Raw genomic sequence first — 135,363 nt, 5'->3', positions numbered from 1 at the left:
AGCGGGCTGTGGCTGAGCTGCTGGTTTCAGTATAACTGTCCTATTGTCTGAGTCCAGGAGCCAGACGGCGCAGGAGACACGTCCGACCTGCAGATGTGTTATTTTCAGGAGGGCCGTCGAAGCCTGGGCACATTGCAGCGGCATTAGGCGGCACCGAGGACACGTAAACATAGACGGAACTGTAGTGAAAAGTAGTTTTAATATCCTCAGTCCCACTGATTGTATATGGAGGCATGTCGGGATCATTGGTTGGTCTTTTTGTCATTTCCAGTTGAGCTTTACTCGTCTTTGTGCAACTCGCAGGAACGATATCAACAAAAGTTTAAAACAGAATTTTTCTGCTTGGATTTTGTTCTTTTTTCTTGCATTTTGTTGATGTTTTATATTTTATGTTTTTTTTAATTGGCGGATTTAACTTGAATTTCCATTTTTTTTTTCATTTTGTTTTTGTATTTGTGTTTTATAGTTTCCAACATAATTGTCCTTTGTTATTTTACGATTAAGTGTATTCAATTATTTTAGCATTAGATTTACTTCTACTTTCTATTTATACAGTTCCTAAATTAATTGTACGTATATACATTTTAATGCTTCCATGGACTGCTTTTTTTGCAAACTGAACTTATTCAACACAAGCTGTTTTCATGCACCGTCACCGCAGATAAACCTGTTAATAGAATATTCCAGTCCAGCTGTGGTGCCCACATCTGCTCCCCTTTGTCTGATGGAGGCAGCTCCTCTTTACCCTCTTTAACGCGGTCGAAAATACTGATGCTATGAGGCAGTGGCAGCAAGGACCGATCATCATCATGGTCTGTGTTGACATGAAAGCTGAAGCTGAACTCTCAAATCTTCTGCATTATCTGAGAATATTGGCTCAGAGTAACTTTAGAATTGAATTTTAAAGCTTAGTGAAGAACAAGACAACAAACTGAAAGACAAAAAAAACCGTCCAGTGTGATGCTGTCAGAAACTTTAGTCACAGCCAGTCTGACACGATGTAAGAAATGAATAAAAGGGGGAAAATTGTGCTGGAAATCTGAATAAGAAAAGCCTTTGGTTACAGGTAGTGCACGTCAAGGTTTGCACAAACATGAAAAATCAAACGTCCAGGGATTACACTGATTCAAATTGACAGTCTGGTTTTCCAATAATCTGACTATGATCTTAACTGGATTATTTTGAGAGAGTTGTGTTACCCTTGTGGCTCCAAAAGCAGGTAATACGAGGACCCAGGTTTAAAAGGATAATTCGTTGTGTAAATTTTGTGACTGCGCAATTTTTTTGTGCAGGTGGAGTTTTAATGCATCCAAGACGGAGGAGTTCACATATCATGACCAGTCACCAGGTACGAGAAAATAAAACCATCAACTGAGTCTTTTTTTTATTTCTTCTTTGCTCAAATGCGTTGTTGTTTAACAACTAAAGGTGATATATATTTTCAAACCAGATCTGTGTTTAATGTTGTCTGACCTTTTATCGGGCAGTGAAGGGATTTGCAAACGTCTGTATTTGTTACTTTTTTTCTTTTAAAAGTCGTATTTATAACAATCGCGATTACACAGTAACGCTAAGCATTTATTGGGATTCGTGCTCTGGTGAGAAACTGTTGACCTGTTTGATCCATTTACCTTGGAAATATAATGACAACAAAAAACTGTGCTGGAGGAAAGCATTTGGAAAATAAAATCTGTGCAAGTTTTCAAACATTTCAACACTTTACTTTAGTGATATGTATGGAACAGGTTTATATAGTTGGATAACTGATTATATTGTTTTTCAGAAATCCAGTAAGACATTTGTTCAATTTAAAAAACAATTTAAGTAAGAACTGGTGAAAGAAAGAGGGATTTCCCCCCCCACTATATAGCTTTTAAAACTGTGGTGTAAAAGTGTGTTTAACACTGATTTTCAAATATGGAGATACCCAGAGATGACACTGTGCGGTGTGGAATTAAAATGAATGCTCTATTATTTCACATTAGGATGCCAGTGGATACATATCTCATGAGCCTTGAAGTTTCAAAACAGCACTTTAAAATGTTATTTAACTCAAGACAATCTGTCTGCATGAACATGAACTAATAATCTCTCAGGACAAAGAATGGAGGGAAATACTCAAAGTGGAAGAGAGAGAACGACTGATAGGCTGTCGACGTGTGTACGTCAAACCTAGAAATGTTACACTGAGATATGGAGTGATCAGCACCCAGTAAACAGAAACCAGATTTACTTTTCACAAGATAGCGTATGGTTTCTCTTTAGTAGTATCTGTCATTCCTTTCCTCCTTCATACTTTTGTTACCCCTCCTCCTCCTCCTCCTCCTCCTCCTCCTCCTCCTCCCCCTCCTCCCCCTCCTCCCTTTACGTCAAACCCATTAAAACTTCTGAGCAACTCTGCTGCATAAACGTCTTTTATTGGAGTTGTGCTGCTCTCAGTTTCAGCAATGCAACAACAAAAATCCAAATTTTACTGCAGGTTAAGAAATATTCAGATATTATGATACTCTGTGGGATGGCTTTTATTTGATTGGGCTGTTTATAGTAGATGAGACTGAAACTGGAACCTTTAAAAGTCTCTTTGGAGAATTAATCATGGGAGATATAGTGTTTGAATGAATATTTGGTGTAATTGTGAAAGCAATATTGTTTTTTTTCACAGATTAGGAGGGTTATTTTTGATATATACATCTGAGTTATCTTGGCTTGAGGGAAAAATAACAACTAATGTCTCATTTTATCCTTTTCATTCTTCTAACATTGAAAATGAAACCGCTTCTATAATCTGAAAGTACTGAAAATACATGTTTATAGTTCTTATATAGAGCCTATATGTATCGATTCAGTTTGGATAGAAAACATGTTCAGTTAGTCAAAAATGATTAAAAATTATTATCACAAGCATAAAGCAAACCACAGCTTTAAGAATTAAATGTCACTCAACTGTATTCATTTGGAAATACGTTGCTGATGAAGTCTTTGTATTTGCATGGCATTATGCAAAACTCGTCTAATGATTCCTCTAAAAAAAAACCTTAGAAAAACTTTATTTTTTGGTGTCATGTACCTGGTTTAGAGTGCCACCATGGCCAGGTTTCCCTTGTTAAATAGATTTTTAATTGCACTTGGAGGTGAGAATTTGTGAAACTTAATAATCAAGTTATATTAGTATTAGTTGAATGGTAAAGAACCTCCTTTATTCACTTCAAAAATATCAGGCTATACATTTTTTATTTATTTATTTTTCAAAAAAGGAGAAAAGAATGTGTGCGTGCGTGTGTGTGAGGGAGAGCACTTTAAGGTTCACCACTATCATTTTTATGATCTCTATATTAAACTTGTTTTCAGCTCTATCCGCTCAATGATATGGTTTCATTTCCATCAAACGGTAATTCGATTTCAAATTATGTAAATGACTTTTCCTCACAACATAACCTTATATGAGTCTCCTACTGTGCATCAATGAACCTCAAGCAAAACCTGACAGAGTGTTTGTTCAAATATGAAGCTGAGACATGAAGGTATTGTAGGTGTGATAGATTAGTCAGTACAGCATCTGTGGGATGTAATCTTTACATATGGTATATAAAAACAGCACCACACACAGATTTGTGTTTTGACTCGGATTCTGTTTCGAGGCAACATTGCTGTTTCACATAAGAACGAAATGCTACATTGAAATTCTGCATCACAGAGTGATTGGGCTCTATGGTGGGCATCTCCAGTGAAAGTCTTTGAACGTGAAGCCAAAGGTTTTGGCAACACTAACATTTTGGTTAGCGGAAAAACGTGGCTTTGGTTGAAAACACTTACGAACATGAGGCCCACACCCCCGCAAACTTGTTCCTCTTTCAAACCAAGCCCAGCCGGAATCTTTCCCTGACATTAATCGAGCCCCGCCAGTGATCAAGCAGCAATATTACTGGAACTTTTTCAAGTGATACTGGATATTTTGACAGAAAAACCCCTGATTGAATTTTGTTTTCAAGCTTTTGTTGTTATGTTGATAAAAAGCACGAACACTCAAATTCTTACAAGCATCTTTACCAATTAAATTGTATATAAATACAGTTTCTTGGATGGAGGGTTGACATTTATAGATGCAAGAAATAATCTATTGGGCATTTATTTCCCACAGGTTAACAAAACCAACAAAACATTAAAACACAATAAAAAAAATATTGCAACCATTTATGTTACAAAAGTAGAAGACAGAGCCAGAATTAAGAAATTGAAAGTTGACCAGCAAAAACCCTCAGTGACACTGCACCTTAAAGACATACATCTGTTTAAAAAAGAAATCTTCCCAAAACCAGACTTGAGGCAGCATTAAAGCTCCTTTTTCCCCGTTGTTTTTCTTCTGTGTAGTTGTGGATTTAAATTCTTTCATAAGGGACGACGCTGTGAACCAAGTATCTGCAGCACTGTTTAGCATAATGTTAGTTTTGCGACATCACGGGGACCATCTCGTGAGAGTCATTAGACTATCTGAGTGCTCGGCATGGCCATAATGACCAAGGCCTTCTGACAAAAAGCTCCCTGCGGTGCGAAGACTTCCCCCATCGATGTGTTTACTCGCTCCAAAGCCACAAAGCCCGAAAACGGGAAGTCTCTCGTTTTAATATTTGATTGTTTTGTCCTCATCTCCAGAATCTTTTGCAGTCAAACCTGATTACCGACTACAGCTGTCACTGTCTACAAAGGATTAGACGTCTTTCAAGTCCTCCATGTCCAAACAGGGTTCATCATTTGACAAGATATGAGTTTTGTGGGTTTGTCCCCGCTGGTAAAGAAAGACTTGTGATGCTCCACCTCCCTCTTTTGTGTTCGGCAAATGTGTGAGCTCATCAGCCCTTTGATTCAAACAGGTAGTTTGGGAGGGCGTGATTCATGAATGAGGACACGAGACACACCTCAAACACTGAAAACCCTCGTTGCTTCACTGCAGCATTGCATCAACTGCTGTCTGGGTGTCAGAGAAGCCTTTTTACATGATTACTCTTCCAAAGATTTGAAGATTCAAATGGAGTGGTCAACTCAAATAAATGGCATCAAATGATTTGTGTGCATACTCTGTCCTCAATAAATTAAATGTCCACAAGCAGAAAACAGGAGATATGACATTTTTTAATTCCCCTCATGTTCTTTGGCGCGATAACAACAGACTGCGAGGAAATCCCTTAAAACCTTCTACCTATCTTGGGAGTGATTTCCTCTTTAGTAACCTGTCGCACCACCCCATCAGTGATAGAGGCCATACCGCGTTTGGGCAGGCTCATTTTATTAACCTCAGGAGGGAAGTTTAGTTCCATCAGGAGATTGGTCTCACTATCGTCCCAATCATTTTGTAGGAGCGGGACCTCCTGCTGCATAAATGAATCAGCCCTGTCAGCCAATTTCATTTCCACTGTTATGCTGACCCCAAGAATATGATCCAAACGTTTTTTTTTTCTTCCTCCTTTTGCTCTCATGTCTGCTGGAGGAGGGGTCATCTGTAATACAGTGAGAGACCTTCATTGAGTGGCAATGTCACACTGCAGCTCCAGATCTGCCCTAAAAGCACATACATACGATCACAGCACTGAGAGATAACGGAGCAAGATCACACAATCTGCTCCTCGCGGCGTCATTACCACAGAGTTAAATGGCTAATCAGCAAAAGAAATCTGCATTTCCAGCCATTCCACTTTTGCTCAGTCCAGAAGGAGTTTGAGATGTGTTTATTTGTCTCAGAAAAATGATTTTGCAAAACCAGACCTAATTGTTGTCTGTTTTGCTGCAAAATACATGCAGTCAACGTGGGCCATAGCTCAGTGACAGAAAAATCCTTCTAAGTGTGGCAAAGCTTCTCAATGCTCAGATCTGACAGGGAATTCAGCACTGGTTAGGATTAGGTAACCAGAACAGTTTCTAAAGCCCAGTAAGCCAGAAATGGTTCAGCGTCACTGACTTGTGATGAAAATGTTTTTTCTTAGTTAGAGTACACAATACTTTGGCACAGAAATTCAGGATCTGGATGAAAATGTCCTGCTCAGTCCTCTCGTTTAAACATATTTCTGTATACAATTGAACTTGAGTGGTTCTGTCAAGTTTCATTGGTGCTGACATCTGATCAGTGACCCCTGCATCTTCAACCCCGGGTCACAGTACAGTCCCAAAGGCCCAGCAAATAGTTTTCCTTCCTGGATTATCTACAGGTCTCAGTACAGCTCTGACATGCATGGATAATGGAGAAACAACTCTTTGGGAGCTTCACAGAAACAACTGTAGCCCATCCCAACATTATACAAGTTGAGTTTGGTTAAAATGCTGCATGTGAACCTATCCAATTCATTGATTATCTTAACTATCCACAATAGGAGCAGTGCACTGCCACAATGAAGCAGTTAAGAGGTTTTTTCCATTCATAAAGTTACTCTGTATCAATGGAGATCTATTTCTCTGTCTGCTGATGCGTGTCCACAATAAATCACACTCATCACAAGTCTGTTGATTTGGTTCTCTCTGTTTATTAAAGTCCATCATTTCCACAATAAGTTCTTTTGTCGGGCCTAATGGCTCAGACAAAGACAATTTTGAAGCAACACACACATTTGCTTCCTGCTGTCGATAATTGCATTCCTTACCCTCAACCAAACAACCCACAAACATGAATACTATTCAGAGGATAATTTGATCAGTGTGTTGAGTGAGAAGGGTTTGTTCTTTTTAATGTGAAGTAAATTCCCACAAAAGTGGTGTTAAAAGTTGTGTTTGATTTGTGATTGTTCTTTTGATTTAAGGTTAACTGGCTGACCCAACCTTGAACTGGAGCCCTCTGACTTTGAGGTGGGAGTGCTTTACACTACTCCACTGTACCAACGACAGCCCAGGTCTTGTATTTGTGACTGATGTAATCTCATCAGAAGGAGCCTCCTTCTGTGAATGTCAGTTAACAAGATAGAGATCTCCCTGCATCTTTGATAGAAGGTCAAAGATGACAACGGATGATGTGATAGCCCCTCAGCTTATTCTCGCTGTCTGGCTTACTTGCTCACTCAATGGCTGGATCTGTTGGAACGGTAAAGATTTTAGATTTTCCTTCACATCTTTTTTCCCTAAGCAGGCTTAGTTCATCCTGGTGGAATGAAGAAAACACTTAATGCCTTCCTTTGCTGTGGTGATAAGGAACAATTACAGTGAAATGGTACCCACAGTTTTTGGCTCATTCCTTCCACTGATAGTACTGGTTGTGGTTATGACCCTGGTTACAGTCTCTTGGCTGGACCACCGCAGGGAATAGTCATCTATTTGTTCAGCCTCTATGGGTCCAACCCAGTTCGCAGATAAAACACTTGGCAAGAGCTGAACATGAAAGTGAATCTCACTTGGGGGAAAGGATGGTAAAAGTTGCCGTCTGCTTGACAGTTGTTTTGGCTGATAGCTTGGCTCTGCTGTCCCTCTGTTTCTCGCTGCAAAGAAGAATTTTTCTCCCTAATATAATGGTGCTTTTTTTATTTCTATCTGGAAATGACAGTATGGCATAACTGTTAATTGATTTATTAGGAAACTATTATTTCTGGAGTTTAAATTCCGTCTTAATATAGAAGATAATTCATCGGGTAGTAATTCTGTGGCTTCTTGAATGTGTTCATTAATCATTATTCTGCTTGCTGTTTTCTGTTGTCAAGGTTGGAGAATAAAGAAATACTATTGTCAGAATTAATAATACCTCCAACAAACAATGTGTTTTTTGCCAGTGGAAATGTGAGAGTCATGGATATGAATATGTTTTTGATATTTTGGGGAAAAAAAAGAATTTGCTTTGGCACACAGGAATATGAGCAAGTTGTACGTTTGACAACAAATCCAGTCTAATGTGGAAAATATAAAGAGTAGGGTGGGTCACTCTGGTGACTCAATAGTCTACAGTTCTGACCATTTGTGAGACCAACCTCACAACGCTTCCTTTTCCACTCTCCTCTGGAGTTAGAAAGCACAGCGTTTTTCAAATGAAAGTAAAAAGCCAAACATCAAAAAAAGAAAGACATTTTGAAAACCACTCCCAAATAGTCAACAGATGAAAAGTACCTGGAGGGACTATTTTGTCGAAATCGTCAACAAGATGTTGTCACTGAGCCACAACGATCAACTGGAAAAAAAAAATTCTGAAAACTGCCTCCAGACACTGAACAGTGTTCGCAGTGTTGGGAGTAATATGTACATGCATGATGTGTTGCCAATAGTTTTGGCAGTAAAGTGCGAGTAACTAATAGCCAATATGAAATCAATAACATAGTTACAATAATTGAGGTTTCTGTCCACATTGTTTCTGTGGAAAAAGTCCCAAAATGACCAGTGTTGTAGTGATTTGCAGGCTCCCATCAGAGCAAGAAGTCCCTTGTTCTCTTGAGTTGCCCTTCTGTGTGGAGATTGCATGTTCTTCCCGTGTATCCATGGGTTTTTCTTCCAAGCACTCCAAGGTTTCCCACTGTCCCAAAACTAGCATTTCAGTTCAATTGGTGACTCGGAATTGCCTGTAGGTGTGAATATCCATCTGTTGCAAGGTAACTCCTCTTCTTTTCAAATGAGTGACCATCTTCAAGTGCAAACTTTTGGAAACTTGTCAGAAGACATCATGGTGTTGGTGTTGTCATGTTGGGTTTCCTCTTCTAATGTAAAGCTGACTTTTGAGTTCTTTCTTTTAAAGTGTTTTGGTAATTTATCAACATTACGTAGCTAAATCATTTCATTCATGCATTGTTTGTTGAGATGCTTTGAAAACTTCACCTTACTGTGAAAGAACATTACAATCAAGGTGCCTATTAGATTATCTTCAATGTTTCTATTCCGTTTGTAAAAACAATATTTTTCTTTAGTCATTACTCATTTTGAATGTGTAACGTTTGTACATGAACTTAATAAAACAGTTGATCACAGTGTTAAATAAACAATTGTGGGCTGAGGAAATGCAGTTTTTTGATATATGCTGACTGCAAAGCTCTTCTTCTCACAGGGATTATGCATACTGCTGATCACTGGCATTTGGTTTGTTGTTTATGTATATACACATACCTATTCATGGCCCTCTTTGTATTCCCTGATTAAGTGCAGCTCGACCAAAAACTTGGCAATGATGATGAAAATCGCATTGATTTAGGGCTGCAGAGGGCTTTCTTTATTTATCTTACAGACAGTGAAGTCAACAGATTTTCTTTTCCATTGACCTTGGTGTTAGGAAATATATGCAGTATTGTTTTTTTATTGCTGCTGTGAATACTGAACATCATCTTCCCTGACATTTGAGACTTTAGGGTCTATATGCAAGTGCGGCATGTTTTAAATGCAAAGCATAGACAGGAGTAATTGTATTTGGAGTTTTTTCACGTGCCAGCTTCAGATGGCTCCTGTTATTCCTGTGGTGAAGTATCGACCCTCAGCAAAAATCCCCGTCCTGCACTCCAGTGTTTGCGAAGACTAAACTTAGAAATGTTTAAAATGTAATTTAATCAACTGTCACTTATTTATCATCATCATCATCCCATTTTTCTGTATGAGCTATTACATTCTATGCAAATTACAGACCTATCCAAATTCAAACTTTACTTTAGGATAATTACTACGTTTTGATCACATTTTAAGATTTGTTTGAGAGTTGAGGATAGCATGAGAAATTTTGTCAGCAGCCCACTACAACACACTTAATTGTAATGCCAAAATGCCCAAACCACTGGTTTGAATAATGATACTGACAGTCAATGGACTTCAAGCTTATTGTTCATATCCAACAAAATTTCAATCCAAATTTTAAAGAAATACGTCCTTGAACTCCAGAAACAGTAACAGATGACACGGTAAGTATTATACAAGTGTTGAAAGCCTCAACTATACAAGTCGACTATGGAGGACGAAACAAGTATTGCACATTAAAAAAAAAAAAAAATCCAACAATTCTAACTTACTGATGGGATTTTTTTTCCTTAAATCTTGAAACCGTGTCATCAGAACAGGATTGTTGCACTATACTTTAAATGAATAATTCCTTGTGTTTTTGGATGCACGATCTTTTCAAGCATGGTAGTGTCAGTTTGCGTGTTCTTCCTGTTTTCTTTGGATACTACAGTATACAAACATTCATTTCGGCTCAACCTGTCACAATAAATGTGTGAATGTGTGTGTTTTACTGTATGTCTCTATGTGTTGCTGTCATGTTTTTATCTATTCTAGTGTTTTTTCATGATAGACTGATTGTACAAGAATCCAATTATCATTTTGAATAGAATTTCAAGTTGTAGTAGTAGTAATAGCAGTATTAGTTTAGTAGGAGTATTATAACTGAGACTTAAGGTGGTCATCGGGTGAGATGAGGACTGCATGTTGAAGACTTAGAGCAGGTGGCAGGTGTATTCTTTCAGTGTGACTTTTTTTTTTCTTTTCTTCCTCTGTGGTCCATGCAAAGCCTGCGCCATCTGGGAGGTGTTGGCTCCAGCGGTGTGTATGCCTAGAGGCTGCAGTATTGCTTTTGTTAGCAAAAAAATCCTTACCTCTGGCTTGTGAAGGGCAGCGTTTGAAAAAGTAACTAAAAAAGTTCACAGCCCTTTTCTTCCCTTTGGACAACAGTGGGAGACAACTGAGGCGATGCTGAGAACCTTGGCCAATCACCCCCCCCCCCCCCCCCCCACCCCCCCCCCAAAATGAGCCATCAACTGCATATCCATTTCTAATTATACCCCATCAAACTATCTTGTTTGTGACTATAACAAATTTAACGTCATTACTATACCGTCTTTAGGTGACCTTGTTTCCATGTGACCACAGTGGCTGATGTTGATGAAACCTCCTGTGTTGGATCGAGCTCCACTGCAGATGCACGAGCGTCCCATGACCAGGTAAACGATCATATCATACATTCATTTACTGATTTTGAACATGCTGACCCATGTTTCAGTTGCCCTCTGGTAAAATAGGGAGCAGTAGATAAAAGTTATTAATATGTATGGACCTCTGATCTCGCAGTGTAGACGGAGACCAACTCAAATTAGGTGCAGATCAACTAAAATTATACTGTAACTTTCTATAGCCCAAGGTTTTAATTTGAGATGCCAGTTTGGGCCCAGTAGGAGAGCTTAACTTGACTTATCCAACTAAAAAATGAAATTCAGGTGAATGTGGATTTTTTTTTTTACTTAACTTCATCCTCAAGTGTGTTCAAAATGTGTTCTTAATTTAAATCATTATTATCATCGCTTCTTAAAATGAGCAAAGAAAACATTTAATCACAATTCCCTGTTTATTGTATATTCATCTGTACTGTTATTAATTTGAATTCAGTAATCATAAAAGTTAATTGCTTATATGATACATTTAAGATTTTAACCAGTTTCATGTGACTAGAAATCTGTGGACAGCAGTAATGAATCTGTGTTTTGCAAATAATTTAAAATGTTGCGGCAACATTAGTTGCTTAACAAATATTTACTAAGTGATCCACAAATCTCTATTGTCTACATATAAGGCTTGCAGGGGTAAGAGGATCACAGATGAAGCAGGTGTGGCAGGTAATACCGAGCTTTTGATCAACATGGGCTGCCGCCAAATTAATCCACATCATGTCATCATTTCCAGGAAATTTAAATAAAGGGACTGAACTGTTGGGCTGATCCCGGCTTCCAGGAAATATCGTCTTGGAAGAAGGGGCAGCCAGTGAGTAAATGTCAGGCTGTTGCAGGTGTGTAACTTATTAAAGACTCGGAGACCATTGATGCAAATGCAGACGAGCATACAGTGTGGCTGAGAACCTGAAATGTTTATCGTCCTAAAAGTAGATGATAAAAATTGTTCAAAGTATCATTTTATCCTAAAAAAAAAGATCTGTTGAACAGCATTAAATTGCCCCCCAAAAAGTAATAATAATAATAATAATAATATCACTATTTTATTTATGTAACAGCAAAAGAAAACTAACAACAACAAAAATAAAAAATCATCTCAATGGGGGGATTAGTGCATTGTTGGCTACGTTACTACAATGTGTCACAACTAATAATATAATAACGGCCAATGGGTAACAACTTGTCAATGGTGTAAAAAAGATATCAGATTGATTTTTCACCGACAATTTGCCAGTAATATAAGTTATTAAGTGCTTGCAGTAGCAGTGTCTTATGAAGCACTTTGTATTTTTAATCTGTGAGACGTAATATATCAATAAAATTCTATTAATTATAGAAACATTATACATACTATACATAGAACTGCATTACTTGAAACTAGAAGCTTTTTTGCAGGTTCTGTGCAGTTTGCTTATCAAAAATAGGTATAGTGGATATGATAGTACAATGCAACACACTCTCAAGCATAGTTATGAAAATGTTTTTACTATTTTATAACATTATTGGCCATTATTAGGTTATTGCTTGTTACATGGTGTGTGTCTCTTTAAGAGTTAGGCCATTGATGATTGTGAGAGTTTGGGTGTCAAAAAGAAATTTGATAGGCGACATACAGCCCAGTTTTATTAGAGTGGGCCAGACTAGTAAAATAGTACCATAAAAACCTTCAAGTTTAAATTGTAAAGTTTTCTTTGAAATCTGTACAATTTCTTTGGTGGATTGGTTTTGGCCCACAGTGCCTTATGTTTGCCACTGCTGTGTTAGAAGCAGATTTGGTTTGGTGTTAATTGTGTAAATGAGTGACAATCCAGTGTGTGTTCCTTTAAGAGTCAGAGTTGTTGATTGTGCTAGAACAAACAAGGGCATCATAAAACCCAGGGGCCATATGTGACCCTTTACCTTTGCTTGACCGGCCCTCAGGGTCTCACTGTGAAAGCCTGAATTAACTGAAAATTACTCTTATTGGTTTTACGGTACGTAAAATTTGAATTTTCTTTTCATGTTATCAAACATTGTTACAATATTGTTTGCTGGTTGGCAGAGTTAGCAATTGTTACCTTACAAAATTGGAGTTTCACAGTAGAAAAAAAGATGGTTAAAGATGGTCAGACTTATTGGTTGTATTAGAGGCTGATTTGATTCCGTATTACTTGTAGCACTAATAAAAGTTTGTCTTATGTTATTAAGTGTGTAAATGAGTGCTACTTCAGTGTGTGTCTCTTTAAGAGTCAGAGTTGGTTGGTTGTGTTAGATTTGGTTCAGTAATGAGTGAGACTCGGTGTGTGTGTGTGTGTCTCTTTAAGAGTCTTCGGGTGGCTTCTTGATATTAATAGAGCTGCTGTGTCTTCCTCCTCTGACGTAATGCCCTCTGCCTACAGACAGACACAGAGGTCCTGTCACAGCAAACCATAACACCAACAAAAAAACAAAACAAAACCAAAAAAACAAAATCAATTAACAGAGACAACAAGCATGAATATAGATCTAAATAGCAGGGGGACGCCGCACCAGCTGAGCCAAACGCAGTCACTGATTAGTCGCTATCAGCCTTAACTATCTCTCTTTCCCTCTCAGACCAAAGAGAGGAGAGAAAAAAAAAAAAAAAAAAGAGACAGCCAAGACACAGTCACCCCGTCCGACATCATCAACAAACAAAAAGCCCACAAAGAGACGAAGCAGCCAGGCAGCCAGCCACCATCTTAACAGGCTGCTGAAAGAGAGAAAACAGGCACATTTTGATCAACAGGTAAGCAGCAGCAGCAGAGACACACTGAACGCAACACACAGCCTCGAGCTTCTCCCACCACTTGGTGCAGAGGCATCGTTAAAATAAATAGTAATCACCACCATCACCATAATAATAATAAATGCAGCGGCGATGCACGGTTGGAGTGGCGGACGGTGAGACGCATGCTGCGGGACCGAGTGTGGGGATGATATTTGTTCGCGTTGAGGGAGGAAGTGGTGGGATTGTGGAGGCAGAGACGTTTCGCCGTGTTGTTCGCCGCGGCGAGGAGTTTTACGACGGACAGCAGTCGCTTTGCGTCTTATGTAACTGACGGCCCGAGCAGCGGCGGCGGCGGTGGTGAGGGAAAGAGAGGATCCGCTGAATGAGAGGGAGGAATGAGACGAGAGGAAAGAGAGGAAGGGGGGGAACAAAAAAAAAAAGAAAAGAGCAGCATGGCAATTCACATTTAGCTCGGGACACCCCAAACGCAACACTAATACAAATTGGGGGCTGCCGGGGGGGAAACGACCACCGCTTTGATTTCACACTGAGTTTGGAGAAAACAACCGGCGCGGAGTGACTTAGCCGCCTCAAGTAGGTTTGTGATTTCTCTTCTTAAAGTTTGTCTTCCTCCTCTTCTTACGGTTTACGATCAGATAGCATCCTGATTGATTTCTTTTCTTTTTTTCCTCTGTAGCGTGAAGCCGGTGACTCTGCTCCGGCTACGTTGTAACGCTCGCGTAAACCCACCATGTGATACTTTCCAGAGATTTTCATTGATAACTTTTAAAAAAAAAAAAAAATTATATTTATTTTTTGCTCTTCTCATCACTAATCTTGACTGCAAAACTTGATACTCAAGTTCAGATTTCTCCGAGTGACGCACGTCGCACGCGAGGGGAGACAGAAAAAACAAAAACAAAAAAACGGCTCGGGGATGGATACAAGCCGGCAGATGGAAGTTTATTGAGCTGAAAGTAGTCCAGATCAAAGACATTGTGTTTATCTGATGCTTTACTGGCGATGTGGCGCTGTTTTTTGCACCTCTTTCATTGTTTGCAAGCGCATGGTGGATGTGAAACCCCCCCTCTCTCTCTCACACACACACACACACACTCCTCCCCTCCAAACACCCTCTCTTATCAACTTTATTAGATCAGCCACCGTTTATTGATCTATTTATCTGTCAATTTGTTGACGTTGTTGTTTCTGTTGTTGTTGTTTGGCGAGGGATGCCGGGAAGCCCGAGTTGCAGTTCCACTGAACTTTGAAAAAGTTTCGCCTCCCTCTGTTAGGAGCTGTGATGTTCCTTTGAGATAAGGGAGCTGGGTAGGCATGACAACTCTGTGGGGAGAGCAGAGTATGTGAAGCCAGCACAATGAGGCACACACTGCAAGGAAGCTTTTTACACAGTCCTCCACCAGATCTCTCCAATTCTGGCCCCCCCTCACCACCACCACCCACCACCCTCTCCTGCTTATGTGTGGACCAACTTTTATTCAGCAGATAACCTCAGCAGGTCTTTTTTTTTTTTTCTTTTTTTTTAAAGAAGCAAAGGAGGCCCGAGAGATCTCACACTTCTCTTGCATTTCCTTGAACTTTTACTTTTTTTTTTTTTTTTTTCTTTCCTATTAAAGTAAGTAATTATTTATTTATTCACTGGATAACCTTGACTAGCTTCAACCTTGCCCGACAGTGTTTTAAATATAAAGATTGTCTGCCTGCATCTTTAGCCTCCTGGCTTAAAAAAAATAAAAAATAAAATAAATGAATGCTTTCATTTGAAATCTTGTGCCTTGATCGGGCGTTTGAAATATCCTTGGGCACTTTCAGGCCTAAAAGTTTGAGCTTTCGCCCCCTGCTCGTCAGTTTGGGTTGTCTTCTCGGCCACGACACAGGGGGGGGAAAGTTCTGCGGATGCTTCTGTTGGGCCCATAAAACTGTGGGGATCGCTTCAGGAAAAAAAATACACATGATGTCTGAAACTTTTTCGGCTTGCTCACATTAATTTACTCCTGAACTCTTTATAGAGTCTTTGAAGTTTTGCACATTTTGACTCGGAGGATGGACAACAATGTGTTTATTGAGTGTTACGACACCTTTAAATACTTTTGTGGAAAAGGCCACAAATTACTGAAGTTCTAAAATGTACGTTTTTTTTTTTTTTTTGTTTTGTTTTTTAAATTAGTGTGATCCCCTCTGCTCCTTCTGTGTAAACTGCATTTTCACATCTGCTTTTTAGTGCTTTGCGTGCGTAATAGTGACACATTTCCTAATAGTTCCACAAATTATTTGTTTCTTTGTCACTTCACATGGACACCGTCTCGTCAGTGGCTTGGCCGGAGCATCTTCCAGCACGATTCAATGTGTTTTTCTTTTTTTTTTCTTTTTTTTTATAACAAAACAACTTATTGCTATGAAGACTTTTCCTTTAATTTGTTTTGCTCTGCTGTTCAGTTTTGTCTTCTTAAAGTTTTGCTTCACGCGTTTCAGCCGTGGGTACAGTCACTCTTAACACTCCCCCCCCCCCCCCCCCCAACAAAAAAAAACTTACAATAGCCCTCAGACTTTTAACAACTTTTAACAATGTTCTATAAAATTTGTAAAAAAAAAAAAAACACTCGATCCGCAAGTGTGTCAATCTCACTTCATAACTTTTTTTTTTTTTTTTTTTTTTTTCCTAAAATTTTCCACTTTCCCAACACTGGATATTATTATATCTTACAGCCTTGTTCGTAGCTGCTATTAAACGTCAAAACAGTTGACAACTTCCTAAAGTGAACCTCTGCTTGTAAAAACCTATTCCCGTATGTGTGTGTGTGTGTGTGTGAGAGACGGAGTGGGAGACAGCACAGCACTTTTTCCCTACTTGTGTGTGTGTGTGTGTGTGTGTGTGTGTGTGTGTGTGTGTGTGTGTGTGCACTATAGAGTCAGCCATGGCTTACTCATATGGCCGCAATATGTGAAGTCTCTGTGGTGGAGGAGAGAAAGTTTTGGGAGAGTGAGAGAGAGAAACTGAGGGAGAGAGAGAGAGAGAGAGAGAGAGAGAACACATGGAGTGAGGGAAGTCAGAAATGTCCTGTTCAACTAGCTGGAATGTATCTCCTGTGTTTTATTGATGGTTTGATGTTCTGTAAGACATGAGGAACAACTGTAGTGATTTTGTGGGCTGCCATGCATTTGTCTCTGGCCGTTTCAAAGCGGCGCTGCACTGCCAGGGAGAAAGGCCATTTGGAGGCGGATTGTAAAGGGAGACTTAAAGCTCCTCAGCCAGGCTTTTTTGGGGGGAGAAAATAGCAGTTCTTCCACTGGTAGACAGTGTGATTGATTTTGCTGCCGTGATTCGTCAGGACTTAAAGAGGTTGTCCGAACCTGACGGGACTGTGAATTTTACACGGTAAACTCGATAATCTTGCTTAAATTAGAGGCGAAACACAGGGGGGGGGTAAAATGTTATTAGGTTTGTGCAAGTTTCTAAAAACTTTGACCAAAGAGCTTTTGTCCGTTCGCCGTGCTGCAGCAGAAGTTTCGGGTGAGGTGAAACACATTACTTGAGATCAGCGAACTTCCTCTCGGTTATCTCTCTCTTATTCCAAAACAGACATGTGTTCTTCCTTAGAGCATCGTGGCCTGTTTAGTTTTGCTCTAATGGAAAGTGATTGACTGACTTCAACATGTCTTGCTTTGCCACAAACATGTTTTGTGTTCAAACAAAACAACCCCCCCCCCACCACCACCACCAAAAAAAAGAACAACCTTCAAATTCCAGCTGATGTGAGGATTTTATTCTGAATAAATCAGTCAAAGAGAAGTCCTTGTTGGTTTCTCTTTGAATGACTAAAGGGGCATTAATTTGAAAACAAACTTTTATTCAAGGATGAGTTTGACTCCTTTAGCCTTTTGCGCTTGTGTATTTTGATGTGTCGGGGATAATTAGACGTATAAGGAAAGCCTCGCTCAAACAATTCCTCAAAAGTGTTCACAGCTGACGCTGAACATCTCCACACGGCACCATTCAGCTCCCGTCTGCATTTGCACTTGTTTAAGAGGACTTTTTTTTTTCTTTTTTTTTTCCCTTAACGTGAGCACACACGTCTCCTATTTATTTCTGATTCCTACTCTCATTTATTTATAATGGTGATCTGTTGGAGCTCGCACTGTTTCCATTAAGCAGGAGAAGATAACATCTATTAGAGCAATCAGCCGTTATTCGTCTCAACCCGTGCCTGCAGTTCAGATAAAGGAAAACATCCATTTGTCATGGTTAGTTTATTTAAAGAATAAAAACCTTATTTATTTTTTATTTTTTGCAAAGCTTCTGACTGTCCTGGCTTATAGTTCTGTAGCTTACGCTATTTGTTAATACCCAGTCTTCTGTTTTGCTCATATCCCAAGGGCACAATTGTTTTTTTTGTTTTTTTTGTTCAAGTGATTTTACTGTCCAGGCATATTGTTTTTGGGTTTTCATTGCTTTATACTCGCTGCTTGTAATGCTGGGCGATTCAGGGACGTGCGCTTATTCTCTTATTGCATTTACTGGAAGTCAGTCTGGAAAAGAGTGTCTGCTAAATGCCCCAAATGTCATCCCCACTCTGTCTGTGGTTAGCGCAGTCCTGTTTAGGCTTGAGTTTGTCTCTAATGTCTTTGGTCTATTTTTTGACTTTTAAGTCTGTCTTTTAGATGGCCTGCTTCAGATAACGAGCACATGGTCTTAGTTTAGGGTGAAATGATTCTTTTTCGCCTTGTTTAAAAAAAAAAAAAAGTTTTGGAGACGTACAAATCCTAAATATGGATGATTTTCCCCACTTTTGATCTGAGGGAGTTAAAATCCTCCTGTCACGACACAGTGGAGGCTGATAAAGTGGTGGTTGGGTGAATTTAAACCGGTTGAAGGTGGTGACACATCAGATGAATAGCTTCATGGTTAGAAAACATTCTCTTATTCCCCAAATATTTGTAATATTCAAACCCTGAAAGCACAACCTGCTCCGTCGATAGTGTTTGAGGATCAGTCGAGGGGGGGGGGGAGAATTAATTTTGTTCTCATTCTCTATTTTATATCGAGTCAACAGCCCTGTGAGTTTGTTAGTTTTTTTTTTTTAAAGTGTGTTGTTCTCTGAGTTTCGAGCCTCGTCCTCATCACACTGATGCGTCTCCAACACGCGGGCCTTCCGTTCTCAATCACGGCTCATGCGAGTACCGACCTCGTGTGGAAGACTGTGGAGGATTTCTCCCAATTTCAATTAAGTGGTTTGCTCCATCGCAAGCTGACAACCTGCCGCCCCACGCAGCAGCAGCAGCAGCGCTGTGGTCAAATCGCGTTTTACTGCGCGGCGCTTTGTTCAGGGCGCTTCGGGTTTCCACTTAATGCCTCAATCCCGCGGCCATCGGGCTGAACTCCTCGGCTTCAGCCTCCAACTTTCGGCAGGTTCTGTGACAGGTGATCCTCCAGGTTTAAACGATTTTTTGCGAAGGAAAGACGACAAGAGGTTGAACGTTGAGGACTGTATGTCATTTGGAAAAAGAGTATAGAGAGAATGTACTTTCCCCGAAGGTCCGATCAGATTTGTGTGACTTGAGCAGACTTTCATGTGCTGTAAATGAGTGTGTTGGTACTTATTGTGTTTTGTAAGGCGAGCGCACACTGAGAACACGAGCCAATAGACTCTGAAAAGTTGGATTTATGTTTCCCACTGGCCTTCTTGTGTGATATTTTCTGCATTCATAGTCGGTAAACATTTAGAAAATTAAGGGAAAGTCAGTTTATCACAATATTTCTTGGGGGAAAAAAAATGTTTTCCTTTAAAAAACAAACAAACATTCAAATAGAGTCCGATTTGTAATTGAGCTGAGTTGTTTTGACCCTTTTTTCCTTCCTGTCTTGCTCATAATCCATTTTTACCTGTCACATCAGCGCTGCACAGAGGTATACTTATCTCTGTATATTTCTCCCCTTCATTTACAGTTAATGCAGAGTGGAAACAAAAACAACTGCAAGTGACTTGAGAATGCTCGAGAGCAAAATAATCTGTCAGAGCAGACGGACAACTCGGATTTGGTTTTGCCCGAGTTTGTATTTTTTTTTTTTCATTTCGAGTGTGTACCTGTCAGTGTGCGACTTCTTCTCAATCATTCAAAGCCGACTCGGCGATAAGGATGACAGGATATATTTACGTTTACAGAGAAACTTTCTATGCACCCTCTCATTTCAGATTAGTTCTAACATTCCTAATTAATGTGTAAAAAAAAAAATAAAATCCAAAGTTGGCTTTCTCATTGTTCAGACAAGGAGATTAATTGATAAACATTCTATTTGACTCAGTTTATTATTATTTTTTCGTGAATGCGAGACTTTCACTTTCGAGTCACCGAATGCACACATGCACACTCGAATGCCTGTGGTTTGAATCGAAGTGCAAGTGCAGCTGCAAAAAAGGTACACACTCACAGCATTCGTAGTAACCAAACAAACGGAGCAGGCCTGTAGGACTGGGTTAAGACTCGAGTATGATTCTATACTGTACTCTAAGGTCTTCCCTGCTCCGCCTGGGATTTCTTACGGTATTCACGCAGCACCAAGGAGACAGACAGTGAAAATTAACAATGGAAAATGTGACTGTGTGGCATAAAGTGGCATGAATTTGAATGTAAATGATGTCGCAAGCCTCTTTGTGTCGAAGGCTGTGCAACACACAGATGGAGAGAGGACCGAAAGCATTCCCCTCAAGTGCTGCATGCCTAATTCAGCGAGACTTTTCACAAGTAGAAGTGTCATCTTTCTTCTTCTTCTTCTCCTATTTTTTTTTAAAATGAAGTAAACTTCTTGGGTAAAAGTTGTCTCTCTTCAAAGTGAGAAATGTATTCAACTGATTCCAAATGAAAGAAAATCTCTCGGATTATATGCAGGTAGGGGAAAAAAAACAAGGCACCTCCACTTTGTTTCTTGGGAAATTGTCAGTTCAATCATGCTCCATTTTCCGGCGTTTAGGATTTGTTTCCCTGTCAACTTGTTGTGTGCGCGCTGCAGATTAGAGCCAAAGGAGCCACATTTTACACGACATCAGCGCTCGCCTGGGCTGCGGCAAGCAGGATCTGAGTTATGAGCTGTTTGCGTGGTAATGATTTAAGTATTCCTAATGTTTTTCATCTGTTTCCAGGTAGCTCGGCATTGTTGAGGCGCTCGCCGCCGCTCGATACCGGTGCACATTCTCTCATGCTTAGCGTGCCTTGCAAGTTAACATCCACCTCCAGACAGTTGTGCTTTACTGATAAGTGCCATCAGTTGTTGTTAGAGGTTGCGTCTCACTCATTTGCTGCGCAGTTTGTGACTCACTGATTGTATATTCCTGTACTCGAGGTAAACTGTCTGCACAGTCAAACCGAGACCCTGCTCGCGCACACTCACACACACACACACACACACACACACACACACACACACACACACACACACACACACACACACACACACACACACACACACACACACACACACACACACTTTGGGTTCCTTTGCTGACAAATTTGTTGCATTCTCTCTGTCTGCCTTATTTTGAAGTGCTGCCTCTCTTGTTTTTACTGTTATGCATGGCAAAAATGACTGTTAGTCTTATGTATGCTTGCTCATGCTGTAATCACTGTCAAAACACACAATCCAGATCGTATTTAACTTTTGTTTTAAGGGTAAATACACACTGACGTTTGTTTGCTGTCACCGTCTTTCTCAGTCACAATAATATTTCTCTTTAGGGGTTGGTGTGGCACACTTTCTCTGAGCAATTGTGCGTTTCACCCGGCGCTCGTGCCACAGTTGCACAGCGATTTTTGGTGAGGTAATAACCTCTTTTATTTCATGGATGGCTGTTTTCATATGTGAGAAACGCTCGAAGCTGCGAAGGCTCGTACACGCGCTCGCAATATTAAACCTGTCAAGTTAAGAAAAGGACAATCACAATTTTCGCATGTGGGGAAAGTGTTTTCTGTTTGTATTTCGGTGTGTGATATAGCGTGAGACGTGGTGCAATTTGTGTCGTTTCAAAAAGTCGAAGGCCGAGGTATTACTGTATAAATGTTGGTGACAGACTTATTTTTTAAGGCTTTTTGGGACCACTAGGCTGACCCTCCCCTCTCTCTTATACACACACACACACACACACACACACACACACACACACACACACACACACACACACACACACACACACACACACACACACACGTGCGCGCATGTACAGCCCCATTAGTATTGTAGTCTGGGATCAGGGTAAAACATCTGGTGGCTGAGTAACTTTTCAAAGTAGTCTTTGTCCTCCCTCTGTGTACATGCATGTGTCCGTCACAGTGAGCTTTTCCACCCGTTCCCTGCATGTGTGTTATAAGCAGCAGACTTTTTATGGCGTCCCGTCATATTAAAACAATGATTTAAGCAACCAACATGCACGTTGTTTTTTTTTTTTGTTCGTTTTTTTTCTCATTGAAGCAAGTCGCCCCAGCCACGCCAGCTTTCGCAGCCTTTTCTAATGTTTGCCTTTGGCTGTTCGTATCTCAAAAAGTGAAAAGATAAGAAAATGCAGATTCAGAGTGGAACCATTACATTTCTTTCATGAATGACTGGTCTGGCCTGTGATTTAGGTTAATGAGCCCTGGGCGCATGCCTTGAAACAGAAGGGAAACTGCAGAAAGGGTGAGGAGACATGACACCGTTTTCACTGGCCCAGTTTGAGATTTTCGTTCGACTTTGAAGGGGGCCAGTGAAATGCAGGGAGTCCTAGCCAGCTGTCTCACCTGTTCTCTGCAGGATGGGTTCGCCTTTTGGTTTTTCTGATACTGTAAAATTATCCCGCAGTAGTAGCTTTGGGCTTAAGGGGGTACAGCCCTGCAGACGGTTTGAGCTGATGCCCGCAGGGCTTCCCTTCAAACCACATAAACTTTCAAAAAGCCGAGATTCATCTTCTCTTACAGCAGTAAAGAGTGCTTAATAGGCACATTTAAAGGTGTGCCATCTTGTTCTGGTGCAAGAACTTTCGTGCGTGTGTTATAAATAATGCAGAAGACTGACTTTAAATAAAACAGTTGACTTTGGGCAGAAAGCCACAACCTGTTCAGGTTCATGTGGAACATTTTCTCTCGCGCATTTCATTGGTGCTGCTTCAGGGCCAGTGATTCTGTTGCCACCATGACTTTTTTTTTCACACTATAGTGAATGGTGATAGAATCACATTTGTAGACCTTCAGTCCTGTAAGCTCCACTTACTAGACAAACTCGGTAGGTTGTTTCTTAGAATTATGTGCTAATAGGAGACATTAGGACAAAGGACATTGAAAGCAGGGCTGAATACAATATTCTGAAATTATTGTCAGTAGCAAGACGACATCTTGAGATTAGTTTTTTTTTCTTTTTTTTTTTTTAAGTGAATCTCAACTGCAAGTTTTTAGCCTGTGGGGCGAAGGAGATATGAGTAACTGAGAAACTCCATGCAAGCAGAGGGAAAACATGCAAATGCATCATAGAAAGGTATTTCAGCTTCATTCGATGCGTTACCATTAGTTGAATTGATTCTTATGTTGCAAGACTTTCTGCTTGTTGCAGTTCATTGACGCAAACCAAAACTTTTAATTCCAGTATTTGGTTTCATGTTTCTGTTTTTCCTTTTCTGCTTCTTGTTGACGATGTATTCCGCCATGTTGCTGAAATGACAAATTAAGTTGGTGTAATGTTGTGTACCTAGTATTGATTTGTGACTTTAATAAAATATGTACTTATTTTTAGGTAAACCAAATTGGACATGTTCTTTTGTGAAGGTGAGGAGAAAGGTGTGTTTATTTAGTGTCCAGAACCGGTTTGTACTGTGTGAACAAGCAGGGGAGTTGTTTTGTATGGATAAATCATATTTCTCATACTCAACTTTTCCTATTTTGAAAAGAGGTTTGCTGGAAGCGCTGATTTTAAAACTGCGTTTACCGGTCCAATGCGTCCCTTTTAAATGGTCTGATAAGTGATATTTGTCATTGTATTGTGTTTTTGTTTTGTCCAAAACAGGAAAAAAAAAGCCCTTTGGCTGATAAGTGTGTTGTGTGACCGTGTGTTTTTGAAGTGACTGCAGTGTGTGAAGAAGTGGATGTATTGGATGGATGGATGGCGGAAGGAGGGAGGGAGGGAGGGAGGGAGGGAGGGAGGGACGTGGTTCTTTTTTTTCTTTTTTTTTTTGAAATGGAAATGAAGGGGGCACACATCTGGGGGTCTTTGAGACTTTTGTGGAGGGAGACGGAGAGGTGGGTGTCAGAGGCCCACAGTCAGAAGTGTGTGTGTGTGTGTGTGTGTGTGTGTGTGTGTGGAAAGGAGGTGAGGTGGGGGTTCTGGGCTCAAGGAAGAACAGACAGAAAGAGGGAAGAGTGAAGAGCAGTTTTGTTGCTGTCGGATGGAAGAGATGGGAAAAGGAGGATTAAAAGTGTTTAGTCAGTGTTGGACTGGATGGAGCAAGTTTTTCATAAGTAGACCCTCCAATGTGGGGGTCGGAGGAGATAGAAGGAACTGACAGATATGCGCGCCCAGGGAAAGTATGTCTAATGTGTCACAACAATGGAGTGAGAAAAGCAATGGAGGGATGTAGGGATGTTTAAAAGGATGGACAGAGGGGCAACTGAGAGACCGATGGGGAGTTCATTTGCATAGACAGGAGGAGGAAGAAAACAAGGGCGAGAAAAGGGGCAAGAGATCACTTGGTGAGGTTGAAAACTTTACGGCTGACAGTTAAATTTACTTCAGGCCTGTGTGTGTGTGTGTGTGTGTGTGTGTGTGTGTGTGTGTGTGTGTGTGTGTGTGTGTGTGTGTGTGTGTGTGTGTGTGTGTGTGTGTGTGTGTGTGTGTGTGTGTGTGTGTGTGTGTGTGTGTGTGTGTGTGTGTGTGTGTGTGTGTGTGTGTGTGTGTGTGTGTGTGTGTGTGTGTGTGTTGCAGTGGGTGGAATAGCACAGTGGGGGGCATGGCGTTTGTTCTGAAACATGGCTTTTGGGCTTTTTAGTGCCTCACACACAAGTTGTCCTCTCCCCTTTCTTTACAGGCTGATTTCATCAAGTTGTGAGAATCTCCCTCTCTGCTCTCTCCTCGCTTGCTTTCTTTTGCTCTCTTTCTTTCTCTTGGTCGAGCCTAAGTCACTTAAATGCCCAGATGGACTTTGTATCCCTTTATAAAAATGCCTGTTTAGCGTCCAAACTCCGCTGTTTGGGAGGTGGTTTGCAAAATCAGGACCTGCAAGTTTTGCGATCCTTTCAGATGGTCACTCCCTCCTCTGCTTCACGTTCTTTTAGTTCGTAATTGTCACCATGCAAAGCCTTGTGAGGTGTGTTTCTTTCTGAGATTCAGGCTTCATTTCATTTGCCTTTTCCAGATGTAAGTACCACTTTTGTTATATAACACGTCGGTTTTATGGCAACTGGATTTGTTGTTTTCAAATAATCATTATGTCTTCAGGATGAGTTGTGCGTGGTGCGAAACAGGAAAACACAGGGTTTATCTCGCCAGGTTGTCAAAGCAGCTTTTACTCTTGGAGTCATGTCATATGGTTTGATAAAGCAAACGCTTCTGTTGGTGTGCTTAAGATATATTCAGCTTGTAATACAGTGATATTGCAATATAGGCCGACAAGTACATTCATAAGCTTTACTTATGAAGTTTTAAAGCAAAGAACCTGAACGCATACTCCTGAATAATCCTCAGGGAAGCAGCTGTGGCCATGCTCAGTTTTACAGGAAAATTAGAACAGAGGGTGAAGAAAATCCAGCGTGTGGTGTGAAAAAGTGACAGATTTCAGCGGATAAGTTAGAAGTCGTGGTTAAAAAAAAAAGTGAAACGCCAATCTTCGGAGCACCGCAATGTTGTTCAAACTCACTGGAGGTCATCTTGTAAATGTGTCGAATAGCAGTATAGTATATCACAGTCACTTACAGGATGTTTTTTAAAAGTCGGAGAGAGTCTCCGTGAACAGATTTAATCTTTGCACAATACCTGGAGCCGTAACCTGACTGCTGCTCTGACTTGCTCTGTCTGCACTGACTTGTCATGCTTTGACAGTCAAAAGCCAAATTAAACCGCAAGACAACTCTTCCCCTTAAGGTGGAAACAGCCGTACGTCGGCTGTTTATATTGCTCCGATGACTCGGAATTGATTGAATAGTTTGATAACTACAATCAAAAGGGACATTTTTTATTTTTATTTTTTTGTCTTAAAAAATCTAAACTTTAACTTTGTAAGGAAAGATTGGCTGTTAGTCTGTTTGGCCTCATTCTTCACAAATGAGCAGTTTACCTCACTGGAAACCTAACCTTGCTGCAATCTAGGAAAATCAAAGCGACTTCAGCGTTCAATCGCCAGCTCGGTTTTAGAGTGACACAAGAATCGTATCAAAAGGAAACCCGATGCCTTTTGGGTCACTGCAAGTTTCTTTGATTGAGACACTCACGGCCATTAAAGAATGTTTTCATTGCTATAAAAGAAACTACAGTGCATCACTGTTATAACACGATCATAGTTGGCTTTGGATGTAGATGAAAGTCCAGTTTTTGAATGGAGCCCAGCCCTGCGTTGACATCACGAGGGGGGCCCAAAACCTCCCGGCCTTGCTTCCCGATAGTATTTAAGAGATGGAAGGGGGGGGGGGGGTTGCTGCTTCACTTGGCCAGCGTGCAGATAGAAAGGCTCTGGAAAGGAATATAATGTCAACATTGTGGGTTGAAAATGTTCCGTTGTGTGTGTGTGTGCGTGTGTGCGTGTGTGTGTGTGCGCGCGTGTGTCTTAAGTTTGTCCAGACATTTTTCCTGTCGGGCCGGTTGCTTGCAGGAAACGTCCGATTCTCCAGGAGTGGAAATTGTGCGTGTGCTTGTGTACATAAGAGAAAGTTGCGTTGTGCAGCTAGTGAGTGTGTCGGCCTCTTTTAGTCTGAGGATGTGTGCGACTGACGTAATGTTTGAGCTTACAGAGGCAAACCGAATCACGACATACGTACACACGCGCACACGTGTGCATGTGTAAAATCATCAAATATCTGGCAGACTTGTGCAGGCTGGCAGTGTGTGTGTTTGTGTGTGTGTGTGTGTGTATTTCTGGCAGAGCAGCAGTTTGTTTTCCGTATTTTTTGGGGGGGAAAAGACAGCGAAGCTAGAGTCAACAATCAACATGTTGATTTATGCAGCTACTAGTTCCTTCCATTACGCCTACAACTACCACTGAAGCACAGTTTGTTCTCCATTATTTTTGATGTATGGGAGCCTTAGCTGTGGAGAGCAAGGTCAGAATCAACAGTCCCATGTTGATTTATGCAGCTCCTGGTTTCCTGCTACTATCGTACATCAAGGTGGGACATTAACGCCGTCCATGAGTTTTCCCTTCTCTTGTTTTCTGACATATAACTAATAAGCAATTAAAAAAATGTAAATCATTTTAGTTCACAGTCTCTAAGCCACTCATGCACACCGTAGTCTATACTTTAGTAAACACATTACAGCATAAACATTTAACTTTAATGTAAATTAAAGACAAATCATCTCAAAAGTTGTCGCATGCCAATCTGGCTCTTTGGCCTTGGCGTCTGTTATACCACTGACTTTTGAAAATAAAAAAGGCTTAAAATAGTCTGAAAAAGATGAAGAGAATGTCTTCAGAAAACCACTGACCACTTTTACACAAAAGTGGCTGCTGCGAACCATGCCCCGTCCTTCACATCTCTCCCAATGTAAAGCCTATATTCACACCCCGCGGGAAGACGTGCATCAGTACCATGTCTCGCTTTGTTTATTTAGGTCTCGACAAACCTATTTATGACAGAAAAGGTATCTGTGTCACTCGCATTCACGTGCGTTTGTGTCGGGGCAAAGATCTTTGGGCGTTGCTTGTCGTCATGAATGGGCAGACCACTCCCTTCTGCTTCAATCAAAATAGCTTAAAGATCCGGTTGTTCTGGGTTGTTTGATGATTTGCACGGGTACGTTTTGTCCCATAACAAGCATCATAAAAGTGTTGCTATCTGCTTCCATTGTGTCTCTTCACCAATGTACAAGTAACTTTCTCTGCCTTTCATATTCAAAACTCAGTGATGTTGTGAGTTTCTTATTTTTATGTCTTGTTGGTAAAATGTGGAAAAAAAGGTGTTTTGTAAAAGATCAGATCGTGTATAGAGATGGGTATATTTTTATTCTGCCAAAAGTGATCTTTAAAATGAGTTCTCATATTCTACAAAAGGAATTGCTTACCATTTTGTGAGCAATTACAGCTGAATTGTGTTAAAAGCAAAGAACCTAATGCAGTTGAATCTTGGACTCTTCCCATGCAGGGACGTAGTTGAAGGCTCCGGGTCGCTGTGGGCTCAGGCCAGTGGGAGCAAGGCCTCCCCCTGATCGTAGACTTCTAAATATTGATGGTTTGAGCCATAAATGTGCTGATCTGGCTTCTACAACACACATCCATTAACGAAAAACAGCCGAAACAGTTGCTGTAGAATCTTTTATTTGAGGGCTTTTCATTCGGACTGCACTTTCCTTTCAGTTGTGTGTTTCAGTCAATAGTTTTTTGAAACTTCATGAGAAATAGTGACAAATCCTCTGTGTTGCTGTTTTGATATGGACACCAGCAGGTAATGTCAGCTGCTGTCCAACTAGTCATAGTGGGGGTCCAATTTGTCTGACTTGTCTTCTGCTGGAAAACGTCAAATAAGTATTTTCTTGCAAAAGACTAAAATACTTTGTTTCCTCATCCGCCTCGTTCATCGGTACGTTTAAACAAACAAACAAAAAAAACAACAACAAAAAAACTGCCTTGTGATATTTGTCGCTCAATAACTTAAGTCAGTGCTCCGGCCTCGATGGAACATGTTTCATCTTGACTGATCTATATTATGATCACTGGATTAATGTGAGAATAGCTTCTATTTTTTTAAGCAAATGTCAGTTCTGAACTCGACAACTCCATAAAAGCTGGGGAATGTTGTTTGAAAATTGTGCTTTGAATATCCCACCCATCTATATCCTGACTTGCTACACCACTGGGTGCAGACCATTGGACGGGTCGCCATGCAGGGCAAACACACAGGGACGGACCACCACAGACACACCTACATGCTATTAGGCTCACCAGGAAATCTTAAAAAGCACGATTGTGGGTGAGAACTTGAGCACCAGATGAAAACCCACACACGCACAGGGAGAAAGTGCAAACTCTGCCTGGACTGGGGATGATATCCCTCCGAGGAAAGGGTCCTTCTACTACTGCACTAATGTACAGCCCCGTCCTTCAAAGCAATTAAAATGAAGTAATCCGTTTGACTATAACTTTAATGTTAAGCTGTAGATAGGATCATATGTATTGATATTATCTTTTTAGTGTTTTTTGAAGTCCAGAAAAGTAAATAAATCTCAGATGTTGGGATGTCTTTTCTGGAATTATGTGCTCCGAAGAAGTTTTTATTGATGTACTGAAACAAAACATTCAGTATTTTCAGAAAACCTTGACGTTATCGGTCGTTGTAAATGCTTTTCAACTTTTACACAAAATGTTTTGTGGAATTCAAAGACAGTCAAACAAGCCGAACCGATTATTTCAACATGCACTGTGTGAATGAAAAGGGTTTTTTTTTTTGTGCGTTTTGTAAGTCAGTGATTAAATGTGGTGCGAAACTGCTGACTCCACGACTTGTAACGTAACCCAAACTGTCTCTTTTCTTGTATTGATCCAGGATTTCTTCGCACTGCGTAGGATCAGCGACGCATTGGAAAACCCAAACATCAAAACTGACTAAATAATCTATTTCAGATGGAAGGCTTGAGTTGAATACGAAACAATGTGCTCTCTGTGCTCTAATTGGTGGAACATGGAGCTAAACTGTGTCTACATAAGTTCTTAAAAAAAATAGAAAAAAGCCAGTAAGTCACATCAAAAAGGCTTTTCAAAGACAATCATTTTCTTGGGGACAGAAGAGGGGGGAAAACAAATCATTGAAAGACGAGGAAGAAACAAGCGTAATTAGTTTGACCACCATGTCATTTGAACCGGCATTAGCAATAACAAATCGGAAAACAATAAAAGATGGGAACAAAGATACATTTGGGGGTCTGTGTTCTATGGTAAAGATGATTGAATATGTATTTGAGTAATATGTGTGTGTAGCTGTCAGTGTGCACATGCTTCCTGTATGTGTGTTTGTACTTCCTTAGAAGCAGTTAGGCAGCTTAATGTGTGTGGGTGTGTGTGTGTGTGCGCGCGAGCGAGTGAGCAGAGAGTGGGTGTGAGTGGGTATTTGTGTGTAATCATGTACGTCAGGCCGTCATGAATGGTGTGTTTGAGACAGAGCGGAGTGTGGAGTTCCTCGGGCTGGACCAAATTGGAAACAGAAAAACAAACATTCCCTAGGAACCCCCCCCCCTCCGCTCTCCAGCCTCACCCAGGGTGCTCCTCCTCCCTCTCCTCCTCCTCCTCCTCCTCTACCTCCCCCCCCATCTGCTGGCTAGTGGTGCAGTCCAACCTGTCTGGGACAATGTAACGGTCTATAGTCGGACCGGACCACACACACACATACATTTGTGGACGCGGGGGGGTCAGAGCGCAGAGGGTGGTGGTGGGGAAGTTGTCTGGGTGGGGGTGGAGTGTGTGTGTGTGTGCATGGGGGGGGGTCAGCCACAATGACAGTTGGAAAAACAGACAGAGGAATCACAGAAATTTGACAGAGAGCTCAATGATGGATTGATGGGAAAGACAGAGGCATGGAAAGGAAACGGAGAGCGTTTGGAATTGATTGACGTGAGACGTGGAAGCAGGAGTTACATTAGTGAAGGAGGGAAAAAAAACCTCCTGAAGAATAAAGACAAAACGAAGTTAAAAAAAAAAGAAAAGAAAAACACGTTGCGTAAATGAGTAAGCAGAATGTGGTCTGAGTCAGCCTTCCACTGGAAAAAAATATATATTTAGAGTCGAACTCTCTTTAATAAAGAATACTTTTCTCCACTTTGTTAGCTATTGTGAGTACAAGGAGTTTTCTTTTACTTGGAGGAAGAACTCTCCTAAAGGGAAATGATATTAAGTAGTCAATCATGTAATACCTGCATGCGAGTGAGTGCAAGAGGATAATCTTTGCGTTCAATTGTCCTTTTTGTTTTATGTGCGTAAATGGGTTTCCACACCAAGATACCAACATCAGTTTTGATATTTTTTGAATATAAAATAAACATGTTTTTATATTCAGAAACATATCTGTTTTTAGATGGGAGGGTCTTTAAAATGACTCACAGTAATGACTTATAATGTGCTGAGCTTTTCAGGCCAGCTGTTATTTTCTTTCAGTTTTTTTTTTTTTTTTTTTCTTTTAAACTAGCACATATCCCTTTTCAGATAATGACCCACTCTGGATCTGGTGTGTTAATTTTCTATCTATAGTGCAAACACTGTCGGACCGACACGTGGAAGTGGTCAGGGCCACAGTGAATCAGGTATACCACTCAACAGGTATCCTGGTGTTTAAAAAAGAAAACCTCCTCCCACATCTCATTCAGCCTTCTTGTCGCAATGCTTATTTAATCATGTTCAGGCTTCAGGGAGCAGACTCTTGTGCATGTGAGGATGTTTGGAGACTTCAGACTTGTGTTTTATCCTGTTGCACACACCTACATGTGCACACAGCAGCCAAGCCTGACCCAAGGAAACTGGCTTAGGATAAATACAGCCTCAGATTTAGATTTGTGGTAAGAGGGAGAGAGAGTCAGGATGGAAGGAAAGAGGTGGCAGAACCGGAGAGAGAGAGAGAGAGAGAGAGAGAGAGAGAGAGAGAGAGATGAGTGGTACAGACAGGGAGGGTGGGGTGACTTTTGTGGTTGGGGCAACAAAAGGGGGAACTGAGAACGGGAGAGTCTGACTTTTAACACTGGAGTTACAGAATAAAAAAAAAAAAAAGTCGTAAGTGGTCACAGCCAACAGGGCTTTTGATATGTGACAATTTATTATATTAATTCCTGGAAATGATGATTGCCTTGTTCTGATTCATTAAGCAATCAATATTGAAATTGAGCGAGTAATACTTGAAGACGGAGAATAAAGAGAAGTGAGGAGCTGGATTGTGTTACCACAGGATGCTACCGCAGGCTGAGGGCTTGCTCATTTAATTTAATTTGCCATGCTTATCACTGGTGGGTTCTTTGTTACAAATCAGCATGCTTTTCTTAACACATTAATTTTTACCTTACCTGACGCAATCACCAAACTGCTTGTTGGATTTTTCCCCACTTCTGTAGTGCTCATGAAAAAAAAAAAAAAATCCAAGAAGACGATGGATCATGATTTTTTAATTGTAAAGTTTTTTAAAAAACCAGTGAGCCCTTCAGGGTTTTTTTTTTTTTTTAATTTGGGAAAAGATTTATGTTTTTCCCCAATTTTTGATATTGAGCAAAGAGCAAATGCTTTGTAACAACTTTCACATGTTGAAAGTTATGCCAGCTGTCAAATGTGGTGATAGAATACTATTGGTACAATTACAGACGGTCTTGAGCCTCAGCAGAGCGTTCATATCTTTTTTCATTGTGCACCTTTGATCATTCAGTCAATGTGGACGTCTACGGTGAAGACAAAGCTGCTTTCTCTAAATGCAAAAAAATATGAACAAAAAGCCTGAAGTCTGTCTCCAATAGGTTCCAGTAAATGGCCTCATTTCTAACGTAATTTGTCTTTCTGCCATTTTCCAGATTGTTACCGTGATCGTGGACTCTGACATCCATGACTGAGGACCTAAACCCTAACTGAGTATATATACATACCAGGGGAAAAAAAAAAAAAACAGGACAGCAAGTCCGGCAGTCGCCTAATAGTACTTACACGGATCTACAACACACTTGATCAAACTCAAAGCTGTTCTGCCCAGCTGGTAAGCATAAGAGGAGCGACGGCCCCGGACCGGAGGGAGCTTGATGGGACTTCTTGCTGAAGACCTTTGCTGAACAGAAGTCGAGCGAGCTGAGAGCTTTTTGTTTCACGGACCTGCGAGGAGCAGCGTGGGCCTGCTAGAGACATGGAGGGATACTAACACGGATCCGGCATCCTGGGTTCTGCTTTGCCTCACCTTGTGGAGTACAGAGGGCCAGTAAGCCGGACTGCGCGGCTGGACGGACCGGTGCGACGCGGGCTGTGTGGCGAGCCCCTTCCACAGAGCTGATGCCAAAACCAGGAGTCAGTCATGATGTTTTTATAACCTGATGATCAGCAGAGGTAAGGCCGCCTTTGTTTCTGTATTATTACCTCCATGTCCCAATCAAATACTCATGACTTTTATTGATGTTTTCAGAGTATAAAGTAGTGTAGATTATATCTGCATGAATTGCATCCCTCTATACTTTCCTGAGAGCTGCTGTCATATATAGTGGACTTTTCTACGAAGGTAATTTACAAATTGAAGAGGCCGTTTTATTAGACTGAATAGATTCAATAATAATAATAAGACTCTATGTTCATTATTATTCTCCATCAGTACGTCATTGTGCTTTCACCTTGATATGAATAATGTTTATATGTCAATTTTTTAAAGCATTCTTCCATATGTTTAGTTTTCATATATATAATTTTTTTTTTGATATTATTAAAACCATTTCTACACGTGACCTGCAGAATTAGAGCGCTTATATTTGTAGTGTCTGCATCTTGTGTGTGCATTTTTGTACGAGTGTGTTTACGTGCGTTTGTTTTTCCTTTTCGCTCAGTGAGTCATAATTTTGTTTAGTCTCCCCAAAGACGCACAAGACTGTTTGCAACATTTCTTAGTATAAAAGAATAAAGCTGTTGACAGGCATTTGTGTACAAAAGCTCGACCAGTTTATGGATCTTGGTGGGTTAATGGGACTGCCTTCACCCTCAGTGGCAGCAGGGTATAGTTTGCCAATCGACCGCCAGTAAAATGTTGTTTTTGCAGAGCGACAAAGTATTATTAAAACTGCTCTTTGTCGTCAGTGTTTGGGGAAGTGGCCGCGCGTTCCCTGGAAACGCTGTCCATATGCTGTGGTCTTGGAAGTTTGAGCTGCGAGCTGCCTGTGGAGGTGGAGAACTGTTGGGACATTGTTCTGATTGAATGAATATCAGTCACATTTGGGAAAGTGTCTTTGACATTATACAGCAGGGCAGTGGACTCGCGCCCAGCCACTACGTGCTCCTCGGTGAAGCCCACTCCCGATACGTTCCAGAAAAATAAACCTCATTAGCTCATTAGTTCCTTACACTCAATAAAGTTTGCAACTTGCTCAGCAGTTTGATTGGTGGGCAGGATTACATGTTCTTGAAAAAAAAATTTAATAAAAAAATGTAAGTAATCACTACCAGAAATGTCTTGCTTGCTGAAACATTATGATATAACCGTTCACATTCAACATGGCAATTTTATGAAATTTCCGAATGTGCTGCTTTGGTCTGTGAGAGGCTCACAAAAATGTCACCGTCACGTTTGTGGGGCCAATTTGTGTGCAAGCCCATTTATGACAATATATGACAATGATGGTGACTAATTTAATCAAAAGAAATTCTGACCAGATTGAATTGATCATATCATCACTGCTAATTAATCAGAAATATAGAAATTCATCAGTAATTACAATTGATATCGGGACCAAACGTGGCTAAAATGACCTTTCTCTTCCCCTTTCTTGTGCCACAATTGGCTTTTGAGTTACGAAGAATGGATATAGGGTTGGGAAATGTGGCCCAGTTGCCCATAGTTGCTATAAATTCAGTTCCAAACTTCGAATCCATCTCTTCAGGACTGGGATATCAACAACCATAACTACCAGTATTACGAATGTGAGCAAAGTTCCCAACCTGCTACGTAGATCGGCGATGGCGAGTTTTTGTTTGCAGGATGATCACACAATTTCAGATCTCTGTGCATGTCTTAACTAAAGACTCATATTTATTTTGAGCGACTCCGGGATTAATTTGTTTGAGGCGTATCACTGTCGGATTGATCAGGTCACTGTTTCCTCTGCACTCAAGAATGCACCGCAAATATATACAGTTGAGGTAATTTTGTGAGTGTTTGTGCAGAGCTGCAGCAGTTTGTGTATGTTATAATTAAAGTGATGTCAGTATTAGTCTTTGTCAGTTTGAAGCCCTGTGTCAAACTCTCCATGTGCATTTACATGTGCCATTTAAACCCAGAAAGGCCTGGTGAATGGAAACATGTCACGCATACAGCTATACAGATTATACGTTTCTGATTAGTAGGAAAGTAATGACGCTAAACTGCTTTTTTTGCGGTTTAGAGTGTACGCCTGTTCATAATCCCATTTTGAATGTCCATGCATACACAGTTGCAACTCTTATTATGTATGCTTGCATGTAGCACCCTGCTCTCGCTCTCTTTTTCCGCTCTCTAATTGTTTTTCCTACCTAATCTCTTTTTTTCCCCCGCAGTTGTTAACGTGTGAAATCTGCCTCTCAGTGAAGGTTACTATATCTGAATGACTAAGACATTGTGTCTCGGCCGAAACGTTGTTGCATCCTTTCTGTTTTGTGCTTCTATCAAAACTTCAATAAGACTCATTAAAAAAAACTCTTTGTTCTTAGGATCTTCTCAAAGAAAAAAACTGACCGCGTCGATAAATACTATGTTGGAAACAAATGTTTTCCTTGCTCTAAATGCCAGTGGAGGTTAATTGACTCCGTGTCTGTGTGTAATCACTCCATGGTATCACATTGGTCCTGTGCGATCTCATTTTCTACATTTAAAGCGAAGCTTAATGTGTTTTCACAAACGTACATAATCAGTACGTACCAGATTGAATGCATGTTTGCAGGCCTTCAACTTTACGAATGTTTTTGGATGCAGACTTGTGTGTGTTTGTGTGTGCGCGCGTGGGATTTGTGGGAGCACTTACCCTTTGATGTGTTAGTGTGAGTCAGATTTGATACTTTATTTTTAACTTTTAGAAAACTACGGAACGTTGAGACGAAACAATTCAGACAGTTTGACTCTCAAGCTACACCCAGACACACGGCGCACGCAAATAAGCACATCACTAAGACGTTCAGAAGTTTGGGTCTGTGATGTTGTAGCCTGCAAATGAGTTTCGCTCCTCTGAGACAGAGTCCCCCATGTGTTCCTTCCCCTCGTCTGTCACCAGATCTTTCCCTCTCCCTTTGTGTCTTTGTGTCCCCTCGCTCTCCGTCTCCACGTGTCACTTCCCCGCGCACTAAAAGTCACACTGCAGCCGAGTTTGTCAGAAAATGTGTGAACGGCTGAATGTAAACTACCTGTTGACCCATTTGCATGAAATGGGTCACACAGGAGCTTATTGTGTGACGATGATCTCATCCCTTCGCAGCTTTTACAGCAGGGTGTACTCGCAGCGAGTTCCCACACACAAACCTACAAACACACATTTCTTTGTTATTCTTTCAGTGCATGTATTTGTGTGGCGAGGACAACAAGACGTATCCATTCATTATTCTACACGCCGGCCGTTCAGCCTTTCACCTGCCTACATGCACGCACACATACATGCACGCAACAGCTCTTTGTCTTTGTCCCCGAAATTGCAAACAACAATTAATTACCATTAATTCTAATTAATTATGCAGACAGAGATTAATAAAGGTAGTGTCATTGGCTGTCATGGGCATTAATGACTTAATTTGTCAGTGTGTTAATGATGGACTAGTTTAAAGGTCACAGAATCAATCAAAGATCAGTGTGACAGATGTGTATATCACGTTTTGTATAAGGTTTTCTTTAAACTTGATTAACTGTCCACTTGCATTTGGATTCATCCTGTAAATGGAATTAAATGTGGCTGGGGATAGATTCTGGGATTCTGGGACATGGTCACCTGTTTAGCTGGTAATTGATTGCATTGTGCCTAATATATTGTTAAAATGTATAAATTAATAATGTATGCAATTAGTTCAAAAGTGTTTCGTCGAGATAAAGATTGAATGGTGGTTGTTCTCTCACCTGTCCAAACTTGAGTTACTGAAATACCACAAATGTTTTGGAAATAGAAAATAAATGGTAAATGGACTCCATTCATTGAGCACATTTCACTGCTTCAGCAATTTCAAAGCTGTTTTACACTGTCACACACATAGACACAGACACACACACACACACACACACACACACACACACACACACACACACACACACACACACACACACACACACACACACACACACACACACACTCACACACACCAATGGGTGGTCGATCGCATTGGGAGCAGCATGAGGCTCAGTGTTTTGTCATGTCAACACGTGCGAGATGAAGAGATTGATCCATCAACAGTTGTCAAAGTTGTAGAAGATGTCCCACTCGACACACTGAGCCACAGCCGCCCACCAGTAAAGCAGGAACAAGGCCAGATTCTCACTCCTGACTCTCCGTTGGGACGTTTAGACCAGTAGTAAAATAAACTCCACCCACACAGTTCCACTTTGGCATCATTCGTTGTGAAAGTCAAGTCCAATTCATGATAATAGATGTTTCTTTGACCCATGCATACTTTAAATCCTTGGTCCAAGACGCTGGGGTGCTTGCGCCACTGAGCCGACCACAACACCACTAACTGTGGCTCTTTACTAGCCCAAATTACAGCAGCATGTGTCCAAGATCTTTCCTTTGGGGGTGTTTGTTCCGGGTGGGGGGACTCAATCATGTCCACTGGATGATGTTGAGTAAGTTCCTTTTTTGGAGGAAAGAACTATGAATGTGTTGGAGCTCTCTGATGTCTCTACTTCACCACCAGTGTTACATGTTGTGATGCAGAGTGATTACTAGTTAGTGTGAGGCAGACGGTCAGCTCTCAGGTTGCCTGAAATCAGGAACGTCCATTTCAATCCAGGAAGTTGCCCATAGTGTGTTGAATTTGCATGTTCTTCCTGTTTCTGCTTGCGTTTTCTGTCAGCTTCCTTTCCAGGGTCCAACGACATGCTTATTCGCTCTGTGTTTACTTTTTGATGAACCGGAGACCTGTCTGGGCTGCACCCTGCCTTTAGCACAATATCAACGTCGATAGGATTCAACCCTCTGTGGGAATAGTTTGGATAAACTGGGTGCAAAAGAGGGATTGATGAAAGGATGAATTTTTGCAAGAGCATTTTCCATATTGTGTCAATTAATTGTCTAATTTGCTGTGCTGAGGACTTGATATAAAATTGTAAGGTGGAGTACTGTCCTAAAACATAAATTACATTCAGTATTCATGGTAAGTTAAGTTGGAAAACAAAACATGGATCCTTTTTTTTTTTTTTTTTTTTTTAAATTCTAACCCATCTCCAAAATGTGACATGAAGCTGGAGAGCTGTGTTTTTTTTTTTTTTACCAACCACAGCAAATGTCCTCCACAGGTTCCACATAGCCCAGATTCCCTCGTTTGCTGGCTGTTGGTTTAGCGATTTATCGCTGCTGGTTTCATGGTTACTTCTTTTTATCCAGCTTTTCTGGGGTAGAATCCATTAATCAGATTAAGAACGGTAACTAGGCAAAGCGGGGGCAATGATCCCAACCTAGTTTTCAAAGCATGCAAAAATTCATCTTTCTCTCCATCTGCGTCGGTTTGGTTGGATTTTAAAAACCATTAATGAGGTTAGTATAGCAACTGGTCATGTCGTCAGAAGGAGACCAAAGCCAAACTGGTGGTCTTGAAGTGGTTCATTATTGTTGTTTTATTACAGCACAAGATTAGAATCCCTGCTTGTTTGTTTACATGCATCAAACAGCCATACTTGAACTACTTACAAGTAATCACTGCAAGCACATGTGTACAAGTAACACATTCCTAAGGGAGGAAATGCAAATATCAAGCCTTTGGATATTTATATTCAAATATCAAATTATTACAAAACAAATTTTTCCATGTGGGCCGAGTATGTGCAAATTGGATTCCATCTTTTTTTATGTGAGCTCTGGTAACAGAAATACTGTGTGGTGAATGTACATTAACATACAGAGACACATACACAACTCAGTACTTCTCAAGCGCTTCCCACAGTCCACATACCATATGTTTGTGCGCATGTTTTCTGAGGCATTAGGCTTGCAGATGTGTTAACACTCACTGTCGCAATCAATTGACAAATGCACTCTTTAATGACGTCTGTTGGCGTGTGGCACACCTGATTGTACGCTCGCATCTCGCGTGTTCTCTTTTGTCTGGGTGTGCGCAGACGTGCGTGTGTGTGTGTTTTTGTTTCTCGGTTTCTGAAACTTGTGATGAAGCCAAGTGAACAAGTGTTAACAAGCTCTGTGCAGACTCTATTTATTTAATCCATATGCTGGTGAACTATACAGCTGCATGCTGCTCCCGGTGTGTCTGGAAGGAAAAGTCAAATCACTCTCAGTCGCAGCCTCGTCTGAGGTCCAGAAATGCAAGCTAAGTCCCGATTTATTAAATTCAGGAATTATCTTTATTCCATATTTAATTAGTTTTAATGATACGGTAGTCATAAAAAAAAAAGTGTGCATTTACTGGAAATGCTTGGGAACTCTGTCGTCAACTTTCACTGGTATTTCCCGACATGGCAGGGGAAGTTTGGATAAAATCAGCCAGCTCGCCGTTACACACAATGCATTTTATGGATTACCTCACATTTTTGTAACCGTCGTCTGCGCGTATACAGAGACCGCTACGGAGAAAATGCAATCAAAGAAAGACAGAGGCCCCGGCTGCCGCCGATAGTGGCGCTGCCAGGCCGGCCCCGGCACCGGCACCGCTCCCCGGGACGATAAAGACGGAGCTGCCGGGAGCCGACAGGCTAGTGGCGAGCGGAGATGCGACGACTAGCCAGCCAGCGCAACCTGCTGAAGCAGCCAGGGTGCCTGGCAGCGGCAGGACAACTCGCCAGAACAATAAAAACAGAGTAGCTGGGGGCTTACAGATAGTTCCAACTGTTAGTTTGTTTTTTTTGTTTTTTTGTTTTTTTTTTCCCCTCTCACATCCAGGTGCCTACCAAATGCCAAATGCAAGCGAGTCAGTCACCATGATGCAGGGACTTTCATGCTAGACTGCTGTGTTTGTTTGACTGTGTAGCCGGTGCCAGTAGCCAGGGATCGCTGGTTGTGTGGAACAATGCGGGCACAAAAATTGTTGTGGAAGATAAACAGGGAGAAAAATGGAGCCAGCGGGAACAAAAGAGATGTTTGTGTCAACATACTGTATGTCATCATTGTCTTTATTATTATTATCCTTATGAGCTGTGGAGTAAAGTAATTGTTACAGTAATGTCAGGTGCTGTATCCTTCAGATATGTGTAACAATGTACATTATTTATTTTAAACTGTACATCGCATACAGCTTCTTTCAGGTCAGATTGACGGTGTCTTCTCCTCTCAGCGAGGTGACTCGGTATTCAAAATGCTCTCATTTTCTGCATCATGTCATACAGAAGACATTTACTTGGTCTAAAGAAATCATTGAGATGAAGAAGTTGACCTAAAAAAAAAAGTCAGCTGCTTTGACTCCCTTGGATAAGTTTGCCTGAAATAACAAACAGTGTCGAGTTAGACTCCTGAATCCATTCAGAGCCAATTTTCTGTAACAGCACATGAAAAGTTCCATATTGTTAAGAATATTGGCGGACCTGCTGTGTCTTAGACGGCACCAGGATAAAGGGACATCGGAAGATTGGCAGCGCAAATGGATTTAACTAGTTTGCTAGAAAAATAAAGCCAAAAAGGTTGAGCGACTGAGGAAATTGGAGGCATTTAAGTGACGGCAAGATGCAGAGAGAAAGACGAACCTGACGCCTCTGGAATAGTCGCCTCCGTGCACTGAGGATCGAACTAATAAGTAGTTGTGTGCGCGTTAACTGAAGTTAAACATTAGGTGAGAGCTACTCAAGTTTCATCTGTGTCACTACTTCAGAATTTTATCATTAAATGACGATGAGAAATGCTTACTGACTGTTGGACTAAAATGTAAAAATAAATCTTGCTGTAAAATCCAGTGAGTGTAGAGGAAACAAACATGCAAACCCCACAACCAGACCAGCAATGGGACCAATCGGTCTGTTGTGGTTTCACAGACTGTCTCAAGTCACTCTAAATCCCCGATTTGCCTTTTTTTTTTTCCTTCTTCTTCTTCTTCTTTTTGGTGAGAAAATCCTGAGAACCCATATTTAACTCTGACAGTGGAGGTCAGCATGGACACAGCAATAGGTGTTGATAGATTTGCCATTTAAATGCACAGGCTTCCAGTGCCAAGCAAGTAAAATATTAGACATTATGTGAGCCAGCACGACTGGTAGAAGTCCAACTCTGTGGTGCTGAAGACATCCAGCTTTTTGGAGACATCGTCCCCAGCTGCTTAACCAAGTAGATTTACAACTGCCCCTGTTGGAATATATAGTAGAATACCTACTTTTAGACTGAGGAAAATAACTAGCCTCTCCAATGGATAAATGCCCCAGAATGCTTAATGCTCAGCCTGTGTGTGTGTGTGTGTGTGTGTGTGTGTGTGTGTGTGTGTGTGTGTGTGTGTGTGTGTGTGTGTGTGTGTGTGTGTGTGTGTGTGTGTGTGTGTGTGTGTGTGTGTGTGTGTGTGTGTGTGTGTGTGTGTGTGTGTGTGTGTGTGTGTGTGTGTGTGTGTGTGTGTGTGTGTGTGTGTGTGTGTGTGTGTGTGTGTGTGTGTGTGTGGTAATCTCCATAGCAGGTTCCTTGCCATTAGTACACTGCTGAACAAGGCAGCAATTCATTCAACAGGTTTAACTGTCTGGCGTGTGTGTGTTCATACTCGTGTGTGTGAGCAAGTTAGAGTGTGTGTGTGTGGCTATGTGGCAGGTTTTCTAAGCGTTGAGTGTGTGTTGTTCTTAGAGAATTGTTTCCGTGCGCCTGTCTGCACCATATGGCCCAATGTGGAAAAAAAGGCCCCTTTAGGGGTCTGTGTGTATGAGAATATATGTAAGTATGTGTGTTTGTGTGTGTGTGTGTACGTGTGTGTGTGTGTGTGTGTGTGTGTGTAGGTGTGTACAGCAGTCTGGGCTGCCCAGAGTGAAGCTGTGAAAACAAAAACGTCTTGAGAAAAAAGACGACATAGGAGCAATGATGTCAAACTCTACGCCGTTCTCTCTCACTTTCTCACTCCTACACACACACACACACACACACACACACACACACACACACACACACACACACACACTGTTATTACAGTTCTGTCTCCGTCTCTTCCTATTTTTTTCCCCGCCGTTGCTTATGTTAGGAATCTAATATAGTGTTTAAATGTCATGATTGTTTCTCAGTTGCCTTCAATTAACTTTTTTTCCCCCTTCTCTCCACTGATTCCTCCTCACACTTTCATCATTTAAATTTGTCCTTATTTTGGGAGTGGAAGTGGGAGTGGGATTGTTTTCTCAAATTGCTGAAAATAATCACTGTAATGTTTTTTTGTTTTTTTTCCTACAGTAATCACTTTCTTTCCTCCTCTTGTTTTTCATTTGTCTGTTTTGTTTTTCGCTTGTCGTTTATTTTGTCTTATTGGCGTAAACCTCGGGGCTGTGGTAATGACTTCTGAGGTTAACGAGCTTCTGCTAACAATCACTCACTCGCCTGCGCACGCACGCACACACACACACACACGCACGCACACACACACTACACACACACTCGTGCAACTGAACACACAGTACCGTGAGCTCTCTCTCAAGGAAGAATGTACAGTCGCAATCAAATTCTTTCGAGTAAGTAAAGATGAACACATTAAGCTTTTTTATTGGGCTAAAGAATAAAGCACCCCCCCCCCCCCCCCCCTCCCTCAAAACTACCTAGCAAGTATGAAAACCAAACACTTCACTCTTAGAAAGCACGCCTCATTTTTTCTTCTCAACTTAATAAGTTCATCTAATTTAGGAGAAACAGGAAGTCTTCAGGTTTTTGGAGGCATGTACACGAGCACGAGCCCCAGCAGTCAAACATGGAGCCGGGTCCATCCTCTCGTGGTAATTTGCGATTCCAGGAGGCCGGGATGCAACGGTAACCTAAGGTTTGGTTCTGCGTTGGCGTTTTGACTCACATCTCGGCTCAAACATTGGTTTCCCAGAAACCAGCCGAGGGTGGGCGACGACGATGGAATTGGGGGAAAAAGTGGAGCTTACAACTAATATCCATTTTAGTGAATGTAATGCGAGCATAATGAAGATGAACTTAAAGTATGAAACAAACCTTTAAACCAAGGTTTTTTTCAGTTCTGGTTTCCCTGTCACACTAAAGATGTGAGAAGTCTTTTCGGGTTCCGCAGTTGAAAGTAGGATCATGAGGAAGGTAAGGATTGAAAGATGAAAGGATATTGTTGAATTGTTATTCAGAGTTGATCAGTTGATAATAGGCCTCTGAAGTGAAAAGTTTGCGTAGTTCTATTTTAAATGCAGTGAGATCTTCACAGGATTCAGTAAGATTTGCTTTATGCAATTGTAAAATATTGCAATGCATATACCTATAAATGTCACACATTATTGCTCGACAGGCCTCCCAAAATGTTATTGTCAGTTATCGACGAGTAAGACATTTAGACAAATGTTTACATGAATATGAATTTCTGGATTTTTTATTTTTTTTTTGTCAAACAGGTTGAGAAATATACATAAAGTATATCTTACGGCAGAAAAAGACAGAACAGACTGGCTTACAACACAACTGGCTCACTGACTCGCAATCCAAACAACACCTTCCAGTCACACGGCTTAACATTTCGGTACACAGAACACTGGAATTCATTTGAGGGGGGAAAACAATTGCCGTTCGTGCCTTTCAAGTTATTGTCTACACAGAGGATTAGCTGTCATTTTGATGCTGTTGGTTGTATTTTTCCTAAAAGAGGTCAACATTTTGCTATGCTGTTTTTTTTTTTTGTTTTTTTTTATGAATGAAAAACATGTTAGGAAGGGAGAACCTTCACTGTCTTGAGAATAAAGTGAACGTTACTGACTTCTGTTTGACCAGGGAACAGCAGCGGTGCTTGAATACGCTGTTTCAGAGCCGGCAGCCTCTGTGAATACTGAGTTATCGCTAAAGTCTTACAATACCTTTTAACTTGAAGTCCTGGAGTGACCGAGCTTACGCAGGTGTCTAATACACCCTGGTCAGTCTTTTCAAAACGCGGTGCATCTCTTTACATTCAGCAACAGATTAAGGATTTTGGATGCACGGCTTTGAGATGCCACATTCCTCTAAGCCTTATTGATGACTGGAGTCTGACTTGAGTCTCAACTACAGCCCGCCAGTTCTCCTGGTGTGAACTCCGCTTTAATCGGCCTCCCTCTCTCCTTCTCGCTCGCTCTGGTATCTTGATATGGTCTGTGTTCTGCACTGACTTCCAAACATTTACATTTCTGCTTTCAAGTGCTGTTTATATATGGCTCTTATCTGCTATCTAACACACACGCACACACTTTGAGACGGGGAACGGACGGTGAATCAAATCCTTCGTTGTCCTGACAGCGACGCGGTTGCTATGTCCATAATAGGACAGGAGGAGAGAGAAAGAGGGAGGCAGTGAGAGAGAGAGAGAAAAAAAAAAAAGAGTGCCACATAGACAGAAGAAGGGGGAGGCAGATAATTTGCCACCGGAGTGTTTTGTGGTGAGGTGAGGCGTGGAACTTTTGTGACTTTAGCTCGCAGGCTTTTTCTTGCGATACTCCGCTGATCCCCAGTCGGGGGAAAAAAAATCTCTTTTCAACCCCGACCTCCACCTTAGATCGCAACCTCCACAAGAGAACATGGCCCCTGGGAACGTGTGAGGCGTTCGACGTCTTGCTCAAGGACACTTTAGCAGCTTGGAGTTTCACAGCCACTCGGCGTTCAGGTTGACGGATGGTTCAGTGTTGAGTCAGAGCCACTTGTTTTGGCTACCTCTGGTCTAGGTGCTTGAACTCCGCCTCATATTGATAAACTCTTGACAAATTTCCAGTATAAGGTGGGGGGGGGGAATCTACTTTAGAGACCAGCAGCTCCAGAAAGAGTTCCTATTTGTTATTGACAAAAAAAATCAGACAAGTGAAAATCGTAGTCTGAACGAAGCAAAAATAAATGGGAGCAGTTTTGATGATTGACATTAAAGTCATCTTTTTTTCTGTAATTTCAATCGAAATGTCACATTTTTCTATCATTTTAAAGTGAATTAGCTTTTTGCCCGGAGGGTTGTTCCAACAAAACCCGTCGTCTCAGAAGGCACCCGAGGCTTTAGGAAGGTGTGACGAGCCTTTTCCAAAAGGTTTCCTGACATTTCACAGACAAGGAGCAGTTTTATGTCGCTGGTTCCCAAGAAAACACCATTAAACGGTCTGAAAAGTAAACACGGGTTTGTTGCAGCAGGTCCCCCCCTCTTGCTGTCCTGTTAATCTAGTTGGTGGTTCTGATATTTACCTTGCTCCCTCTTCTGGGGAGCGTAAACCTTGAGGTTGGACAACCCTCATGTTAAAGTCTCTAACAAGACTTAAAGTTAGTTGGTTTGGGCCGCTTTAAGAAGCCTTGGTCAACGTTAGCGATGACCTTTACATTATCCCAACAACAAACCCAAAAAGCATTGCAGCCACTGATGTGATCCTTCAAGTAACGCATCACACTCGACTCAGATAGGATCAGCCTGTGACTTGTTATCGGGTAGCTTGGCAACCATAATATATTTGTATTTACCTCGATCTGACAGCACTAATCTGTTTCTTTTGTGGAAGTTTGTCGAGTGTATTGCTGCAGGGAGATGTGCCATGAAAAGCAGGAATGATAGAGGAAAGGTTTGCTCGCTGCGAAGGCGATGGGGGTGATAGAAAGGCTTGTTGCAGAAGAATTATGGTGAGAGAATAAAAAAAAAAAGTAATACACAGAGAGAGGGGGAAAGAGGAAATGACACATAGGTGGAAAGAATCTCCTCCTTGCTCTTCTCTGACTGGTTCGCTTTCTCTCTCGCACTTTCACACACACACACACACACACACACACACACACACACACACACACACACACACACACACACACACACACACACACACACACACACACACACACACACACACACACACACACACACACACACACACACACACACACACACACACACACACACACACACACACACACAATAATTGAACAGTAACTGTAATTGAACACATTTTATCTGCTAATCTTTCCAAAGAAGTTCAGTAAAGGTTGTGTGTGTGTGTGTGTGTGTGTGCCTGCGTGTGCGCTCACACACATGCTTTGTGATTCTTATCAAGCTGGTCTCAGACTCCGAATTTGCTTTTAAGGCAATGAATTCCCATCTCATCCTCTTTCGGTGTCCGCGTCTCTTCCTTTCCGGGCTCTCTCTAACTAATTTGTCTTTCATTGTCTTCCTGTCTTGCGCTGAAGTTACATGACTTACATTTTCTATGTTCATAAATAAACAAAGACAGAAGCTTCATCTGAAACATGTGACTGATAAAGGCCCATCACTTTATTTTTATAGTCTTTTTTCTGTACGTCACACAATACGTTCTTCTTCGTGAAGAATTTGGTGCGACAAGGATCTGATGTCAGATGTCAATGTTGATTTATTTAGTGTAAATCATCCTTGACAACTAAACAGTTTTGATTTGCCAGACGCTTTCATGTGTTTTGCAATAGTTTTTTTGGGGCTTTTTGAGTGGTTGCCAGATTTGCGGTACATTGTGTTTGACTCATGCGTAGCTGGAATGTAATGGAGCACGTACAACCTTTTAGCACGATCAACAGGTAGTTAGCCAAGAGGCAGACGCAGGGCAACTGTCAGTTGAACCTCTGGACTGTATTGATGGCCATGCGTTTTCAACTTTTCTTATCAATTTTTGGTGGTTTGGACCACAGATGTGAAGGCACGTAGCTGAACATAATTTCTTTGCAAAAGGCTCACATTTAGGCTTTAAAGGTTTCTCGTATAAAAGTATAAAAACACTATATTAAACAGTAATAAAGGGTCAAGGTGCATCATAATACTGTCCTGGATGTTGCATTGAAAATTATTGCACTGGATTTATTTTGATGAATTATTTACTTGCATGCAGTCTACGTTTTCTTTCGCCGTCAGTTGCAGTAAAAATGTAACACGGGGGAGAGAAAAAGGAGCCGATTCTTTGCAGCTCACTGAGGGTTCCATGTTTTTCATGTCATTCGTCAACGGCATAGATCAGAGGGAGATTAGAGAAAAGAATAAAAAGAAGAAAAGAAAGCAAAGACAGAGGGAGGGGCTGGGGATAAAATAAGAGATGAAAGGATTTAGGGTGTAGTATCAGCTAGGATGGGTTGAAGCATTAAACTCTGTCATTGTGCGCGCCCATGCTTGTAGTTGTGTGCATGTATGTGGATTTTTAAGGGTGTACCAGCAGTTAGATGGGTGTGAGAACTTAGCATTACATACCTGTGCTCTTATTACTGATCCACACCTGAATCTCTCATAAATCTTTGACCTATTTAAGGCGTCTTGATCTCGTTGAGATTGCATGACTTATCCCTGCCGCACACTTGAAAAGTCTTGATAAGTTCTGACAGATCAGGCAAGACAGGGTGTGTTCACTTTTCTTCTTATTTTTTCTTTTTTTTTCCCACAATGTGACCCAAGTCATTATTTGGAGCTGGTAGATAACAGCTATGGGATATCACACCCTCCAGAAAACGGGTCTCCTGAGTTCAGCAACTCTAACAATGCCTTTGGAGATAATGTTCAACTATTGTACAACTTTCAACAAAAGTCTCTCTTTTTGAATTTGGGATTTTACCACCTAGATTTAGAATCCCATTTGCTCCCATCACCAGAGAAGAGAAAGCACAAGGATCTTCTTCGTACAGCAGAAAGCTCGCGCTGACTGCGTGCATACTGTCAGCTGTCAGAATATTCATAGTTGCATGTTTTAAACAAGACGTCATGATGCCCTCAAGACAAAACATGATAAAGAGCTGACTGATGTCAGAATGAATCTCGACAGCAGGTGTTTAAAGTGGGCTCTGTTTACAAGGCACAGCTTGTTCTTCTTCTTCTTTTTTTTTTTTTTTATTTATCTTTTTTTAGTTATTATCCAAAGTGCATTGCAGGTGGGATGCGGGCGCCCGCTCCACAATTCGCAATTAACGGTCGATACCCTTCCGTCGATATTTCAGTCAGGGAACTCATGTCAAGACAAACCCTCCCTGAATAATTGCTGTCTTCATCCTGCACGCAAAGCCTTCGCTCGCTGCCCCTCCATAAAATCATCCCGAGCACACTGAGACAGATAGTCACAGATGATCGATTTCGGTTTATCATGGCGAGAATGCTGAATTAGATCAAATGGGGTCAGTGTACATTATCAGCAGCTCCTCCTCGTCTATAAATGGTGCGGTCGGCGTAAATACTGCGCCGACAAAATCATTTTGGACTAATCTAATGTGTTGATGGTTTTTATGTCAGGTATTAGGTTAAAAAAACGAACACAAAAACAATCTGTGAATAACTTTGCTTTCAAATCAGTGCAAATCATGTAGCCGAGTCCCCCCCCCCCCAGCTCAAACCACATTGGGCAGAACTCTCACACCCACATGCTTTGTCTTATTCTAAGTAGAAATTGTTGGCTGAACGTTGGACTGCTCATTATTTTTCAAAATATGATATACTATAGAAAACGACTTTTGGGATCCATGGGCAATAAAAAGCATAACTCTTCTTGTGCTTGTTAAAGGTTTTCAATGTAAAATATCTGGCAAGTGTCTATATAATCTGCACCTGTTGTAAATGTTACACTATTCTTAGGAATGGCAATATAAAGGATTTATACGTAGTCTGCAGTTGTGTTAACTCCTCTACTGAAACACCACTATGGACCTTTTTGTGAAGATTAATAAAGAAGTGAAAGTAAAGCCACAACAACCTACTGTTCTTACATAATATGTGTATGAACCAGTATAGAGATTATCTGTACATAGCTGTGTGTTCTTATATTTTCTTGTATTAAACAACAAAGCCTCTGTCTTATATTATTGCTCTTCTACATGCATATACATAGTGTTTTGTATGTAGTTTTTTTTTTCTTCTTGCTGTGACAAAATGCACATGGCTAAGTGAACCAACTGAATATTGAAGGTAACTTTTTCACCATATGGATTACACGAACAGGTCCAGTACTTCTTCAAGTGTGTTGTACAAGTATGGATGTAATCTTAAAAGCCCAAGTCTAAGAAATCTGTAAAAAGGACTCTTAAATGAACCGACAGCGTTGTATGTGTGTGTTGAGCTTTTATCTCTCACTGATGTTGCAACGACCTGCAACTTCCTCCAGCATGGGAAAACGCGCTGCGTGCGTGTGTGTGTGTGTGTGCGTGCGTGCGTGCGTGCGTGCGTGCCTCTCTCTCTCTCTCTCTCTCTCTCTCTGTCTCTGTCTCTGTCTCTGTCTCTGTCTCTCTCTCGGGTTGATATCACAGAAGCCGACACCTCCCCGGTATGAAAGTTGTCATCACATCGATGACATCATCATCATCTCGTTAAACAGCTTGGCGATACTACTGCACACTAACTTGTCGATAAGTTTCCTCTTCCCCACGTGTCAGAAGCTCCTCCACCTCTGCAGGGTCGACCTTACTTCCTCTTCATATAGCTGCTGTAAGGGAAACCGGTCCGCTGACACCGGTGCACGTGCCAATTGTGAAGGGTTGAGATTAATTGATTTACAGGACCGGAGTGAAAATAAGTTACATAGTGTGCAATGCAAGCTGTTTTTATGTGTGTGTTTGCTTGTGCTATTGACATCTAAATATTCTCATACTGTGTTCTCTGCAGCACTAATGTGTACGTGTGAAAGACGTTCAGAAAAACTAAAATAAAAATACCTTAAATAAATGGATAAATATGTTTTTTTCATACAGTACGGCAAAAAGAAAACGTACCGATTTTTTTTTTCTCCCTCCTGCAATCTTCTCCATGACGTTACATTTGGGTGACAGAGTCGAAGCTTCAATTAGGAAAATAACTTATACTGCATTTAGGAGATAAAGAGAAGATTTTCCCCTTTGAGTCTGTGAGGGATCCACCTCGTAAAAAATGTGAAAACGGCTCTTGTAAAAAGAATAATAGTCTTAAGTTGATATAAAAACCTGACACTTAATAAAGAATTGTAGGCACCTTAAGACTTTGCCTGACAGTTTCCCTCCATTGACTGTCCTCTGTAACTTGTGGAAATTCAAATTTAAAGCTTCATTCATTGCACTTTATGCCCAAATGCGGTAAAAGAAAAAGCGATTTGCAGGGGCGTCGTTATTGTCAGCCTTTCTGTGACCTCTGATGCATGATTATCACTCCATTACTGACACTATCACTTGAACCATAATTGTGCTGCCCTGTTGTTATTGTGAAAATAGTACCTTTTTCTTATTGCTGTCATTTTTCAAATTAATTTTCATCCCAGGCAAAGTGATTATCGTTCTCTCTGCTTTGTGGAAAAGGATCCTGATTGTTTTAATACAGAGAGGGGTTTTATAGTTATTCTAATAAAGTTGACTACTTCTTCAGTCCCCCCAGGCGAAAGTCTCATAATGATGTGCTTTCTGTCTGTCTGTGAATCTGTGTGTATGTGTGTGTATCTGTCAGTTGTTATGCAGGATAGAGGAAATGAAAGCTCAGACTTAGCCTTAAGGCTTTCTAAACTGTCCCAGTGTCCTACACACACACACGCGCGTGTGTGTGTGTGTGTGTGTGTGTGTGTGTGTGTGTGTGTGTGTGTGTACGTGTGTGCGTGTCCGAGGCAGAGCACATCTACTCCAATAAATAAGTTTGTGAGAAAACATGCAAGTTGGTGCTAAAAGGAAAAAAAAATACACTCATGATTTGTTATTGTTTCACTCTGTTGTCACACACGCACACGCACGCATACAGACACACAATATATGCATTTAGGGTAAGGAAGTGATTGAATCTCAACCTAAATTGTGAAATATTTGCAAAGCTGCCACCTCCTTCCCCTTTTTTTTTCCATTCCTTTCACACAAAATGTGTGTTTGATGGAAATGTTGACAATCTTAAATATAACTGACACTGGTTAGCATGTTTGACAATGAATATTACGACTTGAAGTAAAGTTCATGTTAACGTCAGTGTCGTTGGAATTTGACCTTTATTCAAAGAAATATCAGTATTTAAAGTCCTCAATGTTTATTTTTTCACTACATTACTTTATTTTTTCAGTTTTTTTCCCACATAAAACATACTGCAGTCATTTGTGTGTGTGTACGTGTGTACGTGTGTGTGTGTACATGTGTGTGTAATTTCTTGGTTGTCTTTCAGCAACCCCTGAGCTCTGATCACAGGAAACCTAGAGGAAGTTGTCAGGTTTCTGCCACACACACACACACACACACACACACACACACACACACACACACACACACACACACACACACACACACACACACACACACACACACACACACACACACACACACACACACACACACACACACACACACACAGAGTTAATGCGTTCACGCTTGCAGAAAAGATGGTGGTAGCAAATAAGAGTGCCTGAAGTGCAGAGAAAGAACTGTGTGTGCGTTTGCGTGCTGTTGGGGAGTTCTGAGGTGTGATAGTCTCCACCCCCCCCCCCCCCCCCCCACATGGTGTTCTTCTTTATCAAGGGTGAGAAGCCAGTCCGTTTCTACTCCGCCATTTCTCATTCTTTCATCTTCTGTGGCTGACTCAGACCTTCTGTTTGAGGCTTCTGCCACTTCTCAGCAAACCAAGGAGGTGTGCACTTCATTCTTCCTCTCCTCTCCAATTTTCTTTTTACTTTCAGACCTCTTTTAAGGACACTGGAGAAAACCATTAAAAGGAACCTGGTTGACCAAGGTGCATGTCTCCTGGGATAACCTTGATTTCTTTCGATGCTCTACATGTGTAACGGGGCCTCTTTAACATGCACAGGACTGATACTACATCTTTCTGGTGTTATTGCATTCAACAAACCAAACGTTAAATTCTTCAAAGAATCTAAACAAGCTGTTCGACGTTATGTGTGATAATCGTTGGCTGCCTGTGCATTAAATGTTTTCGGTGGTGGTGTAGTTGTGTAGTGTGAGGTTGTGGGCTGCTCTATGTTTAATATTCGTATTTCCCAGGGTTGTGGTTTCAACATGTGGTATCTCCTCGTTCCAACAGCGCTTTGTCTTTCTTTTACCGTGTTTTAAAAGGCTTCTGCAAAACAGACAACTCCTCAATATATCTAGGATTTGGGGGATGCCGCTCAATTATTTATCAAACGCTGTTTTTGATGTTCCTTCTCCTTCTTTTACGTGTATTGTGCATGGCGCCATACTGTCAGTGGCTTTCCTTTGGCTGCGGTTGAATACTTTTATCTTTTATTGTCTTTGTCTTTTGGTTTGAGTGATTTGTTTTTTTTTTTTTACCCATTTCACCAAAATACAAGAAAAAAACCTCTTATCTAATTTGTTGTCATGCAGAATGTGTTTCTGTGTGTGTGTGCATAAAACCGTGTGTGTGTGTGTGTATTGCGCCAAAACGGAGAAACTGAATGAGGATCCAATGTCGTTGTGTAATTTTCAAATAATGTAACTGATAGATGCTAATGGTGAAACTAATCTTTTGACAAGGGCTTAATACAATGGTTTTTAAACTGATAACATTTGTCCATAAATCACAAATGTAAAAATTTTTTCATTTGCTCTGTTGTTTTTCGACGATTGTGAGAGAGAGTGTTTATGTTCCTCACAGTTTTGAACAAATATAACTGATGTTTTCCATCTCTGTGATGCTATTTCTTGGTGAGATAAACTCACAAAATTGGGATTTCTGTTAGTTGACATGTGTTTTCTCTTTGTTGGTGTCGGTGTCTGTCTCCGTGCTGTCAGTTCAGGATTGATAATTGCGCTCACTTTTAACAGTCTGTGTGCTTTCCATGCCTCTGCATGTGTGCAAGTGCACTCCCTCGTGCGAGTTGCATGATTTATTTCTCAAGTGAGAAAGGACACTTTATACGCATTCCCACAAACAGAAACACAAAACAGAGCGCTGCCGACCACAGGTTTGGTCACCACGAGTAATGGTCACAGTGACATCATCGTCGATGATGAGACGGAGACAGAGAGAAGTCCATTTTTAAAGGAGCTTTCTGAGACGTGACCACACACACATGGTATGCTCCCCACACACACATTCACACACAGACAAAGTATGCTCTAAGGGCCATAGCAGGGGAGCTGTGTCTGTATCCGAGTCTGAATGTGTGTGTGTAAAGTTAAAATCCAGACAGCCATTCCAGGGGCCAGACTATTGAGTCTTTTAAACTCTCAGGTCACAGATTATTGAAATAGCAGAAGAGATATATAGTCTGCGCCCGTGTGTGCGTGTGTGCGTGCGTGTGTGTGTGTGTGTGCACGTGCTTGTGTGTGTCTGCTATTTCATTATTCAACTGAAACATTGCAAATTGCTGAGGTGAAACAGAAATCCACACATGCGAAGACATACCTTAAAGTGTCCGGAGTGTATAAAGTCTGTGATTTAATGAAATAACAGGTGTGTGTGTGTGTGTGTGTGTGTGTGTGTGTGTGTGTGTGTGTGTGTGTGTGTGTGTGTGTGTGTGTGTGTGTGTGTGTGTGTGTGTGTGTGTGTGTGTGTGTGTGTGTGTGTGTGTGTGTGTGTGTGTGTGTGTGTGTGTGTGTGTGTGTGTGTGTGTGTGTGTGTGTGTGTGTGTGTGTGTGCTGTAACACTGATTTATATTGGCTTCATTTATGGGCCCATTGGGAACTGAAGCAGCAATGTCTTGGCAGGTGTTTTATTCTGCGAGTTCGTAGCGCCTATTGTGTTGGCAAATATGACTAATGTGTTTTATTTTAACCGGTTAACCACCTTCAATCAATCCCCGAAACAAGTCAACTCAGTTCACTCCGAAATTTTCAGATAGAACTGTTAATTACAGCTCACACACAGACACGCACACACCTCAAAATAAAGTTTTATAGTATGTGGTATTGGCGTGGGCCTTTTAGATTTGCTTATTCCGATGAAAACAACTAGTTTTTGTCACGCCAAGTACGCCACAGTCAGAAAAAGTCTTTTTTTTTGTGTGTGTTTCTGGCCTTGGTTGTGTTTCTCTCACTTGTAACCTTCACTGTTCACATTCACATTTGTGTGCCTTCAAGTTAAAGGGAGGGTAAATTCAGTTAGTGAACCAGTTAAGAGAATTCTGTTTGAACCCAGAGACACTTGTCCTTCCCGTCAGTCGGCTTGGAGGCGCACCTAAACGGCGGTCTACCTCCTGAAATGCTCCACAGTCGATAGATAATGGTAACACTGGCCAGCTCTCAATTATATGTGTTTGTTCGCTTGTGGTGTTAACCAGTGTTCTGCTTGGATTCCCGTACGGGGTAAACAGCCCTCCAACAGAGGATCTCTCACACACACACACACACACACACACACACACACACACACACACACACACACACACACACACACACACACACACACACACACACACACACACACACACACACACACACACACACACACACACACACACAACTGCACACTAGGCGTAGTGGTTCCCAGACCCTGTGTGGTGCAATAATCCAATGGAGCTATTCAGGTCAGACTCCTCTAATAGACTTTTAATAACGTTTTTATGCAGGGGCGGTCTGGTGTGTGTGCATGTGGATGCAGGATGGCTGCAGGCATCTTTGCTTCCCTTTTATTTATTTATTTATTTATTTTTTTTCTAGTTTCCTTTTGAAAGATAAAAAAATGAAACAGTTTAAAATCAACAACACTGTGGTTAATCCCATATTAAAAAGAAATGTACCGTGCCTCATGTGAAAGGTGGTGAGGCCGGTTTGGTCAGTGTCCGATGGTGGCCAGCATAGGTGGAAGTGCTTCACTCGACCTGCTACCGATGTTTTACTTTGTATTACCGTCGGTTCACACCTGGCAGAGTTTAGATTACAATTTTTGGCGTGGCTTTAGAAAACGTTTCAGACAAAACAAAAGCGGGAGACTTTTGTCTTAAGTAACAGTCAGTTGATTGAGCACAAACTAAAATATTTCAGGGCTTGTTTGTATAATTCTTTATAAGTTGCACTCAAAAACCAAACATGTAACCATAAATATGAAATTGCAATAATGCTCAAACGTTTGACTTTACATATTGTGTGTAGGAAAAACAATAAACTTTGCAATTACACTTTTTGAGGTGCATTTGTATCATGTTACATTTAAATGACATAGAATTCTAAAGTTTATCTATAGATGATTTGTAATTTCTTGTTTACATATTTTAAAACCAATTAAGTTTATTTCTTAGGTTTTGTAAAAAGATATGTCAGTCATGTGGAGGGATCAAAGCTGTTGAGACCTCATATGTGAGCACAATCACATACACGTATAGCAAGGTCTTTAAAGATTGTAAGGAAAAGGCCAAGGAGCAATGGAAGGAGGAGATAAACCAGGGAAAAGACAAGGAGGAGGGGGGGGAATGGACGAGAGATTAATTGTCGCAGCGCTGGTTGAAAGATGGACTGATATAGGGAGGAAAGGGGGAGTGAGGTGTGTTTAGATGACGGGTTTATGTGTCGCAGTGAGATTCTCACCAAAGTAGAAAAGAGCCAGCAGAGAGCCGGGGGAGGAACGAAGGAGCAGGAACAGAGGGAGGGAGGCTCAAAACGAGTGAGAGAGGGATTGAAATGTGAACCTCTGATTAAGTTTGACATTTAAGATGACATATTTTGCATGCTGTTACCCCATTACAAATGAGTCCGACACTGTGGGAGAAAGTGTCTGCATGTGTGCTCGTGTGCTCGTGTGGACGTGTGTGTGTGTGTGTGTGTGTGTGTGTGTGTGTGTGTGTGTGTGTGTGTGTGTGTGTGTGTGTGTGTGTGTGTGTGTGTGTGTGTGTGTGTGTGTGTGTGTGTGTGTGTGTGTGTGTGTGTGTGTGTGTTCTGGCATTGATTAGGGGCCTGGTAGTCAACTGAACGCTTTTAGTCTTAAAATGGCAGGTGGACTATGTCTCACTGTGATTCTGTTTTCCTCGTGTCCCTCCTCCTGTTTCTCTCTCCCTCTTCAACCCCCTCCCCAACTTCAATTAGACCCCTGCCTCTGCAAAATCAATTCCAAGCTGTTACTAGTCCCCAAAAACAGAAATCCTTCGCTCAGCCAACTTTGCTTCCATCAAGCCCATGTTTCTGGAGGAGACTGGGCACACCCACCGTCCCATCCAGCACCCCGAACTCAGCGTGCTGCTGGTTACCGTGTCCTATTATTACTCCACCGCTCAAATCTGCTTGGTTTCACAGGATGATGTGTTTTGTCTCCGTGGGTACGAAAACGATCACATGCACGCTTTCATTAATATTTGCTTCAGCCGCGTTTGGGTTCACCGACATGTATCCTGAAGCTACGAGCCTAAACAGTGTGACTGCCATTTTGCGCATCAGTGGCCTCCCTTGATGAAATGATCTGTGACATTTTCATATAAATAAATGACTACTGAGTGATACAATGCAGCCGCGAATGCTTTAACATTCGCAACAACAGTTGGTGGCAGAAGGTACCTTTATCAGGAAAAATAGTTCCAATGCTCTCCTTGTACAGCTAAAACTGTCTTGTCATTATTTAATAGGAAATTTTGTGCTTGGCTGAGTTGAAAATTGAAAACATTTTAAGCCTGAATCTTTCAATGATTTTCGAAAATATGTTTGAAAAATTGCCCTGCATATATTTCAATTGGAAATTGCGTCGGCATAAATGGACTTTCTGTTTCACAGACAGTCACACACTAACAGCAATGGCTGCCATGCAAGGTTTCAAGGCGTTCATATACCATTGGGGATATGTATGATGCACAATTCAGTGTCTTGACTAAGGGCATTTCAGAATATAGACAAGTGGGAATTGAACAGTTCTCCTTGGGCATATAAGACAGCGTGCTGTACCAACGGAGCCACAGCTGCCCAGTGGTTAAAAACAAGAATGCATGAGGCCACTTACCCTTCTATATAGTCACATATAATAGACATACATCTGTTTTTGTAATGAAACCACACACGCGTGAGCGCAGAGAACAACGCGCTCTAAGCATTAAAAATGGCGAGTACCTGGAAAATCGAGTACTGTTGTTGTGTAAATGGACACTGACAATGCAAACGTGGCCTCGGTGATGTTTCTGTGTGTAGATTGCTCGTTCTCCCTTTGCGTGCGTGTTTTCCTCCAGGTAAATCCCACAGGACAAAGATGTGAGTATTGCCTTGATTGCAGACTCTAAAGTAGTGTGATGGAGCAAGTGACTCTCTCTTTTTGTCATCCCCGTGCAGAACCAGCGACTTTTGTGCTTTGTTAGTCGTGATCAGTAATGACTGACCCAATTTGAAGAAAGAAAGAAAGTAGCGAAGATTGAGAGATGAATGGAAGAAGATAATAATCAAAAAGGCATTAGTTGCATCCCAAATTGACTGAGTAATAATTATTTTCTGGGGTTTTAAACAGAGACGTTGATGTATCAATCCCTCCTCTCAGCGTAGCGGCACTGATACAGATTTCCCAAATGGAATCAAACATACGGGGTATTCTTCAAAACTGCAGGAAATCTGAATACCTGAAAATGCACATTTTTCAAAAGGGCCACAGGATATATGGTCGCGGGTGTAACTTTCCTGCTCACACGTCTAGCTTGTGCAACGTTGGGGCGAATGCTGAACGTTTTGGAGCCAGTTTAGTCTGACATTAATTCAGCTGATTAAAGTATTTTCCACTTGTGGTGAAATCTGTTTAATTTATTCAGTGTGCCATTTCGCCAGAACAGCTCACCCTCACATGTCCACACACAGTCGTTCACTGTGGAGGGCTTACTTTTCTTTTTTTTTTTTTTTCCGCTGAAGTAAGTTCCCATTCACTTTAGGACCCAACCACGGCGTCTGGGAAAGGATTGTTTTGTTATTTTTGTCAAAATAAACCTGGAACCTCAATGCGGGCTGCAGAATTGGTTTAAATCCGCCAGCCATTATGTTGCAGATTCTTTTAAGAAACAACCAGCTGGAAGCCCGACCAAATACATGACTCTGCCTTCAGTGTTTGGCAAATTAAGCTGAGAGTGTGCTAGTTTCTGTGGAAAAGATTTCAATGACAGGAAGTTATTCTTGTGGTCCAGCACCTTAGAAAAATGAAATGCCCGTGTCTCAATAAGGTACTGATAACTGATGGAAATATTTGCTGTCCTTTTTGGGGTTTTTTTTTCAAACTTTTGGACATTATAAAAAGCTTTTCAGCCATTGACTTGCATGTCATCCTCTTTTTGGGAAATGCTCATTAGTACATGACGCTCACTGCTGGTTACCTCCTGCGAACACTTCTGTTCCTCCTATTTTTAATCCACACATTCCTCATGACACTGTTTATCCTCTTGAAAGAAGATTCTCTCTCCTGTAAACTCCCGTCTCCCTTCCTTTTCCCTCCTTACCTTCCTCTAACCATGACAGCCCGTATCGTCCTTGTGCGCCTGTTAACTGATGAAAGGTACCAAGTGAATCAAAGGAGAGGAAGAGGGGTGGGAACCCAGGACTAAAAGTGGGACAGATGATGAGGAGCAGAACATTTTGAGACAAAAAAAAAGAGGAGATTAGTGAAAGGAGAGAGTGGCAAACATCAAGAACTGGAAGGGAAAGCGGTGCGTGTGTGTGTGTAAGGAGACCTTGCCTGTGGCGTTATTTCTTCATATGTTGCACATTAATCTTTTGTTTATGAACGATGGAGATGCCAGCTCCAGCTTTCCCACGGGGAAGAGAAGAGCAGCTATATCTGGAGGCAACAGGAATAAGTGGATGTCTTGAGATGCCAAATCTCTCTGCTATCACAACTGAACAATATGCAAATGAGATGATAAACTCAGAGTCACTGAGTAAAACGGTTGGACTGTGACAACGATGAGTTTTTTCTTGATTTCCATTCAGTAGACTTGTGCCCCCCGCTTGCGCAACGGATGAAACATGGAAAACTTTGTTGCGTTGTGGGTGTCTGCTCACGCATGCGCGCCACAGCCATAGTAAATAGTTATTCTCTATATACGAGATAAAATTGACACTAACATTTGCGGCCCTCCAGAGAGTCATGACTCCCAGTACATGTTCTCCGGGGACGTGGTTGATTTATAGCTGAGAGTCACCCGTGATAGCGATCCAACTTTGCCATCTGCCCATACGGATGTCTGTGTACCCGTAAACGGACATCGTTTTCAAAACGTTTCCATGTAAACGCAACACTTTTCTGAAACGAAAACGCAGGAACGTTGCCGTGTAAACGTGGCCCAAGTACACAAACCAATAAAAGTGATCTAGACAGAGCAAAATGACAACTGACAGAGGAAGTGAAGAACACTGACTATGTTTTTTTTATTTTTTATGATTGCATCTGTGACTGAGTGGGATCCATTCAGCAGCAAGTGAACATTTTGTCCTCAGTGAGAATCAGGAGAAATAGACGAGTGTGAGAAGAATGAGAGTTTAACAAGAGCCCGATTGTGATGGTGAGATGATTGAGTCAAGAGCATCCGTAAAACCGCAGCTTCCCATGTCGCGGGCACCTCACCGCTTGTTATACTGAAAAGATCCGCTGCCAACGTCTTGCTATCAAATACCTCAGCACACCCTCAGAGGTCTGATGTTGTCCATGCCCTGACGGTCAAGGGGCAACATCACAAAAATAGCCTGATCCATGTGTAAAACCTTTATAGCTGAGGATCGAGTTTTGATTTTATAGTTATTTTAACTGAACTGCCAAACAAAAATCAAGAAAGTTTCCTCACTAACAATGACTGCATCACTGAGCAGGCGGAAACTCGGATTTTCTTTTAAAACCAACACTTTCAAGATGCCAGTACTAGTTTGTGATTCTTTTCAATTCTCTATATTTGTACTCCTACCAGCTGCATTCACCAGCTGGTAGTTTGATTTAGAAGCCAGAAAAAACTTCACGTGATGACACAACTTTTTAGTGTTGCTTCACGGGAGCTACTGGGATGAGTTAATGGTATCCTGACATGTAAGGCGGTTCTATGATTTCCTGTCTCACCTTATCTGCCACATGCTATGGACACTTGCCATTTCTGCGTCTCTTCATCTTTCTGCAGTCGTCCTGAGGTGATTATTGGTAATTTCAGATAAAAGGCTCAGCAGCTCTCGGGCTAATTGTAGTTGATGGAAGTGATTAACTGTCACATTTATCTTCACTGTGGTATTGAGGCCACTGTGGTGTATAGGGGCTAATTGTAGCTAGTAGCAGTAGTTGTTATGTGGTATGTTGTGGTGGCTTGTACCTAATTGTAGTTGATAGTAATGGTTCCAGTCTGTGTATACAGCCTGGAGCGGACAAAGGCTCTACAGCGACAGATGCATGCACCCAGAAACACCAAACACACACACACACACACACACACACACACCTCCATCCTGCCCCCTCACACTGGGGCAACTGATTGTCCTCCAAGCGCATGAAGGAACGAGTGATGCCAGTCTAAATGAAGAATAATAGAAAACAGTAACACTTTGATAGCCGTACACATTGATTTCACGCTTCACTTTTCTAATCATCATTTTCATTAATGTTTTGGTGAAGTTGCTGAAGTCCCAGTTGAGATCATAACGGGGCAGATGGAAACACAGTTAGGCCAGTCAAGGCTTCATTGCTTTACCACAGCGATCTGTAGTTTTCCACTGTGTGTGTGTGTGTGTGTGTGTGTGTGTGTGTGTGTGTGTGTGTGTGTGTGTGTGTGTGTGTGTGTGTGTGTGTGTGTGTGTGTGTGTGTGTGTGTGTGTGTGTGTGTGTGTGTGTGTGTGTGTGTGTGTGTGTGTGTGTGTGTGTGTGTGTGTGTGTGTGTGTGTGTGTGTGTGTGTGTGTGTGTGTGTGTGTGTGTGTGTGTGTCACTGAGCAAATGATGAATTCTGACTGGGTGTGGTGAACATCAGATGAGATTTTCCTCTGCTGCCTACACACACACACACACACACACACACACACACACACACACTGCCAGGTCTGGTCTAGGCGTGGGCCTTTGCAGACATGAATTACTTTTTATTTTAATAATTGTAGGAGAGAGCAAGAAACGGTACAATACTGTATAGATCCTAGTGGGAAAATTGGATTCTACAAAGAATGTTTGTCTTTTTTCATCTTTATTTCTTTGTTTATTTTTTCCCTTCTTCTTAATCCTCTTGAGGACATTACAGCGTGGCCAAAATATGGTCCTCTTCAATCTGTTTGCATTGCTACATGTGTTTGTTCACGATCATCTGATTATCGGTTTTCAGCTGCATTCCCTCCAAACTTCTTCTCCGCAGCAGTGCGTGTGTGTGTGTGTGTGTGTGTGCGCGTCTTGTGTTTAGTGTGCCTTTGAAACTTTAACTGTTTTCAGGTTGTTATCGATAAATAACCACGAGCTTTTATCTTCCACACTAATGTGTGTGTTTGTGTGACTCATAGGGTGGCAAACACGCTATCTCTCTCCCAGGCCCGTCTTCAAATATGCATTACTCACACAAAAAACACTTGCACACACCAAGGGTCTTTCTCCTACTCATATTGCATTGATCTAAAAGTGATCAGTCCAGGCGTCTATCAGGCGTCTTCTTTGTTTACGTCCAAACGCGCACACGCATGCACACGCACGCACACACACACACACACGCAAAACAAAAAGCGTGCGGGTCAGCGGGTTGAAATGGGCTCACTGTATTTATGACGGGATATGAACTGAACGACCACAAATAAACACTGCAGCGCACGCTCTTGGAAGAACACATGCAGTATCTCTCTGTCACGACTGTTGTGAACAGTGCGACCACAATTGTTCTCTTTTTGAACAAAAGACAGATTATGGTTTAACATAAAACACATGTTTGGTTATTTGATGGCTTTGTATAGTGATTATAATGGAGGGAGGGGAGGGATGGGGGGCAGACAGAGGGATAGAGGGACTATGAACAAAAAGAAAAATTTTAATGATGGAATTACTTGAATTATTGTAGCAATTATTCTTGCATGTCAAAGGGGGCAATAGAGAATAAAAAATGACTGAAAATAAAAGGAAAATCCCTCGTCAAGTGCCTTTTTTTTTGTTTGATAGCAGCATTTTACGCTGATTGTAAATGAACGTTCTGGTTAGAAGACCAGGGATCGGGTGAAAGGTTGAGACGAGCGAAAAAGGGAGATGAGTGGGAGATAAAAGCAGAGCGAGATATGAAATGAGAATGAAAAGCAGTACAAAAGAGACGAGGGAGGAAAGCGAATGACGGGAGGTGGCACAGTGCACGAGAGACGGTGAGAAATGGGGAAAGAAGAGATTGTACGCCAGAAAAAGAATGAGAAGTACACGGAAAGAAGATGTAGAAAAGAAAGAAATCCAAGTGCTGGAGGGGATGTGTCTGACGCCTCCCTCATCCATCTTTCTGATATGGGGTGTAGCGTTTTGATGTGGTTGTGTGTTGGCCATTCTCCCCCGTCTCTCTCCTCTCTGTCTGTCTCCCCAGTTTCTCTTTGTGCCTCACCCCCTCCCTCCCTCCCTCCCCGCTGTCTCAGGCTCTCTCTGATATGGTTTTAGTTTTTGATGTGGTTGTGTGTTGAAGATTCTCATGGATGGTTTCCATAATGATAAAAAGATTCACTCCCTCGTCAGAGAGAAAAAAAAAAAAAAAGAAAGACGACGCAAAAACTTGCATGGCGGGGATGTGTTGAGATGCAACGGCCAAGTCAGAACACACACACACACACACACACACACAGAAATATCTCCCACAGCTGAGATGTTTCTCATTTGTTGGGTCTGTTTTTCTTTGACGAGGTTTGTGGTCGGTGATCGTCAAAGATTTCAATGTTCAAAGACATTTGTAAATTGAATCAAAACTATACTGAACACACACTGTACATCACTGTCAGATATTCTTATGTCGGTGTGTGTGGGCATTAAATCCTCAGTACATTATTTAGGCGCTTAAGACGTTGTTTATTTTTTAGAGCTTTGGCTTTTTGGTTCATAGACCTGCTTTTGTATTCGCCAGATAACGAACAATGCTGCGAGTGTTTTTTTTTCATGAACACATCACCTGAGAATAAAGTGTAACTTTCCCTGTCATTGTTTACCTTTGTAGAGATGGTGAGGAAGAAGAATCCCCCTATCCGGAGTGTGGGAGGTGAAGAGGAGGAGGAAGAAGAGGGGAGAAGGCCAGCAGGAGAGGAGGAAGAAGAAGGAGAGGAGGAAGGCAGAGTGGGAGCGGAGGCCGAACGAAAGAACCGACCCTCCGAACCAGAGTCCTCCGAGCGGGTCAGAGGAGATGAGGAGCAGGACGATGAGGAGGCCGAAAGCGAGTGCATTTCCTCGTCCGTCTCACCCTCATCGGTTGGCGATCGCTATGGTAATGAGGAGCGCGGGGGGAGCAGGAGAGCAGGGGGGAGGGCGAAACAATGCGAGGCGGTGGCGTCGACCGACGGGCCCGAGAGCCAGTCGGAGCCCGAGGACGGGGAGCAAGGGGTGGAGGAGGCCGTGAGGAGCGACAGAGACAGAAGGGAGGCAGATCACCTCACCCCTCCCCTCCTCGCGGCCCCCCACCTCCTCCCCAAGCAGGACGGAGGGGAGGAGTCGGCAGCCGACACCCCGCCGCTGTCCTCCAGCCCCTCTCCCAAGCTCCAGGACTTCAAGTGCAATGTGTGTGGTTACGGTTACTATGGCAACGACCCCGCTGACCTGGTGAAGCACTTTAGGAAGTATCACCTGGGCCTGCATAACCGCACGCGACAGGATGCTGCCCTCGACACACACATCCTGGCCCTGCACAACATGGCCCCCCAACACACACCTCTAGGTAACTTTCAACCGCCGGTTAGAAAGTTTTGTGTTGATGCTTGTTAGCGAAAAGAGCGCTGCACATCAAGTAATCACTGATAACGCCTTGAGCCACGAACATGTAGTAGTAGAGGATTTAACATAGATCAAAATAACAGAAAAAATAAAAAGAGAGACAAACATCCAGATGAATTCAAACACTAAAGACTGAAGAGGTTTTCTGCATGTTGTCCAACTCCTCGTCTTCCTGTATGTCATCTACTTACACCACTGATACATTCAGCGGATGAAAAGCACCAGACATGGTGGTTCGATACTCAATTTCCTCCATGTCAGTGTTTCTTTGGGCACTGAACCCAGAATTGCTCCTAGTGGAGGTTGAGTTGTTTGAAAGGCAGGCCATGCCATCGATGAGTGTGCAGGTGAATGTAACACATGTTCGGTTCTAAGAACACGACAAAGGTCTTTTGTGATTCTCTTCTCATTTTGGTATCAGGGATGCTTGTTAAGATTGCTTATCTTTAATCTGAGACTCATACTAAGTGTTTACCCACCTGAGCACAAGGGAGCAAAGACAAGAAGGGTTATCGGATCCAATGGAAATTAGGTCTCTGTTGTAAATGTCAACGCTTGGTCATATATAGTTAATTGTGTACAAATAACTATGAGCAAGTTCCCTAGGAACCCAGATTACTTTCATAAAGTCCTTCTATGTTGTGACAAGCAGGAATTTCAGTTTTAATGAACACATGGATTCAAGGTTTGTTTTTCAGACATTCTTTTTTTTATCTGAAAAAAATCTTCCTCCTTTTAGATCACAGACTTAACAGACTTTATTAATGCCTCAGGCGGATTGATTTCTCTGTTTCTACCAGTCTGACCTCTCCTCTTGTTTCAGACACACAGGCAGGACAAGGGCAGCGGAGCCAAGCCAAAGAGCTGGGAAAGACCAGATCAGACATCCAGCATCACAGGACCGTGATGATGAATGGCACCTATGACGTACAGGTGCGAACTGAACGAGGAATTCAAAGAAGTGGTTTCAAAAACATTCTGAGATCTTACAAGCTTTCAATCAAGCCCTATTAATGAGTTCATTTGTTGGTACCAAAATGCAGGCAGAACTAAGTGCATGCTAAAAGCAGTCATGGCGCAAACCCAGCAAAGTTTTAACAAAGTAAAAAAAAACAAAAAAAAAAAACAAAGCTAAGAATAAACAGAGCAGCTCGGGTCATTTTGTGGTGAGAAGGCATTTAGTTAATTGGAAGCAAGGTCTGAAGGGTGAAAAAAAGACTGGTGCAATAAAGCTTTGGTTCAGAGCATCTTTTTGTTATCTTCCACGACATCCAAAAAGTCTGCATTTTTACAGCTGGTGGCGCTCATTTGTGGTCTATTTCATTTTTTTTTTTTTCTTTTAAACCATCTTCTCCTAAAAAGTTTTCTTTTTAAAATAAGTGTTTGCTCGTTTGGTTTCATCAAGGAACTTTTTTTAACATGCGGAGGAAATCCTCAGATATTTTTAAACCTTGTCAGACCAGTGTTACGCTGCTCAAAGCCTCTTTGTTCTGAGTGTAAAATGGTCAAATGGGCTGAAAGAAAACATCAGAAGACAGAAGAAACAGATAAAACACACATTTATGACACCAGACACAACTTTAGGTTGACAGCATGCGAGGCTGAAAAATCCAATTATGTCCTCATTTATGAATTTAACACATTCAACAGAAAGAACCAACAGGACATTTAAACTCTTAAGCTCAAGCATTCACATGGATAGACAATTTGATATTAACAAAACTTAAACAACAAATTCAGCTTTTTTTTTTTTTTTTTTTGCAATTTTTAAATGTTTTTCCAATTGATTTTATATATTTTTTTTAAGGAGGTGTTATTTGGACAAGTTGAATAGACACCACCGTGGGAGCTTTGTATTTCTCATTCTATCTGATTTTAAATGGTTTTTTTAACGTTGGTAAGATTGCTGGCGTTCACTAAATGACTAAATCACACAGTGTGACATAATGCATGAGAAAAAGTTTCAAGTGAGCGCTGTTTTTATAAACTTTGATGCAACAGTCGAAACACTTTGATTTAGGCTGCAGTTTACTGTAATCTTACTTGTTGTCATAAATCCCAAAGGCTTGGCCTGTAACTGAACGGATTCATTTATTGGGCAGAGCAAACGGCGGCTGATTTGCAACACTGGGTGTGTGCTGTTGGCTCAGCCATGCACTCTGCTGCGGGTTATAAAGTTTGACAGATGGATGGATGCTGAACGGGACACATCCAAGAGTCCTGGAACACCGGCTGCATGCAGACCGAAACACACACACACAGACACACACGAACACACACCCTTAAAGGAAATGTATATGTAGATCGCAGTGGCCAGAATAATCAACATTTTTCTTTTATCCGAAATACACTCAAAGTAAGTTTTTACTTGATATATATTTATACACAATGCTCTTTTGAAGCATTTTGAACCTTTTGGGTTTCAGTGTTGGCGGCAAACTGCTTTATACACACACATTGCAAATATCGGCGTGTTAATACCATGATTTTATAGCATTAATACAGCAGACTGTTTATAAACAATGAAGTAGATCATGATTGTATCATACTTTTGAGATAAAAACAGGTAATCCCTCTGGTCTTCATGTAAAACACTTTGAATTTAATTAAAAAGTTCTATTCTTTTGATTGAAGGGATTTTTAAAATGGAAACAAAAACAGTGCTGATTGTTAATGTCAGTTACTTCAATCCTCTCATGGCTAAAAGAAATAACGAGTCGGTTTTGAGGACTTTAGTGGAGGAAAGTGCAGATATTTATGCTCAGATTTGATGAGTGAAATTAAAAAGTTGTCGGAAAAAGTAAATACTCGAGTGAAGTAAGGACCGCATCAAACTCGTTCTCGACGAATCACAAGCCCATTTACTGAAGAACGAATGCTTCTCTGGTAGTTAACCAATACGAATGAGGCAAATATTTGGGTTGGAAATCAACAAATTTCTGCTACTTCATTATTGTTGACCACATATTTAAAATTGCCTGAATCTCACCTTGCAATCAGACAACATCCCGGCAATTTGCGCGCGCCGTCTCGACATCAACACATCAATTTGAGTACAACAAACATCTTCCGTGATTTCGGTTTAATGCAGCTGCTTTTTATGTCGAGGGGGTCCTAATCAGTGGAACCCACACAGCTGAAAACTCAAGTCACAACAACAAACCTGCAACACGGTTCTTGTCAACACTGATTAACTGAGAGTGTTAATAGGAAACAATAAAGCACTTAAAATTTTCATTATCGTCATGCACGAGTTTCTTTCTCGTATCTTTCTTTCTTTGCCTCCATCTTCTACACTGCTTTGTCCTTTGTACAGGACAGGTTACACTCAGGAGCACGTCAAATCATAGTCACCACGTAGCCTCGTACATGTCTGTGGGAGGAAAATCAGTGTAGAAAAGCCACACTTGCATTGGGAGAAGATGCAAACTCTGCACAGAATTCCAGCTGGGCAACTTCTGGCTTCTTCACTCTCGTTTGGACGTGTTTGTCCTCTTTCTGAAAATCAGTATACTGCTGATATTATGATGATTAGAAAACTTTCCAGTAGTTTCACAAATTATTGAAATTATCTTCTAAAAAATGTTATTGTCTTTTTTTTTCCTTTTTTTTTTTTTTTTTAAGCATATGCTTTTATAATTTAAGCTATTATATACCTTATTAAAGACCTAATTGTCTATTTCTGTAGTTAAACAGCACCAGCTTTGGGTCAAGGTTTAGGACTTTGTGTATGCATGAGCAGTAGCACTGATGTTTTTTTATGAAAGCTTTAAATGAGATGATTTAATAAACGTGCGTGTGTGTGCACGTGTTCACGTACGCTTGCATCTGCGCGGAATCGTCAGAGTTTCATTTAAACCAGCGGTCTGTAATGGCAGTAAGTCACGTAATGGACTCAGAAACACACACACACACACACACACACACACACAGGCACATATTCCGAGTCAGAAATAGAAAATCCAGTGGGCTTAAGTCGTCATTATGAAGAAAAAGTGAAAGTATAAAAAAAAGAAAAAGAAAAAAAAGAAAACGAATGAAAGGGGTCTCTATTCTCGCCATCCCTCACTCACTTTTTCTCTCTCCCGCCCACGTTTGGAAAATTCCATGTTGTCATTTGCTAAGACGAGATGCTCCGTCAACCAATGAGATCCTCAAAAAAAATAAAAATAAAAAAAAAACCTGGGAGGAGAATGATGGGAGAAAAAAAAGGAGAGAGAGAGAGGTGGAGGAGGAAAGGAGAGAAGGTAGTGAAAGAGGCAGACACAGAACCAGTAGTTATAATCGGCTGTTAGGCAGTGTAATGAAACAGCTGTCAGACATATTTAACTTTCTTTTCCTCCCTCTGTTCTCCATTTGTCTCTCTCATCATACGTCTTTGTCTCCCCTTCACTTTCTCCTCTGCTCCGCCGCTGCTCTTTACTCACTCCTTCTTAATCTATCTGATCCATTTTTTTTCCCTACAGCTTCTCAATTTTCTTTTCATCCATCTTTCTGCCTCTCCGTCTGCTCCCCACCTCTGTTCCTCACACAAATTTTTTTTTTTTCTTTTTACTCAACTAAGTCCTGTTTTCCCTTCGCCTTATTTTCTTTCCTCTCTGCCCTTCAGGCTCTGCGGCATGTCTTTCGGTCCATCCGGCTCCGTAAAGTGACTTGATGTTTGGCTCTCTGCTAATTGCCGGGGCAGGGTCTGTGGGATGTGATGATTGCAGGATTGCAGTCGCGAGATCACACACACAGTAATTTTCGCTTCTAAATATATTCGTGCCGATTAGGTTGAGATGCATATTCACTCATTAATAGCTTTTGGATTTGGACAATTTCTGTCAAATAAATTTATTTCAATCAAATTGGTCCTATAATTACGGCCTTTAAAAGCTTCATTTTTGTCATTTTAACTGCTAGAAATAAAATATCATGACAAAACTAAATAAGTGGAGGGTGAAACTATTAATTCTTTCATCAGAAGCCACAGACGGGCACACGTTCACCCCAACAGGCATTTTAGAGTCACCAATTACCTCGAACATGATTTTTAAATTGTTGATGTGAGACGAGCGCGCCAACCACTTCTCCACCGTGGCCCTAAAAACCTCATCTCGAAGTAAGATTTTAAATGGGAACAAAGTGTACCGTTAAAAGAATCAAGCTAAACGCGTTCCTGTATGGAAAAACCGGCGTGGAAATGTACACCTTTCTCTCCTAAAACACATGCCTACCTGCTACATTATGCGCCTGCCAAACCTCCATTACCAGACGGCCTGCAGTCGGCATCAAACCACAGATGTGTAAAAAGACAAATCCTTATTGTAGAGTGGCGAGTCTAATGTCACTGTAAGGCTTGCCAGATTGCCGGCTCACCAGAATAGCCGGCAGCGCACAGTAATCACCTACAGTCTGGGGGATAACTTAATAAAAAACAGACAGGTTTCAGGTTGCCTGCTCGGCAATGCAAAGTCTTGGCCTCAAACACTGAATGCTACACTGCCGCCCAGCATATCTGTTGTTGGTCGGTTAGTTAGAGTTAGGGCAGCCTTTTAATTGTCTGCAGTTGCGTACATGGATTATGTTCATCGTGCGTTTGAGTAGCCGCGGCATCATTTTCCAGCACAGTTGCATGATTGAAGGCTCTCATCACGTGTCCCTAAAAGTATACTGTCTGTGTGAGAAGTAGAAATAGCAGCTTTGGTATATATCGGATTTCTTATACGTAAAACTTTGGAACTTGAGGGTATACCGGCCACAGTACGGCTAATTACTAGATTGCAAATATGTTTAGTTATGACCGAGGGTGGAAATTCCATTTCTTTGTCGAGGGAAATAAACAGAGAAAAAGCTCAGTCCTAGAATAGATCGCTGTGATTTCGGTCAGAGATTTGATCCAGATAGTTTTAAAGTTTTTGTTTTAATTTGAAGTATTCCACACTAAATGCACAACTTCAACAAAAAACATCAAAAATATGTGATGATATATCTAATTAAAATGTGTAAAGTAAGTTGATGTAATTTGTGCTTAAAAGAAAAGATTGACATGTTTGATTGTTTAATTAAAAAATATAAAAATTTTTGATCAGAATTGCACTTCAAGAAGTTGTAACAAATACATATAAAAACAATACAGTTTTTTCATCTTTTATTTATTTTAAAAAGTACAAGCGAATGAAAGTATCTGCCATATCACCTCTAAATCGTTGTAAAGTTCTAACTTACTATTGTGTGTCAGATACTTTTTAACACAGGATCAAATCATACAGTTAGTCTTTAAAAGGTTACAAAATACACATTTATTTACGAAGTGGCCATTTTTTTGATATGTCGATCGATCACTTACTGTTAACCTGATGTTCGAAAAGCTTTGTCTTTTTGGTTTTGCAGAGAGTGTCTCGAAGTTGTTTAAATTTCTTAACACCACTGATCAAATCTCATTTGACTGTGATGATTTGAAGCGAGGTAAAATGGCAGGTACGAGTAATATCTGTCAGAACTAAACAGAATGATAAAAAAAACAATCAGCTGAAGTTGAAGCTTTTACAAAAAGAGAGTAATCCTCTACAAACGGTTCATGAAAAATGTAATTATATGTTGAGCTGGAGTAAGTTTTTCCTGTTTTCCTCTGTTTGTCTGGCCCACAGGTGACGTTGGGTGGCACTCTCATTGGAATCGGCCGGAAGACCTCGGACTGCCAGGGAAACACTAAGTACTTTCGCTGCAAGTTCTGCAACTTCACATACATGGGCAGCAACTCCTCGGAACTCGAACAGCATTTCCTGTCCTCCCATCCGAACAAAGTCAAAACGCCACCGAACACGCCCTTGCTGGCCTCCACTAACCTGCCAACTCACGACGGCCACTCGAAGGGGAGGGGTCAGATGATGGACGGCGCAGAGCGGGTGGCGGTCAGGGCGGAAGACGATTCCTTAGTCGGGTTCTTCATCCCGGTCAGGGCGTGTTCGGAGTCATCGGGCTGGACGGGGGAGGCGGTTCGAGGGGCCGTGCAGGCGTATTATTGGTGTAAGTTCTGCAGCTGGAGCTGCGAGTGGTCCGGGGGTTCAGCCAAGCTTTTAGAGCACTATGAACAGAAACACAGGATGAGCGCGGGCGGCACCCTGAGCCCCAACAACTCCAACCCGTCGGGGATTGACAGAGAAAGAGGCGGACGGAAAGACGGAGGAGAGAGAGACCACATGGCATCCAAAAGCCGCAAAGATCAATCATCATCCAACACCAGCCAGGGTAACGAAAAAGCCAGAAACATGGCACCTGTTTGCTTTAAACACGTTTTTCTTTCTTTTTTTTTTTTTAATATGCTGCCCAATAATGTAAAATATCAGTTATTGTTATTAACACCATTACACTTGTGTTTTTCTCCCTGACTTTTTTTGCTTCCAGGAGACCCGAATAGCAGTGATTCTGAGGCAGTCGTGACCAGCTACAACTGCCAGTTGTGCGACTTCCGTTACTCGATGGCCCACAGCGCGGACGTGATCGTAGTGGCACCGCTCCTGCTGCACTACCAGCATAACCACTCCATCCACCGCTGCTGCATTCAGCACTGCATGTACTGTCCACAGGGGCTGTGTCAGCCACAGAAACACCTCGGGGAGGTGAGGAGAATATGATATTAAAATCTTTTCTGTTTGTTGTTTGCTTGGCAATTACAAGAAAACAGAATTAGTTGTTTTGCACGAGCCAGAAGATAAAATTGTAATATTATGAACAAGTTTAAAGTTAATCATTCCAATTTCCTGCCTAGTTAAAATTCCCCCAGCTTCCCCCAATCGGCCCACGCACACTCCTCTACCCTCCTCAGTGCCAGCTGCTTAACAGTTCCATTGCAGCTGTTAAAAATGTAAAAAGCATGCTTAACATTCAAAATTGAGGTTGGAATCATTCAGTTACTACTGCACATTTGTACTGACCTCCACCTTCTCTATTTGAGTTGCAAAGACACATCACATCACGGCATCTAAATGAGGAATATACCAAGGAGAAGGGATTGAAATTCATTAAATAGGTTCCTCATTTCCACAAAAAACCAATGCTTGTTTAACTTGTCTCAATAGGTGTCCCACCCATTTGCCTGTCGGAAGTCCACCTGTCCAAAATGCTGTTCAAAGTTTCCTCAGTCCACCAAACAGCAGGACGCCATCGGTTCAAAGCCTGCGACCACCACCTCGCCCAGCGTGGCTTCTCCCAATCCAAGATGTGACCCTGCTGTGATCTCTGGTTCGACCTTCCACCCCTCTAACCCCGCCCATCCTGTCGTCGCGCAAGGTAGCGAGAGCAGACAGCTTCAAGACGACCGCGACGCACGTTTCGCTCGTCTTTACACGTCTTAACTGAACTCCCAACTTTCCTCTGATTGCCTTCCCTCCTTTCCTGATCGCAGGCGTCACCCACTTATGTGACCAGTGTGCATTCGCCACCACCGACATTGACGTGCTGCTGCAACACTATGAAAGCTGCCACACCCTGATCAACCTGAAAGGGGGTTCCCCGCACGTCAAGGCTGAGGAGGAAGTCGGGGGAGACAAGGAGGGAAGCAGAGGAGGAGAGAGGGAGTACTCGTGCACAAAATGTCACTTCATCACAGAGGTGGAAGAAGAAATTTTCAGACACTACAGGTGAGGAATGGATTTGACAAATGAATGTGATCTTGAAATGTTCCCTTTAGCACTCACTTTAACACATCGGAATTGAACTTTTCCATCACATTTGTTGAGGATATTGAATTCTGTGACTCCATAACCACCCATTTCAGTGTTTAAAACACCTCCCGTGTTTCCTCCTGTCTTCTTTCACTCATCAGTGTGTGTTTGGAAGAAACACACACTGATGTGGTCGCTGCTAAATATGGTCTGTTACCTGAAAGCATGGATTAAACACTTTTTCTTTCCTTTAAAGTGTTTTAATACTTGTTGCCCTCATATCTTCAAATAGGCTTCTTCAAATCTTCAGTAAGATGTAGGGATGTAAACACACTAACATATATTTTTACATTATTAATTCATCAAAAAGTGTAAAACTGGCCAATATTTCTCAATGGTTGTATGTAAGAGGTTCTACCTGCATGTTTTACACTACCGTGTCCCATTGTATAGCTCGTTAAAACAACTAACAACAAAGTACCCAAACTCGCACTCACTGACATATATTGCTTTGTTTCTGTTTGTGCTATAATCTTAGATTTTGACGAAATGTGAAAGTTACTGAATATGGTCACTAAAGGACGGAATTTAAATTCAGTTTAGTTTTATAAAGCCAAATTGTGTCGTTGCGTCAGACGATTGCATAGATGTGACTGGCGTTGTCAATATTCCACTTAGTCTGACTGATTGTGACTAAAAGCAAATGTCTAAAAAAGATCCTTCTCAAGACAGGAAGATGATTAAGTATTGTCTTCGCTCTGTTTCAAACCCCCTGTAATTCTCTTTTTTACACTCAATTATCCAGGAAATGTTGACTGAGCACACAAATTTTCAGCAATAGCCCATTCATTAAAAAGAAAAAAAATCAGACCGTGCACAGATCTAATGAAATGCTATCTGTAGGTATTTGAAGACGAACATCACATATCTATAGGCTACATAAAAGGAAATGATATAACAGAAAGCCTGATGAGCTGCCCTGAACCTCTCTGACATCTACATGGAGTATGTTTTCCAGATGCATATTAGCTCAGTTCCTGTTGGCGGCCGTTGCCGATTTGTGTTACCGTCTGTCGTCATGGTAACAATCAGGTCGCGGTCACTAATCTATGAAAATCTGGTGGCCAACATAAAAATAAGTTTTAAATGTGGCCTTTGAGTTTTTCGGTTGCGTAAGACATATCCTCAACTCAAATTTGCCAAGTTTTTTTGCTCTTCGTGGCCAAAAATGTACTAGCCCAAAAAAACCCAGCACTGATCTCATACATCAACTTTTGTTCAGCTTTCTTTTCACAAGTTACATCAACAGATTCAATCTATCTCAAAACTAACAAACATTCAATAGTTTTTGGGGATAAAAGAATGTATTTTTATGTTTAAGAAAAAGCTTTATAAAATATATAGTCGAAGGATATGGCTTTAGGGGTGATTCAGGTTTTGGAGATGTGAAAGATGCTTTGATTACAGTGGTATTTCTGGATGTCGTGCTACATTCTCAGATTGGTCCTTTTTGCGGCCGAAGAGAGATTATTTCAGGGGTGAACAGGACCTTCTGGTGTGTGTCTCAGGTGTTCCATGTGTTTTTAGTGCACTTATGGGTCCGGCTGCTTTCACACTCAAAGATAAAGATTGACTGAGGCTTCATTTTATTAGTGCACAGAGAACGAGAAGGACCTCGGGCTGAGAGGAGCTAAAGTGAAGCGGCGTTTTAGTGCAGAGGAGGCTTTACGAATGGTGCCGCAGCCTTCATCTGGCAGAGAGCTGCAGGACTCGTCTGGGGGAAAACACGCTCCGAGTGAACCGACAGCAACTGGTCACCGGAGCCGTGAGTTCCTCTGACCCTCCGCGTGAAAACGGAAAGGACACGGAGGACTCGGCCCATCCTCACAGCCAGTTGACAGCGATGAACGGGGCGAGCGCGTGGTCGCTGTCTCACGCCGAGACGCTGTGTAACACTCTGACACCCAAAGGCATAATGCCACAGCCCTTCGAGACGTGCCACAGTGAGAATTCAACACGTGGCGTCCTCTTTTAACCTTCTTTCACTCCCGCCGTGATCCAGCTGATTCTCAAAATGACACATTTACACAGGAGGTGTTCAGTGTCGAGATGGAGCGAGGTCCTGGAGATTCCTGCTTCAAATATGGTCATATTTCTTGTGTTCGATACTGTGCTCAATTTGTTGGTGAATTCTTCAAAGTTGTGATAGTTTGCACAGTAAATATTCACTTATTCACACACATACTTGCAGTCACAGTGCTCTAATATATGGCTGGCTAGAATACAAGGATTTCATACATCGACCTACAATTGGAAAATAGTTGGATATGGTGCAGTGCAGTAAAAAACGTCAAATAAAACTACTTTTTATTCAGAATGGTTGTCAAATTTAAAAAAAAAAGTGGTTTCAATAGAAGTCACTAAGGCAGTTTAGGCTCCAATGTCCTCAACTTTAATCACCACCAAAGCCTAATTGTTTTATGGAAAATATTACATTCTTACAATAACCAATAAAAACATTCAAATAAAAAAATTGGGCTGTGAAGGGTTTAAATCATGAAACGGATTACATTTCTTTTAGTTTTGAGAAGGTGAGAAGTTGTTGGAATGATTTATGAAAACAAGCAGAAAAAGAAATATTAACTAACATAATAGCAGGTTTTTATGCATTTATGTTTTTAGCCATGAAGAGGATGAAAGGGATCAAAAGGCTTTGTAGAGAAAAAAAGGGGAGCTTTTATAGAAAAAAAATATTTTAATCTCATTCTTGTTTGTTTTACTACGAATACTTTTGTATGATTTCATTTTTTAATCTTTCTTTTTAAATTTTTTTTTTTTTTATTTGCATTATCTTCCTCTATTGTGTGTCCTTTAAATTCAAACGGCACTGAATGGTCAGTTATTTTTATATCTGAACTAGAAAGCGACAAAGAATTTACCCATAAGAGATATTTATAGAGTCTAAACTGTATTCTCAAGGAGCTTTCCCTAAAGATCACCACAAATCTACAAAGTAGTGATTATTTGGAGCCATTTTCTTTTCTATACGAGCCCTGAAAGTAAAATTGTGTGTTCTCTGGTGAAATGTGCATGTGCAATTGGCCAAGATATCGTTTGTGATGTTTTATTGTGGGCGAACTGAGTTTTTATGTTTTTTTTTGTTTTTTTTAAATGAGATCGGTGTTATTTCTAGGTAGCAGACGCAATAAGCGGTTACATAAGCTGCTTCGCAGGCCTCTACGAATCCAAGATGACCCGACTGGACACCACAGTCAATTTGTTGTTTTCATAGACGGAGACCAAAACATGCACATGCTGGAGTTGTAATGACAGAGTCAGAACATGACAAAGAAAGCTACTGTGAGTCAGGCTGGGAAAAAAAAAAGGGGGACAGAGAGAGGACTGGTGGAAAAGTTGAGCGAACAAAAACGTTAAAAAAAATAAAGCTACAATAAAACTGTAGAAAAGTTATGTGAAATGGTTTTGATCATTTAAGTATTGAGCTCCATTTCTGATCAGGGAGAGAGAGAGAGAGAGATGTGTTTTCGTCAGACACATACACAGAATCTCACTCCGTCTTATCGTCTTAACATGATTGTTGCCCCAAATTAGTCCTTTAAAAGTTTTCAAACTTTGATTCATTCGCAGGCCCGAATAGATGAGGGACAATGAAAGAACAATAGCTGGTGTTGGGGCACAAGTCAGAAAGGAAGAGTGGGGAGGGGGGGGGAGAAAAAAAATAGTCAGATGAAAAAATGCGAGCGAATAGGAGAATAAAAGACAGAGGCAGAAAGAGAGGAGTGGAGAGAAGAGGGAGACAGGGTGACAAAGCAGAGTTTGGAAGGGGGGGGGACTTAACAGTCCACTCACGTCTTTAACAAAATCTAAGCCCTGAATCTCGGAGCTCAAATCAAATAAAAGTGAAATAAAGCCAGAAAGTTTCACACTCCCACTTAAATCACCCCCAAACCTAAAAGGATTCCAGCAGCCAGTTTCAGAAAACAAAATGCTGAATGTAATTATAAGGTGCCCTGAATGAAAGACACTGTGTAATGAGAAAAAAAAAAGGACCAGCTGGGATCAACCTTTGAGTAACTTTCAGAGCAGAAAACAAAACTCATCCCGGTTGTTGAATTTTCAGACTCGTTGTGATAAATGAGAACGGCTGCTAAACCTCCTTTAGTCGAGGTGTTTTGCTTTTCGTTGCGCAGACATGTGTTAATATATGCAAATTGGTCACGTACGAAATATTCCCACCTTTTTTTTTTTTTTTCTGTGATTGTGTGTAGATTTTGTGTTTCTCACTTATCAAAGAATCTGGCTTTTTTTCGGGGCCAGTTGCTCATTAACAGGTCACGTTCAAGGATGGGACCAAATGTGAAGCTGTAGGGGGGGTTTTTATTAACAAATTCAGTGTGTGCTTTTGAAGAATGCATTGCACAAACAGTTCTGCCAGGGGGATTTAAACCAGAAACACTGTTTCGCTTTGCGTGGCGATTTCTGGACTTCACAGAATTCAGTGTTGAACATTATTGAAGCGCACGGAAGGAGTTTATCGAGCCACGTCGTTCAGTTGATTTATCTAGGGCAGGGGTGTCAGACATACAGCCTGCTGCCAAAGCCGGCCGGCCAGATGGTCCGGTCTGGATTTTAGGATGACCTTACCAAGTGTTTAAATTACAAACTAAACTTTGAACCTCCAAAAAAGGACAGCGTAAAGCCATTTATATGTATTTATAGTTGTAAGAAATTGAAAGAGATGTTGTATTTCAACAGGTCACTGTGATTAACACCAAGAGACATGGTTAACAATGGCTTCATGTTGAATTTTTAACATCTTCTTTTCTATTCTTTGCACTGAAATAACAAACAGAGCATTCAAAATTGTGGTTATTGAGGAAATTAAGCTGGTCTTCGGGCAGTGGTGGCGTAGAAGTTAGAGAAGTGAGCTTGTGAAAGTAAAGTTGCACCGGGAAGAGAATCCGATGTGAAACTTGGTTTCAATCAAACGTGTGGAAAACTGTCCGCTGTCGCCGCATCGGAATTAAGTTGATTGATACTATCTTAAAAAGCTTTCGGGAATGCTTTCCAACCGTATTTGGTGTTTTCCTTATTTTACCCAAAAAGCACACAGACCTGTACAGTTCAACACACTGTTTTAATATATTTACACTTTCAAAAAAAAGTTTACTTTCAAAACTTTATTGAAATGCTTTGTTCTTTTTTTCTTTTGACAAAAATCGAAGTTCTTATTAGTGAGATGGACACTGCCCTTGTTAGCGTTTGGGCTAAAGGTGTGTGTGTGTGTGTGTGTGTGCACGTGTGCATGTGTTTGCCTGGTGATGACAAACAGAGGCCGCTGTGTCTTTCTGAGCATCTGGAGATATTTAAGGCTGATGTACAAGGTACTTGTGTGCACACATGCACTTATACATCTTAGATGGATATGTTCGCACGCTTCACTTGTCAGGTTACTTTTCTGGGAGGTTTTTTTTTTGGATTTTTTTTATTGTTTGTGTCGGTGTTCCTTTGCACGAGCGTGTCGTCGCTTTTATTTGCACGTCTTAATGTTTGTTTGTTTTTTTTTCCTGCTTGAAGAATTCCTGTGGTAGGGATGAAAGCAGAAACAAGAGGATAAGAGCTGCAAGATGAGGAAAAGAAATGACACTTTGATAATTTATTTTTTCTCGCAGGTTAATATCATGCTGTGGTGAAGCACTCATTTATGTGTTGAAGCAATAGGAGCCTGCTGGTGAAAAACCCAAATGAACACCGCAGCCAGTGCTGAGCAAATTAAAGCTTTAGTGACAACTGATTTAAAACGAGAGCGCTCATCACATTTGGGTTTGAAGTTTGCACCTGACTCGGCTGTCACTGTCGGGGTCTTGACACGTGTTGTTAGCGGAGCGAAAAACATGCGCAACGTCTTTTATTTTCCTGCACCGCATCATAATCGCTGAATCCCGAAAGCTGTGACAAAACATTAGAACGTGATTGTGACAGATGCTGGTTCATTCCTCTTTATTTGCTTAATGTCAGTGTACTTCAGCCGCCTGCAGTTGGCCCGCCAGTGGTCAGTGTAAACAGCAGTCCGCGGTCTTGTGAAAGTTGATTGACTGATTTCTCCGGCCGGCCCGCACAGGAAGCATGAGAACTGCTTTCCGAGCCAGGAGGGAAAAAGGCCCGTAGTTGTGTACGCGATATATGGTCCTCCAACAGGAAATAAACGTGGTCTGCTGATGGATGAGGCCGTTCTTGTCATTCGGCCTCTTTATGTTTCTCACCATTTTTAAGTAATTCATTGTGATTTAGTGGAACACTGAGTCACATTTTGGCCGCCGGCTCGGTGAAACTCTACCTGAGTGGTTGGAGGAAATCAGGCACTTTAATGCACTTTAGATTTCGCTAGTACAGAGGGTGGATGTTCTTCAAACTGAGCAATGAAAAGATTCTTTTTTTTTCCTCAAGACATGTCAAGCGATCAGACCGAATACTTTTTACTCCTCAAATTGAATGATTAAAAAATGAACTGACTTTAAGTCTTTAAGGAAAACCAAACTAGTTATTTAAATCTTTAGTTGCCTGCTCAGTCTCATCAGTGTTACTGTTCTGACTTCCTCTGGAGTCACGTTGACAAAACCCATTAATGCTTTTTTTATTTATTTTTTTCAAAATGCCTTGTTTACTATATGCTTCAACTAGCCTAAAATACTTTATTTGTAATAATATTTGAGTAGTGCTCCACATTGTCAGTTGGAAAATGTAAGAGTATTTCATCAGAGACTCAAGGCAGAATTATTGTAGAGGCATCATAACTCAGAAAAAAACCCCCTAAAAAACCCCAAGGCTGCTGTGGCACAATGGTCAGATATAGTCAGTGGTCTCAGGACAGGTCCCGTCCCGACTGAAGGTCTTGTCACTCATGTGTCATGTTCATAGAAGCATGATCTCCTGGAAACGTGTCATATTGGTCAAATCATGGTCCCTTCGGACCTTTTCAACATTGGCGTAACCCCTGATTAGAATTGTGAGTGTTTGTCATTTCTGTTTTTGAATTCTCTTGATATGTTGGTCACCACTATGTTTTTGTTTTTTGTTTTTCTTCTGCAGGCGTGTCCACGCATGCTGCCGTTGTCGACGCTGTGACTTCACAGCTCCCGATTCATCCGCCCTCCTTGACCATTTTAACTCGGCCCACTGCCACGACTCGTCTCCCTCGTTAGGCTCTTTCACGACGACCTCCCTGCCCACCTCACTCATGCCGTCGCTGACGCTCTCGGCCAACGGCTGCTCAGCTCCCTCTACCTTAGCTATTAAAGAGGAGAGCAAGGGGGACATTCGCCTTCTGTACTCCCTCGCGCCACCCGAGGGGCGGCTGGCGGAGGGTGGCAGAGAAGAGCCCTGCGGGATGGTGAAGAGCGAAGGGGGTGAGGAGAAGGAGAGGGAGAGGGAGAAGGGCTGGGTGCTGGGAGAGACCAGAGGACTCGGGGAGAGAGGAGGTGAGCAGGCCCACGGTTTGCTCTGGGTGCCCAAGGAGCGAATGGGACCTGATAGAGGGGCAGGAAGTGGGAGCCCCTCTCTCTTCCCCTCCCCCCTTTCACTTTCTTTTGTTTCAGCCAACCATGAGGCCTCGCAGCAGAAAAGAGGTGTGGCTTCACCTAGCATGGTCTACCTGGGAGACACCAAGGCTTTTTTGGGAGATACCAAGTCATTTTTGGGAGACACCAAGCTGTACGGAGGTGGGAGGTCAGGAGGAGCTGTCGCAGGAGAAAAGCAGAGCCACATGCCGGCCCAGCAGTACACAGCAGGAGGACCAGCTGGTGGAGGAGGAGGAGGAGGAGGAGGAGGACAGGAGGGGAAAGGAGGATCCACAAAGGAGGAGTCCCAGTCTCTACTCAGGGTAAGGAGGAACACGTTCATGCAGCTCGTCCTCTGTGGTTTCTACTTGAATTTCATATTCATCTCATTTCAGCATGTAATTCTATTTCTTTGCCTCATTTACACCCCGATTCCACTTTATTGGAAGTGAGTGAAGGCCTTTGTAGTGATTCTTTGTAGCACACTCCCACCTGCTGAGAGTATTAGTTGTCAGAGGGCTTCTTTTAGCACTCTTTCATCTTCAAGTGATCTATTTTTTGAATCGGATGTGAGGGTTCGATCTCACACAGCGAGCCCCTACCGTCACTTATTATATAGTAGTGTTCTGATGGTTGACGTAAAGTACACCGTAAGCTCGCTAAAAAAGTGCGTGTGTGAGTATTCACACATGTTCTCACATTCATATCTGTTTTCGCATTCGTCCCTGTGCCTGTGGTTCCATGACATAATTTCCCAAAAACTTTTTTCTTTTTTTTCTTTTTTTAAAATTGAGTTTTTAACGCAAAACACTTTCAAACTCACTAGTTGCTATGGCAACGTGCAGACAAACGGACCGTCCCCATGGTTACCACCTGTCAGTTAGTTTCCTCACCCGACTTCGCGGACCACAATGCCTTTCACTTCGTAGTGATGTCATGGACTGGCAGGGACAGATTGTGGTTCCTCAGCGCCACAGAGCTCATTGGCCATGATCACATTAGATGAGAATAGACTCAACAGAGTGTGTGTGTGTGTACGTGAGTGTGTGTGCGCGCGCTTGGCTGTCAGGGCACTGACATGGGTGTATGTAAGTGGCAGTATTGAGTGTGAGAGTGGTGTTCCCGGTGTGTGTATGCACAGATCAGTGTGTGAGCGGAGTCTATGGCTTCTTTGTACCACTTGTGGTTTGGCCTGTTGCGTGTGTGCATGTGCGTGCATGTGCGTGCATGTGAGGTGTTGGCAGTAACTTGGCAGGCCGGGCAGGGTGGGGCAACAAGAGGTTTACTCATTATCGTGGGTGGGGCCGTGTGCGTCTGAGAGAGGGCGGGAATCCGGGACTGAAAGGGAGAGATTGCATGCGTGAGAGAGACAGGGAGGGAGATTGAGATAAAGAGAAGAAGATAGGGAGAGTCACTGAATGAGCGGTTAAAAACAAAACAAAACAAGATTAACCCTTTAACAGACAGTTTTCTCACTTTTCTTTTAAGAAGCAAAATGGGATCATAAAGTCCTTGCGCTTTCTTGAAATTTATGTTGATGTCATGATGTTATGTCATGTCGAATACAGATTTTGAGGGAGATGTTATATTTATGCCGTTTGGACAGGGTCGGGGTAACCTTTTCCAGGGTTTTTAGCTTTTGTGCTATGCTGCATTAAACTCCAGCTTCAAATTAGACAGAAGTTTGTCATATCACTGGTAGGAAGTATGGAGCAGGCGGGCCTCGTCTGAAGGGCTCCACAGAGCTTCAGGAAAAGCATGAGGGTCAGGAGGATGCCTTTTAGGAAAGAATTTGCTGTAGATCTACTATAAATAAATTAAGTTGTAAAATACGCTTCAGTGCGAATCCATCTATCCATTTCTGTACGGCTTTTTCCTGTGCAGGGTCGCATGGCGCTGGAGCCAATCCAGCGTTCATCCTTCAGAATAATGTTTGCAAATCATACTGAAGAATACTTCTTGTTGTTAGGAGAAACACTCTGCAGTTCTGTTTCAGTGAGGTTAATCGTCTATGTGACACCAATATGATTTGTGGTATGATCTAAAAAAATTGATCTATAACGTTATGACATAATGTGATATCTGACATTTTGCCGTTGGCAGATTCTGTGAAAGCATTAGTATGCATCCGCGACACTTTTTGTTGCCTGGATGTGATTGAAAGTCTTGTATTTTCCTCATTAAATGTGAATCTGAGCATCATGAGCAGAACAACACTGTTTCAACAGTGCATGATCCAGAAAACTAGTCTAACCTGGAGAACAGCTTTTTTTTTTTTCTTTCCTTTCATCCGCCACATGTTTTGGCACATTAACTGACAGAAACAGGTACTTACACTTGAATGCACAACATTTAGAAACTAAACCTGAGATATAATCAACTTTAATTGGGCTTATTTATATACATATATGTATTCTTTCTCTTCCAGACATAATACAGTGATGCAGGAACTCAAAAATATAGATTTTTTTTTTTTTCTTTTATAAGATATTATTTCAGAGCCACATCACTGAACCGTACAGCAGGCTTCTTCTTTTATGTAGCATCAAAGCTTGAAAAATCAAAGTGTGGCGGTATGATTTGAATCTTTGTTTCTGTCTTTTCAAGATGGGGAACTTTGATATCGAGAATGACATTTTTTTGCAGCCATCACTATTATCAGAGGACCGAATTATGACCAAGCACCTCTACCACAAGGATTTTATGAGAATTATAGCAGCACAATTAATGAAAGAAAGAGTGTCTGCATTAATTTAATAAACATGCATGCATTTGATGTTCCCTACTTTGAGACAAACATAATATTAGTTTCTATTGATTCCAAGTATAAATGTGCATAAAACTACAATCATCCTATAATCGTTGTAAAACCAATAGATTTTTAGTATTTTTGGAAAAAGGCTCATGGGTCACATGTTGGTCATAGTCTGCCACCTGACTTTATATTTTATTGATATTAAAATATATCGCCTAAAAACTTTTTTTTATTCCGCAATCATTTCCTAATTTGATTTTAAAAGTGTTTCTCCCATGTGCAGTCAGCATCTGCAATACACCAAACATCCGCCTTCCACCAGTGTAATATTAACGTCTGCGTTGTATATCAGAGCGTCCCAAAGTTATGGGAAAGTAGTTTTAGGAGCCACAGAGATTCCTCTACGGGCCGAGTAGAACAAAAGGTGAGAATAGATGATTTACAAGACGAGGTGCTGAACATGCATCTGTACTTAAATAGCTTGGTGAGGTATGACCTTTATCTCTCTCACTGCTCTCACAAAACATCGTTTATTCTCAGTTCCCATAGCGTGCACTGCCATACACACACACACACACACACACACACACACACACACACACACACACACACACACACACACACACACACACACGCGCGCGTGCATAGGCTGAAGTTGACTCATCGCTGGGCAGGGTGAGGGAGGGGCACTAATGCAAAGGATCATCTGAAGTAGCTTAGTGCATGCACACGCTCACACACATATATATTGTGGGACTCGGTCCAGCCTTTAGGTCCCCTTAGATGCAGCCTCAGACGCAATAGGGCAGGGCCTGATTTGGTGACGGCGCAACCATCCAAGATACAAATGGACTCTTTGGAAATGGTAATTGAGAAGTGGTGAAGGAGCGTGATGATGAGGGTTGGAAGGAAGTTTGATTGGGGGGAGAGATGGCAGTATGATGTGCGAAGTGAATTAGTAGAGAGGAAGTGAGAGATTAAAAAGAGCCAAAGGCAGAAACAAATAGCTAGTGTGTGTGTGTGTGTGTGTGTGTGTGTGTGTGTGTGTGTGTGTGTGTGTGTGTGTGTGTGTGTGTGTGTGTGTGTGTGTGTGTGTGTGTGTGTGTGTGTGTGTGTGTGTGTGTGTGTGTGTGTGTGTGTGTGTGTGTGTGTGTGTGTGTGTCCTGCCTCATTTCTTCTATTCTCCGCTGCATCGATTTGTCTCTCCCCTTTTTCGCTCCATTCTTTTTCTTTCATTTCCCTTCTTTTCCTCAAAGGACAACTCACCTGATACACTGGGATCAATACACACAAAGCATTCCAGACGTGTACGAACCACCTCACACACACACACACACACACGCACGCACGCACACACACACACACACACACACACACACACACACACACACACACACACACACACACACACACACACACACACACACACACACACACACACACACACACACACACACACACACACACACACACACACACACACACACTGCATTCTTGATATTTTGTGATGTGAGGCTTTTTGCTTTGTGTAGAGGAGAGAATATATACCTTTGAAGGCCTGATGTATAAACGCTGCTCGGTGTTGAGACATTGCCTGACTATTGGCTTTGTTTTCACTGTGATTTATTACCGTGAAGACAGTTTTTCATTCTGAGATTTTCTTTTCTGGCTTTTTGACTGACTGTATGAGACAAGGATAGAAAGCACATGAGGTTTTCGCAATGAAATTAAAGCAAAAAGCTTGGTGGACGTTACAGTTTATAAATGGAATGGGACAGACTTTGAGTAATGGTGGTTTTTCGAGTTAAGTAGAGCTGAGGAAGGTCCGCCTCTGAGCCAAACATATGTGAACGCATGTAGAAATACTCGAACATATGTGTAGCTACCCAAGAAATTTTGATCACTTAATAAATCCCAGATTGAGTTTTCAAAGGGAATTCTACCTCAAGGACAGCAGAGTAGATAAATAGACGCAAAGCAGGGAGAGGGAGAAATCGTGGATTTGACTTTACAAACACGATGTAATTGTGTTCATCCTATGTGGTCATATGGCAGCACTGAAACATGGAGCTCTGGGCTTTTTAAAGTCCCATGCGTGACGTTCAATTCCATGCAATTCCAGAGACCAACAGAGAAAATAGAGACAAACTCGGAGAGATAAACGGAAATGTGTGCTTTCAGCAGATCAGAGAAGAGTTTCATTAAACTTTCTCTCGTTTACATTTCTGCCCGACAGAGCTAATTATGTTTAAAGGAACACACACACACACACACACACACACACACACACACACACACACACACACACACACACACACACACACACACACACACACACACACACACACACACACACACACACACACACACACACACACACACACACACACACACACACACACACACACACAGCTGTATTTCCATAAATTTCTCATTACGTTCTATTTCCCTTCTTTGGTTGTGTAAATTTGTGTGTGTCTGTGTGTTGGGGGGGTGGGATTGTGAGGAAATTAAAGCATGAAATTGACTTATTTTCTGTGCTGATAATGTAACATCACTTTATCTCCGCTACAGGAAATTATGGAGCGTGTGTGTGTGTGTGTGTGTGTGTGTGTGTGTGTGTGTGTGTGTGTGTGTGTGTGTGTGTGTGTGTGTGTGTGTGTGTGTGTGTGTGTGTGTGTGTGTGTGTGTGTGTGTGTGTGTGTGTGTGTGTGTGTGTGTGTGTGTGTTGTTTGGCTCTGAAAGACAAAGAACTAAAACTGATTTAATTAGTATAATATAATCTATATACATTAATGTCTTGTTGTGTTTTACTGTTGTTGTTTTGTTGTAGAGCATTTCCCAAGAATCTAGAAAAGGTGTCCTGTAATTACAATGATGAGGAAGAAGCAAGAACAGGAAATCTTGCGGAGTTCATCTTGGACAGATATCACATCACATCATAGTTAACCCAGAGAGAAACGGAGTCACCACCTTCCATATTCACACCCACAGACAATTAACTGAAGAAACGTGTTTTGTTGTTTGTGTGAAGAAGCTGAGGAACCCATAAGTGGGCACAGAGGGAACATGCAGACAGTGAAGCAACAGTGCTCACCAACATTGTCACAGATGACTCCTGTAAATCGGTTTCTGACTATCAAAACATTTTTACAGGGTCATTCTTTCAATGTAACTAAGAAAAAACAACCTATTATTGCATCTGCAATCCAGTGGTGTCCTGACAATTGTTCATGTCATGTATCATGGGAGCAGTACGCAGAGTGATAACTCCTGCTGGATGGGACTGGATACCTGCTTTCTCCCTTTGCTGATGTAAGATTTTCATTTGTGTTACAGGCAATCACTTCTGAGCAAGTAGACTGCAAATGCCTCCGACTGTTAACCAACCATTAAGCATCAGTACGGCCATGTAGTTGAGAACTCAAAGTTACATCTCCTGCAGACGTCCTTATAAAATCCAGCTGGTAGACGAGGGCGCTTCTGCTCCAGACTTTCACCGTCCTACACACTGTCCCTCGTGGAGAAGGAGAAAAGAGCTTCCTTTATTCTACCTATTTGCAGTTTGCGTGTGTGCCAGTGCTCGTCTGCATGGGAATAAGGAAGACATGCCGACATTCGCCCAGCGTCTCACTCTTTCTTTCAGACACACACTCACACACCAAGACATATCCAGACCAAGTTGTCTGTTCTGGGCTGTTCAGTTTGTTTGTGCAGCAGTCACATTTCCCATCAGGATACAGACTCAAATAAACACAGCCATGCTGGAAAGATGGAAAAAAAAGAAACTACCGCACACACCACCGCGCTGTGTGCGCGGTAGTAATGTGCGCAGTGTATAAAGTCCAGACCATGTTTAATGTAACAGAAACAATCAGACAACCTGTTTGCCGCGATTGTGACCCGTGTGTGCTTGTGTGTCTGTCTGCGGAAAAACTTGGTGATAAGCTCATTTGAGTGTGTCTCTGTCTGTGTGTGTTTCACGGTGGTGACCCGTGTGTGGCTTTACGCTGTGTGACAGTCCACAGCAGTCTTATTGTCTGGTAGGAATATTACGTCTCGCTTGCAAAAACAAATTACAACATTTCAACCACATTTAGATCCATTTTGGGCGTTACACACACACACACACACACACACACACACACACACACACACACACACACACACACACACACACACACACACACACACACACACACACACACACACACACACACACACACACACACACGCTACAGTTAACAACATGCTGTCAGAAGGTGACAGCTTGGCATTTTTGGCTCGTACAAATTAGAAATCGACGCATTTGCATGACTATGTCTTGGCTCATGTTGGGATGGTAAATCCCTCATTCAAGTGTTTGAATTATCTTGTTCCGACTTTGGTTGGAAAAAACAAATCATGTTTGCTTCTCAAGATTCTTGGGAAGTAATTTTTTTTTCTCTTGCTGCATCACACCACTTCCAAAATTGTCAGTCAGTCATCAGTCATAGACGAGTCGACTAAACTGACTTTAAAGTTCCTGGATTTGGTGCCGTGGTTTGTCTTTCGGTGGCTTTCTGGCGGCGGTGCGGTGCAGCGATTAGCCAGATGTCCCTCAACCAGAAAGTTCAGGCTCTTTCACACACACTTGAGGAAAAAATGCTGAAGGGTCCTTGAGCAAGACCTTGAATTGGTGTTTGCTCCGGGGCTGCTGCTGGGTGGCAGAACTTCCTGTTAGCAGTAGGCAGCATGATGAGGTATTACCCCGTCTGGAATCGTTGGCGTATAGAAATACTTTCCTGAAACTTCTCGATCTGTCTTTATCTGGCACCAGTGAGGAGAAGCGGATGAATGGCTTCGGTTTGGTTTTCATCACACGACGATGACACAAAATTGTTGACATGGAACGATCCACTGTTGGAAGACCACCTCCATCTATATTTTTCCGCAGTAGTTTATAGCCCATAAAGTCGTGTAATGTGATATAACGAGTTTGACTTGGGCCTAACGTGCCGTCTGCTCGCATATCTTCTCACTGCGATGAGTTTTTCATTTGTTCGGACACATGTCGTTTACACACACGCTGCATTCTCATTGGTTCAGCCCGGCGCCCATGACACACATGTTCCACCCTCCCCAACCGGAGAACCAACCACGTGTTTTTCATCATGTCGTCATGGCAACGGTAAAACACAGTGGTTATTTTAGCTCCTAGCTGTAATTTAGACGTTTACATCAATTACTGTTACAATCAGCTTACGCACACACACTACTGGAAGCATGTGTGTGTAGGCATGTGTGTATTCTTTTTATATTTGAGTGTTTTTCTGCCAGGGCTTGCAACCGATCCCTCAGTTCTTGTATGTTTCTCTTTGTCGGTCCCTCTCCTTCTCTCTGTTACTGTGTAATGCAGGAGCAATTCACCACAGGGTGTGTGTGTGTGTGTGTGTGTGTGTGTGTGTGTGTGTGTGTGTGTGTGTGTGTGTGTGTGTGTGTGTGTGTGTGTGTGTGTGTGTGTGTGTGTGTGTGTGTGTGTGTGTGTGTGTGTGTGTACACGCATGGGTGCATGCATGGACATGCGTCCATGTAGACATACACAAGCGCGTGTGTTCACACATGGAACCAATATTGGGGCCAGATGTTCATTTTGCTACAACAAGACCTCTACACGCAACACGGGCCAGCTACACACACATATATATGCACACACACACACACACACACACAGAAATGCATAGGGTACACCGATCTGGCAGCGCTTGTGTAATTAGGAAGCTGATTGGTTAGATTAAATGTCCATCTGACCCCTGACCAATAGTTAATTTGAAAACCCTGCTCCTTTTCCCCTTTGTCTGTCTCCCAGCTCTTTTGGCTCGCCTCTCCTTTTCCTCTTCTTTTAATGTGACGCTCTTTCACACAATCTGGCTTTTTGCCTCGGTAATGGTGACTGATGTAATTTGACAAACACAAGAAAAAGAGAAGCAGGGGAAAATGATGGTAAATAGTTTGAGTAAAACTGCTTCCAGTAAACGGTTGAAAGTGCAATGATAAATAAGTACAAATGACTTTTCTGACTGACTTTTGTTTTCTTTCCTAAATCATGAAAGAAATGTCTCGCTTTGCAGAAACACCTAGTCAGGAGCAGTGTACATCTTTTTATCATAACACATTACTTTCAGTCATATATATATATATATATATATATATATATATATATATATATATATATTTTATTGGTGGATAGCGCTCCTGTGCCTCAGATGTGTTTCAGGGGAACGATGTGTCTCCAAGCGCTAAAAGTGGGATGAGGGAAAGTTTCATAAAAACTCCGAATGTGGATACGAGTTTGAAAGTTGTTGCCTGTTGGAGGTGGTGCTGCGTGGACTTCCTGCCAAAACCAAAACGATAAAACAATGGGTGATAAGAGGCGCTTGCCACCCATGTTTTTTATTCCTGACGTCAGTCAATTATGTCCTGCGCACTGACGCACCCTGAAATGTTGAATGGATCTTGGCAAACTTTTGAGTGCGAGATATTTGAGTCATCGTGGCAGCACCACACCTCCGCCAGTAAAAAAACGCAGAAAAGTCGACGCAGAAAATAATCGCAAGGTGGATTGTTCAGTTTCACGCACACGCCGTAAAATATACTGCACACTCTCACGCACAGAGAGGCTCAAACAGTCATCTTGACACTTTAATCCACTTCACTTAAGGACATCCAGTCACACCCTACTTTGGAGTGCGAGAGAGAAGGAGAGAAAGTGAGAAAATGTGTGTGTGTGTGTGTGTTTGGGAGCATGTACAACCATGGCAACCTTGGCGGCCCAAGGCCCTCTTGGCAAGGTAGCAAGATTGCCCTGGGCACGAATGCGTGCAGCCAACAGTGCCATCACTGTGAGCATGCATATATACGTGTCTGTGTGCACGTCTGTGTGTGTGTGTGTGTGTGTGTGTGTGTGTGTGTGTGTGTGTGTGTGTGTGTGTGTGTGTGTGTGTGTGTGTGTGTGTGTGTGTGTGTGTGTGTGTGTGTGTGTGTGTGTGTGTGTGTGTGTGTGTGTGTGTGTGTGTGTGTGTGTGTGTGTGTGTGTGTGTGTGTGTGACTGGAATGCAGAGTGGAGATTTTCACTTTAAACTCCTCTCAGTGGAAACGCTCATCCACCCTCAAACTTATAATACACACGCGCACACGCTGGCAGTGCCATGCATACTTGATAAGGGGTGAGAGCGAGACGAGGATGCATCACTTTTTCTCCTTTCATTGCTGACTGTCTCTCCATCTCACCCGTAGCTCCTCCCTTTCCTCTCCCTGCCTCCCCCTTCTACGTCCCCTGTGAGGTCTTCACTCATTAGGAATTCTCCGATAGTGCATGTGTGTGCGCGCGCGTGTGTGTGTGTGTCTCTGTGCGAGCGTGTTTATGAATTCTGCTCCACTGGCATGATGCATCTTGTACACTCAATTTCCCTTAAGACCATTTCTCTTTTGTTCTCCTTCTCTTTCTCTCTCCCTCTCTCCCTGTCTGGCTGGCTGTACAACACAACAGGACCCCGAAACAGCACAACTGTTCGGGACGAGTTTGCCCCCAGAGTGTGTGTGTGTGTGTGTGTGTGTGTGTGTGTGTGTGTGTGTGTGTGTGTGTGTGTGTGTGTGTGTGTGTGTGTGTGTGTGTGTGTGTGTGTGTGTGTGTGTGTGTGTGTGTGTGTGTGTGTGTGTGTGTGTGTGTGTATGTGTATGTTCTCCGTATAAGGCGAGGACAATGTGGAAAATAAATTCAAAGAAAACATATTGCAGCGATTGGTTTGAAATTCCCCTCCCATATGCATGAATTTAGTTCACAATAGAACACAGACAAAATATCAGATGCTGACATTTGACCTTTTCATGAGAAACAGTAACTCATTTTTAATTTGACCGGAGTAATACAGATTTTTACAGCGAAGACCTTTTAGATAGATTGCTCAGCATGGATAGCGAAAAAATAACCCCTTCAAATTTATGGCTCCAAACTGCTTCATAATATGAGTTTATTTGACACCAGTCGGACTTTAGTGTGAATATCAACAGCAGTGTTCACAATTCTCCTCACACATGCCGTGCAGATGTGAAGTTTAAAAAAAACAAACAAGAAAAAGCAGCCATAACTTAAGTCCACTTGAGTGTCATTTTTCATCTTTTAACAAGTTGCGCATTCCTTTAATAATGATGCATTGTCTGTTTTCAGATTAAAGCCTAAACATGTAGGCCATGAATGACCTTGAGACAGCAAGGTCAAAGCTTGGTATGTTTGCTTTAACTTAAGATGAAGCAGAAAAATGAATAGAAACAAAAACATTTCAAGTGTATTTCTTTTTTCTGATGTGTAGACTTGATTTTGGAATATAAAACTCAACATTCAGCAAATACAGCTTCATACAGTTTATTGTGTTTTATGTGATGTGCTTTAAATATCCGTCTCAATAATTGCCATCCTTCCTGGGTCATGGGACTTATTACTCCCACACCTCTGCTTCACGCAAACAAACCATGCCAGTTCCAAATCAGGTTTGTGCAGAGCGCGGTGACGGTAATCACAAGCACACCGCTTCCAGTTGAGCGCTTATTGCCTAATCATTCTGTGCAACTTCACCTAAAAACCTTAAAATGATTTCATACTATATTTGCTTTTCAGTTAAAATCAAATTAGTCCAAGAAAGGAACATTGTCATTCTTGTAGAGGACTCTCCATTTTTTTATTTTGTAAAATTGTGTGAATTTCTTGGTGACAGAATATTATTTTGGTTGTTTACCCAACTTTAACTGTGAATACAGGTTTTAGTTGTTGTTGTTTGTTTTGTTTACAGTAACGTTAAAACAGAGAATAAGGGAAATTTTAAGTCACAGGGGAGCGGACAGAGACAGACACCGCTCTGCATATGCTTGTAGACATTCGTTTAATAATTGTGTGTGTGTGTGTGTGTGTGTGTGTGTGTGTGTGTGTGTGTGTGTGTGTGTGTGTGTGTGTGTGTGTGTGTGTGTGTGTGTGTGCTACTTGAAGGTGCGTCATTGTTGCAGATGTTTGGCTTCTGAAGTTGTGCAGACGCACAAGTGAATGCGTGTACTCACACTCACTGACACAAACATTCACACAGTCGGGTCCCCGAGTCCCATCTATCCTGTTCCCGAACAGGCCAGGTGCAGCAGAACAATGGGTGCGTGCACACATGCCCCCGTTTGCGTTTGTCCCAGTGTCACTCTTCATTAGCCGTGTGCTCGCATGTCCTTGAGTGTGTTTTCCTTTTTTTTTTGTTTTCCCAAAGTTCTCCTCAAGATTGTTGCTGTAGGAACATCTCAGGATAACACTGCTCTCATAAAATCATATTTTATGCAGACATGAACCATGTGGCGTCTGGTCTTAGTTTGTTTAAGTTGCTTATTAGTGGGAAACATAAAAACTGGACTTGGTCTGTCTGTTCACTGTGCAGCAACACAGTTTAAACACTCTTCTCTTTCTAGTTGCACCAGAATATATATATTTTTTTCGGGTATTGAAGCCAAATTTGACGGGATCCTCTTGAAAGCCAGCATTAATTCTTGTATTTTTTTGGGGTTTGGGTCACTGATATAATCAAACCCATTTTAGAGGCACAATTCCTCTGTGAAAGTGGATCCATGTTATTCTTTTGATCTCACACAGGCTGCTGATTAGGAACAAGTTTCTCCCTCAAAGCAATAGACCTGCAGCGATGACAGAAACATAGATATGGAACAGTGAGGTCCATGAGGTTTTGTTTTTTTTCTAACGTTTGAAAACATACTTATTATCTGGAAGGATAATTCTGCTTCATCCCCACTTGGATTATTTTAGTCAAACATCTACTCCCCCGAGTTAATTGTTAAGTTATGATGTGTTCCAGGTATCCTTTGAACTGGGAGTTCCTAGTTGTTTTAAGTGACAAGAAGCAGAAGTTGTAAAAAGCTTGTCCCCTGGAGGTCCAAATTACAAGTTTGAACTTGGACAACTTTTGAGTCTTCATGTTGGGATTTCTTCCTGGCTGTGTGCAGCGTGACACATTAGTCTTAATGTTTTTATAGCAGTTGTTTTTTATTTATTTATTTATTTTTTTAAAAACCATTTCAATGACTTGCATGTACAGCTTTACCACAGGGATGTTAAATGTTAGTATTAAAACAGCTGTCCTGGTCGTCTCTATAGTGTTTATTTATATTGTCACTGAGACTTCCTCTTTTAACCATTGAAGCCAATCTTTTAGTCCAATATGACTTGTACGCATGTGTAGTTTCATCCAAGCTTATAGCCTGATTACGTCTTGTTAAGTTAATTTAGCCTTTCTTTGCCCTTCCTTGTTTCCAATATTCACATGATCCCAGAAGTATAGAATTTTGGTAAGAATTGTCCTATATTGCTTTGATCAGACCTCAAAGCATGCATTAGTAATACATACATGTGCATTCTCACACACATTGCAAACATATGTGAAAGATCACCATTATTTTAAGCCTACTATTTGCAGATTAACCAGGAAACAAGCAGGACATTACCTCAGGACCACCAAGTGAGCAGTCGACGTAGGAAGAGAGAAAAAAAAGGGAGCGTGTGCACCACAGGAGAGAGGAGAAGGAGTCCAGGAGAGAGAGAGAGAGAAGGAAAGAGCTGGGACAGATGAGGAAGATAAGAAAAGTAGAGGGAAGACAGGGAAGAGAAAGGAGAGAAATAAAGGCAGACACAGAGAGAAAGGGGAGCAGCTGCCAAACTCTGAGTGGGGTTAAGCATCACCACAAGTACAACCTAATAAGGTCTGAAAGTGTACACACACACACACACACACACACACACACACACACACACACACACACACACACACACACACACAGACTTGGCCAGTGTTCAGAATCAGTGTTTCTACAGTAAGCAACAGTAAGCAGTAAATCACATCTGCCCCCAGAGCTTCCAGAGCTGAATAATGTTGTGATGCATAATGTTGAAATCTTGCGGAGGGGTTTTCCTGCTCTGACCTTAACGCTACATGATATTTGAAGTTATGTTTGTGGCGTCGGCTCATTTACAAGTGGACTGGATCCACTCGACCGGGGCTGATCTCATCAGTCTTTGTCCGTGTTACTGGTCATGACTGACAACGAACATTCAATAAGATTTGAAGCTTGTGTAAATATGCAGCTTGTCATGTTGCGTGTAATCGGAGGAAAACACAACCACTGCAACGCTTCTGAATCATTAGAACAGTAGACTCAAAACTGAAACTGGGTATGGTTTCAATCTCTTAGAGTCACAGGATGTGCTACAGCAGGGATCCTGTAAACTCATTGTGCGACGCTACATTTGAGTAAGAGATTATGTCTCTGTTTCTTATGATCAGTTGGCTGAATTGCTGCAGTCTTGGACAGCTCACCTTGAAAGTCCCTCACTAATATTTCTGTGTTATAACAGTTGGACCTGTGAAAGTAATAATGAATAATGTAGGCTTTCAGTCTGCAGTGCATCATATTGTGTCAACATTTCAAGGACTGAGGAATGTCCCTGTGACTGATTTGTAATAAAATCCAAGAGTGTCGGACAAATTAATTGAATTAAACAATGGAAACAATTAATTTGATTGTGTTTGCTCATTTGGCCTGATTCTAAAGTTCATCACATCCCGCTGCCCCACTAAAATGTATTTGTACATATTTTAGACTTCGTTAATACCTAGTTTAACTTTTGAAACATGCACAATATGACATTACACTTCACACTATACCGTCTTAGATGTGCGCTGAAGATGGTCCCGGCTTGATTTCCCTCAGAGCAACTGGGGAAAGAAAATGGCTGCATGTAGAGTGAGGACATGCACACCCCACACAGAAAGGCATCGAACCTGGACCCCCAGAGAGAGCGAATCCACGAAAAGGAGAGAAAAGTGTTTATCTGCAAGCCTGACATCATCGAATTGTTACTCAGTGAAATATTGCCAAATATCCTGGATTCATGTTTCGCAGCAGCAAATATCCCTATTACAAATTCAGAGTACTTTTTCATATATTTCTTAGCACAATTAGAGAACACACCGCTCTCATGTACTTCATTCAATTCCTGTAATACACAAGGAGCCCCGGAACTACAGACGAGTTCTATTTACTCCCACCAATCTATAAACATTAGCAGCTCACTCCCAGCAGCACTTTGCACCTATTACATTTAAGTTGAAACCTATACTGTACGGGCTCAGTAATGTGGTGCAAATCACATTTACTCGTCCGAGCAATAAGCTGTGATCTCGTTTTGAGGCAAAATGCTCGAAAACTCCCAGTGATTCGCTTTTATTAGACTGTTTTTAATCTTTTCTAAACTCTTTGGTGTTGCAATGTATGAGGTGTATGTTACACTTTTTCTCCCTTTGGATGTTTTGTTAGTTTAATGTCTCGAACATTTGAATAGCTTGCCCCGATGGTTCATTTAAAAAAAAGAAAAGAACAAGAGAGGGTTTTGAGTTGAGTTGGCAATAGAAAGATGTGTTCAATTGTGTTAAATGTTAAACAACTGCAAATGAGTATTATGGACCTTTGTTCTAGGTACTTTGTGAGGAGTTTTAATAATGGCACCTCCTAATCTGGGATTGTTATTCATGTTATTATTTTACAACATCTCTTAGGATGTGTGTCCCCTAACTATTAGTTGACTATACATTGACTAGACAGTATATGGTGCTGAGAATTCTCCCCTCGTAGCAAGAAGGCTGTGGATTCCACTCTGTGCCTTCCTGTGTGCAGGTTGCATGTTCTTCCTGTGGATTTCCTCCAGATTAATTGGAGGCTTTAAAAAGCCCTTAGAGTGAATGTTCATTGCCCATTGTAAGCTGGGATTGACTCCCTGAATAGAAAAAAACATTATGGACAAATTAACTTGGAACGTCCTGTGGAGGTTCGAAAGGTTTCATGATACGTAGAGAAACACGTCAGGATGTAATGCAGTATGGAAATAACTCATCAATAGGCTTGTATATGTGTGTATTTAAATATTTGAGTACATGCTGAAACCAAACACTTTTGAGTCCTTGATTATGAAATTATAACATATTTTGTTTGCGTTGGATGCTCTAACTTTACTGACGGTAACAAATGCTTATTACTGACACTCGAACATGCCTCAGGTTTTTCTTAAACATGACATAACCACACCGCTGACGTCCTTTTCCTTTTCGGAATGCCGGTCAGCATAAGCGTGGTGCGGCAGACTTTTGCTCCTCTTCACTGATGAGGAGTTGATGTCAGTTGATGGAGCTGTCTGTGGAATATATGAGAACTCATGAGTACAAACACACAGTATTGTGCTCTGTACTCGATGTTGATATTGGTGCAAAACTATAGAATACAAAAAATTTCATGTTATTATGACCTATTATTTGATTGAATCTGTCCAAATGAAGACCACCCTTACCATTTTTATGCCCTTGTTACAAAGCCTGTAAAAAAAAAAAGAAAAAAGCCTATGCAAACACGTCACATCACTGTGTTACAGTCAAATGTGATGTGATTCCAGTAACGCAGTGAATTTATGAGCTGCGAAGAAGTTATTAAAATCAAGGCTTCAGTGTTTGTGACCGCGAGCGCCTTTCCCCGGATAGACAACTCTTCAAGACAGCTATTAAACAAACATGACCGTCGCAGAGGCTACAGCTTTGCAAATTGGGCGACGACGCTGCGAAAGGCCTAAACAAACTCAGCAAGTCAACCATTCCAAGCTAAATAATAACTGTTGAGTCCCCGGCAAGCGGCACTAAGTGAGGAATGAATGTTGACATTGCTTTGCTTGCAACGCAGGCCCCCTAAGTAACCTAAGAAGCCGAAATGAGAATTGTCAACTCCCAGAGTATTCAGACAATACGAGTTAAATCACACTTACACACGCACACACGCACACACACACACACACACACACACACACACACACACACACACACACACACACACACACACACACACACACACACACACACACACACACACACACACACACACACACACACACACACACACACACACGCAGACCTAAGTAGACAACTTCTTCTTGCTTGCTCCTGCTTTCCCCCCCTAAGGCAGGGAAAAAGCAAAGGAGCCTTGCAAAACAAAATGAATAATGGGAGGATGGAGAGATAGGGGATAACTTTGTACCCCCCCCCCTCCCCATTTCCCTGAGTGGTTATCACTTTCTCTCACTGAGTGCCCCCCCACCCTCCACCCTTCTCTCTCTGCTATAGGGAGATTAAAAGCTGATAGGAGATTGCAAAGACATGTTGCACCCCTGTTCTGATGCACACACACACACACACACTCACACTCACACACACACATGCATACGGACGGTAACATTAGCTCTTGTATAGCTGGGAGCGCTTGATGTAAAACACATGTTCCTGCCTCGGCAGTGTGTGCCGGTGTGTCTACGGCTGTTTAAACCAACTTTATCGCTCCATCAGTTCAGAGACAAGGAACGATTCATTCAGAGACGAAGGTGGAGGGGAACGGGGAGGGGGGGACCGCGCGTGTGTGTGTGTGTGTGTGTGTGTGCGGGTGTGTGTGCGGGTGTGCTTGTGTGTCTAGATGTGTGTTTGGGAGACAGTGATTGACTAGTTTTTCTTTTCCTCAATGTTCAAATCAAATTCCTTCATTTCTTTGAATGTCAAATACGCTAATATTCAGGCTGAGGAATCCCCCCCCCCCCCCCCCCCCCCCAAAAAAAAAAATGCACACAAGCTACGTTTTCCAGCTCCTTTTTAATCGTAGGTGACATTGACTCCTATGTGCAGTAAAATGTATGATAGACGTTTCAGAGAGTGAAGGCTCATTAATACATGTCTTTCAGAGGGATCCATTATTTTCACCCAAAAGTCATTCCACAGATGAATTAGCAATCAGTATTAATATTAAGCATAGTGTGTGCTTCTCTTTTGATTAGCTCCATAAAAGTTTGTCATAAAACTGGATATAAAAAAATATGTTTTTAACTGCAGTAACTTACTCAGGGGAATGATAACTTTTTGCAGAAACTCAGAATTCAAACTTGTATTTTTTATTTTATTTTTTTTACTAGGCTGAATGTGAATTCCTTGAGCTGGCAAAAGAAAAAGAAAAAAAACTAAATACTTTCTTGTACCCACTGTTCACTGCTGCTTGCAATACTGATTATCACCTTTAAACCTGCAATCAGATCAATTTTCCCTCAAATGGGAGGAGATCTGTGAATTAGACTGACTCCGTTAAGTCCCTGTAGATCCTCACGAGCCAAAACATTACAGCGAAAGGGGCATTGAGTCTAATCTAAACTGTAACTGTGGAAGAGATCTGAAAAAGAACAGGAGTCCCGACACAATGTCTGCTTCTGGTTAACCACCACCACAGGTTTAGTCTAGTCGAAAAGTAAAAATACAGGTGACTTCAGCACGCGCGCATATTTCTCGCAGCGATCTGTGTTGCATCAGACTTCAAATGATCCCATTCGGTTCCTAACAGCGTTAAATAAAGAAGGAAAGAAAGAAATAACAGAGACCGCTACTTGCTTGAAAGCTATAATTCATCAAGGAATCAGCAAGTGAAAGCATAGAGGGGGATTTTTAATTTTTAGGTTGTTTTTTTTTATGTCTCACCCCCCCCCTGGGTTTTGTTTATGTGGAGGCCGTTTCTTTTCTTTCTTTTTTCTTTTGTTCTCAGCTGTTTGACATTGCGACATCACCGACGCACAGTATCGGGACCGTCGTCTCACTCTTAACTAAACTGCCAAGCGCTGTGAAGTTAAAGTGCAGGAATATACGTCGGTAATATTTTTGCTAAACCGACTGATGGGACGGTCGACCGCTGTGAGTGAAATAGCAGAAAACAAATAGATTTGCTTGATAAAGGTTTCTTCTTGCCGCCAGTCGTTCTAGCAGACTGAACTCATCTACATTTAGATTCACCGGCCAATGTGTGTGGTCATCCGTGCCTTTGATTTAGAGTGTGTGTCCGTGGGAGTGTGTACACCAGTGTGTGTGTGTGTGTGTGTGTGTGTGTGTGTGTGTGTGTGTGTGTGTGTGTGTGTGTGTGTGTGTGTGTGTGTGTGTGTGTGTGTGTGTGTGTGTGTGTGTGTGTGTGTGTGTGTGTGTGTGTGTGTGTGTGTGTGTGTGTGTGTGTGTGTGTGTGTGTGTGTGTGTGAGAGCGTTATTGACCAGCAGATGAAGGCTGTGTGTGTGATGAGAAGCAGGGGACCAGATGGACTTATGGGAAATAAAAAGCTTTTATTTATTTATACAATTTGATTAAATGGCATTTGTTTCTGTCTCCTGGTGTGTATGTGTGTCCATGCGTGGTAATGTGTGTTTGTACGTGTGTGTGCGCCTTGTGTTTAATGACAAATAGAATGGAGGGATCAGAGCAATCAGGTTCGAATGATTACTATGGGAGCCGGGGAGAGCGACTGATAGGCAGGGAAAGAGAGAGTCACATTACTGAATCAACTCATTCGTACCCATCAGCGAAATACCGAGCAATATCTCTCTCTCTCTCTCTCTCTCTCTCTCTCTCCATTCGTTTGTTCTCTCTCCTTTTATTTAACTCTGTGAGATATCCATCAGTTATCCCTCATTACTTTCCACTTGCTTCACTCTTTTTGTCCACTTCCCCATCCTCTTTTTTTTTTTTTCTGATTCCATGTCCCTTCTGTCAATATCTTCCTGTTTCTGTAATAAGGCCAATAATTACAGTTTCTTTTTTTCTTTTTCTTTTTTTAAGATTTTACAATATTACCCCTGGATATAATTTTTTTTTCTATGTTCTTGCAATAGTTATTCACCTGGCCTACTTTTTATTCTTAAAGCTTTTATAAGCATAACATGACATTAGTGCTTATTTTTGACGTTAGTGCTGCAGCAGATGGTTGTGTTCTTTTTTTTTTTTTCTTCACTAAACAAGAAAACCCAAGGTGACATCCAGTTTTTTAACGTTACGTGGAGTCATTTCAATGCAGCGTCATCGATTCATGCGCTGATTCTCCTTTTGATGAATCATTTGGTGAATTAAACGTCTGTGACAAATCGTCGTCACCAGTTTGATTGTATTGCAGATTAATGGAATAATTGTTTCTGCTCTAGTGATTATTGTGGGTCACCGTAACACACAGAAGTACTTACCGCAGTGCTACCTCTCCTGTGGTCGCATTTATTTTGAACAGATGTTGAGTGAAAAGACTCTTGGATATTATTGCACTTCACAGTGCAACCTTGGGGGAAAAAAAAAATAAAAAATCTCCATTTCTTTCTGCCAGTGTGGTTTGATGAATGACAGAAAAATTGTCTGTTTGAGCTGTAATTCCCCCCAAAAAATGTTTTCTGGCTTTTCAATTAACGAAACCATTGATACGGAACTGAGATTATATAAGTAATCCATGATTATGGATATTATAGGAGAACTAATATGTTAGTAGGGGTGAGGAAGTTTACGTAACCGATGGTTCAGGTCAGTGTTTTTGACTCACAGTTAAAAACTCTGTGGATTGAGGGGAGGCAGGATGAGGGTGTGTGCGTTTCTTTTCCCGGCCTGTCATAAACCCTGTGTTGAACAATAAAATAAAGAGGAAAAGGAAAGATTTGAACACGCAGTATTATAAAATTAGATTTAGTAAACCAGCAATAATATGACAACCGAAGGTATGAGCAATTATTCACCTCACTTCCTCTTTCACAGTAAACTGTTATTGAGGATTTCTATCGAGGCGCTGGAAGGCAGGATGACGAAAACGATGTGAAAAACAGTCAAGAACCTACTTTACATCAAATCCTGCAATATGTAAACAGATATAAAAACTCCTTTGAAAGAAGAGTCTGATTCAGAATGCTCAGTTGAATTTTTGACTTTGTGCGATTGTCTTTTTTACGATCAGCGGCAGATCAAGACTTGATGCAGGAGTCAAATGACATGCACCTGAAACTGTTGATCAGTCAGACACATGGCATTTAAAGAAACGTGCTTATAAGGACACAAAGGATGCACAAGGTTTTTGAAAGTGAATGTTGAAAATATGCTGAACTGAAGTTCAAGAAAAAACTAGATAAATGACTATAGGTCATTTCATCAACTTCATCTGTCACTTTGAGCTTGTACTTGGACCAACTGGCCCTCTTATATCACAGAAATGATGCAGGGAATCCCTTCCAAGTTTGCAAGTTCTTCTTTTGTCTTTGTTGGTGGTCTACAGGGACTTTCACATTTCCAACAGCAATCCAAATATATGCTCATTATGGCAATCATTGATTTTAAGAGATCAATTTTGTTCATTGTTCACAAATAAACAGAAACATGCATTTCAAACAGTGTACAGCATGTACAGTATACAGTCCCAACCCTGGTCCTCGAGGCTCCCTGTCCTGCATGTTTTAGTTCTCTCCTTGCTTCAGCATACCTGAATCTAATGATGATGTCATCACCAAGGTTGTGAAAGAGCCCAATAACGAGCCCCTCATTGCAAGAGCTAAAACATGCAGGACAGGTGCCCTGGAGGACCATGGTTGGGGATCCCTGCATTAAGCATTAGATATGCATTCCAGCAGAGGGCGCCTCTGAATAAACACACTAGCTAAATATAAAGAACAGAGTTGGAAGTTGTTTTTTTGAGAACAAACCCTTTGCTTTCATTTTTCTAAACTCAACACTGCCCCCCTATGGCTTCCAGTGGTACTGCTCCATTGGCACGTATCTATGAGCTTGTCGAACACGAACCAAAAAATGGACGAAGTGTAGAGGAAAGGCTTTGTGCGTATACGTTGAGTAAGTTTAACAGGTGTATATGATGGGTGAAAACCACCGTTTTTTTGTATACTGTTGTTAAAAGTGCAATTTCTGTCGAAACCCACTTCTTGTGTGTGGCAGAAGAAGCTAAAGCATTTAGAGCATGTGTGCTCGACACATGACGACAGTGTTTGCATCTGGCGAAAAACTACTTCCTGTTAAAGTACTTCATTGGATCATATCTAAACTTCATATTGGAGGTAAAGTTAGTGTGGTTGTTTGATTTCATTGATCTGATCAGTTGGGTCTATCACATGTTCAGGGTGATATTTAGAAATCCAAGCTGTGAGATGTTGTTTTATCTTGGTTGATTTTACTTATGATAATCATTTGGATGTTTTATTGAGGTTGAATAATTTCTTTAACCGAGGCCTTCTGTACAGTGTGTGTGTGTGTGTGTGTGTGTGTGTGTGTGTGTGTGTGTGTGTGTGTGTGTGTGTGTGTGTGTGTGTGTGTGTGTGTGTGTGTGTGTGTGTGTGTGTGTGTGTGTGTGTGTGTGTGTGTGTGTGTGTGTGTGTGTGTGTGTGTGTGTGTGTGTGTGTGTGTGTTAGAGAAAGAACGAAGGGAAGACGAGTGTCTACATATGTTCCAGCACTGAGTCCAACCTCATAAATCACTTCAACTAGTGTTTAACAGTCAGTCTCTCTCTCTCTCTCTCTCTCTCTCTCTCTCTCTCTCTCTCTCTCTCTCTCTCTCTCTCACACAGTTGAAACAGGCAGTTTTCCATCTTTCCATCTGCCAATGAGCAGATTTGTGTTCTGTGTCTTTGTCGTATAGGATTAGAGGAAAGACAACGGGAACAGGCGGAAAGAAAGAGTGAAAGGAACAAATAGAAAGAAGGATAAACTGAAAGGAGGCTTGAGAAATTTTTGCCCTCCTCTTGGCAATATGTGCATCTTTGTTTTTATTCAGGCCATCTCTCTTCCCCGACATCATCTCGCTTACTTCTCTTTGTGTGTGTGTGTGTGTGTGTGTGTGTGTGTGTGTGTGTGTGTGTGTGTGTGTGTGTGTGTGTTCCATCCTGATGCTGTCCAGATGTGCAGCTACAGTTGGCTGTAAAATTCAGAGTTATTGTCATAACATTGTTGCTGTGTGTGTGTGTGTGTGTGTGTGTGTGTGTGTGTGTGTGTGTGTGTGTGTGTGTGTGTGTGTGTGTGTGTGTGTGTGTGTGTGTGTTGTTTCCTGTCTTCGTCCTAACGCTTCACTCCGAGCTGATGGAAAACCAGTACACACACTGCCACACACACTCGATGCTCACTTCACATACTGTAAGAGCAAACATTGGAATCAGTTGTCTGCAGTGTAATTGAGCAGAAATATGTATTTACACACTCTTTACTCCATCTGTGTCCAAAATGTTTCGCTCCCGGTATTTATTTTTTTTCGGCTGGATTGGTATCTTTGAGATAACTGCCAGGGATTTTTTAACCAACACCGTCCTTTGTGTGGCTGCTCAGTCAGAGAGAGGAGAGAGAGTAATGCTCCGTACAGCATTAAAGGATTTGTAACAGTGCGGCTGCGGAGTCACAAGTGCTGTGATTTTACTTCAGAGGAGCCAGCAAATACCGATTATAATGACAATGTGGAAGAAGCGCATTTAGGGGAAATAGATTTACTCCGGCATGATTCGTTACAGTTAAAGTTCTCTATGGGCCCCGATTTTGAATAGAGTGTGTTTAATTTTAAGACTGGGCTTTCAGTGGGCCTTTATTTTTTTCTGGTGATCAACTTAGAATAATACTACAAGTACTCAAATTAGGGTTTTTTTGCAGTTTGCATGAGAGCAATCTACTAGGCTAGGTTTTGTAGTTCGCTTCCATTTGCAATGAAGTCATTGGATGGTGTGCTGACACCCACAAGCACAATGAAATGTGGTACGTAAGAGTAAGAGGAAGTTTTCAAGAAAATTTTCAGAAGTGGTTCACAAAAAAAAAATAGAAGAAAGAAAAGTAAGAAAGGGTTTTGCGTTTGTCAGTTTTATTCTTGCTCATTTTCATATCCAGACCTTCAATAACAATCTTACATGTGTATGGCTTTTATACCCTAAAATCTAGCGCTTCTGTTGACTTGTGAAAACAACAATATAATGGATTGTTTTTATAAATCTATCCAGTTTGAGTTGCAGTGATTTATGAGGGGTATAATAAAGACTGGGAATGATTTCCTAAATGTAAGCGGGCGGCAACAGGTAGAGCAGCTCGATAGTCAAAAGAATAAATGCGAAGTCAATTTAATGATTTCTCTTTGTCTTTTTGATCATGTTACTTTACTGGTTGTGGAACCGGCAGTTTTTGTCCTCAGTCCATGAAGGAAGTGTTAATGCTTCAAGGAGTTCGCACCCGTGCAGCCACAGCTCGCGGCTGTCAACACTGACATGAGATGATATCACATTTCAAAATCGTACCGGACAGATAATCAGTTACTGCCAAAAACTGGTGAACCCTACAGCTGGTATCAATAAAAACAACACAACTCCTGAATGTTATCATGTGAACAGTGCTGAGCAACAAGTGAAAATATGTGTTTAACCAAAACTTTATTGTGGCTGTAAAAAGCCAAGTGCGGTCTTCAGCAACATCTTTATTATTGTATCTGTTTCTAGGAATGTGGCCCGCTCTCTTACACGTGTAATTGTATGGTTTCATTCAACTGAAATGGAAAGGAGATTAACTTTTGAAAAGTAAGTGTGGAATAAATCGGTATTTAAATGAAAATTAACAGATCAGTTTGGACTTTATGAAATATTTGGATGCATAAAAGTCACACAATGATGCCGTCTTTGTTAAAAGTACTATATCTAATATTTTGGTCTGTCTAAATTCACCTAACAATAAAATACTGAACCGAATGAGATGGAAAAAAAAATGGTCATGGTGTGTTCTTGGGAACAATTTAGCGATTTGCTTCTGGTATAGCTACCAAAGTGTCTTCGTTTTCCAGCTTTTATTTGAGTCTTGCAATACACATTAGCACCACAAGGTGGAGTATTGAGTTATTCAGAGAAGCAGCCGGAGGAATAGGTAATACGTACTACAGTGACTGAAACGTTTGTCTTCAATGTGAATATAATCTACATATATAAGTCACTATACATGTATCCATGAGACCCAATTTGGAAGGCTACCAACAAAGAAGAGCTCTAAAGGGCTAAAGACAGACTGGAGCGATGCAACACCGCCACCTATTGTACAACGGAGTTCTGACTTCACTTTTACATCGTGCCCCTTTAAATGCAAATCAAGAGTCATATTTTCACATTTTCCTTCACATTTCGATCTCATTCTAAACGATATCTACATGCCTGAGTTACAGTTCGCTGACATTCAGAGGGAGGATTTTTGCTCTTTGCCTTCGAGTTCACGGCGAGCAGCGGCTTTCGATGACTAATCCATCTCATGAAGCCTTCTCGTGGATTTGTTTTACTTTCTGATGAGTTTCTTTTTCCCCCTCCTCGAATTTTCTTGCTGTCAGTCATCTCTCACACCCACGGGAGGAAACAAAAAATAGGTACCAGGAAATGATCTCTCGAGAAAAACCCCTCCATTGGTCTTGATGGGGCCGATAATCTGTGAGTTACGTTAATGCACATGCATACAGGATGCACAGTAGAAGTGTTGAACCACTAGAGGGAGCAGTTGATTTTTGCAGGACAGATACATACATAAAATAATCCCAATAATCTGTCAATGTTTAAGAACCACATATATGACAGCATGGTGTTATGATAACACAGCTTGTCTGTGTTTCTCTCATTCTTTGGAATATTTTCAAGGTGAACACGGAACCTAAACGGAGGGAAAGCAACATTTCAGATGCCTTGAAAAGAACATGTTACTGTCTTTTCACGTTCAGTCTGTCTGTGTCGGATTTTCCGTGTCACATCCACTGTTGAAGATAATCAGGCTCCGTCCTCTGCTCCCTTCTGTTAACTCCTCTCCAACCTGTAGGGTCTTGATTGTCTTTGTTTGTTTTCTTGCTGAGATGAGATGAGAGAGTAGATATAGCAGGAGATAAACTAATGAAAGAAAAACAACAAAAGGAAGGAGGGGAATCAGTGCTTTTGATTTCCTCGTGTGTGTGTTTTTTTTTCTGTCTGTGAATGTTTCCCACTATTTCTTTAATGATCCCCACTTCTCGCTCTCTCTCTCTCTCTCTCTCTCTCTCTCTCTCTCTCTCTCTCTCTCTCTCTCTACCTTGGTCACCCTCCCCCTCATCCCATTCCTCTCCCTTTTTTCTTTCTTTTTCTCAGCGATGACTAAGTGCTCACTATCGCTTTGAAGGTCTTGGTATTTGCTCGCTGTAGGTGTGTGTGTGCATGTTGTGTGTGTGTGTGTGTGCGCGTGTGTCATTATGAGAGTACATGTAACAGTGTGAAGAGAATCAGTCAGCCCTCAGGCTGTATCCGCATGAATGATGATGTGTGTGTGTGTGTGTGTGTGTGTGTGTGTGTGTCTGTCTGCATGGTTATAGTGGGTAATATCAAGCTGTTAGTACAAAATTTTACTCACCAGTAGTAATTTGCTCACTTCTTTTTCTTGTTTTCCTCTCCCTCTCTCCTTTCGGTTTCGTCCTAAGACAGATTGCTTTCTGCAGGGGTGGTTGAGAAGTAGCGATAGAGAGAAAAATTGAGATTCTTCGTCCTTGAGTGACCCAGTTTCATTTCTCCCTGAAAATGAAAAAGTCTGCTTTGTAATTCTTTTCAACCGCTTCTTCTATTACAAGGATTTTTGTTATCGGCTTTTTGAATTGAATCAATTTTGTTCAGTTTGGATATTATTCTTTTTACCTCTTCTTAACGACCCAGTGGTTGTTGGTGCCTGATATAAATCCACAACACGTGTTACTGCAATCACGTTCACAAATAGAGAGATTCAGATTGAGCACAATGCTTTTATGCTCATGTGTGCATTGAGCGTAGTTATTGGACACTCTTGGTCTTGGAGGGCCGAGTGTTTTCACGATCTTGCTCCGATACACCCAGATGTGATGAGCGTGTCATAGTGTCGCTCCACAGAAAGTTATTAACGGCAGCTCATTACAATCTGGCGTGTTGAAGAAGCTCCTCACCAAAAACATGCAGGGCTGTTATCCACCAAGACCCAGAGAGCCCAAATCTAATACTGTCTTGTAGCTCACAGTAAGCTTTAAAAGTAGTTCTTACTCAGAAATTCCGGTATTCAGTGTCGACTGATAATGTTGATTCCCGACCTTGGTTTTGAGTCAATTTAGTGGAAACGCCAGAAATCCCAGAAAAAGGATCATTGACTTAAGATGAAGATAGTTGTTGACGAAGATTCTATGTGAAACACTCTCAAATAGACATGGGCATTTGCCGCGTACGGCTCTTTGGTTGTCTCTGCGAAAACGATGGTGGCTTGCGGGTGTACCTTTATCCTACTTTACTGTTTCGTTTAGCAGACCGAACAATCGTTACCTCGCTTGTACTGAAAACGAGAAAACGTGTCGTTTTTAACAAGACATCTCGATGTCTGTTTACTGGAGTCGAAGGTGAAGCCTTGTGCTCAGTCTGTGAAGACGAGGTCGGTGTGTTTAAGGATTGCAGTTCGAATCATCGTTACCGGAGTCAGCAGCCAGAGAAGGACAAGAACCTGACTGATGCAAAGCCATAGCAACAATGCTTTTTTATCAAGAGATATATTCATAGTGGACATTCAGTTTAAATAGTGGCTCACCCCATCACAGCAGTCCTAACTCTTCACGGAGGCCCCTGGGACATGGCACACAGCTTTTAGACTTTTAAAGGCTACTGCTTTTGTTTAGCTGTGAAAATGGGCCGGTCTCCAAAGTTTGCTTGGACTGTTATGTTTCAGCGAATCAGAGCCCAGGGGGGGGGGGTCTTCAGCCTTTTTCCAGAGGGGAACTCTGGAAGCTGAAAGTTCTCAACCTCAAAACTTCTCAGTTAATATATACTTCACACTTCGAGAGGTGGCAAATGTACTCACATCCATTACCTGAGGAGAAGGATGGATAGGAGGACATCTTTTCACATGTGCAGTAACCTGGCTGAGCTTAAATCAGCTTCAGCGCCCATGACGCTGAATTAGAAACAGTGTCGTGGAAAATATATGGAATTACATTTTACATATCTTTTTTCCTTTATATTGGCATTTTTGACATGTTTAACACATTTAATCATTATCAATGTGACTTGATCACATGTACATTTTTTTATTTCACTTCAACGTTGAATCATTTGTGGAGGCTGAAAGACACAATAGACCAGTATTGACAATTTTAAAAAGGCAGGTCCGAGTTGGGATTTGACAAGTAAAAGTAATTTTTTTCGGGGATAAAATATATACTAAATAAAGGGGAGATATAGAATAAGTACTTTCAGTCAGATAAAGCTCCCTTTGCAATGTCTGAATTGTCCTGAATGAGATTGTTCCAGATTGTATACCTGGAACATGAAGCTGACTTATTCATTGCACAAACTAGACACCCGAAGGTATTAAAAACATAGGAGACACATACATTGACCCTGAAAGGACAAACTTCTATAAGAGGAAGTCCTCAACAAAGACTTGCAGATCACGGAGACAGATCAGGTGTAGCCGGCCTAACTTTAGTTCAGGCTGCCAGCTCTGGCCTTGTTGTTGCTTTAGCAGGCTGCCTGTGGTGTAAAGCTGAGTTTGATTCGAGGCCAGATTTCATACCTGTTGATAGATCAGACTGTTTGGCAGGCGCTGCGTGCCATGTGTGAAAAGACCTTCTTTTCTTCTTTTTTTCCAAGTCCTATTAAGGCCCCATAAAGTGAAGTCTAATTTTTCAAGCCAGCGAGGACCCCCTCCTATGTGATGGTGCAGTTTTTCTGAGCAGATGGAGGACTGTGGGAGGCACAATATGAAAATCGCTCAACAAATAGGGTGTCAGGTGATATTCCCTAAGCAACCATTCCTCTCTCTCTGATAACATGAGGGTTATCATACATGGAGCTGTCTGGAGCAAATGGAACAAAGATGAGACATCGATTACACGCACATGCACACACACAGACACACAGACACACACACACACACACACACACACACACACAACACACACAACACTTGTGGTATAGATGATCTGTTCCGTTCCTCTTGACAGCTCGAGCATGGCCATCAAGACCCTGAGAGAGTGTGTGTGTGTGTGTGTGTGTGTGTGTGTGTGTGTGTGTGTGTGTGTGTGTGTGCGTTTGTGTGCGTGTGCGGCCTCAGTGCAGCAAGAGGACTTTTAAAAACAGATAGGGATGAATGGAGGATGGTTTGAGAAGAGGTTAGAGTAATTCAGATATTGATGTTTTGGTCTCTGACTCTACCCCTGGGGGCATGTCGAGGTGGAAAATGTCAAATGGACCCTGGGCTGGTCATTCCACTTTACATCGCCAGAGCCTCAGTAGTGTCACCCAAACAAACTCGCATAAAAAAGAACAGATTTCAAATGTACAGCGATTAAGAGAGGGCACACCAATACAATACTATGCAAATGGATTTGTGGTGCATGATTTCCTCTATGTTCAGCAGCTGGAGGTTTGAAAAGAGAGTGTTAGTTTAGCCCAAGAAGAGATTCTTCTGACCTCAGTGACTCCTGACTTTTTCTGGCCTTTTACTCTTTGACATGCTGTTGTTGTCATGAGCACCTTCACTGAACACGGATGTTATGCAGCATAATGAGAAGAGTAGAAAAGAATCTTTCCAAGCTTCAGTCTGCAAATTAATGCAGCAATGCAAGCAATCATGTTGGAGGCTATGTTGTCATACACGTCCAAGATGGTTTTGTTTCTCTTTCTACCTCTTCTGAAGCACCGGAATGGTCACCAACTGCCTCATGGTCCTAACTAAAATAAACCTACTGCCATGTACAGAGTAAATTCCCCTTTTTTTAATGTTTATCTTGCAAAAAGTGTTGCATTCTACTTACATTTCAATTTATCATGCGTAACAAATCAGTAACGCCATCTGAGGTATGAGTTTTTGATGTGAAATATTAACACTTTTGTGGCTTTTCTTATCACACCTTTTGTTTTGAGGCCTGTAACGGTTCAATATATCTGCGGATATTGTCATTCATCCAGATAGGAGGCATATCTAAGCAAATTCAATCACATCAAATGGCCTCTGTCATATTTTTTTTTAATTGATAACATTCCCTTGACTAGGCTGGCTCGTCTAACTAAATGACGATGAGCCCAAGCATTTAAACTCTTGAACAAATACAGTTACAAAGCGAACCAATCAGCCCCTCCTCCACCTTCTCATGTACTTCCTCTCTGTACCACTTGGTGGGGTAATGAGTTACTATAGTCTGTACTATATTGTCATCCCAAAATGAAATGAAGATGCCAACATAAATACCTGAATTAGTGGATGAAGCTAGTTGCAGATGTGTTAACAAGACACGACTCACTACTGCCACCTAACACACTACAGGGGCATTACACAGTGCAATAAATTTGAAGGTATTGGTGTAGCTACTTGGTAAATAAAGTCATTGGTAACATTTTGTCAAGAACCTAGTTTGATTTTGTTTCTTGTTAAGCTTTTTTGTTTTGGAGTTCACGTGCAGTGAGACTTAAGTAATGCCACATTTGTGTACTGGGGTGATGAGTTTCCGTAACATCCCTCCTTCCCTTGATTCAACTCTCATAGTCTTTTAAGATTGCTGTAGGTTAAAAGTTATTAAGATTTTCAGCCACTGTTTTTATTGTTCAGTTTACCCATTGGTAACAGTCAGTGTTGTTTTATCTCTTGCTGGACTGAGGACAGACTTGGCAGTGGATTGACTCATGACACCACCTCATGGGTCAAAGTGGCATTGCGTCAAACAGGGTCAGACTGGCATAGGGCCGCCAGATTAGCTCAAGGAGTGGCATATTTTTGTGAACGCTTCTTTTAGGAGTGATGCGGTCAAGGAAATTCTAAGGCAATACAGAATGAGCTGGACTTAGATTGTTAGGTTGAGTAGATATCACTGCAGCCTGAGCCTGATAATAATTAGCACGTCACAGCTGTTATATGGTCATGTGGATCATAGTTGAATGTCTTAACATAAGAAATGCTCTGTACCTTTATGATGTTTTTTTTGTTTGTTTAAGACGAATGCCATTCCTATTCAGGCCCAGAAACCAGCTGAATGCAGTGTTGCTACAAACATTGATTTAAAGTGCAAACATAATGTCACTTTTGAATGAGAGCATCTTCTCGTGGGATCGGTGTGAGCATGCTGCATGATTTCTCGGTGTGTTTTCTTATGAAAGCACTGAGATTATGAACATTTGCAGAGCTGTCTGTCTCGTTCTCAGTAACAAGTGTTGTACTTTCACCCAGTCTAAGTCCCTCCCCATAAATAATAATATCAGCTTATCCCGAGCGTTGTGTAGACCTCATCACCCCCTTAAATCAGACGGACCATACAAAGCAGTACCTATTCAACGCGCTGCCTTCTCCATCACTGACACTGTCGAGGGACAAGGTCAGCATACAGTCAACAGCTCGCTGCAGTATGCTGAAGGGTTGCTGACAGTTGCCTCATATTGAAGCTTGCATAAAGAAATGCTACAGTGCTGTCATTTCCGCGGTAATGATGGTTAAAGGTCACAGTATTTCATTAATATCGGGTACTTTTTAGCTCCGGCAGCACTGCTCTTGGTGTGAATTGCCTCCACAAATGACTGAATACAAAATGAAAACCGGGTGGGTAGATGAAGACGGAGCAGACAGAAACTAAGACATCTGAGAAGATGGGGTGAAGCGGGGTGGTGGTGGTGGTGGGGGGGGGGTTTCAATGTTTCTGGCCATGCTTCTATCAGTTTTATAGTCCAAACATTGAGATGGGATTTCATCATCCTCTTTTTAAACACTTCTTTTTTCAATGTACTCACATTTGAAATTTGTTTTTGGCTCTCATTATGCGGTGGAAGTATTGTTTATTTGTTTTCCCGATGGCCTTTGGACTTTTATGAGTGTGCCATAAGAACTCAAAACACATCTTTTCAAAACTGCTTATTCCATATGCCAATTGCCCTGTGTCTTGTGTTTTTTTAATACTGTTTTTAATGCACTGTTTGTGTCCTTGAGTGCCGAGAAAGGCGCCTTGAAATAAAATTTATTATTATTATTATTATTATTATTATTATTATTATAACCATCTGATTGGCTTCATCATTTGTCCCACTTTGCTTCGATTTATTCATCCACTATGAAGTTGGACGGTAAAACCAACCGTCTGCATGTATATAACCATCCTTTTATCTTTCCTGAATCAATATAGGGGTAAAGTTTTGTATTCTGACAGGATGTTGTGATTTTATAGGGGAGCCACTGTGATAAATATCAGTTTGGGGGTCATTAATACCTGTTGTTATTTTTTGTCTGATTTATGCAGACGTGTAATTGGATTGTTGTGAAAACTTTTCAAGCAAGCTGAGCAACAGTTTGAAGAGAGTTGCGGTCTTGTTGCTCACTTTATAATTTAGTACCTGCATCCTTCTGTGGCTGTGTGTGTGTGTGTGTGTGTGTGTGTGTGTGTGTGTGTGTGTGTGTGTGTGTGTGTGTGTGTGTGTGTGTGTGTGTGTGTGTGTGTGTGTGTGTGTGTGTGTGTGTGTGTGTGTGTGTGTGTGTGTGTGTGTGTGTGTGTGTGTGTGTGTGTGTGTGTGTGTGTGTGTGTGTGTGTGTGTGTGTGTGTGTGTGTGTGTGAATACAGGTATGTATATGTGTGTTGGCGCTGTAAAGTCCATCTTATTGAATTTCACACAAAAACTGACACGATTGTGTGCGAATCCACCCGCTTGTATGCGTGAGTGTTTGTGCGTGGGTTTCCTCATGTCCTCCTCCACTCGGTGTTTCACCTTGACCCCTGTGCCCACTCAGTGTTGCTCATTTCCTACAACCACGGCCTCTGACACTGACACACACTCTGTCTCTCTCACACACACACACACACACACACACACGAACACACACACACACACACGCCACACAAGGGGGAAAAAACACCCAATTTCCCAGCGGGCTGAGGCTGAGAAAGACTCTGAAACTGTTCCACTCGGCCGAAGACCTGAACCCTCCAGCCTCCTCCCGCGCACCCCTCTTTTCTCGCCATGTATTTCCTTCCTCAGGCCATGGACGCTATATTTGTATCATTTGTCAATACATGTATCGATGGCCGACAGAGAAAACACCCCGGCAGGTGGCCAGGTGGACGTACGCAGAGTTCAACAGCAGTAAAGTGGGGCACGAGTAGAAAAAGTAATCGTAAAAGTGCAAATATTTTCATTCTTCTGTGCTGGTACATAAATTGAAACCTGTCCGGGAGAGCTTAGCAGAGAGAAATTACAAGTGCTGAAAATGACAAGTATATGAAAATGTCTCCCTCTTTGTCAATTCACGATTCTCTCCTCTCCACCCCAGCCTCCTCCCCCTTTTTTCTCTTCCCCCTACTCGGGCTAATTGGGAAGATAAAGTCATTTGGAAGGCGTGTGTGAGAAGGAGAGGTCGTTCAGAGGTGTCATACTCTCCATTATGCAGTTTAGTTGGGATTACACTTTTTCCCTTTCACATTTCCTTTTCTTTTCCTCTCCTTTTTCCTGGTTTCTTCCCCTCATTAGGGAAACCCATGCCTGTGCTATGTGCTTTGGGAATTAAGATGTATAGCTGTTTTGTGTGTATCATTGCATATCTTTACTTTATTTAAACTACCAAACAATTAGCACCACAGCTGTTATCGTCATTGCAAGCTGAACATTTGGGGAATAAGAAAAGACAGTTTTGATTTGAGTATTAGCAGTGGGGAGTTTGAGTCGAGCGTTTCATGTCTTCACACTCTGACTCTGGCGTCAGACATGCAGCCTGCTGCGTTTATTGCCATTTTTCAACTAAACCTGCATCTCATAATTCCTAATCTATCCACCGGGGGTTGCTCTGTGTCATTAGGGTTGGAAGGCATTGGAGAAGTGGACAGCAAATGGAAATGGGACTTATAGCAATGCGGCAATGAAAGTTGGCAACCTCATTGCTCGCAAAGTATGACAGCAAAAACCAAAACCTGCAAGAGTGAGAAGCAACCTGATGTTGTTTACCTGGTGTCTGATCACATCATAAACAGTTTGATACTAACTTTTACAATCTGATAGTAATTTAATTCGAATATCAGATAGAAGTGTTTACACTATCCAATTTAAATTGGAGTGGCGTTGAATCTGGTGATTTTGTATTTATTTTTTTTGTCATTTCAGGTAACCACAGCTATTGTTTTACAAACCAGAAAAAGGAATACAATGTGAAAAGATTCCAAGAAATAGTTTTTTTTTGACATTTTTGGGGGACAGATCAAGAGATAAATGAACAATGACCCCTTGAGGATAAACAAAAAAAGATGACAAAAAGGCATTTTATATTTCACCCTTTAATGGTTTGTGTCTCAGCTAGAGTGAGCACATGGGAAATAAGAGTCTTCACAGCTGTGATGCTCGTACAATCATCAGTGATATCTCAGCTTGAACAGAGAAGAAAATGATTTATATCACAATACTGTGTAAGATATGCCACAGATGCATACGATTACATTTCATAATTGAGAATAGAGCTATACTGGACTACAGTGTTCTCAATAACAATATTTGGAACAACAAAAATCCTGAAAACATTCTTCCCTCATACCCTAATGTCTTTTGCATTGCATGCTTAAATCCTGGCAGCTTCAGACAGGGTTTCTAAGTTAAAAGTAACTTAAAAGGACTTAAGGTTTGCCTTGTTTATTTTGTCTTTATTTACCACAACCACGATAGCACATTTGTATATGACTGCCTGTTGTGGCTTATTAATTAAGCAGTTGAAACTTAAGATAGATGTTGTCATAAATGCAACAAATCACCTGAAAACAGTGCCTCAACCATTCATAAATGCACTCTTGAGAGGGCATATCTTTCACTGGAATGACACCTACCTCATTGTTTGTATTAGAATTATAACAGGCAGCTTAGCTTTTCCTTTTTATTCCCACTGATTGTTTAACTGCCACACCGAGTTAGATTGCAGCACCTGAATGGGACATGTGGGTCTGTGTTGTGTGGGAATCAGCCCACTGAACCTTTCTCAGATAAACAATAAAGAGTTTAAGTGAGTTAATAAGACACTTAATACCACTGGATACGACCAGAGGTATTAAGGATGCACATTATAATAAGTTTCTCTGTCTTTCTCTTGCTCTCTTTCTCTTTTCCTCCTCCTTGGGCAGTATGTTGAGTTAAGGTTTCGGTGTCCTGGTTTCCACACCCGATTTGTGTGTGTGTGTGTGTGTGTGTGTGTGTGTGTGTGTGTGTGTGTGTGTGTGTGTGTGTGTGTGTGTGTGTGTGTGTGTGTGTGTGTGTGTGTGTGTGTGTGTGTGTGTGTGTGTGTGTGTGTGTGTGTGTGTGCATAGTGTGGGAATGTGTGTTAATGTCAACCTACAGGGCCTTCTCACGAGGCCACACACTTCCTTACTTTCCCCTCACTCTCTCACTCACTGACACACATATCAAACGTGCTTCTTTGCTGGTCAGTGCGAGGTGTGTCGTGACGCATCAAACCCAGTAAAAAGTTTTCTGTTAGGTTGGAAAATATCATTTCAGATAAGCTAAATAACGTCCAATCTATGTGATGCAGATGGACCTTTGTGGAAAAAGAATAATAATGACGTAGCGCCTGATAAAACACATCGATAATAGACTGCAGGAAAAAAAAAAATGCTTTGTATTTAAAATAAAGCTGTCTCCACTTGTTTACTCCTTATTACAGGTTGTGCTCTTAGTTTTATGCAAGTTTCCCAAAATGTAGGTTTTTCATTTCCCTTCTTCGATTGGGTAATTTATTTTTATTCATGTGCCTGAAGAGGTGGCACAATATGGAATATTTTATTTTACAAGTAAGCAGCAAGAAAATAAAGAATGGGGTTCTGTTTTGAGTTAGTGATATGAAAAAGAAATTCTATCTGCCCTATCACCAAGCAAGATTCAATCAGGACGGCAGCTATTCTATTACACAAGGTAAGAAAATACTCATAGTATCTCGTGCTATCTTATCAAAGTGATAGGTTTATAAAATGAGATTCTTGATAACACAAGCACCTGTGTATCGGGCATAAACAGAAAAACATGCATGTGTGGACCCTCGAGTGTATGAACTCAGTCTGCATGCATTAAGGCTGTTTATCAAAATTAGATCTCTCTATCTCGATCTCTCTCTCTCCCCTCCCCCGCGGTTCACTGGTTATCAGGGTTTTACCCACAGCACATAACCACGGAGTCAATGCAAGCGCGATCGTTTATCAGAATCAGGTCCATGATAATGAGATTGCACTTTAATGGAGTGGTCTTTGTTTTGTGTTCAGTGTTGTGTGTGTTGGACAGAAACGCCTCATTGCTGTGCCACTAATGGCAGCGCCTACTGTCTTAACTAAACACTAAGGGGGATGAAAAGAGTAAGGCAGGAAGAGAAATGGGGGGGCCGGAAAGGGGTGATTGTAAAGTGTGAAAGAATAAAAGGAGGGAAGTGGGCCACAGTGTGTGGCCAGTTGAGTGACGGGGGGTGTGTGTGTGTGTGTGTGTGTGTGTGTGTGTGTGTGTGTGTGTGTGTGTGTGTGTGTGTGTGTGTGTGTGTGTGCGCGCGTGTGTGCGTGTGTGCGTGCCTGCGTGCGCGTCATGATGATGTCATCTTGCTCCGGAGTTTTCTTCAGCTGCTCTTTTAGACACTCAGCTGTCATTCTTTGGTCGACTTCCTCTCCCTTCTGTGTAAACACACACACACACACACACACACACACACACACACACACACACACACACACACACACACACACACACACACACACACACACACACACACACACACACACACACACACACACACACACACACACACAACGCATGCAGACACACGGTAAGAGGCCTGCTGTGGAAGCTGACACCTTTTATTTCACTGTCACACAGAGCCCAAATGTGGATGTACGCCTGTTGTTGTGTCTTATTAACAAAGGATCTGGGTTGTTGTGTCTTCCACTCCCTTATCCAGCACCTCCGCTGTGCGGAGACCACCATTGTTTTCTCTCTTTTTTCATATTTATATAGCAGATGCATTCGTATCTCCACGCACCATTATCACAATCCCAGCATACCAAATGTATGTTCTCAGTGGGATGTTGGCTCTGAAATAGCTTTGGAAAGCATCGCACATGAAAGTTGAAGACTTGGAGACGTAAGAAGTGAAAGTCACCAGAATAAGGTGCTGACAGAGTTTCAGGCGAAGACAAATTAGCTTCATCATCATTATCACAGTCTCCAAGGCCATCAACACCAATCAATCAGGTGATCATCGCCTTTCTCCTGCTTATACCATCACGTAGAGGCCTAAGGCAGGGGGGATAAAGGGGTTGTTACAGTGGATCTTCTTGGCAGAAGTGCACCTCACTCTCTTTGAGAGGGTGTTGCTTGTATGGTCTGACCAGGGAGCTGTAGAGTTTTAATGAAAACTATTCAGAGTATTGCCTCAAACACTTCCATTATCGTGCACGTACTGTATTAATTTAAAATAACGGGTGCCCTTGCCAGTAATATCGCAGTAAATTATTACAGAAGCATCTTAACACTCCTCTGCTGCTTCTCACTCTGCATTCCTAATATCAGAGGATGGATTTCATACTGCAAGCTCACTGTGATTCCTCCAAACTGCCAACCTCTGCTTATAAACTGTCCACTAACAGGTTTCCCTCTGCTCAACCCCCCCCATTTTTTCCCCCCTGTTTTCATGACATTTCATCTTCTGTAAGTTGTGTCTTACTGCCGTGTTTAAAGAGCAGGGGAAACACCGATAACGCCTGGAGTCTGAGAATTGACAAAAGACGGTGTCTACATAGGCTTAAGGTCATGCTCATTGTGTCTGGACAAATTGGGAAGGAATCATCATGTTAGGACATTAGTTTAATCTGTTACAAGCCTTTCTCGTTTGTTTGGCGTCAGGTTATTTTGAGAAAACACATTTTAATGTACGCTTTGTTTTTTTCAATGTAAAACTACTGAGGAAACCCTGGTTGCTGAAATAGATATTCAACTCACCTTCAGCACTTTTATAAGTGGATTTAGACACTGAGCAGGCTGGTTTTTAATGACTATCCAAAATGTTGGCTTTAAAAGTTTAATATTCTGTGATTGTTCATGAATTTACCAAATATTCCTGTCTTTGTTGTTGGAGATGGAAATTCTCAGGTTTTCATTGGGTATGGACGTGATTAACAATGAGCAGATCAGAGGTACAGCTGCTGTTGTGATTGAGATACAGCTAAAGATGTCAGGTTAAGATGGTTTGGACATGTACTGAGGGAAGGGATATGTAGGACAACTGGTGTTTGAGATGGAGCTGTCAGACAGTAGGAGGAGAGGAAAACCGCAGAGAAGATTCATAGAGGTGGTGAAGAAGGACATGGAGACGTTTCAGGTGTAACGGTAAGAGGGGTGGGCGGTGGAGAGAGATGATCCAATATGACTATCCTTGAATCGAGCAGCTGAAATATGAAGGGGCATGAATTCAATATGTATATGCTTTTTCATAGAATTTCTTTTCAGGATTTTGGATGGAAAGATTTCAAATCAAAGTGACATTCAGGCATAAGACATATGGGCACATAATCATTCCAGCCACATCTCACTCCATTGTGTCGGAGTGACGTGGCCTCCTTTCCTTACCAGCGTGTGGTATTTCTTAAAAGTTGCTGCGTTTTCACATAACGGCGACAAGTCAGGAATGGCACGAATCTCAATACGTGACCGCGGATCATGAATCTGACCTAAATGATATGATTCAGGGCAGAGGTGTCACGCACCATCACTAACAGTCGCGGCCTGTTACAATTGACAGCACCCAACAGTGGCAAATCATCACAAACCATTTCGCAATGTCACCCTTATTGTTCTACGCTGCTGTGCGCCAATGTGCATTGTCACTTTCTGTCACTAGTCTGTCAGGAATGTTGCGAATCGGGAGAACTCGGTACACACAGTGGCAGCTCTTGCTCATGGCAATGTGGGCAACTGCCCAGGGTGCGATCTGTGAAGTGGTGCACTGCGCTCGAGAAAAAACAAGAATTGCCCCGTCTCAGATGGGATCTTATGTTGCGTAAAGCAATCCAGGTCCCAAGACTGGGTATATACGGTACATAACTCCACACACACTCCAGTCCTTGAACCATCAGCTGCTGAACAGTTCACATCGCTTCAGATTGTTTTACATCCGGAGGAAGTTTGTGCTCACATGCATAGTTGGGCTCTATGCCATAGAGTTGCGCAGAGAGGAGGAGGATGCTGCGGAGAGAGCCAAACTGAGAGATGCTCATGCTGTCTTGCCACCCTGTCATGGACCCAGACCATCAAGAATACATTGCAAATGCTGTCACGCTCTCTTGCGCATCCCCACACATCACAATTAATTGATACATTCGGTAGCAAACTTCAGAAATTGAGGCGATTCTTGATATTCGTGGCAGATATTTTTGCCAGCCAAGAACATATGCCATGCGCCGACACTCCCAGTTAAGAGCCCCATTCAGATGTGTTCAGTCACATTATGAATGTCACCAATGTGCCACGAAAGATGGGGAAATGACATTCGTAGCGCATTGTTCCCATGTGGAAGTGCAGTGAAAATGTGATCTCAGCAGATGATTACCAGGAAGTGAAGTCACAATTGCAGGTTGCATTTGGACTGTGTTCTTTTTTTATGTACATATAAAAAACGTTCAGCTTTGAATCTTTTTTTTTTTCTTCTATAAAACCCAAAAAGCAGAGATTGATAGTCGTGCTTTTGTCCCTTTCACCAAGACATTAATAATGCTAAATCTGTCGAGCTGGCTTTGTGCCATGTGTGTGGATTCTTGAACAATTGGATCAAAAAGTTTGAAGCTTGAATGAACGGATTCTTCTGTTCAGATTCAACATGACATTTTTATGACTAACAATTATGCAGATCAGCTTTAGTACAAGTATTAGTTTTGTAAATCCTTCTTGAATTATGGGTAACATTTGCTTTAATAAGTGTTGTGCAAGCCTTATATGGACTTCCTATGGGCTATAGTAAAGCATGTTCAGGGTAACAAAACACCCCCAGATATGAACAGTCTCTTGCATTGATACACTGCCATATCATCTCCTCTCACATTTGTCTCCAAACACACACTCCTCAAATACTGCCAACACATTCAACTTGGATTCATCAGTAAATAGGACTTTTCTGCAGTCATCCATCTTGAAATGCTGGTATCTAGCAGATTTTGGCCTTGTTTCGCCACTTTTAAAAGTGGCTTGGAGATGCCTCTCATCCTCTGAGACACTACTAGATGTCCATTTTTTGACACCACTTAGCTGATTGGAATGTTTCTGAGCAGGATCTGTATCTGATGGAGTTGCTACTCCTTCTCTCTGTAAACAGAGCTCTGTATATTGATATTCTGATAGTGTTACATTACAACCCTTTGACGCAGAAATTTCCCCCATGTGTGTACGTGAGTGTGCGTTTACCACGTGATGGTTTGGTGACCTGTCCAGGGTGGACCCTGCCTTCTCTCACACCCAGCTTGGATCGGCTGCAGGGCCTCGTCGGCTTTTAGAAACCTCCAAACTATTCTTGACTCTGGACGTCTTTTCTCCAAGTTAGTTGGGTTGTTCTCCGCTTAAAACTTGAGATCAAAGCCACAAATTAGCCTCAGTGTGATTGCCGACATCGGAATAGTGCTGAAGTTTCATATTGCATTCCACAATGTACTGTTTCCCTGCTAATTTCTAAAATGTCTAATTATTTCTCAGTTTATATTAGAGTGAACTATTTTTTTTTTTATTAGCTGTACTTGCACAGTATAACGCGACAACACAAAATCACACAAATTATGACTTCACATAGATGATAATGTTCAGTTTTGCAAGAGATTGTAAGTGAGATTTTAATTCGATTTTGGCGTCATTTTTAAATCGCTAGTTTGCGGTGGTTGTTGAGCTGGACTTTATTAAGAAGTGTAACTAGGATAGGCACACCAACAGGCAGAAGCGACGGCAGAGGTATTGTTTTGCATCACACTGCAATAAACAATTGTATGTGATCCGCAGTGAGAACATGCAAACTCCACGTGGAAAAGACCCCCAAAGCCCAGACCTCCAACTGTGGATGTTCTCTTTACAAGACGAGAATGTTAACCACTGCAGCACTGTGTGGCTTTGATTCGTCTAATTGAGTTTAAACTCATTCTTCCTTCAAAAGAAGTCATTTCGATGTATGCAGTAAGTCTGAGAAGAAATCACACAGACCTCTGCTGCTTCATGCAAATCCTTTCCACGGATTTCATACATGGTTAGCAGCACATGCAGGGGGTCTCTCTTGGATTGGTCCCAGAGGATACATTCACTCTCTTGCCTTGTGTGCCCGTGTGCAAAAGAGAAAACTCCCAACAATCTTTACCTGAATCATTCACCCGTATTTGTATGCACAGGTCTATTTTTGCTCTCCTCCCGCATGTGTAGCTGTATGTGTGTATTTATCTGATCCAGTGTGTAGGATATTGGTCTTGGCAGGATGGAATTTAGTTAATTCCTCCAGCTAGTCTTCTAGCTTGATTAAATAATCACTGATTTAATGCAGCGCAGTGTGTATATCAATGTGTGTGCATGCGAATGCATCTCTCCGGGTGTGTATGCATCTGTGTGTTAAAAGCAGGGCTGACTTACTCCTTAAGTGAATTAAATGTAATTTCATTTTGAAAGACTTTGTTTAGAAAGCCCTCTTTTTTAAATTTATTTTAGACCGCAGGGCGCCTCAATCTTTTTCTTTCTTTGCTTCCTCTCTCTCTCTCTCTCTCTCTCTCTCTCTCTCTCTCTCTCTCTCTCTCTCTCTCTCTCTCTCTCTCTCTCTCTCTCTCCAGTCCCCTCCCTATGTTTCTGTGTTCCACCATGGAGCTTCAAGGCTTCAGGATGTCGGGAACTTTGGGGTGTTTAGTTTTGTTTGACCACCCTTTCAATATGAGACAAATATGTGGGACACGATGACACAAACTGAGATAGTATTCAGAAAAAATGGCTGTATGGCATTTTTGAAATCAAGCATGCGTAGGCAAGCCAGTTATCTCAAGTGAAGCCACACCGCTCGAGGTTAGACGGATAGATGTTACTGCTCATTGATTGCAGATGCTAAAAACATGTAAAGAACTCGTTATTGCTGAAGGACCCAAAACCATTGGATGCTAATCTATCCAGGCTAGCTCTTCCATAAAGATCTTAAGGACTATGCAATGTAAACAGTTGGTATAACATCTGTAAATTTATGGCTTCAGGAGGATCTCAGACTGGACTCGAAGCCACATCTGAAGTGTTCAGCCACTGTGTGGCTCCACCATATGCCCGATGTTAAATAAACATCAGATCCTTGAAAATGAAGTTATAATTTATGACTTCACTTTATGAGTGGAGTCACAACAAAGTCAGAGGAAAGTTCTGCTTGAATCTAAAGAAAAGCAATCACTTCAACGCATTTTAATGGAAAGTTGGCATGATAGTACCGACCCATAAAAGTCTCAAAAAAAACAAATCTTAAATTAGAGTACTGTCGTTGGTCACGATACATGTAATGATCAAATGGAGCTTATTTCCAGGGTGCGTATTTTCCCAAGCAAACAACAGTCAGGTCATGTCGTCTGGTTTATGCATTCTTGCATTAAATCTAATGCCACAAGAGAGAAAAAAAAAAGCCTTCCTGCTCAAGCTGCTTGTGCATTAGAGCAAAGAGACTGACCAAAAACTGATTGTGAAAGTTATTAAACCAATAAATGCTGTTTTATATGCAGCCTTACCCCGAGCAGATTGTACTCTTAATTTCTTGTAGCTTTTTCATAAGCGTCATGAGACGGAAAAAATCAAGTATTGTCAACTTCCCAGTGTTTTTTCTTCCTTTATTGTACCACGCTTGTTTATCCTCATCCTTTTCCTCAGGAGATTCAATTATCTGATGTATTTGTTTTAACTGTCTTTATAGGTTCACAAGCCAAACATTTCACATGAGTATGTTTTTATTAGTGCGGTATTACACGAACGCTTGTTAACTGTAGAAATATCTTTGAGATAATATAAAAAAAAAAAAAAAAAAAAGCTTTCCATTGGTTGCTAAAGTTAACTTTGGGTCCTTATCAGGTTTAGAGCTTGCTTGTTGTTTTGGACTTATCAGTGAAAGCATGATGGAGTTTAATTTCCTGACCATTGAGTGCACTGGTGTTATGAGTGTGCCTTTTGTCTTTGTGAGCGTGTGCGTGTCAGAGGGCGTCGTTGCTTGTGCTGATTGAACGGTACCATGGGCCGCAGATAAATAGATGTCATTAAGACCCTGAGCTCTAATTACCGGCAGCCCTTTTCTACAGGCTGAGGTGAGTGGGAGAGGCCAGGTATTAGCAATCCATCAGAAAAAAACACGCACTGATTCACACACAATGTGTCCACATTCCAACACACCCAACACGGAAACTGTTGGCGCAAGTTACCAAAACAAACATGCATAGGTGTAACTTTTTATACTGTGCTACATCGTGTTTGGATGTGTGTGCATGTTGGTACTCATTTAATTGGCAATTCCCAGATATGTCAAGCCAACCAGCTGAAGATTGTAGAGGAAGTGTGTGTGTGTGCGTGCGTGCAGCATGTGCTTTCTGGATGTTCTGGAAGGTGATGAGGCCTATCTTCTCTTTCCTGTGTAATTGACACTTGAACCTCGCCCTGACAGACACGGTGCTCTTCATTGTAACGGGTCTTTTTCGTGGCCAACACACACACACGCTCCTTGAAATGTGGCCTCCAATCCAAATCTAGCTCACCTTCATTAGCCAGTGCAAGCAAAGACGTGTGTGTGTGTGTGTGTGTGTGTGTGTGTGTGTGTGTGTGTGTGTGTGTGTGTGTGTGTGTGTGTGTGTGTGTGTGTGTGTGTGTGTGTGTGTGTGTGTGTGTGTGTGTGTGTGTGTGTGTGTGTGTGTGTGTGTGTGTGTGTGTGTGTGTGTGTGTGTGTGTGTGTGTGTGTGTGTGTGTGTGTGTGTTGCAATGTGGGGCAGCTGTGGGGCCATATGTGAGTGATTTGGGTGCTCGGAGGGAAACTAAGTTCTGATGACAGACGCACTGTTTGGCTTGCAATACTAGACACACACACACGCACATGCACACGCACGCACACAGGAAGTGCACATCAATCAATCACCTGGCTCTGTCTATCTACATGTGGTGGCCGTATGGTGTACAGATTGCTGTTACACACACACACACACACACACACACACACACACACACACACACACACACACACACACACACACACACACACACACACACACACACACACACACACACACACAGAGGTGGACTCGGTCATGTTAGTGTCCTGTTATCTGATGTCAGATGGTTGAAAACACATGTACCTTAAAGACTTGTGATTTGAGCCCAGGTGTTTATAACACGTAGCATTATTTGAAGCAGGATGTTTCATTGTAACGCATATCGAAACTGAGCGGCACGGATCTTCCAGAATAAGGACACTCATGTTGTTAGAAAACCTTTAAACAATCTGAAAATTGATCCTCATCCCTAATCCAGATGGTATAAAAGATGTCATCATAAATGTCTATTCATGAGCCGAAAATACAACTTGCAAACACATTTCACAGGCAGTGAGAAGTTTTTTATTCTTTAAAGACTGTGTAGTACAGATGTTTCTGTAGTCTGTTGGAACAACCAAGCTTCTTTGTCGAGGTAAGCAATGCATAACATTTGAATACATAGAATAAATATTTGAATAAATAATTGTATGATAAAAAAAAATACTGCATATATTACCTAAGATGTTAAGTAGAATTCTTAAAATCAGTAAACATAATTATGATGCTTTACACTTTTGTTTCAGCTTGTTTATTCTTTGAAAACATCAGTTCTGGGCAATGCTTCATTGCATTCAAATTATAAAGGTATGGAGGGAGAGAAAAAATACTGATATAGCCATAAAATATTCTAATAAAACAGGGTTTTGTCGTTTCTATCTGAGTCTGTCATTGAAGGCTTCGTGAAGGGGTTAAACTATCTCGAACAAGCGCTCAATCTTTCAAGTGGACTGATTACGCTCTTCAAATGTATTTGCTGAGGACATGCAGTACGTGTTCCCAGCAACATGTGAAGTGTTTAATTTTGCTGTGATCGTCGCAGCGTATTTTGATTTGTGGCGATAAAGCGAAGCGTGCCCGCCGGTGCCCACTGGGCTCCGTTGCTTTTAGCTGGCAACACAAAAAAGCTGCTCGGTGGAAGTGCTGGTAGTGACTCCATCTGTAGCTCTGGGACTACAGAAAGCCTGATTGAAGTGTGGCGTCCTTTTGTAAAAAGTTGAAATGTTTTTAACTTCTGGCACTTGGGTGCTCTCAGCCGGAGAGAGAGAGAGAGAGAGAGAGAGAGAGAGAGAGAGAAAAAAAAAAAATAGCGATGCTAAACTCTCAGTGCTGTCATAAACATAAAAACAATAAGACGCCAGCGCGGGAAGGAGAAGGTCCCAGTGGACACAAGTCCATGGTGGAGAGAGAGGAACAGCCAGACTGGAATAAGAGGGAAAACAGCAAGGTGTGTATTTCAGTGCGCCAATACACACTGGTACACATGTACAGTGTGGTAGCAGTGGCATTACGTATGCGAGAAATGACTTTGGGTAAAAGAAAAACGATGGGATATAAACTCTTAAGAAGAAAAAGAATTGTGAATAGACAGGCAGAGGGAGAAAAACAGACGTTGGTGGAGGAGAAAGATGAGGTATGCTGTCCTCTCAGGGTCATAAAGGTGGTGAATGGGGCCAGAGGCTTAATGGGATGGAGAAACGTTGTGATTGGCTCATTACTGTGATGGAGCACGTTGCCACAGCGATTGGCCTTTTCACCTCCCACCCTTCCTTCCGCACACTACTTTTCTATGCACCAGTGCATCATGAGCTGTGCACACGAATACAGTAAAAGTCAAACGCTCGCCTGTGAAGTACTCGCCGCAGTTCAAGATAAACTCCGAAACACTTTGTGCAACAAGGTGAAAGCATAACTCATTCTTTCGCCGCACCTCTGAAAGAGTACTCAACTAAATTACCACCGTATCGCAGATCGCGCTGAGATGAGTCCATGTTGAGTCTGAGGGACTCGCGCATTCACGTCTCCAACACAAACAACTTACTCAGCTCAGCGAGATCACTTTCCCTTCACCGATATATATATTAGGAATTTTATTAAGCTTGTTTCATACTGAGAAAATCAGTGCGGAAAGGGAACAATGTTCTCAAAACGCTTTCCCATTAGGCGTGATAAATGACAGCCTATCGTCTCTCTGCCACTGAGCCAGTCTGCTCTTCCTCTCCTTCTCCTTCTCTCTCTTGTTCTTGAGTGGCATGAAAATAATAAAAGATTCAAAACTTATGGTCTTTTTTTTCATCCTTTCTTCTCTAACCCGGCACAATCTTTGTCACCCTTGGTGGTGGTTGTTTTTTTTTTGTTTGTTTTTTCACTCCTCCATTTTTTCCCCCCTTCGTTAACACCTTTTCTGTCTCTCTGCAGCGGAGGCGTGGCAGTGGGGTTTTCTGCGCAAACTGTTTGACCACCAAGACATCGTTGTGGAGGAAAAACGCTAATGGAGGCTACGTCTGCAACGCGTGTGGTTTATACCAAAAACTCCATTCGGTAAGTCATCTGCATACATGCCTGGTGCCGTTATTGCTACACTACGCTGTGCACCGCCCAGGACAACCTGTAGATCTGACGAGGAAACACGTATAACCTGTGCATGCAGCTTTGATAAACTAATGACCGACGCACTCTCCATCTGCGAAACAGGTTCAAAATTGCTAAAGCAAGTATTTGTGCCACAAATATGTTTTGGTATTCAGCCCGGGGCTTTAATTTGTTCCCTTATGTTTTCAACTTTGCGAGTGAAGATGTTTATAAAGTGTTCACACAACTCATCTGAGGCTCGTTTGTCCCGATGCCCAGGCAATGTTGTAGATTTGCTTTTATCCACACACACACGTCTGCGCAATCTTTCCTCAAAGAGATTGTCATTTCTGTTGTTTTCCAAGTTACATTGTCGTCTTCATTCTTTTTCCGGGTCGCACATGAGACATACTGCATAACACTGCCCTGACAGGCCATCCGTCGTATTCCTTTACTGTTGGCTCCCTGAAAATGCACCAAATAATGCACATGACTGCATGTAGAAAACAGACAGAATGTCCCTTCTCTGACCATTTGCATATTTTAAATATGATTCAACTTTCATACAACCAAGAAGAAACAAAGTAGATGTAAACCTTCTTTGGACAAGTTGAAAGTCAAATATTAGCTCCCAGTGAGACTGAATTTAATATCCAACAAAAGTTAATTTGCGGGGCTGAACCCTTGTTCTGTTCATGCTCACTCATAAACACTGCTCCGGTTATATTTTATAGACTCTGCTCTGTTTTAGCACATCTACAGGCCATTTCTGACCGCTAATTATCATTCCTCTAGTCAGGCTATTTAGCATACGATCCAAATGAAATGGCGCATGCTGCTGTTAAATTATTGTATATATTCCATGATTCCGGCTGTGAAAAGGTAATATTGCAGAAAAAGTGTATTTGATTTGGTGGGCGAACAGGCCATCTCAGCAGTCACAGTGAGCCGGATCCATGCAGTGAGAAATGTGATGGAATGAATCAACGCCACCATCTGAGCCTGGGGAAAGTCTATGGAAATCCCAAATTTATTAGAGTGCATGAATTACAAATGAGATAAAAACTCAGTCTTGAGTTTTAGTTGAGAATATCAAGCTCATTCACCTCTGTTGTAATGGGTTTAATTTAATTACACCCTTCATTGTTCCTATTAACTCAAATTTTTACAAATATTAAAAGCGTATAACGGGTCCCAGAAGCGTCTGTGAATCTATTTATAGTACAAACACCAGATTCATGCTCACACGTTGGCCTTTTAAGCTCATCTCGTAACATTTGAAAGTGGACGTTTTTGCACCATAAATCACAGTGTGAATGAACGCACCAGTGGCTTGACCATGTTGCAACCCCGAGCAGTGCACCGCAATTATCGGATGGAGCTTTAAAGACCTTTTAGAGGATGACAACCGATTGAAGTTTACTCCTTCCTGCCCCTGCTGGTGTCCTTGGTTCAACCTGTTTATCTCATCTGCTCCTCCAATCACGTCCAAGCTCCCTCCACTCTTGGCAATATTCACGACAACCATATTTTATATCCCATAATAAAAGTTTTATATGCTCTACACACATTATTAGAGAGGATAGCAGCTAGTAAAACACTTGAGAGTGAGAGAGGCGAAGGGAGAGTTATGAATAAAGAGACAGAAAAAATGAATACGTAAAGAAGGGAGACAAATAAGGAGAGAAAGAGTTGGGAGGAAGGGCAGAGAAGAGGAAGAAATTTAGGCGGATAATAAAGGGACAGTTTGTGTATGAAGAGTGAGGGATGGAGGGAAAATTACAGATTCGGAGAGCGCGCAAAGGAAATGTTGAATTAGTGAAGGTAGGCGACAATAAGACAGACGGATGTGTATAGCGGTAACTCAAACCAGGTATTCTACCAAACCAACGCTACAGCCATAAAAGTACAGAGTGCAACCGCCTGTGTGTGTGTGTTTGTATGCGTGGATTGGTTTGTGGGTTTGAGTTCGGGATGTGACTGCTGCCTAGTTTTTCTGTTGACTCAACAAAATAAAATCATTACGACCAGCCACCTTGTCTTAAAAAGGAAAACGCTCAATAAACAGTCTGCGTTTTAGCACCATGTGTTCAGGCTTGAAGCCTTTACCGGGCAGGATCACGGCGTCTTCTGGGAGACGGTGTCAAACTGGCCTTGTTGTGGCGAGCACTGCTCGCAGCAGCAGCTGTCGTCGTCGTTCCATCTCTCCAAATTCCCGTCGTGTCGTCTTTAAAAGTGTTAACCGACAAGCTCCATAGCTTTACGGGTGTCCAATTGCAGCCCACGATTCCTATTCTCTTTAAATGTACAGTATAATGTATGTGTACTGTTTTTAATGTAGCGATGTCTATTTGAGTCATACTTTACTTTGCCAGCTTTAATGCAATATAATCAACATGTAGTGAGCGGCCCTGCCCAAAGTATGCAGTAAGTGAGGTCGCAAGTGGTTTTCATGATTAAAACATTAAGCAATATTTCTAAATGCCGCACAACGGTGAAAACCAGTGTGTACTGCAGTGTGAAGCACAGGCAAAACTTCATAATGAGCACATCACTTTTTATGAAAATAAGCCATTAATAATGCTGCAGCTTCTGTCACACTCCATAAATTATCAGGCTAAATAACAGACAACGATCCATTTTTTTTTCTCTTTCAAAAATCCTGATTTAATCATTTGTGCCAGGACTAAGGTGCTTAAATGTGAAGTAGCGGGATAGCAGAGAAGGAGAGGACATTTAGAGACAGGAGGGGAGCAGCAGTCGAGGAAACAGGCTTCAGCAAATCATGTCAAGCTCCTCACCAAGACACAGATGGGGAACAGCGAGTGACTGGGTGAGAGAAAAAGTGGAACACGGTGAAATGTCACCGAGAAACTCACATTTCTATACCCGATGCTAATAGTTTCGCTTGAGCCAGTGAAATGTTTCAGATTTCCCTCAATCTGCAACTTTAAAATGTAACACCCATGTCACGCTGACAAAATGAAGACCATGTAAGCGTTAATTTCATTTCTTTTGAGGTGTTATCTTCTTCTGTCGACCCCCCTCCTCTGGTCCAGGCGTCTCCTCATCTGCTGAATTGTTTTACTGCAAGGGGGACAAGACGTATCCCCGCTCAGAGTGAATAAAAGCGACTTCACCAAGAAAATGCACCAAGAAACATCAGATAAATGTATTTATAAATCAAGTGACTCCACTGGGTCTTCATTTCTGACGGATGCACTCTCAGAAAAACTCTGACTTTGACCTTTTCTCCAGCACACACATCAGTGCACACACACACACACACACACACACACACACACACACACACACACACACACACACACACACACACACACACACACACACACACACACACACATATGCATGCTTTAATGCACATAATTCGTGTGACATGCATTCAGACAAAAGTGCTGAGTTCTCCACACTTAAACGTGAATGCATACTGTTATGAATAAGGAAGCTATAAATCAAGTTGGGGAACTCATTCCATTCATCCTTGCGTTGCTATTCTAATATGTCAGTAATATTTACTTTCATGATTTGGTGAGGCATTTAGACTACAAAAAAAATAAGTATTACAGTGTTGAAATACTGCATTGGTTTCTAATCGACTCTGAGAAATACCAGGCAGTGTTTCTTTAAATTATTATTTTTGTGTCTATTATTTATTATCTGTTGTCTTTATTTGCAAGCAGGATCTGTTTTAGATATTTGTTTATTAAAAATGGATTTATTTATTTATTTATGTATTCAAACATTTACTATAATATCAGAAAGACCTCTTTAAATTTTGAGCGTTTTTTTTCCAACCACAGTGGGAAATTGATCAATAAATTGTGTTTGTTTTGAACTGGATCTACCTGAACTGGGGTTGTGCATGGCGGATGCCTTTATGACCGTCAGTGTCTCAAACTCTAAACTCCACTCTGTAATTGATTATGTGTTGTTATGTATTTAATTCCTCTAGTTTGACTTACACAGACAAAAATGAACATCACAGGTGACTTGAGTCTTCAGAGTAAGCAATATTTACATCAGATGTAAGTGCACCCTCTTGTGGTTAGGGCAAAAACCACAGTCATCTGGGCTCCAGGGTATCTTACATTTTGAGTTGTTCCAGGGTTGTCATGCTTGATTATAGTTGGCCCTATCTAAGTGAATTGGAATATCCTCAGATTAAATCTATCGCAGAAGGAGATTAAATGGAAATCAAATATTTTGTAATTATCGCTGTGTTTTTATGATAAAAATCAATATAGAGTCAGAAATAAGAGAGGGGGCATTTTATTTTATTTCCATCATTGGCATCAACCAGGCCATCTATCTGCCTAATTAGACGCATTAAACATTAATTTCTTAATGGTCATAAATGTGATGGTAGTGTGCATGATAGTTATCATCAGAGCGTTAAGCAACTTAATCCGTGGTATGACTGTTGAAATGAGGGAGTGGTAAAACCAAACTGCCTGCTAATCTGCAACTTAATTCTTCAACTCACGCTTTTGTGTCTCCCATCTCACAGACACCCAGACCTCTGAACATCATCAAGCAGAACAATGGCGAGCAAATCATCCGACGGAGAACCCGAAAACGCCTCAACCCCGATTCCCTGTCGTCTGAAAGCCCCGCCCCAAAGCAGCAGCGAATCACCAGCGAGGAGCGCATGAATGGGGAGGAGTCGGACCGAAGCTGTGCCTCTGTCAAAAACCAGCAGCCCTCCCCTCGCTCGCGCTCGCCCCGATCCACTCAGGCCTTCTTAGCCAATCAAACGCTGGAGATCCACAGACGCATGCCTCCGCTTCTCCTCCCCTCGCACCCTCCCACCTCATTGGTACCTGAGGGCAACGGGGGCCTCGCTGATGGAGGGATGGCGTCTAAAGGGGAAGTAGGGAAAGGAGGAGGGGGGTCAGAAAGAGGCAGTCCGATTGAGAAGTATATGCGTCCAACCAAGCCGTCGAGTTACTCACCTCCTGGTTCGCCCATTGAGAAGTATCAGTATCCTCTTTTCACCCTACCCCTGCCATTAACTCTCTCCCCTGATATGACGCCTGAGTCCGATTGGCTCAGATTCTGGACCAAGTACAAGATGGCAGCCGCTTCCGGGGTTCCTGGTAGCATCAGTAATCTAAGCAGCCCTGGTGGCCTTGGAAATAATGCCCATTATCTTGGTGCAATGGTGTCTCCAGTGCAGCATCATCAGCAAAGCTATACTGTGCCTTACTGTGCCTCTCCCTACTCTCCTCTTCCACCTCCTCCAGCGCCCACTCACTACCCACCTCCACCTCTTCATACCCAGTCCTCCTCATCCTCATCGGTGGAAAACGAGGCTCCTTTGGATCTTGCAATAAGACAAAGAGATACAAGCGCTGTAAACGCACACGTGTCGTCAAACGGTGCGGAAAGGAGAAGGCAGGAGTCTCCTCTGGCTGAGAAGTTAAGAGGGAACTGGAAAGGAGAGAAAGAGGAGGAGGAGGAGGAGCGGACAGATGAAGGAGAGAACCCAAGTGAGGAGATGGGAAAGGACGTGAAGGATAGTTCAATAGCATGTCAATTAAGCGTGGCGTCAAATCGCAAAATGGTGGAAGCGGCCACGCAGGACGACCTCACCAACCGCTGTGTCCACTGTGGGATCTACTTCCTCGACGAAGTCATGTATGCCCTGCACATGAGTTGCCACGGCGACAAGGGACCATACCAGTGCAGCTTTTGCCTCCACGTGTGCGCTGATCGGTATGATTTCACGACACACATACAGTTGGGCTTACACAGGTACTCGGACAAAACCTCACAGCAGAAAAGTCAAAACGACAACATTCAGGACGCCACGGCGATGTCGGAGCAGGAGTGTCAAAATGTGACCACGGAGGAAAAAGATGGAGGTAATCATCATGAGGTCACAATTCAGACCGACGCCACAGAAGGAACTTGTCACGACGACCAAGCGATGCAAAACACAGACAGTGAAGCCCCCGAGGAAGAAACAGGAGCTGCGGAGGAGGCGGAAGCAGACGAGCACGCCGCAACAAAGCAGGAACAAGACGGTGAACAGGTGTCTGACGTCAGCGATGGTATTACAGAGCCCACCGAGGTCGTGACTGTCGCCGAGTCTGAAGACACTGATGGAAACTAAACGATATCCGACCCATGCAAACCTTTAAGAACGTGGTTTTTTTTTCCCCGGATGAATAAGCTGTGTGCCTTCACGTTCCTGGAGGCGAGCTCATGTCAAAATGGGCACTAAGAGAAACCCATCCTAATGCTGGAAGCACCCGGCTGTCAAACTCGGCAGAAATTATCGCGGTATCTGGCTGAACTGCAGCAGGGGGCACTTTGGAGACATAGTGGCAAGAATTTACCATCGGCATCCCGGCGTGCAGCTGAAATTACCTTTAATAAAGCAGCTACATTCCTCATAAGAGGATTGGAAGCAGGACTAAAAGTTGGACAGAATTTAGGATTAGTTTGAAGAGCTCAGCATTTGCATATCTACCATACAGCCGAGCGAAGAAAAAAGAAAAGAAAGAAAAAAAAAAGACTCAAAAAAACAATGAAACTGAGCTTATGCAGACTGCTAGTTCAAACTAGTCTGATGTATATTTCAGATTGATATATTTTGGTACTACCAGATCTGATCTGGTGTGAACTGCTTTGCTCTTGCACAGTTTTTTCTTCCCTCTGTGCAAGTGGATTGAAATACCAAAAACTATGCTGACAATATATTTACTGGTTAATTCTAACCAGGTTTGGGCTGGGTTGCAGTTCAGTGAGTGTGACTTTGACACGATCAGTTTTTCTTTTCTTTTCTTTTTTTTTTTTAAACATTTGTTTGTTTTCCGAATCTCGGATCAATGCAAAATCACAATCGTGGCACGGTGGCCCAGGAAGAAACCTGGGCACGTTTGAGTCGACTCCTCTGAACTGCTTAAAGCCAGTTTGAGCTGATAAAACCAGTGCATCTCCGGACCGAAGTGTTCTCTTCATCCATTTGGATCAAACCAAGTGACATTATTTCTACCTTCCTCTGTGCCATGATACTAGCTATGTGCCTGGCTGCCTGCCTAATAGAACAACCATCTATTAACCTGCTTAACATTTATAATAATATTAATAATGGTTATAATAATAATGATGATAATGATGTTATCGTACAAAAATGCAATTTGCTACACTTTCTTATATATGTTATTTTATAAAGGCAAATAATGCTTTTCTTTGCAGGAAATGGTACTATAAAAATTAGTTTATTTGATTTCTTTTTTTTTTTTTTTGTTTTGAGCTGTTTGTTGCTTAAGGTCTTGTTGCGTTTAGAATCCCCCCTCTTATACATGGTACAGCGAAAGAGGAGGGTTGTGCGCGTGTGTCGATTTGTGTAATATCATTTATTTCTGTGTGGCAGATCAAAAGGATGAATCCGTCCCCGAACGATGATGTAAACATAATGAAGGTTTAGTTTTTCAGTCCTCAGGGGTCACACATGTTGCACACCAACCCGCCTGTTTCATAGCATGTGACACACCAACGGTTTTAGCGTGTTACATATGGTTCTCTTAAGTTCTCTTTTATGTTTCGATTGGGATTTTTTCTGTGTGTCTGTAGGTCTACATGGTCTTAGTATGTAACTTTTTTTTCCGTATGTCTGCATACTGTTAGGTTTATAGAGAGACTTAGCAATTTATGGAGTAAAAGTTTTTTTTATTTTTTTCAAAAGGATCAATTGTTTGGATTAGCTGTATAAAGTTTTGCTCTGTTTTGACTCCACAGAGATTCTTGCCTACAGTGTTTTATCTCATATTGCTGAGAATTTGGTAGGTTACCTCTATGTAGCATGTTAGCATATTATAAAGTCTGCTAAATACATTGCCTTTTATGTGGATGGGAACTGTTACAAGTTAAATAATGCAGAGGGGAGGAAAAAAAAAAAGAAAAGAAACACGAGGACACAATGTAGAGGTATGTTTTCTAAATGAATGAAGTGAAATTTTATTGTTGCTTTCAACTCCCAACTAATACAAAACACAATCGCACGTATTTGCCATTCATCGCTGGCTTTGGGGTCTTTTGAAAGACCCACTCACAGCCCATCGCTGTTTACCAACAATTATCATTGACAAACTTGTGACCGTGCGGAATTCAAAAGTCTCCAAGTTCATTAAAATGAGACATTGCGGTGGCCAACTTGCTGATTTGTACCCACAAAAGAATAAAGTTTTCCAGCCTCGCTGCCTTAGTTGCCAGAAAGAAAAGAAAAGAAAAATAATTTGAAGGAACTGGAGAAAGGCCGAATGACAACAAAAGACAGGTTTAGGTAAGAGGAAAAGATATTTTTCTATGCTAATCCAAAAGACGTGAATGGAATCTGTTTCACGCGGTGCCTGGTGACTTGTACACTTACATTTTGTTGTCCGCGGAAAAGAGTTCTGTTAGCTTTCGCTGCCGCTATGCAGCTGGGAGAATTCCAAGTTAAAGACCGTGTTTCCCAGTTTGTTGCAGTCACACGACAATAACTTGTAAGGAACATGGCTGTTGACATATGGAAGAATCACCAAACAGCAAATCTTTTCCACTGAACGGGTGAGAGGGAGAGTTATAATTTATTATAATTGTGTAAAAGTGCATGAGTACATTTACTGTCACCAAAGCCATATCGAATGACGTCGGCCCCACCGCTCAAGCTTACTTTATTCCCCATTTGGAAGCTTAAACTTTAAATCGTATTTGGGAAATGTGACCTTTGCTACTTTCCAGTTTCTCATGAACGCAGCTTGTGAGTCACGTCAGGCAGCAGCCAGGTGGACTTATTGACTCCTGCGCGCCAAGTTTGTCCGAATCGTTATATCTTTTCAATTTTGGAGAATATTCAGATTTCTTCAACGTCCACGTTTCAGCCCACAAGGAATACCCAATGTCCTTTGCAATCAAGTAGTTAATGTTTTTGGTATGCATTTACACTACTTTGTAGAAACGATGAGCCTTATGTCTGGTTGGATTCTATGGAAGCTGAGATCAGTGTCCTCATGAGGAAACACCAGAGTGCCACTGGTACGGTGTGTAGCTCTGAGGTCCCCCCCCCCCCCCCCAAAAAAAAATAGTACTTGTATTAACATTGATGTATTTACTGCAACTACAACAGTTTGTGACTTTGCAGGACTTATGTTCAGTGTCTTAAAGTCTTGGAGTCTTGAAGTCAGAGCTATAGATTATTTGAAAGTGTTATGGAAGATTATCCGTTTTCAGGGAGAGAAAAAAACAACAACAATGACTTAAATTGCATTATCCTCTGAAGCCAACTGTTGGGAAAGATTAAAAGAAAATAAATGATCCACTCTGTTCTGAGCTCTAAGCTAAA

The 135,363-nt window shown here is 41.7% G+C and overlaps 1 protein-coding gene across 2 annotated transcripts; it reads left to right on the top strand.

Annotated features, from left to right (window-relative positions):
* The first annotated feature begins 13,884 nt into the window (after nt 1-13,884).
* On the top strand, nt 13,885-132,521 carry trps1 (trichorhinophalangeal syndrome I). 2 transcript variants are annotated; one of them, XM_080484248.1, is made up of 11 exons: nt 13,885-14,197; nt 32,312-32,831; nt 62,708-63,418; nt 64,298-64,407; nt 70,107-70,707; nt 70,864-71,078; nt 71,538-71,748; nt 71,864-72,098; nt 79,233-80,022; nt 125,859-125,981; nt 130,540-132,521. In XM_080484248.1, exons 2-11 carry the CDS (start codon nt 32,819-32,821, stop codon nt 132,145-132,147), a joined length of 4,617 nt encoding a protein of 1,538 aa, XP_080340374.1. In that variant the 5' UTR covers nt 13,885-14,197; nt 32,312-32,818; the 3' UTR covers nt 132,148-132,521. The 2 variants fall into 2 exon arrangements, with proteins under 2 accessions (XP_080340374.1, XP_080340375.1); XM_080484249.1 differs by lacking the exon at nt 13,885-14,197 and adding an exon at nt 24,902-24,985 and having other exon boundaries at nt 62,708-62,971.
* The last annotated feature ends 2,842 nt before the right edge of the window (nt 132,522-135,363 follow it).

The sequence above is a fragment of the Lipophrys pholis genome (assembly GCF_963383615.2).
Source record: "Lipophrys pholis genome assembly, chromosome: 17".
Taxonomy (NCBI): domain Eukaryota; kingdom Metazoa; phylum Chordata; class Actinopteri; order Blenniiformes; family Blenniidae; genus Lipophrys; species Lipophrys pholis.
This window is presented reverse-complemented; position numbering and strand designations above follow the sequence as displayed.

Excerpts from the sequence above, each read along its gene's own strand:
- trps1 (XM_080484248.1), top strand. Across the intron at positions 64,408-70,106 it reads ATGGCACCTATGACGTACAG|GTGACGTTGGGTGGCACTCT; the intron begins GTGCGAACTGAA and ends TCTGGCCCACAG. Across the intron at positions 70,708-70,863 it reads ATCATCCAACACCAGCCAGG|GAGACCCGAATAGCAGTGAT; the intron begins GTAACGAAAAAG and ends TTTTGCTTCCAG.